Below are 144,179 nucleotides of genomic sequence, written 5' to 3'. Positions count from 1 at the left end.
CTTGACCGGAACTGGTGTCCAGTTTACTGCCCTTTCCCACCAGTCGTTGTCCAGGGTCCTAGTGCCCTATGTCCAGGTCACGACAGGCTATTTGTGCCATTAGGAATCAGTTAGCTATTCTCAAAACAGATAGATCATTTACAGTTCACAATTCCATAGTCATAAGAGCACTACACATTCTCTGTGATGACTGCTTTCATTCGTACAATACGGTCTAGGCTCGTAGTCTACAGTAAGGGGTTTATTTTGCAATGCAGCACAGCAGGCAGAAAATCCTGTAACGCATTGTGTGAGATAACGAGAGCAGGACAGCACCATATCTACGGAGATATGGCATTTTACGCCTCTCTCCCTAGTGCTAGTGCACAATCGGGCTGTAGAGTGCCGTGCACACACCTTAGAAACATAGTATATTCATAGTGTATTACACATATTAGACATAGTGTATTTGCACCATACTGTATTTACATCAAACACATAAAAGCAGATGGGAGGAATTCTTGAAATGTGTCTAAGCACTGGCAATCTCTCGGGTAGGATTCCAACCAACATTCTTTTGCTCACCATGATGCCTCAGTTAGGACCCGGCCATATGCAAACCAGTCTTGACCCTACTCCAATAGGAATAGTCCAGCCCAGTTCTGTCTGAACCAGAACAAAGGCAACCAAGACTGTTTTCACCCTGATTTGGGCTCATCAGTCGGGTGAAGCTTGGCTCCAGTGTCACAGTGCGCAAAGGACTCATGTCAGGCATGTCTTTGCCACACAAAAGGTGATGGGAGGAATGCATGCAATTTGTCTAACCCCTGGCAATCACTCAGGATAGCATTCCAACCCATTGTTTGTTCACTTTGCCACCTCAGTTTGACCCAGTCAAATGCAAACCAGCCTTGGCCCTGCCCCAATATGAAATGTCCAGACCAAACAACCAGGCCAGGTCCACCCTGAACCTCAACTTAAGCAGCCATTAGGATTTATCAGTTGGGCTAGCTTGGCTGTGAGCAAGGAATCCATGTCCCACCACTTTCGGGGGGGTAGTGTTTGATTTACTCAGACAGATTGCATGCTTTCTCTCACACAAATATTGAAGGAATTAATCATAATTCTACCTGCACCACTGTGATGGCTCCTCGGTGCCTCCCAGTGCACATCCTGCTGGCACTGATCACTAGAGATACCTGGTGGCCTAGCAAATGAGTAGTGAAACCAGATGGAAGCAAGAGAAATTTGATCTCTCTTCACTGGTTGGAGAATGAAAGGAAGTCAGAATGTTTGCTTGGGCCCCTAAAAGCCCTGGGCCCTGATACCACTGTACCTACTACACTGTTAATAGACTCATCCCGTTCATTCCCTTCTGCTCCCACCAGTGAATCTCATGGACTACACCCAAAATGTGCCTCCTTTCAGATGAGAAATGTTGGATATTGACCCTGTGGTCTCAGGCTGTCCTTTCGGTCCCCCAGATATTAACCCTAACAAGGGCCCCCTTTTAGCAAGCCAATACGCATGAATTGTGATGTACTTATGAAGTACAAGTAAAGCTTTTGCAAAATTAGTCACTGGATGCACGTGTTGGAACCTGTGCGATTTAGCAAATGAAGTGAAAGTAATTATTCTGTTTTACTGGGTGCCTGACAAGAGGAGCTTCTTGTCTGGCAAGCGGGGTGGGGCGGGCCTGCCCCCTATTATCTCCACCACTGACAGGAAGATGCGCCTCAGCTGGATTGAACTGACAAAATGGTGCAATTTGTCCCTCCTAGTCTCCAGGTCGGTAAGCATATAAATTCAGAAACAATAGCAGTAGTAGTGGATCCAAGTGGGAATATTACAGCACCTCATACAAATATTTAAGTTTACAAAGCTTTATTAAGTAAAAATATGCAATGTATAACATCATTACAGAAGTAAAGAATATTGAATGAAAATAGGGCATCTAACATATGAAAACAGTAGAGCTACAAACCCCAAAAGGGGAAAAAACTATACCAATAGAAAAAGCTTTCATGGGTATTTTATGGTGAAAAAGAAGGGAGAAGCATAAAACTATTCAGGGAACATGTCTGGAAAGGTAATCAGTTAAAGGTAACCATAATAAATCTCTTTTGAATAACAAGGGTACAGTTGTAGCATTAGCACGGTCAAGTCTGTGGTGGTGACATACCAAATTCCACCAAGTATTATACGCAATCTTTGAAGTATCTTTCCAATTGGTAGTAATTATCTAAAAGGAAATTGCTATAAAAAAAGGTCAATACATTTACGAACATTGCATTGAACATTCCATATAGGTGAGGACCCGCCCAAAAAAACATGTACGATGTCAAAGGGAACATCAGTAGATACAATAATATTAAGTGTGGACCAAATACGAGACCAAAGTGATTTGACCAGTGGGCAGTGAAAAAACATGTGAAGCAAATCACTATTGTCACATGGGCAAGACCAACACTTTTTTGAATCTATTAATTGAAATTTTTGTGTAAGTCAGAAGGTGTAAAAAGAGCGGATGTATGACATTACCACGCATGCTTTTACATCGCAAGTTTTACAACGCATGCTTTTACAACGCATAGTGTTGAGGGGAGCTGGATCGTGAATAGTTTAATTAACTATTCCAACTCCAGTCCCCGTGGATAGTAGGGAAGGTGTTGGATAGTAAATTAAATATATTTCCTATCCTAGAGCGCCCCCCAGTGCAATGCGTTGTAATGGTTTGCGTTGTAAAAGTTGCGATGTAAAGGCACTGCATGGTAAAAGTTGCGTTGTAAAGGATGTTTCCCAAAAAGAGCCTATTGTAAAAAAAATAGAAAGTCTGTGTGGTACTAGCCGAGCGAGAAACTGTGTGTATTTTAGACCAAATAGAGTCCCAAACTTGTAGTGAAAATTCTTGGGCTAAGTCTGCTTCCCATAGAAGCTTAAGTTTAGATTTAAGCCTCTCAATAGGGGAGTGTGATAATAGCTGAAGCTTTAAAGGGAATAGTAAAGTCTGGTGGAGAAATAAGGGGAGTGTTGGTATTAGAAGAGGAAATGTTCTGAAAAAGAAGAGAAGATAGGGTATGAGTAAGTGAGAGAAAATGAGCAGAATATGTGTTGGAAAGGTTACAGGAGTCGCGTAGATCCTGGAAAGATCTTAAGGAGTTATCTTTAAGCAAGTGATCATAAGTAATAATTCCCTTATCAATCCATTCTTTCCAGAAAAGCACTCTATTATTGATCTTGAGAAATTTATTGTGCCAAATCTGAGTCAGTGTATGAAGGGTAGAAGAAGAGAGGAAAGAGCGAAAAAGAGAAAGTGTTAATGCCTTACAATGCTTAAAAACAGGAGTAATGAATCTCTTTGGAGGTTGAGATAAGTGAGAAGCTGTAAGGAATGAGAAGGGAGCAAGTTGTGCAAGTCCTATAGAGCTCCAAGCTATTAAAGTAGAGGGAGAAGAATCAGTAAGAAAAGACCAGATCTGTTTAAGTGTGAAGGCTGAATGAAAACGAGAGATATTAGGAAAGTTAACTCCACCTAGGTTCTTGGGTTGCTGGAGGCGAGAAAGGGGAACCCTAGCCTTGCGATTATTCCACAAACATTTCGTTAAGATACGATTAATGGTTTATAAGAAATAGTGGGGAAGGGAGATAGGAAGCATGGAAAGATAAAAATTAATGATAGGGAGTAGCATCATTTTAATAGTTGCCAATCGACCCCACCATGAGAGAAAAAGGGGAGAACAACTATCAATAAGTGAAGAGATTTTTTTAAGCAAGTCCAAATGATTAAGTTTACTGGTTTGTCTGTGGTATTTGCATATAGTATACCTAAACATTTGACAAACCCGGAATTCCATTCAAAGCCAGAACTCTCAAACATAAGGGGAAGACAAAACTTATTAAGAGGAAGGACTTCAGATTTATCAATATTCAGTTTATAGCCGGATACCAAGGAATAATCATGGAGTAGGGAGAAAAATGCGGGTAAGGAGACAGTTGGGTTAGAAAAATAAAGTAAAATGTCATCCACATAAGCGGTGAATTTGATTTCAACATCCCTGTGTATGAATCCAGAATAGAAGGGAGAACTTTTTATTTTTTCCAAAAAAGGTTCTAAAGCAAGAATAAAGAGGAAAGGGGAAGAGGACATCCCTGCCCGGTTCCTCTATGAAGGGAAAAAGAATTTGATTGTGCACCATTGATCCAAATAGAAGTCTTAGGATTAGAGTATAACAATTGAATATACTTAATAATAGGGGGACTGAAACCATGCCATCTAAGCGCTCCAAACATAAAATCCCAGTTGACTCGATCAAAAGCTTTTTCAGCATCTAGTGTGATAGCTGCGATGGGGGAATCCATCTTTGCAGCAAGGTGTATAATATTAAGAAGGGTTTTTGAACTGTCAGTAATAGACCTACCTTTTACAAAACCAGATTGATATATGCTAACTAAATCAGGGATGACTTTATTATTACGAAGAGCTAACATTCGTGCGTATATTTTACAGTCTGTATTTATAAGAGAAATAGGCCTATAATTTTTGCAGAGGGAAGGATCTTTGTCCTTTTTAGGAAGCAGGCAAAGCCTGGCCTACGTAAAGGAACCTCTAGATTCACCTGTGGCGAGGAAGTGATTAATTAAAGTAAGTAGATGTGTTACTAAGACTGTTTTGAAATGAAGGAAAAAGCGCACAGTAAAACCATCCGGGCCAGGAGTTTTGTCTTTGGAAAGAAGAGAAATAGCAGCAATCATCTCTTTCTCCGAAATAGGAACATCAAGGGAGGAGAGATCTGCAAGTTTGTTAGGGGATTTAGGAATGGATTTAAAAAAGGAATCAATTTGCTCAGGGAAAGGGTTAAATTCAGGAGTGTAACGGGAAGAATAATATTGAACAAAACAGTCTGGAATTTTGGCATCCGAAGATTGAGACACTCCCTGAGAATCTTTAATGACTACAATTTTAGATTTTTGTTTTTTAATTTTAAGATAGATTGCAAGCGACTTGCCTGCTTTATTACGTCCACCATACATTTTGGCATTAAATTTAAGAAGTTGATTAGAGGCGGATTCCCAGGAGTGTTTATTTTATTGCATTTTCGCTTTGATGAGGGAAGATAACTTGCCGGGGGAGTTAGTAGTAAAATATAGGTGCTCATGGTCTGTAATTTGTTGGAGAATGTGAGAAGCATGTCTGAGGGCCTTTTTTTACGGGAAACAAAGTCAATAACACAGCCTTGAGCAGCGGCATTGAAGGCATCCCAAATAAAATGAAAATCTGAGACAGTGTGTAAATTGTTACAAAAAAATTCATCCATAAAAAGCGCAAAGTGATCGGTAAATTGGGGATCGAGAAGTAGAGAGTTATTGAAACGCCAACGACGAGAGGCAGAAATGGGTGTGGGGTAGTCCATATCTAAGTGATCTGAAATGACAATAGAAACTATTTCAGAGTTTGTTATAAATTGAAAGGCATGGTGTGAGAGAAAAATGTAATCAATACAAGAGTATGATGCATGCAGTGGAGGGAAAAAAGAAAATTCTAGGGAGTCGAGATGGAATATTCTCCATGAGTCTATGAGGCCCCTAGAGGAGATGGATTTGTGAAATGATGTTTCCATTTTATTGGGAACATACTGTACTTTTGACTTACGGTCTAGAAAGGGGTCCATAAGTTGGTTACAATCACCACCCACAATCAAGTTCTCATTTGCATGAGAAGAGAGAAGTAAACAAAAGTATTTCCAAAAGGTTAAATCAGCACCATAGGAGCCATAAACATTACAGAAGGAAAGATGAACATTATTAGCAATACTATCTAGAAACAACCATCTACCATTAGAGTTCATTGTGAACTTGAACAGACAACGATTTAAGAAATAAAATAACAACGCCATTTTTGTTGTTAATAGCAGGTGAGCAAAAGGCTTAACCTACCCATTGTTTACACAGTGAGGATATATCCTGTAAAGAAAGATATGTTTCCTGCAATAAAGCCACTTGACATTTCAAACGAGCCAAATGAGACAAAATAAGTTGCTTTTTAATAGGGTTTCGAACACCCTTAACATTCCATGAAATGATTCGAAGACCACTCATAATACGAAATGAAAGTGGAATAGGAAAGAAAGTGTAGAACAGATAAGAAAGAAAGAAAGAAAAGAAAAAGAGTTAGAGTAAGCGGTTAAAAAAAGAAAAATATACAGAATAGCAAAGGAATTGAAAAAAAAACGTCTGAGGCCACCACAAATGCATGACCCAAATTAGAACAGGAAAGCGATATAAGTTAATAATACAAAATACCAGGAAAAAAGAAGAGAATAAGAGAAGGTGAATAAACAAGCAGTTGACATGGAGAAAGAAGAAGAGGGAGGTAAAATTAGCATAGGAATGAGTTAAAATGAGGAAGTTGGAAGGAGAGAAAGGACTGCATATTAAAAGGAAAAGAGAGAAAGGAAGGAAGGGGAAGAAGAGGAGGGAAAGGAAGGAGAAGGGTAGGAACTCAGGAGCATAAACTCCCAAAAGAGTTAAGAGAGAGGAGATGACAAAAAGCCAAGGAACTTTAGTCATGATATTCAAAGAGAGGGGAACGAGTAATAAAGAAGATGGGGGGTCGGAAAGGAAAAACCAAGACAGCCACATCACTGGGAGGGGAACGAGGCAGAATCGACAATATAACTTCGGGTAGAAACAAATCTCGACGAAATAAAAGAAACAAGCATGACTGAAAAACAATATAAATATGAAAGACAATATAAAAGGGGAGCTTACCAGGATAAATGGGTGAACATCAACGGGGAGTAATAGGCAAGCAGAGATACGAAAAATACACACAGGAATCCAAAAACTACAATAAAGGATGGATCTGAAACAGACAAGAAAACAAGGAACGATGAGCCATGACACAAGGCAAATTCATTAACGAAAAGGGTAAAAACAGAGGGAAACCTAGAACACCATAAAGAAAAACTGTTAATGTTTGCTCAATTCCATCTGCTCTTCCTGATGTGTTTTAATTTAAAGAATCAGGGATGTATAAGACCATAGCGAGTATTCATTGACTTCAAAGCTGGCCGAAGATCTAAGAATTCTTTCCGTCAGTTTGTTTGGAGACATCTTGGCTGAAGAAAATCTTATGTCCTGACCAGAACATATGCTTGTGTTGTTTGGCTGCGTTCAGAATAGTCATTAAGTCAGAGTATAGCAAAAAATAGGCGATGATACCTCTAGGTTTGGTAGCTGAGGGTGCATTTTGAGGACCCAGTCTATGGGACCTCTGGATATTGAAGTCGACGGACTTTGGAAAACAGGCATCTCTGTAAGACCTGAGTTTTCAGGAAGAGAATCATGTCGGACCCCTCTGAGCCTTCGGGAATACCATAAATTCATAGGTTATTGCGGCGATTTCCATTTTCCAGATCTTCTGTGGATTTTTTCAGAAGGTTGACTTCCTCGGTAAGAGCATCAACTTTCGCAATAACATCTTGAGCGTCATTAACTTTTTGTTCAACATCAGATAATCTTACATCAAGGTCAGAACATTTATCCTTGATTCTTTGAAGAGTGGTGGTTGTATCTGAAATAAATGGACGGATAAGACGTAGTTCATCCATAATATCCTCTAATTTAATGGAAAGAGAAGATTTGGTTGTAGAAGAGGGATCTTTTTTCTGACGTTTACTAGTGTTAGGTGGAGAGTCCTTGCGACACCCAGATACAACTCCAGACGCGCCATGTGCCTTGTTTGATTGTGTAAGATAAATCATGAAGTAATAATGAGAGTCTTTCAGAACCAAGCGATAAAGTAAAACTTGGTAAAGAACAGCACAGGGGTGAGATAAGGTACTGAATAGACAATAGCTGGGAATGTCCGAGAAAGGTAAGTATAAAAGCAAGTATGGCTTAAATGCGCAAAAAAAACTACAATGAGAATGTCTCAAAGTGAGTTCGGATAATGGTCAAATAGAACTCAAAAAGCCGAGTAACAGTTGAACTTTTGTATGTAAAAATCATCGACTGCCATGGAAAAAGGCTTTACCAATGGTGTGAGATATAACTACAGTCGTGAGGAAAGGACAACCTATTGCAAATTGCGTGATGAAGAATAGGCTCCACAAACATAAAAGATCCTTCATACACCTTTCCAGAGACTAAACCACATTACACGACCTGCAAGTTGACAAAAATTGCTGAAGAGCCATCCATTAAATAAAAAATATGCCTTGTATAAGGAAGGAGCACATTTACAGCCTTAAAAAAGGAGAAGCGGTAAAAAAGAAACCTAACCACAGCATTCTGTGAGCAATGTGGGGAGCATGACTCAAAAAAAGCTCAGTTGGTGAGAAGTAATTTTCGCACCGTCACAAGCTGTAAAATGGCGGCCGCGATATTTAGTCAGAGAGAATGGCAAGCAAAACGGGTGAAAACGCACCTTTATTTTATGCGTTATGGTCAGGAAACATGCCAAAATGACCCAGGCAGTTTCAGACATCGTAGCGGCCAGCCGGAAGCAAAAACCGAGCCGATTAGCGGGTCCTTCAAGAAAGAGGATTCGCCGACTCTGCGGAGCCTCCTCAGGGCGCGGCCATCTTGCCGCTGCCGCCGATCTCCTCATACAAATATTTAAATAAGTCGGTTTGTCAGTGAGAACAACATGCAATGGGATTGTATATCTGAAGAGGTGCTTTCACAGTTCCGGCACCCTACTACCAGTGGTGGACCCTGTACATCAGAAAACTAATGTAAAACAAGTGAACATTTGATAGAACTGAAGCCTCAGCACCCTCATGGGTAGTTGTTGTCATCCTAACAGTAATGGATATTCATAGAAATGAACAGTGTTCAGTACAAATTAACAGTCCTGATTAAGGAATAACCAGGTACTTTCTCCACGGATGCCCAAAAATAAGATCTAATGAATTTTCACTGTTGGTTTATTCTGTGCAATAACATCTCCAGCAAGAGATCAGCCAGCACGTGTTTCGTCTTTTAAGACTTTTTCATGGCTTGAAATACAGATATACTACATTTATGTTGATGTTTGTATACAAATTATGACTGCAGTACAGGTAACTGGTATTGCATATATTGACATTCAACATAAACATTGAGTTTCTGCCCAAACGCATCTGCCAATTTGATGTAAAGAAACAGAATTACCTAGATGGCAGTGTAAATATTTAAAAAAATGGGAGAAATAGGGAACGAAAAAGAAAAAAGAAAAATACAAAATCTCTCATTAGCCGGAAGTTGGTTGAAGAGTTCTGTACATATGAGGTCAAGCCTTCACCAAAAATAGTGACAAAAAACTGCATGGAAATTACACCCAAATGTGATGAATGTAAAAGTGAAACCATATACCCACCAGTTCAGTATTCTTGATAGTCTTCTTGCGTTGTTTGATTAGCCATGAACGCCCATATGCATATACATTTGGTGAAATTTTACAATACTGCTTGCACCTTTTAAGAAGTTCTGCCTCAATGTTGTCCTTTGGGTTCAGTTTTTCTGCTTTTGAATGTAATTAGTGTTGTTTTGGGGCATATAAAATTGTGAGCATACATATGGTCCTTTCGCCCCAAGCTTTGTGTCCCTTTGCGGAATCATCCTCCTTTTCGCGGTTAGCGATGTTTCTGCCTTGAAACATGAGCCTGGCTCTTAGAGTGTCAGAGCCCCAGCTACCTACTCCAGCACCAGAACTAAAGCTTGAATTAATTTCCTCCAACTTCTGGGTATGCGACCCACACACTCTATTACTTCATGATGTCTTGTAATACCGTATTACACTGCTGCTCTTGTAAATGGGCCACTGGAAATTACAGATAATGCCCACCCGCCAAATTCACAAAGCTTTTTATCTTATCTTTGCTAGTAGAGATCTTGAAAACGTGCTTTTTGCACAGGATACTGATGGAGCAGGGGAGAGACAAGAATTTTGTGTACCCCTTGTAAAGTCAAACTCTCATAACCACAATAGTACTAACAGAAATGAAGCATGTAACTTAATCAACAAAATGCACGTAGACAGACACTACACTTGGGAAAACTAATTGCTGTCCTCCATAAATTAATTAACTAAAATGAATGTAAATGAGTCATATTAATATAGAGCTGTGATAATATATATAATCAGAAACTACGTGTGTATTTGTGCTCAAGTAGAAAAAGTCCTTTTGTGGTAAAATACCGCATGTACGTATGCTTTTGCTACGTAACAACTAACTGGAAAATTAGAATGGATTGAGGTAAACAGAAGGACTAAAATTCTAAATCTAATTTCTGTTGTGTTTATTTTCGTATTAGTTTCCAGAGAGGCCTGGATGGCTTGATTTGCGAAAAATGGCTGTTTGTTGAAACAATGGAAAATGCTCTGGAAAATATGGCCCGGACGCATGCGCCGTGCGTGTCTGATGTGAACTAATGGCCTGTGTTCGGAGTGAGAGATGTCAAGGTCAGCTTGGCCTAAGAGCATGAAGTGTACCAAAGTATGCCTGCGTCTAAAACCATGTGAAAGGAAATGCAGGAAATAAAGTGAATGTAAAAATGATACAAGGAAGGAACAAATGGGCACAAATTCTAGATGATGCCGTGAGAAAGCACTGGAGAGTGACATTGAGGATTTAAAACTGGTTTGAACGAAAAATACATGAGGTGACCATCACCACCCCTCTAATGGACCAATCAGAAATGACTGTGAACCCTAAAAGTTTCAATTTAAGTTAGATAGTTAGAGAAAAAGGGTATAAAAGAGCTTGCATGAAGGAGAGAAAAAAATTGGCTCCACAGATTTTATTTTGCACCACGACATGCTGTTGGATTGAACAATTTTATGGTGTTAGAGACCTTGAAATATTTTTGGACTTTAATTTTGATGGAGGAGAAAAGATGATCGATTGTAGAGATCTTGTGTCAGAAGGGAGGCAATGAGGAAAATAGAGAGTCAGACAGCTTTGGGAACCAGTCTAATGCGGCTCTGTCATTCGCCTATGACAGATTGGTAATATGATTTTTCCAATTTTATTTTCTTAACATACACTAAATAAATGCTTAGTTTGTGCTTGTCTAGAGAAAAATGCTATATTTTCTTTCCCTTATTGAAACTTAGATAAACTATAGAAAATATAAACTTGAGTCTGCTTTTTATTTTTATTTTATAAAAGTCATGACAAAATGTAATGCTATAGTTATGGGAATACTGTGCTTGAGCTGGTCTTAATCGCCATCAACTGACTTCTACCGGTTGGTCCATCGACCAAATAGCGGAGTATATTGGTGTATTGTTTTCCTCATAACGGGTTGGATGATAGTTTGAAATGTATATAATGTATAAAGTGTAAATTCAAGGTACCCCGCTAGCCAACAGCTCACCCTCTTTGTCACTGATTCAGGGGCGGTGTTGTGTGTGAATGTGTGACTCACGGTGCTATGGGCCCCATCGATGAGTAAATAATTAATTATTGCTCCTGAAGTAAGTGGGATAGGTTTGAGGGGGTGTTGGAAAGCTTAGGTGGATCAATACATATGAATTGTTGACTATAGATGTACTTTCCCACTTCTAATTCATGGGTGAAAATGCTAATTTAATCCTTGACGTATGGGTCTTACTGACAACATTATTACACAGCTCACAGTATTGGATCAATCACAAACAGTATTTTCACCTGATCCCTGTATTCCTGCAGCATTCAGAACAAGGCTGTCAATGTATTGCCTATGCTGCAGTGGGCGAAACTTCGAAATAATGTCACTGAATTGTGATGTACTATTAAAATGCAGCCATTAGAAAGGGCAGCTTTAGAACAAAGGATAAAAGAGCTATCAAAAAATACCCAGGAATGAGTCACAAGATTTAGAATGCATTTCTACCTTTCAAGCACTAGACTGTGACCTCATAGTACATCTGAACTACGTTCTATATATTTTTTTATACCCAGTTTCACAGTGGAGTTTTCTTTTCATGCACACCCAATGTTCTCTTCTTTTATACTGTTTTATGTCTCGCTGGACTGCACAGATGTCTGCATGGTCACTTATTTGCAAACCAGAAATGGACTTTTTGCTGCCCTCTTCTTGGTATTGTCTTATTTGCTTTAGTAAGCACACCCACATTTGAGTGTGTTTCCTGGTGCACTGCTTTGCAAAGAGCTCTATACATGGGCCCAACTATTTTTCCACACATAATGTGGTTTGCTTGTATCCAATAAAATAATGTGATTAAGTGATTTAGATGTAAAGCCAACATTTATTTCAGGATAATGTTACTTCATTTCATGTGGATCAGCAAATACATTATTGCAAGCCTCTATTCATTTTGGGAGTGCCTTTGGTAAGGGGAAACTGTAGGTAAGCCAAATGACCTTTGGAGGGTACGTCTTTGTCCTGGGGACAAAAGAAAGTAGGCTCAGTACTTCTTGGCTCACCTGAGCTCACAGACAGCAGGCATGACCCTGTTCTGCTATTCCAGAGGTCCAGAAAGGGTTCTGAAGAAGGGACCTGTGGGATGCCACATTTATGTCAAGCACTATCTAGTGGTTGGGGATGACAACTGGCCCGTCCCTAACCAATGGGCTAAAGGTTCCCTAGGGTAACTCTACCCACATTGGCAGCTGTTCGCACTTTCCCTACTGCAAACAATCCCACAGTGCCTCTCACTCCTAAAAACTAAGATGGGGGAAACTCTTCTCTATTTGTGCATATCTAGTGTGCCCACCTATGAGAGTGGCCAAGGTAATGGGCAGGGCCTTCCTCGTTGGTCACTTCAAACCAGTTCTGGGTTAGCACTCCCTAACTGGATATTTTTCCTGCCTGACTGGGAGAACAAACGCTGGGGACCTTTGCAGGCATAACCTAGCATTTGCTTGTGACAGGGAAGGCGGATTAGAAATAAATTAATCTCATGGGTACACTACACTGGACGTGCTGCCAGAGGAAGAGAAAACACTACCCCACACCATTACCTATCCTTATTTTCTCATTAGGGCTATGCCCTCACTGGTCCACAGCTAGAGAGCTAATTTAAATTAGCACCCGGGAGCTTCAGACATGAAAAAGGTAACTTTATCAAATGTACTTTTCCCTAATATATATTAACAATTTTGCTTCATCATTGAGTTCTATTTCCAATAAATAGTAAACATTGTGGTTTAATCATTTTTCTTGCTGGTCCCAATGCAGAGATAGTAGAACTAATATTGTGCCAGGCTTGTTGGGCACTAGTAAGGACATGTTAACTATAAATTTCTAAATGTGTTATTTTTAAATACCATGTGCCCTGCCTTGTGGGTTACAAGGTCTAAACAGGACTGATTCATTAATTTTTAGAACAAAGTTTTCACCTGTGAAAAAGGATTTATTTTGACAGGTCCAGCTGCAGGTTTAAACTACAGCTGCCAGGCTACAGTGGCTGTCCTGGTGTCATGTTTGCCTGGTCACACTACTGGATGGCACAGGAGTGCTGTGATCCAAAGGTGACATTTAACTTTATATGTCACAGGTGTAAGTTGGGCACCATAGACTATTGCCTTATAGGAAAGGTTAATATGCCAATTAGGAGTTAGCCAATATTTAGATGTTTCAGGGGTCAGAGCACATACACAGGTCCTTTTTAGAAGTGTCCCAGTACACACAGTCTAAAACCAACAGCACCATTCCACAAAAAGTGGGGGTGACCATGCAAAAAGAGGCCTTTTTCACACAATGTATAAATTGTATAGTGACCACTTTTATGTAAACTTTGCTTTAGACAATGCCATCCAGCCTTATGTTATCTCCAACTATTGCCAAACCCTTTTCTCTGTTATTATGTAGCTTCATTTTTGTTGACAGCTATTTGGAGGAAAAAATCAATTCTGTACAACTAAAAGTACAAGTAACAGGATTAATGACAAATATGAATTATTGTTTTTATTATGCTATATATTCTATCTTTTATCTGTATTTTATAATATGGTTTTATGTATTGCGATTTGATATTTAATATGTTTTGAATGTTATTGTCCGATTACTGTAGAATACTTTTTATGTCACTTGAAGTGGCGAAATAAAGTTATCATGACTGACAATATGTTGCAAGGACTATTTGTATTTTTCCATGAGAATGAAAGAACAATGTTTGGGACTGGGCAAGTGATATGTGGTATGAAGAAGTTGTATGGAGGATTGTAATTCTGCAGATGTCCTTCCAACACCTCACTGTGCGGTCTCCACAACAATAGAACTCTCCCTTTATGCTAAAACAATCTTTTATGTTTAGCTCTCTACTCCATTACTCACATTTCAGAAACAAGCATTCTGCAACATAGGAGCGCTAGGTGGCGCACAACCAAGATGGCCACGCACCAGTAAGGCTCCAGCCAGCCCGGGCGGGAATATATACTTCATCCGTATCCTGAACCAACTATAAAGCCTTGAACACATCCCAAAGTGAAGCGGAGTAAATGCTGAGCGCGGCTATATCCTTTCTTTGCGGCAGTCCACGTAGAGCCGGAGTGAACGACAGAGGGAAACTCAGGCGTGAGGAGGTAGCAACATGCTGGAACTACATGGCGGCAGAAAATGGCAGGAAAGGCCGGGGATGACTGGGCCCAAAGACGGAGGTGCTGCAGTGTGAAAACATCCTGGGCTGCAGCAAGCGCGACTACGGAATACTAGCGGACGCACCCTGAGGGGCTATGAAGGATCTGGGATGGACGTGCCAAGCCACTGACACTCGGAACGTGGCAGGTGAGGGAGACCTGGTCCTACCAGCTGGTAACGCTCAGCATACCAGACGTGGACCAGAGGAGGCCCGCTGCGGCAGGGAGTATATTAAACGGCGTGAGGGAAGGCACACTAGACCCCCGGCTTGAATTGTGGGGGAGAGAAAGTTACAATCCTAGCGCGCTGCTGCCACCGCATACCCTACTGCTGTGCTAATGACGACGGAGGCACGCAGCCATCTTAGCCTATAAGTTGAGCTGCAGGAGTGAGAGAGGCGAGGCCCCCCTGAACATCCCCTGATTTGCACATTGGGGCACAGTGGCGACAGGATATGCATACTGCCCATAGGCTGAACGAAAAAGGAAGGGCACCATTGGCAGCACAAGGACTTGGTGTGAGATGACAGGCTGGGTGGCCAATTTAGGAGCGTGAATGCAGGACACACGAAGCTAGGGAGAGCTCCGGGGACGCAGCCAGTCAGACCACGAGCCTCATGTGCATATTGGCACCTGGAAATTCACGAGTAGGGGTGCGCTTTGATGAGGAATCTGAAGAGCTAACACTGTAAACTTCAGTTGGATCCGGCTGACATTGGTGCCATCAGCATCACCGACCACAACTGGGCAACAAAGTTTAATTGATTGCCTGAGGCCACAGTGCGTGAAGGTGGAGTTCAAGATCCGCACACCTGCATAGTCCACACCGCGGGGGTCACCCATAAGGCATACGACCAACACATGAAAGACGCTGAAGAGACAGGCGAGGGGCAGTTACAAAGCACCTATTTGGAACTGTGGTAACTAGTTACTTGCCCCCAAGTCAATAACAGACAGGCACCATGGGCCACACGGATGCCAAGCAATCAAAGCTCTCATTTGACGCACAGAGACCACCTCATTCTAACTCGGCGGAGCAGACAGAGTCGGACACAGCAGACCACCAGGAGGAGGACTGGAAAGCTTCACTATTGGGCATGAAGCAAAGCCTATCATCCATAGATACAAAAATGGACACCATAAATGCCAGGATGGATTCAGTGGTACACAAACTGGAGCAACATGATCAGCGGATCAAAGAAGCGGAAACCAGGGTGTCAGAATTAGAAGATGGCGCTGTGGCAAATAGAGAGCATATACTCCAAATGGACAAACTGCTTAAACTAATAGCGGATAAGAACGAGGACTTGGAGACACGTTCTAGAAGAAATAACGTCCGAGTCCTTCGCCTTGCGGAATCCATCAACACGGGCCAGATGGAAGACTTTATGGAAAATTTAGTGATTGAGCTCTTTGGAAGAGAACCCTTCTCTGCCCATATGACAGTGGAATGGGCCCACAGGTCGCTAGCAGCGCGCCCACCACCAGGAGCACCACTGAGGCTGGTAATAGTACGCTTCCTGAACTGCCACAATAGAGATACAGTGCTAAGACTGGCCCGGGAGAAGAAACAAGTTTGCTATGAGAACCCTACACTGGCATTTTTTCCTGATTTTACACAGACCGTGCAGGAAGCTCGACGCAAATTGGCAGCAGTGAAGAAAAAACTCCAAACACAGGACATGCAGTATGCCATGATGTACCCTGCGAAGCTGAGGATCACCCATTTAGGGAAGCAACACTTTTTTCTACTCCCCAACAAGCAGAGGACTACCTCCGATGAGCTCGTCGAGCAGCATCCGCAGAGGAGGAAGCATGAAGACGTTCCAGATCCCTCTCTCCAAGGTCGAACTCAGAATGAGGCAGCAGGCCCCAGCTACCAGACAAATGACTGCTGTGATCATACTGCTACCTGTGAACTGCTCCGACGTATTAACCTTGATAATGATTGTGACATTGGTTCTGCCCGGACACTAACCTCCGTCCCGCAAAAGCCGCCTGCTTGATTTAGCGGTGAGGCTGGTGGGTGAAACAGGGGAGGAGAGTGGGCAAGGTTTTGGCCCCTAGTAACTTCCAGAAGAGGGCGAACCCCCATTTCTCTATCTTAATGAGGGGGGACTTACTAATTTTGAAGCTGTTGAGGGGGAGGGTACGCATGCCCGGCAAGTTGGGGAAGCCGGAGTGGGCAGGGGGGGGAGGATATTCATAAGGGAAAGTTGCTTATTTTGCAGTTGAGTGAGAATTATGGCAAATGTGTTCTAGACATAAACATGAACAGAGGAAATGGCAGATACTGCAGAGGACATGAGTAAGATTACAGTGTTATCCTGGAACATACATGGACTGAATAATCCACGGAATAAGAGGCAGGTACTGGATATTTAGACAGACATCATATTAAAGTACCATTACTACAGGAAACTCACCTAAATCCCAAAGTTACTCCCCAGTTTGCAGGGAAATGGGCATCTTGTCACTCCTTCGCATCGTACTCTGGGTACTCTAGAGGAGTGGCCGTCCTTATCAAACAGGGGGTGCAGTTTGTGATTGGAAGGTCAGACACTGATGCTGATGGGCGATATTGCTTGCTATGGGGGAGGTTGAACTCACAGGATGTTACCTTTGCCAATTATTATGGGCCTAACACTGATGAGCCGCACACCTTGCTTTTGCTGTGGAGCAAAATCCAAGCACTTGGCACAACATATGTCATTTGGGGGGGAGACTTTAACACGGTTGTGAACCAGCAGGTGGACTGATCCCGAGCCTCCCCTATGCATTATACTAATATGCAACAAGCACTACGGGACATAATAGAGTCTAACTATCTACTGGATACATGGAAGTATAAACAGCAGGAAGGGACACATCACTCTGCAGTACACTCCTCGTGGGCCAGGCTGGATTATCTGATAGTATCAGTGGGTATGGCAGACTGACTGGAGCACGTGACCCATCTGGCCCGCGCCTATTCTGATCATTCGCCAGTAGTGCCTACCCTGCAGGCTCTGGTTACCCAATCCCCATATATTAATTGGCGCCTTAACCCCTTACACCTTCAAGATTCAGTTTTTAGAGTGGAAATAGAACAGGAAACTCAGGACTTCTTTGCGCGCAATGTGAAATCAGTCGCGAGCTTAACAACAGTATGGGAGGCATTCAAAGTTACAGCGACAGGGTTGTGTATCTCTAAAGGGGTTGGCATTCTTAAGGTCCTCGGAAGGGAATTACATAAATTAGAGGGAGAAATAAAAGCTCTTGAGAGAAAACTCACAGCTGGAGATGAGGAGAGTGCCATGAGGGCTAAACTATGTGGCAAAATGACAGAATATGAGGAAACAGTGAATCATGAATGTAGATTCCGAGGGAAGGCCCATATGGCATGGGTGTATGGTGAGGGAGATCGCCCAGGGAGAACCTTCGCGAACGCAGTACGCGCCCCTAAATTCGCAAACTATATAGCAGAAATACAGGATACGCAAGGCACGATGCACAGGAACCTCCCAAAACAATTGGCTACATTCGTAGACTACTATACAAAGGTTTACACCTCTCAGAGGGGCTCCCCTTTGGATTTGGGGCAGTATTTTCAGGAGACAGCTTTGGCGTGGCTGGGGGACATGCAGCAAAAGTTCTTGAATCTTGGCCTGGAGGTGGACGAGATCAAGGAAGCAATAATGGGACAAGCACCGGGGTCTGACGGACTGCCGGTAGAGTTCTACAAGGCCTATGTGCATATACTTGCCCCTATTCTAGGGGAGGTCTTCTATGAGGCGTTGGAAGAGGGAAGGCTGCCGGACACCATGCGTGAGGCCCAGATAATCTCCTTGCTAAAACCTGGTAAACCTTTGATAAACTGCGACTCATACCGCCCCCTCTCACTGTTAAACTGCAACACTAAATTGTTAGCACTAGTACTGGCCACCCGGCTCAACCTTCTGATGGAACGACTGATGTTGTCAGACCAGGCAGGATTTGTCCCAAACCGGGCCACATCACCTAATCTCAGGACCCTACTGGCTGTAATGCAAGACATAGACCCTGTGTGAGTGGTGGTGACTGTCTTTTTAGACGCCACCAAGGCATTTGACTCTGTGGAGTGGGAACGTTGGGTTACATGGGAATGACACTCAATTTCCTCAACTGGGCACAACTGCTGTATAGCCAACCATGGGCCACGGTACTCTTGAATGGTGCCAAATCGGGCCCTTTTATTGTCTCCAGGGGCACCAGGCAAGGATGCACGCTATCCCCAATTTTATTTGCCTTAGCAATTGAGCCATTAGCAGCGAAACTACGGCAACACCACAAGGACAGTGCACTGATATACCCAGCTAGGCAAGGCACATATCCCAATATGCGGACGATATGACGTTCTACATTTTAAAAAAACAAGACAATCTCACCCGGTACTGTGCGAAATAACCAAATTTGGGGTCATCTCAGGAGTATACATAAATTGGGCTAAATCTGATATATTTCCACTGATAAATAAGACAACGCAGCATCAGCTAGACTACACCTTGGTATGGGAGATGGATGGTTTTAAATATTTGGGATACATATTACCAGGGACAAAGAAGTACTACTGCGTGCTAACTATGGAGCGGCCATTGACAAGATAACGGAAAATATAACCAAATGGATTAGAATTCCCCCCTCGATGGCGGGACAGATATTCCTCATCAAGATGCCAATACTGCCAACATTTCTATATCATTTCACTAATATACCTCATTCCCGGGAAAATTCTTCTTTAGCACACTCAACACGCAGCTCATATGACTTACATGGGGGGTAAACAAGCACGATTCAAATTAGACACATTGATGCTGCCATATCATCAGGGGGGGTATGATGTCTCCAATTTCGAACAATACTACTACTGCGCCATATACTGGTTGCACCCGCCTCCTTATATGGCACACTTGGCAGTGGAGGATGGGTATATGGCCCGACGCCTCCAGAGGGATATATATTCACGACGGTAAAAGAACGTGAGCGAGATCCATCCGCAGTGGACTGTGCTGCAACTGCATGGGGATGGATAGCACGCAGAATGAAGGTGTCACTGATGTATTCTCCTAGGGCGACGCTGGCATGCAATCCGTTGCTGCGCATTACATGCGAGGGCATATGCCAAAAATTGCTACACACACTACATTATAGCTCTTGGGGGGACCTGTACACTGAGGGGCAGTTCCGTACTAAGGGGCAATTTTTTGGAGAACACACAACCACTACCCTGGATCTATTCATGTACACCAGACTACGGCAAAGCATGAATACCATTACCGCAGCGCTCCCTTTAGAACAGGACATATGTATACCCCTACATACATTGCTACAAAAAGAGGCCCCCAGGCATGTCATATCCTTACTATATAAACAAGTGCGGGACACCCCCCTCACTCATCCTCAGCGGGCTAGAACAGAGTGGGATGAAGACCTGGAAGCCCCCCTAACAGACGAACAATGGAGAGCAAGCTGTATGCAGACAGAGGTGATCACGGGGAATAGCAGGCTACACCTGATACATTTAAAATCTTTACTTAGGCTGTACCACACCCCGGTTAAATTGCACAGATTTCTTTTTAGGGAAAATTACAGATGTGAATGGTGCAGGAGGGAAGGAGCAGACTTTATACACTTGGCATTGCAGTGCCCGAAGGTAGCGACCTACTGGGAGGAGGTGCTCGAGGGAATGTCCAATATGATAGAAGTACAGATACCAGTGTCCTCCCTGACAGCTTTACTGGGTTTGACACAAGATATTAAAACTGTCCACAAGAAGTTCCTGACACTGGGCATACTGCTGGCACAGCGCCAAGTGGCTTGCAGATGGGGAAGGGGACGGGCGCCTAAATTTAAGGACTGGGTGCGGGATCTCTCCATCCAGCAGGAACATCTACACAACTATGCTGATACCCTGCCCATGAAATCCCGGCCCAAAGATATATGGGGTCAACTCACAACCTACCTCCTGGCACAAGGAAGTACAGGAGGAGGGGGGGACAATAACTAGTGAGGGAGGAGACTGAAGACTGGATAAGGTAGGACATACCTGCACATACCACAGCATGAGGAGAGAAGGCCTATTGGGAATGTCTTCTGCATGAAAATAGACGAGGACGAATGTAAGGGCCGAACCCGGGAAATGCTAGACATGGATGAGAAATATTGCTGAAATGTACAATTTTAGTACCCTAGTATAACTAGCAATTGATGCCAGACTCAGATAAGTCATGCACTGCCGTGAAACGTAGAATGTGAGGGGAGGGGGGGGATTCAAGATAGCGGCCTATGAATGTAACAACCTTGCATTGGAGGTCATACTTTTACTGACACTGTCAGTATGAAGATTAAATAAAGGTTTTGAACCTTCCAAAAAAAAAGGATTCTGCAACATAAGTATGTTTTATAAAGTTTCATAAAGTATATGGATTCTAAAAATTAAAACTGCTTCAGCATTAGGTGAGTCTTTATGCACCCTAGCTGTCGACTAAAAGAATAAGGCAGCAAAAACTGAAACCATTGCTAGAATGTAATACTAATAGAGAATTATTTTTCAGTGGGACTGAAAATTAGGTAGTTGGGTTTGTAGAAGGATTTGGGGTATGCACATAATGTATACAAATCTTCAATATTCTGCTATATGCTTGCCAGAGCTCTCGCCACCATTGAAGAGTATTACCAAGCTTATTTGCTTATAAACAATTATATTTGTTATTATTAAGATTTTCCTAAGTGAAACACAAAGTGTACAATAATAAAACACATTTGTTTTCTCTTGTAGACTGTTCAAGAAAAGGAGTTCAAAATCAACAGGATTAGTATCCTATAGTGTTACACACATGTGCTACTGATACAAGAGAGACTGGGATAGCCACTAATGACTTGTGCTCCCGAATAGCACATTGAAGATCCATTGGTTTTGCCATTGTTTGTTTAAATCAAATCACTGAAATGGTTTGCGGTTTGTAAAACATGCGCTATTTCCTGATTGGTCCACATTTACTCTGCACAGCCAAAATAACTCAATGTTCAGGCCAAAGCAGAAGTAAGAAAGCATTAAACTATCTCTGCTCCCTTCAACGTTGATCAGCAGTTAGGGAATATATATCTGATAAACCTTTGTAAAATGCTTAAATAGAACTAGGAATGTGAGAAAACACCCCTATTGCATGCTCTCTCCCACGTTTGCTGAATATAATTGTTGGGTTTTAGACTATGCACACTGGGACACTGCTGTTCAGTGTTTAGTGTATGTGCTGTGACTTCTTAATACATAGAAAATAGTTAATACCTGATTGGCTAATTTAACTCTCCAAAAAGGCCCTAGTATATGAGTAGAAACTGCGCTCATGTAATGGAAACTTAAATGTCACATTTGGACTGCAGCACTTATTTTGTCATCCACTGGTGTGACAAGGAAAACTTAACTTTAGGCCTAACATTGTGGGCTGGCTGCTACAAGCTTAAACCTGCAGTGCAACCTTTTAACTCTTTTTGAAAGGTAAAAACCTCCCTTTTAAATCTTAGAAAGTCACCCCCTTGTAGGCCTTGTCACTCACACAAGGTAGGACTCATAGTATTTAAAAGTGGTAGGTTCAGAAAATAAATGTTAACATATCCCTACAGTGACAAATCCCTAAAAGCTTTTTTCGCTTTGGGTGGCCTGGCTGTCTTATGTGGAAAAATAGAGTATAGATTAAAATGCTCATCTGGAATCCCAGGATTGGGACCTGATGGAAAAATAATGAAACCACTATTGTGTTATTAAATATCCCATTCAATGTTGAAGTCGGAATTGTATTAAATATTAAGAAAAAGTAACTTTTTTGAAAGTTTCCCTTTAGCTGCCTGAGCTTTCAGAATGCAAATTAGCATTAATCTCTGCCAACTCTCAGCCTTGAATGAAGTATGAACAAGGTGTCAAATTCCTTCAATGCGTAAAAAAAAATATTGATCTGAATGTGCAGGAATGACTCCGCTAAGCTCTGCAGAATCTTCTAGATAGGGATTGTGGGCACCACAGTGTCAAATCCTACCTTACAGGTCTATTTGAGCCACATATAACACTTTATTGCATTTAAAAGGAAGACAATTGGATGCCATGATGTCAAGACAATTCTTGTATAAGTCTGGGTGATGGAGGACCTTTTTATATAGAGAGTCACGGCCAAAGCTTTTCGATTCCAGCACCAATTGTCACTACTCAGTAGGCCTATTAGGTTAGTTCCTTAACTCGGTGCAATAGGATTGGGATGTGACCCATAGACATCCCACTGTGGCGGTAAGAGAATACCCCCGTTTCTAAGCTCTAGACTGACCCAGCACCCAAGAAAAATATATTCTTAATAGTATGACAAATGTAGTGCACTTATATTAATTAATAAAAATAATTGTCGCAAACAAAATTGTGCTTCCCAAACAAAAATTATATTCAGCAGTCTTGATTGTAGTTGTGTCTAAATTCATTATTGAAATTCAGTTGATCTCCTTATTCTTAATTTTAAAAGCATCACACAATTGCTTTGTCGCCAACAGGTTTCATCCCTCTTGGGACTTCTTCAGGGCTTATAGTAGTCTTGTTTCTTTTTAGTTGTTGGTAAGTGTGGCTCAAAGCCAACCTTAGCAGCAACAACGATAAAGCAAAGTGTATTTATTTCAAACTAGTCACGAGATTCGATGGCCAATCTGTCTTCTTCTTTCATTATTATATGAGGCAGTAGATAAAACAATCCCCATTGTTCATGAGGATTCTTATGTTTAGGGTAGCTTTGTCCTGATTATTGGCATCACCTTAAAAGGGCCGGTGTTCAATACTAGCAATCTCTCTTCGCAGTGAATGGATTATGCCCTCTAATAGATTCAATCAGTTAAAGGCAGTGTTCAATTTTCTCTCTCCGGTAAATATAGCAATGTCGCTTCCTCTTGAGTAACACAATCCACACCGTCCTCATCGTTTCTCTGAGGTTTCTGAAAACCTTGTTTGCGACAATTGTTTTTATTAATTAATATAGGTGCACTACATTTGCCATACCATACTTCTGTGAATATATTTTTCTCGGGTGATAGAGGACCTTGCATTTGTGGAGAAGTGTGGCTCAATGGTTAGAGTGGCAGACCCTGATGCAGAGGTCTGGCCCGGGACCAGGGTTCAATTCCTGCCTTGGCGGGTCTTGGGCTCTATTTCCTCGGACCTGATCATTGTTGCCTCGGTGCCTATTCTAATCATGGGTCCCACTCTGCAACTCTGGGCAATAGCTTGCTTAATCTCCACAACGGCCCCAACAGCGCTGGGATGCCTGGCTTCACCTTGGGGGTGCCCAGGAGTGGATATTTCACAGGGAAAAGCCAGGAAGGGTTCGAAAGCGGTATGTTTTACAGCGCCAGGTCACCCCCGTTGGGGTATTAGTGCGTTTTACAAGTACAAATTACATTTACATTTGTCCAACCAGACTTGTGTCTCCTAGTTTGTTGTGGACATAGGCCTTTCTTCAAACTAGAGTTTAGTTTTAGATATGGTAAAGCACTAGTGATTTACATAGTTCTCTCCCCTACACACCCACAACTCTAATAACTCAGGTTTGGTGTGGCCGAAGATATTCACCACCTTGAAAATGCCCTGAGACATGAAATTCTGGAACTATTTGCAGTAAGGCCAACAGGAACTACTGAAAAGTGGGCAGGGTTACCCACAAAAACTTTCACCCCATTGGTTAGTTGAGTACTCAGGAATATTCTCCACCCAGTGGCTAGTTTCAGGCATGAATATGGCTCCCCAAGGCATCTCAGGAGTCTAGGAGAATAATTACTAAAGCTGTGGAAGATTAGACGAAGAACTGCACCTGTTGTTTGAGAGGAGAACTGAAGGGCTGGGACTGCTCCCACTTTCTCCCAGGACAAATAAATGGACTTTAAGGGTCGGTTGGCTGCTCTCCTGTGTGGATGCAGGGACACAACAAGCTGCAAGGAGGCGTTTTTCTAAAGTTCTAGCTGACCAGAAGCAATTGGACCTGGACTGGACTCTGCGGTTGGCCTGTGCCTGACAACCTGTGAGTCTGTATGGGCCTCTACCATGGTTCTGAAGGATTTTTTAAAAAACTTTTCCTCCAGACCAGTGGAACTTAGATGCTTTTTTTGACATTTTGACTTCAATACTTAGGGGAGAGCATCTGGCTTAAGAGCTAGGGAGGTCGACCTTGAAGCTAGGGATTCGGGTTCTAACCTCGGCAGGGACGCTCAACTTCCCGTGATTCTGGGCAAATCACTTAATCTCCCTGTGCCTAACAAAAATGAATGTGTCATTCTGCAACACAAATGGTGCTCATGTAAAGCACTCTAATACCTTCGGATCTAGTTAGCACTATATAAAACTCCCCCCAAAAATACTTTCACCAGAACCAAACCATTTAGCTCAATTGGAATCAGACTAAAATTGCACCTACCCTATCTATTGACAACCATTGGCACTTTACTTTTTCTTGGTACTTTTTTCACGTAAACCTTTACAAAATATTATCTCTGATTCCCAGTTTTGGATTTTTCTCATTTGGTGTCATTTTGCTTATTGCATTTTGAAGTTTGATTTTTACTGTGTTTTATATTTTTCAACTGTTTCAGTATTTCTGAATGCTTTCTATATTTTTTTGAAGCAAAGTCTGTCTGTTCTGTGCCAAAGCTACCAGGAGCTGAGCTCAAGTTTAAATTAATGAAACATTTGACCGAACCTAAGAAGATAATGACTTTATTGTTTGTGGTAGACTCTAATTCCCCCAACTAACAAACCACTTTCTCACAAGGAAGTAAACACTGGCAAAATGGATTACCTAAAATCACAGGGTTTATTTAGGTTGAACGCTAATATTCAAGGTTGAACAACAATGCTTATTATTTAATACACATCAAGGATGCGTCGTATGGAGCCAACTTTAGCATTCATGGACCCCCAATTGGTGTATCGCCTATATTCCCCAGGCTTGAGCAGGTACTGTTTGCCTCGATAGTTTGGCTGTTCATAGAAGATCCAGGAACCTTCTAAGATGTTGCAGGATTGAACCTCGTGGTATTGAAAGTGCTCATAGAGAGATGCACAGTCTTCAACCAGCTCAAGCATACCACCTTTGAAGTCCTCTTTTTCGTACACCCTTGCCGTGTGAGAACCCTGGTACTAAAAAAGAGGGAGAACAGAAAGAAAACAAACATCAGGGGTATTCAGCACCTTCAATCCTGCATTTAAACACATGTTTTTAAATGCATTCTTAGTTACAATGTCATCATGCTTGAGATCGGAATGGTTATAAATAAAAACTGTGCACACTGCAGAATCTAATTCTGATTTTTCCCTAATTCTGATTTTGAGGCCCTGGGTAATGCCATGTTGCAGAATTGCCACATCATTATGAGAAATCCTCTTTGGAACGGCTAATTATTACATATAGCAAATCTACCCTTTTCTGCAGCACCACCCCAGATTGTTTGTCTTTTTCTATACCCAATTTTCTGGTTTTAGGATTCTGAGCACTTTACCACTAATTAACAGAAGTAATGTGCCTATGCATTCCTTCTAAAACACATGCAGTACGTTGGACCTTCCTATTTGGGTGAATTAACTTCCCTGTAAGTCCATTGTGAATGGTATCTAAAGAGCACCTATGGCATGGAAATGTCATATATGGGATATAATATATATTCATACCACCCACATATGTGGCAAAACATATTTCTTCCACGAGCGACACTGTGCTGTGGCAGACTGCAGCTTAAGTGCACATGGCAGAGAAAACTGCTTTTGCCATGTAGATAAAGCCTACTTTTATATATTTATAAATCACAATTAAAATGCACACAGAGGATAGCAAGCTAATAAATACAAAGAAAAAGAGTTAGTATGCCCTCTCATAAAAATAAACAGCAATTGCTATTTCACTTTGTAGGCCAGGCTATACTTTTTCATAACAGTACTGGGTGGGATTAAGATCTTTATTTTCCACCTCTGCTTCGAAGAGAGCTAGAAAACCGTTTCAAAGTTATTTCCTGCATAGTTTTTAAAATCTGATTTAAGGTTGAAATCAGATTTTTGATAAATTGAGCACAAAAGTAACTTTGTAAAAATGCACTGTAGGCTGCCAGGCTTAATACCAGTTCAGCTACTCATCACACCTCATGAACTGGAAAACAAATCTTTGGTTGATTGGGAGAGTTAAAGACTCTGGCTCAGAGGTCAATAGTTTGCTTGTTTGTTTTTTATTGGAATACGTTTTAATTCCACAAGGGATACACGCATTTAGCCAAATAAAATCCCAATGTGAAAAACTACATACCATCATCAGAGAAGTAAAAAAAGCATGAAATAAAATACTATAACGGTCAATATAAAAATACAGGGTGCGTCTATTACACAACAAACAAAAAAGTTTTGATGAATAGCATGGGCCATGACCATCCATGATAAACCCAAACCAGCTAAGCACCCCCTCATTTTGTCTCAGATTCTCTTTAACCCCTTCCATGCGGCCGCGATTCCCCTGGTGTGCTGTAAACAGCACGAACAGGGGCGGGCCGTGACGAACCCCAGCCGTCATCAGCACACGAGCACCATAGTGCATGACGGCTGGGGTTCGTCATCAGCATGGAAGGGGTTAAGCTAGTCTTATGCTTATCATTGACTATTAGGGAAACTTTAAAAAATGCCGGTATTCTGAAATTCATGCCAGCAGAGCATATAATTTGGGGGATTCCTTGAGTAGACACTGTCGGTCCAGCACAAATCTTGCCAATCATATTGCAGAGAAATATATCCCTGCTAGATACAATGAAATTGCAGACGAATGTCCTAACACTATGGAAATAAGCGCCCCAGGAAGCACGACTCCCTTAAAAAGACCCTTGACTAATATGGACATAAATGTGGCCAGGTAGTACACCCGTCGGTCAGGTAGGGAGAGACCCCCACTCTTCCATGACAGTTAAGGCCCTGTATCTTGGACCTAGGTTTGCGATGGCAGGACATCTCGATCTTATGAAAAAGAATTTAGGGAGATATGGAGCCATACACTTGAAAAGATGGATATAGTGAGTTAAGGCTTGAGAAGCCATTGCCAGACCAGCGCTAATCTTGCCAAACATATTGCAAAGAAATGTATCTCCACTAGATGCAATGCAATTACAGAGAATGTCCTAATACTTGTAGCTTGGGATACCACACCACATTAGCCTGAAAAGTAGTGCGGTTAAGCTTCACCATAATTGAATCCTAATAATAATTTAACTCACAGGCAAGCGACAAAGAAATGTACAGCTTCCGCCAGCTCAACCCTACATCTGAAGCATTTTCCATCTTGTCTGACCTTCATAACATAGAGATGAAAGGCCATAAAATAAAGATCAATGATTAAGTTATAATTATGAGCTTTGACCCTCGAAACATTAAAAATACAATGCACCAGCACATTAGCTTGCCTAAAATCATCTGAGGCTATCCCCACCCCAAGGTGCTAGCTCCACTTCGCCTCAGCTAAAGAAATCATTTTGTTGGCAGGGCTTATATTTCCCTTGAGGGGACCTTTTATCTCGTAAGCCAGAAAACAGTTTGGAGCACAACAGATGTATTCTGAATTTACATTGCCTAAGATATGCCAAACCTGAAAATACTGAAGGAATCCAGCACGGGGAGGGAAAACTGTTGTTGCAGGATCTCATAAGAGAGGAAAGTGCCACACTCAAATAATTACCCTAATGTAGAGAGTTAGGAGCCTTTCCAGGATTCCAAAAAACTCTCACCTATCTGCAGAGGCAAATTAGGATTATAACCCAAATATGTATAATTGTTATACAAAGTAATAAACTGTACCATCTTTTTTAAATAAGACCTGATAGAAAGATACACCTACAGGGTCTTAAACGTAGTCCTTTCAAAGTAGACCGTATGAATGATACCAACATGAAGGAGCAATAAAGTCATCCCATGGTGAATACTCTGGAAATAAGCGCCCCAGGAACCATGACTCCCTACCAAGAACCCTGACTAATATGGACATAAATGTGGCTAGGTAGTACACCCGAAAGTCAGGTAGGGCGAGACCTCCACTCTCCCATGACAGTTATTGCAGTGTATCTCGGACCTAGGTTTGCCATAGCCCCAGATGAATTTCTGGCAGGATGCCTCGATCTTATGAAAAAGACTTTAGGGAGATAGGGAGCCATACACTTGAAAAGATAGTAATAGTGAGGTAAGGCTTGGGAAGCCAATGCCGGACCAGCACTAATCTTCCCAATCATAATGCGAAGAAATATATCCCCACTAGATACAATGAAATTGCAAAGGAATGTCCTAATACTAGTAGCTTGGTATACCAAACCACATTAGCCTGAAAAGTAGTGCGGTTAAGCTTCCCAATAATTGAATCCCAAAAGAATTTAACTCACTGGCAAGCAACAAAGATATGTAGAGCTTCTGCCAGCTCAGCCCTATATCTGAAGTATTTTGCATCTTGTCTGACCTTTATATCATAGAGATGAAAGGGTGTAAAATAAAGATCATTGATGAACTTAAAATGATGAGCTTTGACCCTCGAAACATTCAAAATGCAATGCACCAGCAAGTTAGTTTGCCTAAAATCAGCTGAGGCTAACCCCACCCGAGGTGCTAGCTCCACTCCCCCTCACCTCAGCTGAAGAAATCATTTTGTAGGCGATGCTTATATTTCCCTTGAGGGGACCTTTCATCCCGGAAGCCAGAAAACAGTTTGTAGCACAACAGATGTTTTCTGATTTTATATTGCCTAAAATATGGTAAACCTGAAAATACTAAAGAAATCCAGCACGGAGGAGGGAAAACTCTTGTTGCAGGATCTCATAAGAGAGGAAAGAACCACACTCAAATAATTACCCTAATGTAGGGAGTTAGGAGCCTTCCCAGGATTCCCAAAAACTCACATGTATCTGCAGAGGCAAATTAGGATTATAACCCAAATATGTATAATTGTTGTACAGAGTAATAAACTGTACCGTTTTTTTTAAAAAATAAGACCAGATAGAAGGATACACCCACAGGGTCTTAAACCTAGTCCTTTTAAAGTAGACTGTATCAATGATACAGACAATATGAGCAATGAAGTCACCCCATGGTAAAAACTCTGGAAATAAGCACCCCAGGAACAATGACTCCCTACCAAGAACTTTCACTAATATGGTCATAAATATGCCCAGGTAGTACACCCAAAGTTCAGGTAGGGAGAGGCCCCCACTCTCCAATGACAGTTAGAGCACTGTATCTTTGACCTAGGGTTGCGATAGAGCCAGGTGAATTTCTGGAACGATGTCTCGATCTTATGAAAAAGTCTTGAGGGAGATAGACAGCTATACATAAGATAGATATAGTGAGGTAAGGCAATCATTTTAATAATAAAACAAAAACAATATGAGGTGACGGACCTATTGGTTAGCACTTCACTATGTCCCTGCTGCCGTAAAAGGATGGTCGTGCACAATACACCAGCACCTGTCACCTTTTGGTGCCTCTAGTTACAGATTCCACAGCAAATTAAACAAAAGGAGGTGCACCGAACACAAACATGTAGTCCATTGTGATTTCTTTAATCTCTTCCTTTATTTCAAAATCTATAATAGTTCATAAAAACAGCCAACGTGTTTCGTTTCCCAAAACCAGAAGTTTTTTTAAACTTCATCAGTGCTTATGTGGAAAATTACAAGTTCGCAATAAGGTGATAAAGTATGGTATTTCTTGTGGTGGAGAGATGTTCCAAAAATTGTCAATAGTTGACACCTTTTATGCCATGGCATTCCTGAAAGAAGGCACGACCACTTATCACGGTGGCCAAATCTTACCATTTGGAGTATATATTCTCCACAAGGACTACTGCTTTCTAGGTCACCCGGGTATAAAAAGTGTCAGTTATTGACAATTTTTGGAGCATCTCTCCACCACAAGAAATACCATACTTTATCACCTTATTGCAAACTTGCAATTTTCCACATAAGCACTAATGAAGTTCCAAAAAGCTTCTGGTTTTGGGGTATGAAACGTGTTGGCTGGTTTTATGAACTGATATCGATTTTGAAATAAAGGAAGAGATTGAAGAAATCACAACGGACTACATGTGTTGTGTTCGGTGCACCTCCTTTTGTTTAATCAATCATTTTAAAAAGGTTACATCGCCCAAAAATCCACTGCAGTTAGCAAAGTTCTCTACTGTCCTTGAAAAAGGTTGACCATAATTGAACTCAATTAAATATGTCATTTTTAGCGATAATTGAACCCCAAGATATATTGCTGAGTGTACCCAATGCCTGTCTTATCCCAAGCCAGAGATATTGTTCACAACCTGAGTCTTATTGAAATTAAGTTTATATCCCGACACAGCGCTAAATTTATTTAAAATTGTGTCTATTTCCGTTAAAGAGATAGCCGGGGAAGAAGTCAAAATGTCCACATTGTCCACATAGGCTAAGACCTTAAGCCCCAACCAATGTTTTTGCAGCGGGTGAATCTCCTAAGCCACTCTCAAAGCCTAAATAATGCTTGATAGATAGTTCAAACAGCTGAGGCGACAAAGGACACCCTTGCAGAGTACCCCTGGTGATCATTATAGGGTCAGAAAGAGTAACTGAACAGAAGACTATGGCTCTCAGACCTTTATACAACTACTGAACCCAGCTGATGAACCAGGGACCAAAGCCAAAAGCACTCATAACTAGCCATAGGAATGCCCAGGAGACCCAGTCAAATGACTTTTCTGCATCAAGTATCATTCCGTAATGCCCCCTTTCGTCCAACTCACTTTCCAAGGAAGTAGTAGTTGTATTAACATGAGCGGTAGTGTCCATACCCGGTATACCCCCATGCTGGTTCTAATCAACCAGGCCCAAGATCACAGAAGATAATCTATTGACCAAGATCTGTAGATAGATTTTAGAATCAAGATTAATCAACAAAATCAGTTGATATGGCTCACATACCATGGGGTCTTTTCCTGTCTAAGGAAACATACAATGTTTGTCTCTGACCAAGATTCAGGCATCTGTCCAAGAGATTCAATAGAGTTAAAGAGATCACATCAAAGAGGTGCAAGGAAATGTAAAAAGGCTGCATAAAACTCAAGGGGAATTTGATCTGGACCGGACAAGCTCAGTCTGGTGAGTTGCCTGACTTCATTCTCAACTTCAAGCAGCACAATTGGATTCTCCAACCCAGACCGCTGTACCCCAATCAGCTCATGATGATGTTACATGCTGATAAACTGATAGATGGCATCCCCATCCTCCAGATACATCCACTGATAAAACCTACAGAGTTCTTCCTGAATAAGCACTGGTTTGTTCACCTGTTCTATCTTATCATTCGAATTTTCTGAATATTATTTGCTCTAGCTCTATCCTGAACAGGAAGGAGAGTATTCACCCCATCTGTTAATTGTTTTCGAAAGTAGTTCATTGTTTATCTTGAATCTTCTTGACTGACCTGTCCCAAAGTCTCTCCCTAAAGGGTGGCCTGAGCAGTTGTGAGTTGATCTAAGATTGATAAGAACATTTCCCTGCTCTGGTCAATTACACTCGGTGCCAAGTGATATTCCATACGACCAAGGGAAGACCGTATATGACCATCTGTCTTGCACTGTTCCTTTCTCAGAAACTATGAATATTTTATAGTAAACCCTCTGCAGCAAACTTGAAGAGTATTCCATACCATCAACGTAGAAGCAGAACCAACATTAAACTCCAGATACTCTCTTAGTTACTTATTTAGTAAAATGGATCTATTCATCATCAAATAAAATCCTCCTATCAAAAGTCCGGGTACTAGACCAGTATGTCTGAAATGATCATTCCACTGAAAGAAACAAAGATATAGAATTATGATCAGAGATCACTCTTGGATTTAACTGGATGTGAAGGAGGGGTAATAGAGAGTAACTGTCAAGGAGCATATCAATCTGCAAACATGAGTGTTAAGGGGCTGATCAGAAGGTAAACCCAGGCTAATTAGAAGGACAGCTCCACCAGACATCAATTAGTGCATAAGATGCCATTAATTGTCTCAAAGCATTCCTAAGATGTAGCTTGACCTTAGGAGCCATACCAATTTTCCACAACGCGAAGATTCAGAACCAGGATGAAGAAAAACATTAAAATCACCACAGAGTATCAATGGGTCAAGCCACTGATGCAGCTCCTCCAGCAGACCATTAAAAACCAAAGAGTCATCCTCATTAGGGCCATAAAGAATGCACAGAGTTAATTGAATGTTATCCTGGAAAATTGCCACGATAATCCATCGACCATTAGGATTCTAATCATGCCCCTCTAAAGCGTAGTTCTTGTCCTGAACCAGGAGACTTACTCTCCTCTGAGCAGAGGTGAAGAAGGTGGTAAAAAGCACTCAATAACCCAGGTCATCCAATAGCAAAGATGAGCCTCCTGTAGGCAAGCGATATGCGTGCCCAAATACAACACTTCCTCCTTAATTAATTTACGTTTTTGGGGCACTTTGATGCCATTTACATTCCATGAAAGAATGAATGTGCTGGTTATGACCATTAGTAGTGTTATCCATTGTCAGAGTCGCTCCTAGGCCAGAAGCACCCTATATTAAACCAAGGAGACAGCCCCCATCTCTGCAAATTACTGCTGTATGTGACCATACGACTACTATTATCTTCCAAATGTTCATGTTTTCCCCAAGCTCCTGCCAGCATCCACTCCTTATTCTAGTGCTAACATCTATACTGACATTGTGACCCAATCCCACACCCCCCTGAGAAACCCTCCCCAAACCCCACCCAGATACAACACTTCCTCCTTGATTAATTTACGTTTATGGGGCACTTTGATCCCATCTACATTCCATGAAAGAATATGAATGTGCCGGCCATGACCATTAATACTGTTACCCATTGTCAGCGTTGCTCCTAGGCCAGAAGCACCCTATATTGAACAAAGGAGACAGACCCCATCTCAGCAAATGACCTCTGTATGTGATTATAAGACTACTATTTTTTTCAAATGTTCATGTTTTCCCCAAGCTCCTGCCAGCACCCACTCCCTATTCTGGTGCTAACATCTATACCGACATTGTGACCCAAGTCCACACCCCCCTGAGAAACCCTTCACCCACCCCACCCTGGTCTCCTGCCCCAAACCAAAGCCCCATAAAAGGGCTATCCCCTCCCCCCATTAGAACACAGAAAAGATAGTGGATCTGCACTCTACTATGGAGAACAATCCCCCGCCCAGAGAGGGTCTTCAAGCAGTATATGGAACAGATAGAAGAGAAATGAAATAAAAGGAAAATAAACAGCCCTCAATTCCTGTAATCCCAAGACATGTGAAAAGAAAATATAGATGAAAAAAAGATCACTATAAATTAGGGTGATAGCTTATGAAGCCAGCTAGAAAAAAAGCATGAATCCAGTCAATAAGGACACTACAACTACGCATTTCTATACTGGCCTCCATTCCTGCAGACAATCTCTAACTTTTGAAGTGTCAAAGCAAAAATACATTTGGACCATATACCGAATCCTCAACGTGGCATGTTCCATTAATGAAACTGTAGCCCTAAGTTTTTGGAGAGCAGGTATATGTTCCTGCCACCACCTGACCACTGTCTCATGACAGAAATCCGAGCAAACAAAAAACTCATCTCTGCAGGTTTCGATTGGTGACCTAGGTCAGGCTGCCCTGAAGATTTCTTGCTGCAGCAGATAGTTACCAACATAAATCAAAATAGCCTGTGGATAGCGGGCCGGCAAGCGGCTGTCCATGTCCCAATCATTAAGTGTAGGAAAAGATTCCCTGAAGAGAATGTACAATGAACACTCAGGAATCATTCTCCTTCAGGAATTCCAAGGACCCTTAGATTATTCCTAGATGACCTATTTTTCAGGTCTCAACCCTAGATGAAACTGACAAAGTGAAATTTGTGCTGCCCAGAGTCCGATTTGACTTCCTCCACCACTTCCTGAAGAGCAGCTTGATTTGATTCAACTTTACCAAGACATGAATGGAGAATATCCATATTCTTTGAGAGTTTCCTTAGAACAACTTGTGTTTTATGGTGTGTGGTCTTTAGAGTGAGAGAGTCCTTGCAATCCTCTTCCATGGTCGATAAAGTGGGTGAACCAGGCTCATTGGTAACTGTAGTGGTTGCAATGGCAGGAGCTGCCACCCCTATGCCAGCAGCTAACATTGTTCGAGGAATGGCATGTGAAATTGAAGAGGCAACTAACTCCAGAGCCCACGGAAGAGGCATTTGTGGGGGTGAGCTCTGTACCGTCAGGGTCCCAGAGGAGTTAATCTTCAGACGCCAGTGCAGGGTCAATTATCCCCTGAGCAAAGGCTAATGTTACCAGTTCCTCAAAATGGGTGGTTGTGATGGAACCAGATCTACCCTTCAGGCCACTGATGTTCGCCTCTGAGCTGTCTGCTTTATCAATGACATACACCCAATTCTTGAGATTAGACATCGCAGTAGTGCCACTAGACTCATGCTCCTCTGATTCAGAGTTAGAAAGGCTTGCAGTATCTGATAATGAGAAAGCCCCAGAAGGTTCCTATGGAACAAAACCCTGAGACGGACGTTTTTGCTCAGCTATGACTTCATTAAGGTTGCCTGTTTGCCCAATATCCACTGGGGCCCTCTGATGAACAGGGAGGAGATTGACGATGAGCATTTGTCTCCTGGAGCCCATGATCATGCCCAAAAGAGATAATGGGGTATGTTGCCAGCCCTGCTGATGGCTCTACTACCCCAATCACAGGATTTCATGGCAAAGCCCCTAAATAAATTCTGTGGGGAGGATACCTGTTCCACCATCTACACAAGCGACTGCTGTCTGAAGAGAAGAGATAGAGTGATCCATAGTTCTCTCAGAGGATGTAGTAGTCATTAGATATTGGAAATATCACCTCTTCTGTAACATCTGGTATATCCTTTTTAGCCCCCAGAGTCTTATCCTCGGCAACCGCCTGGTCAAATGACAATGCCTCCCTGCTGCCTTAGCTGAACCTCCCAGATTCATTGTCATACTGGTGGAGGCCTTAGCAGGCTGAGGCCTCCTTCTCCCTGTCATCCATGGACTGGGAGGCAGCTAAAGAGATGCATGCAGCAGTGCCCCCCCAGCCATTGTCTTGGGAGGCATCCTGGAAAAACAAAGGCTGAAAGTTATTTGTCATGAAAATGACTACCTTCACCACCTTGCTTTAAAGGGACCCCGTCTTGTCCTTTAAGCAGTAGCTGCAGGATGCCTGGGTAGAGTTTGTGGAGTTCAGTGAGAAAAGAACTCAACCAAGCTGCACGGAGTTCAGCAAGCAGCAGAGTGCATTACCTTGTGCCGTTCACACTGATTTTTAGCGCCAGGTGTTTTTCCCACACTGTAAAATCAGCGTGAACAGCATCCTGCACGGTGCAAGAGGCCCTGCTTTTTTCTGCCACTCGAAGTTCTACACGAGAGACAGCTTCCTAAATGTGAAAGAAAGGTTTCTCAACACGACGGGTAGTGACCATCCACGACTGCCCGCTTTGAGAACTCTCACAGGGAAGCGGTCTAGCATTGGATTTTCATCAATCGCACTCACCAACTTACCATTGGCGAGCATGTATAATAATAACATGCACAACATTAGATTAGTTCAGGAGGCAGATGAGCTGCTCGACACCATCAGTAAGGAGGTCCCTTAGTCCCCTAGCGGTAGTCCTTCTTTTTTTCTTAGTGCAGTACAGTGTAGTTCAGTATGTGCAGTATGTGGCAAATACTTGTTTATATTGCACTAAAGCATTAAACTGCTGGGCCACATATTCTTAGATTCTGCATAAATTAACTGGGGAGTAGGAATTAAGCATGGGCGAATTTTGCGAATCTCGCGTTCGCGAATTTTGCGGATTTGCAAATTCGCAATCCGCAAAATCCGCGAATTCTCGCGAATTTGCGGATTTTTTTTTTTGTGTTCGCAAGTGTTTCTGCCAGTTCGCGAGGATTTGGTACTAGTTCGCAATTGCGAACTTACTTGTCGGCTCGCAACGGTCGCGACTATGTTGTTTCTACGTCTGGTTCATCATCACAGCCTCCCAGCACCCTCTGTTTCACCACTGGCACCCTCTCTTTGACCCATGCCACCCTCTGTTACATCAATGCCACCCTCTGGTTCATCATCACTGTAGAAGATGGGGGGGAAAAGCAAGCCCACCTGCCCTGCTTGAACTGACATGAATTAATTTGGGGTTAGTTTATTAACAACACCTGCCCTGCCCCAACTGACAATAATGAATTAGGGGCTAATTAATGTGTCACTGAAAGAATTTCAAGTTCCAGCCTGGCACCTGCTTGTCTGCTCCTTTAGCTGTAAATCAGGACCTTTGTGGCATACAGTTAAGGTCAGAGCAGGGTCACACAATAGTTGCAAGCAGGCAACCGACTTCTGGAGGGCCCCCTCAGGAAGCACTACAGAGAATCGTTACAAATCATGAGGTTGACCTTTTGCACCTGCTCATTGCTTTTGCTTTTGCTAAAATCGTTTTTCGGTTTTTTCGCGCTATTCGAGGGGCGCGGCGTCGTGCGAAACCGACCGCGGAAGCCGCCAATTCGTGCGAATGAGCATTTTATTTTTTTGCGGCTTGTTGTTTCGCGAGTTTTTTTGCAGTATTCGCGAGCCGCTTGCAGCGCAGCACGCGAATTTACCCCAAGGTCGAGTACGGGCGCGGCCATTTTGTTTGCGTGACGTATTTCCGTTTCCGCCCGCTATGTATAATCTCGCGCAGTAAGCGCATTGCGAGTAGAGGTTCGCACGAGATCGCGCGGGAAATCTAGAGGTTCGCACGAGATTGCGAGGAAAATCTCGCGCGAACTTACTTTCGCGCTCGTGAACGGGCGCCGGCCATCTTGTTTTTCATTCATTTCCTGTGTCTGGGCATGGTGTTTAATCCTCTTGGTATCTTTGCCATCCTTTGCTTGTTTTCAGTTTTTTTTTACGATTTTGCTTCTTATCTACCCCTCTCTTTTCCTAGCTGTATATTTTTGTCTTTTCTGCTATTTTTCTTTACTTTTAAACTACTTTTTTAAACTCTTTTCTTTTCTTCTTCCCTATCCTATTCTTTCTTAATTTTCTACTTCTTCCTACCTTACCTGCCCAGACCATGGTCAAGCCAGGCGCCGTGAAGCTGCCCAGGCACTTGAGGGCCGCAGCGGCGGCGGGGAGTAGTGCTGGACCCAGTGCCAGGACAGCATGCGGGAGATTGAGGGGGGAGCAGGTGACGCGATGGGAGATATTCAGCCCGGAGGAAGTGGGAGCGCTGGTCTACTTCGTCCAGCGCCGCCTGCCCAGGACCATCGCGGGAGGCGGCAGGATCGCGGCCGGCGGCTACAACATGCGGGAGCGCCGGAAGCGGTGGGAGAAGGTGTGCTGGGCCATATCCCACCTCTACGGGGTCCAGCGCACCTACAGCCAGGTCACCCATCGCTGGACGGACCTCCTGGACCGCGAGCGCGACCTGCTGGACCAGCTCGGCTTGGAGATCCCCGGGCTTGGTGAGTAGTAGTAGCCATTTAATCACTCACTACTATGATGTTTTCTCCTGCTCTGTGTTGTTGTATTGCAAATATTTGTTTTTTACATGGAGCAAGCCAATAATGCCGCTGATGACGATTACATTGTAGTTAAATTATATTTCAAAATCTTCTGTGCATTTCAGGTGCACTGCTCTCCTTCTCAGTGGCGTTGCTACTATGCTTATTTGTTTTCTATTTCGTGGTCTCATTGGCCTGAGTAACTATTATGTATGAGTGTACTTTACAGAACTGCGTAATGCTAGACACTAGGGGGCAGATTACATTTACAAGCCCCTTGCGCCACGTTTACGTTGCCTTGCGTGACGCAACAGCGGCGTAAACGTGCCGCATCCCTGCGAGTCATTTACAGCATGACGCATCTAGGGAGATGCGTCACGTTATAAAGCCATGGGCCTGCACCACAATGGGTGCGTTCCTAGTACGCAGGGTTGGCGGTCCGGCGGCTGTGCGCCTGGCAAAATTGCCTGCGTGAAATCTACAAGATTTAACGCAGGCACTTCTGCGATGCTGCTACGTCAATTCAATTCCTTATGTCTGCTCGAAGCAGGCGAAAGGACTGACACAGCATGTTAAGTATTGGGTGGCCCTGAGCATTACTGGAGTTGCATTGCGTTGGCGACGTGACTCCAGCGATGCGCCGCTCTTACGTGACGAGATGCGTCATGCAAGTGCCTACCCTTGCGCCAGGGCGTGCCGCATTGTAAATGAGGCGCATCTGCCGTGTCGCAAGGGTAGTTTTGTGTGACGCATTTGATCTGGCGCATCTCTGGAGATGCGCCAGAACGCGTAAGTAAGTATGCCCCTAAGGGGCAGAATTGCAATTACCGTCGCATCCCTGCAAAGTAGCAGGGATGCGCCATTAATTGTGCGGCCCGCTACCACCACCAAACATGGTGCGCCGTATTTGCAATGCGGCGCACCATGGGCCCAAAACGTCACCGAAGCTTTACTGCTGGAGTTGCGTCGCAACGATGGCGCAGCTCCAGCAATGCTCTGGGGTACCCTATCTCCCCAATGCTGGGTCAAGCAGTACGTCTGCTTCAAGCAGGTGCAGGGTTTGTGTGACGCATCATTGTCCTAAAGGTGACTGATTGAAATTTTGTAGATTTCCCTCAGCCACTTTTAGGATGTGTTCCAACGCAGGAATGCCCTCCCTTGCGCCGGAACGCCCCCTGATGGCGCAGGGCTTTATAACGGGATGCATCTCCCAAATGCGTCACGTTGTTATAATATTATACGCCGCACCATGGCGCCCTTTTTTGTTTAGCTGCTGCGTCACAAAAGTCATGCAAGAACGGCGCAAAAGAGCCGCAAGGGGCTTAAATCTGCCCCTTCCTTTGTACCCCTGACAATAAGAAAAATAGTGGCGGTGGATTGATAGTTTGACTATTTAAATGACTGGTAATGTAGCAGGCAACTGTTAGTGTTGTCACTGATCTGACTGAAATCACAATGGAGTTTGTCTGTCACTTTGCGTCTTGCCTGCGGACTGCTGCCTGCCAGTCCTAGGTGAACGTTTCAGTACTTTGTTTAGTGAGTTACGTGACTTTCGAAGTCGCAGGTCCGCAAATAAATGAAAACTAACCCTAATCAATATAATTTCGCGGAAATATTTTGTTATTGTTCTTTTGAAATGTTTGATTTGGTTGACATTGACAAGCAACAATCATCCATGTTTTCTGTTCTTTCTTTCATGTTGTACGTCAGCTCCCCCCAGGGGCGAGAGGAGGACACAGGAGCAGCAGGCGGCGGATGCTGTTCAACAGGGCCAGGATCGGGCAGGCGAGGGCTCCTCTGCTGGCCCCAGTAAGTTTTCATGTTAGACTAGTACCTATTTTTCCTAGCGTTCCTCATTTGACTTTTTTCAAAATTGTCTTTGATCTTCTTGTAGACTGTATCTAAATTCTTATCCTGCCTCTACTATGACTCCCTGTGGTATTACTAGATTATTCTTATTAGTCTGTCTGTGTAGCTAACTAAGATTGCACGGTTGGCGAAACTCCCATGATTCTAGTCAGCAATAGCTCTATCAACTTAGTGCAGTCCTCTGGGATTGTCCATAATGTCTTTTGAAGTGTTCTATCTGGACTCATGCTTGCAAAAATTGCAAAACCTTTCGCTCAGTCACTCTAGTCTGGACCAAAAAACACAGATTGTATTTAAGTTTAAAAGCTTTATTAAAAGTAAACACATTTATTAAAATGAAGTCATAATAAAACTAAACGTTTAACTGATAATGGAAAAGTGGTTAGTGCTGACGATTAATTGAAGACATTTCTTGTGGTCGAGCCGAGCTCTCACCTGGTTTCAACTTGATCTTGTTGTTAGAAGTCCATCTTCTGTCTGTGTGGAGAAAAATGGTGCGTGTTAAAAAAACAGCCTTCATCAGTTGTGCCAAAAAGTGCAGCAAGACAACCTTCCCTGGAAAAAGGGACATTTTTTTTAACTTTAAAGTAGACAGTCACAAATTACATTGTTTTCACATGTCTTCATTCCTACACCAAAGACTAGTGAGTGCTTTATTCTAACATTCTTAAATGTACTTTGTAGGTGGAACATCTGGTGGCGGGGCCAGTGTGGAGGTGGTGGTGCTCGACACGGAGGTGGAGGGCGATTCTTCAGGGGAGGAGGCGGCGGCTGTGAGAGTTGAGACGGTGGTGGTGGCGGCCAGAGGTAAGCTCTTATATATTCCTTACTTATTGAGATTGAAGACTAGCTGGGAAGGCAAGAATATGAGATGCATGGCTGGGTGAATGATGAAGCAATGATGGGTGGAAGGACAACAGCCTGGGTGGGTGACACAGAAACTGTATGTGTCCATATACCTGGATCATGCTACTATCTGACTCTTAGATCGCATATGTGTATCTAGAGCAGGGGTACTCATAGTACGGCCCGCGGGCCGGTGGTGGCCCGGCAAGCCTTCCTTGGCGGTGCGCAGACCTTGCAGACAATCACTGCTCCCCCGGCCCCCACAGAGCAGAGGCTTTTTTGTATTTCACCTGTTAGCGCCCCTGCATCTCCACTCTGACAATCACTGCTCCCCCGGCCCCCACAGAGCAGAGTGGAGATGCAAGGCCACAAAGAGGTGAAATAGAACAAAGCCTCTGCTCTGTGGGGCCGGGCAAGCAGTGATTGTCAGGGTGGAGAAGCAGGGGCGCTACAACAAACAAAGCCTCAATAATATGTTAATGGTCTTTTAAAGACCTGTTAAGTACTTTGGTGTTGTTGTCTGTGTGTGCGCGTTGAGGAAGCGGTCTCAACCCGGGCTGAAGGCTGACACAGATAGACACACACACAGTGAGATGACAGAGGTGGAGGGAGAGGGAGGGCAGGAGGGAGAGAGAGATGGAGAGGGAGGGCAGGAGGGAGTGCAGGAGGGAGAGAGATGTATGTAAATGCTGGGTCTGGTGGCTCAGTGGATGAGGGCATCTGCTGCAGGGACCTGTGTGCAACCTCATGGTCACAAGTTATCGTTTTGCTTTAGCCCCGCCCCCTCTGACTCCGCCCCCACCAGTGCGGCCCTCGGCCACAAACTACACTGTAAATTTAGCCCCTGAGAGAAAGTTTGTGAGTACCCATGATCTAGAGAGAGTAGACGGTCAGTGGATGAACTAAGTGTAACTTTGAAGAGCATGTAACACTGCACCCGCACGTCCGTTCCAGTGTAGGAAAGGCAAGGAAAAGAAGTTTTAATTTTGTCCAAATACTACCATCAATAGTAGCAGTAGTTTGTATTGCAAGCACAGCATAGATCCGGTTATTACGGTGGCCACTCCCTACCTCTCTTAATAAGTTTAGTAGTACTCAGTCATTCATGTGTGGATGTATCACTGGTCACTCAATAAAAAGCAAAGCACCTAAAGTCATCCCATATATAAGCAAAAACATCCCATGTGAAGTGATAGATAATCAGATTATTTATCTTCTTCAATTTTCCATTTCTAGTACTCATTTCCACTGTAGGGTGAAAGTTAAATTAATTAAGCAGTAGCCCTTGAGTTGTAACAGAGTATTCTCAGTGCCACCCGTAATAGAAAAGTAAGAGCTTCACCACCTGCATGTACTGGACGGGTACAGTAACGCAACGCAAGTCTAGGTCACTCCTCATGGCGTGCGTCTCTTTTTCTCGGGTGCAAGTTTACTGCGCTGGCATTATGCCGGCTTGCAGAAGATAACGTACCAATTTTCCTAAACAAGAGACAAGAAGAAGAATAAGACTGGTGTACTTTCATAGTCGACTCCAATGGAAGTCCATAGTGCTCGTAGAATTTGTTCCTTAAACTCCCACTAATGTTAGAGCAAGGATGAAGAAGTGTGAGGTTAGATAGATACTGGCCTCAATAGTTATGTAATGCGCTTGCAAGTTGCTAGTTGTAGTGCAACACAAATTTCTGCTGAATGATTGAGTTAATCTTAAAGAGCATTGGTTACAGACTATGTCTTTCTTTCTTCATATAGGTTCTCCTTCCAAACGAACAAGGAGGAAGGAGCTGGCTAGAGCGGCCCGGCAACGGAGGATCGATGCCACTGTGGCCGAATATCGGCGGCTGGTGGCCCTGGAGGACGAAGAAAGTGTGCAGTCGACCACAACAACTACGTCGTCTGCATCGGCCTCCGTTCCCCCACGGGCTGCCTGTGCCACCCAGCACAGTGGTCCACCCAGACTGAGCCGGGCTGCCAAAGCCAAACGCCACAGCCGAGTAGCAAGGACAACAGCTTCCTCTCACAGCCGTTGCACCTACAAGGCATTGAAGGCACGCCTGCGCCGCAGTACCCTGATGGTGTCCCGCCTCCAGCAGGAGCTCCACCACTTTTCAAAGGAGTTGGAGGGGCTCCGCGTAGAGCACGCCTTGCTCCGCCAGGAGCATGATGCCCTGGCCCAAAAAGTTGGCAGCATCCACCCATAGTGTCCCTTGCCCCTTTTTTAGAGACTTTTGGGGGGTGGGAATTGGGAGTTGGGTTTTTGGGGACTTTTGAAGGACAATCGTTGGGGTTAGGGAGGGTCTTGCAGGAGATTATTTTGTTAGGGATATAAATATACTTTTTCAAACTTTATCTGAGCATACCCGTTTCTTACTGCTTGCCTGGTGGGTGTGGGTTTAACAGTGACTTTGTTTTCCTGAAAGTTTAGTTCCATTTTCTTCCTTTAAGTGTAAATGCCCAAATGTTTTCAACACTAAGTGCCTCTCACAGACTAAGTGAAGTGAATCCAAGAGTCCTAGGACTTTAGTAGTACTACCTTCAGTCTCTCGTCTCTCCTACTAATACTCCATTATACCCCCAAACCACCAAACGCTTATCTTACCTGTAATTTGTGTTTGAAAGTAGGGCTAGACCCAGGGCTGGCTCCACGGGAAACAGCGAATAAGGTTGGCAATCTTGGTCGGATAAAATTTCCTCATAGCGGTGGTACTAGTGGTGTGACACAGTGGCAGTTGCATGCCTATGAAAAAAAAGAAAATGAAATCTGGTTTGTCCTCCTGAGCAATTCAACGGTACAACTGAGAATATAGCAGGTGACAGAAGTACAGTAGAACAGTGCCACATTGTAGCCTAACAAATGGGAAAGTATAACTACTAATTCGGTTGAAGTTCTTTCACATTAGCAATGGTTCTTTGTCAAGCAGAGTAAGAATATATCCTCGGATTTCTTCACCAGCCTGTTGCTATCACCTTATCCTCCCCAGCAAGTGTGTGGATTTATTGCTGGTATTTAGTCACACATCAATCAAAACCACGCAGCCCGGGGGAAGAGGGTTAGGGTTTGAAAAATGGATGGGTACGGGGGTTTTTGGGAAAGGTTTTGGGAGACAAGAAAAAATAGCACAGCATAGACAAACAATTGTGAACATAAACAAATTTTTGGGTACAAACCTATCCATCAATCTTTGAAAGTGCATGCACTACTGCATGCATGTCAGTGAAAAGTAAGTAGTACATTCGACAACTGTGGAAGAGAGAATGCGACAGTACAGGGCCTGTGTGGAATTATTGATAACGATATTCAACATAAGGTCTCTGTAGCCAGATACCCGAGAGCCTTGCTGGTCACTATAAATCCATTCACAACAACACTCAATGGGGTTGGTCTGGAAGGTATAGTAGATAGAAAAGGAGAAATTGCTTTTTTTCTAGGTGTCCCCTCACTCACCAGGGTTGCCCCTTGGTGACATGCTTCATCATTGGGGCCATCCCAGTCCTCTACGGCCTGGGGCGTGCTGCGACTTGCGAATTACGTAGGAGCACTTACAAATGACTATGTGTGGTGCAGATGTGATAGTGGAGTGGACTAAGTGATGTGTTAAGGGATCAATTTAGAAGCAGAGAGAGATCCAAGAAATGCAGTCACAGTCAGAGAAAAAGGCAAGGGATACTGTATCTATGTGGTTGTAGTGGTCCTGTTGGAAGTGGTAAGTAAGTTGCCTGCAGAAAAAAAATCCTCCTATTAGCGGCACTCCTCCATTGCAGCCGACGCTTCGTCCATCGATGTTGGTCACCAGAAGACACCCTGTAAAAAAAAGCACAGCATAGACAAACAATTGAACATAAACAATTCTTTGGGTACAAACCTATCCATCAATCTTTGAAAGTGCATGCACTACTGCATGCATGTCAGTGAAAAGTAAGTAGTACATTCGACAACTGTGGAAGAAAGAATGCGACAGTACAGGGCCTGTGTGGAATTATTGATAACGATATTCAACATAAGGTCTCTGTAGCCAGATACCCGAGAGCCTTGCTGGTCACTATAAATCCATTCACAACAACACTCAATGGGGTTGGTCTGGAAGGTATAGTAGATAGAAAAGGAGAAATTGCTTTTTTTCTAGGTGTCCCCTCACTCACCAGGGTTGCCCCTTGGTGACATGCTTCATCATTGGGGCCATCCCAGTCCTCTACGGCCTGGGGCGTGCTGCGACTTGCGAATTACGTAGGAGCACTTACAAATGACTATGTGTGGTGCAGATGTGATAGTGGAGTGGACTAAGTGATGTGTTAAGGGATCAATTTAGAAGCAGAGAGAGATCCAAGAAATGCAGTCACAGTCAGAGAAAAAGGCAAGGGATACTGTATCTATGTGGTTGTAGTGGTCCTGTTGGAAGTGGTAAGTAAGTTGCCTGCAGAAAAAAAATCCTCCTATTAGCGGCACTCCTCCATTGCAGCAGACGCTTCGTCCATCGATGTTGGTCACCAGAAGACACCATGTAAAAAAAAGCACAGCATAGACAAACAATTGAACATAAACAATTCTTTGGGTACAAACCTATCCATCAATCTTTGAAAGTGCATGCACTACTGCATGCATGTCAGTGAAAAGTAAGTAGTACATTCGACAACTGTGGAAGAAAGAATGCGACAGTACAGGGCCTGTGTGGAATTATTGATAACGATATTCAACATAAGGTCTCTGTAGCCAGATACCCGAGAGCCTTGCTGGTCACTATAAATCCATTCACAACAACACTCAATGGGGTTGGTCTGGAAGGTATAGTAGATAGAAAAGGAGAAATAGCTTTTTTTCTAGGTGTCCCCTCACTCACCAGGGTTGCCCCTTGGTGACATGCTTCATCATTGGGGCCATCCCAGTCCTCTACGGCCTGGGGCGTGCTGCGACTTGCGAATTACCTGTAATTTGTGTTTGAAAGTAGGGCTAGACCCAGGGCTGGCTCCACGGGAAACAGCGAATAAGGTTGGCAATCTTGGTCGGATAAAATTTCCTCATAGCGGTGGTACTAGTGGTGTGACACAGTGGCAGTTGCATGCCTATGAAAAAAAAAGAAAATGAAATCTGGTTTGTCCTCCTGAGCAATTCAACGGTACAACTGAGAATATAGCAGGTGACAGAAGTACAGTAGAACAGTGCCACATTGTAGCCTAACAAATGGGAAAGTATAACTACTAATTCGGTTGAAGTTCTTTCACATTAGCAATGGTTCTTTGTCAAGCAGAGTAAGAATATATCCTCGGATTTCTTCACCAGCCTGTTGCTATCACCTTATCCTCCCCAGCAAGTGTGTGGATTTATTGCTGTAATTTAGTCACACATCAATCAAAACCACACAGCCCGGGGGAAGAGGGTTAGGGTTTGAAAAATGGATGGGTACGGGGGTTTTTGGGAAAGGTTTTGGGAGACAAGAAAAAATAGCACAGCATAGACAAACAATTGTGAACATAAACAAATCTTTGGGTACAAACCTATCCATCAATCTTTGAAAGTGCATGCACTACTGCATGCATGTCAGTGAAAAGTAAGTAGTACATTCGACAACTGTGGAAGAAAGAATGCGACAGTACAGGGCCTGTGTGGAATTATTGATAACGATATTCAACATAAGGTCTCTGTAGCCAGATACCCGAGAGCCTTGCTGGTCACTATAAATCCATTCACAACAACACTCAATGGGGTTGGTCTGGAAGGTATAGTAGATAGAAAAGGAGAAATTGCTTTTTTTCTAGGTGTCCCCTCACTCACCAAGGTTGCCCCTTGGTGACATGCTTCATCATTGGGGCCATCCCAGTCCTCTACGGCCTGGGGCGTGCTGCGACTTGCGAATTACGTAGGAGCACTTACAAATGACTATGTGTGGTGCAGATGTGATAGTGGAGTGGACTAAGTGATGTGTTAAGGGATCAATTTAGAAGCAGAGAGAGATCCAAGAAATGCAGTCACAGTCAGAGAAAAAGGCAAGGGATACTGTATCTATGTGGTTGTAGTGGTCCTGTTGGAAGTGGTAAGTAAGTTGCCTGCAGAAAAAAAATCCTCTTATTAGCGGCACTCCTCCATTGCAGCCGACGCTTCGTCCATCGATGTTGGTCACCAGAAGACACCCTGTCCACTGCCTGCCTGATGCTGAATTGTGGCTCACTACTGTGAAGCCTGACTCCATCCTTTTTTCCCCATTGCAGAGACTGAAACCCGGCCTGTAATTATTCAACGAAAAACAGGAAGTGATATAATATTACAACACCACTGATAAATAAATATAAGGTATGTAGGCTGTGGAGTGCAAAAAGTCACAATTTGATTTTCCTAGTAGACAGTACAATATTTTTGAAAGTGCGTACTCTGTCTGAGTCACCTTTTGAAGGATAAATAAGTATGGGCAAATTAATGTAGCGGATCTTTCCCCTCAAGCTAGGTGTACTGTAAACTGTGTTTTAGAACAAAATTAGATCTTCCTAGCAGTGCTCCCACCCAGACCCTTACTAAAGCCAGTCGCAAAAATGTAGAAGACCCCCAATCAAATCTCAAAAAACGAGGCCTAGCAGAAAACTGGTGACAAAACTTACTTTGAAAGTAAAAGTAGGCCGAAGTACCCCCTTCCTAATTACCCCTTACCCACCGTGGATTGCATTCAAACCACTTGCAAGCAACCAAGCAAAATTAGCCATAGCCAGCATCGCTCCAAGACTCGAAATCCCCCCCACTCAAACACATGCAATAGAAATGCTGCTAACCCTAACGAACCCTAAGTTAAGAATAGTGGCAAAGGCTTTCTTTAACTATGCCAAATCCCCCCTTTCCCACCATGGATTTTCTTCAAATGACTTGCAACCAAAATTACACATTCTCACGAGTACTCTAAGACCCCAGAACTCAGTTGCAAAAATCTAGAACACCCCGAAACACATGCAATCCTGCTGCTAGGGCTAACCCTAACGAACCCTAAGTTACAAAAAGTGCCAAAAGGCTTTTCCGTGAGGATTTTGTCCCAACCACTTCTACCCGGTATTAGACCTTCCCAGGAATGCCCCAAGACCCGCCAACCCACCCGCCAAGAAGCATAACACCCCCAAACAGGCCAAAAGCAAAATCTCATACTTGCAATATTTCTCGGCCTTCGGTCCAAACGCGCTGCGTAGCTAGGCCATAAGTCGGGGTTGCCACGACGGATTTCCTGAAAAGCAAATGCAATCAAGATTAGAGTGTCCCAGCAGTGCTCCCAGACCACGAAACTCACCCACAAACAGACGGAACCCCCCCTCAGAGCACCTCAAAGGCAAGCAAGTCATCAAAAACACAAAAAAAATTCCGCCTGGGATTTGGTCCAAAACACTTTTATCCGGTATTAGAGCTTCCCAGCAATGGCCCCAGAGCCGTCAACCCAGGAGAAAACGAGTAGAAGACCCCCAAACAGCCAAAGAGCAAAAGTACAAAAATGGGGACTTAGTCAATTTTTCACAAATTTCCCAAATCACTCCGCGCGCGCTCTGCAGCTAGGCCCTAACTCCCCTCTGCCACCATGGATTTGCTTCAAACCTCTTGCAAAGTAAAGTATATATAGCCAGCAGTGCGCCCAGACCCCGAAACCCACCCACAAACACCAGGAAGCCCCCCAAACAGGCCCCCGAAAACGCTACATTGAGCAAAATGTCAGAAATAGCCAAAAAAAAATCGGCCTGGATTTTGTCCCAACCACTTTTACCCGGTATTAGACCTTCCCAGGAATGCCCCAAGACCCGCCAACCCACCCGCCAAGAAGCATAACACCCCCAAACAGGCCAAAAGCAAAATCTCATACTTGCAATATTTCTCGGCCTTCGGTCCAAACGCGCTGCGTAGCTAGGCCATAAGTCGGGGTTGCCACGACGGATTTCCTGAAAAGCAAATGCAATCAAGATTAGAGTGTCCCAGCAGTGCTCCCAGACCCCGAAACTCACCCACAAACACCAGGAAGCCCCCCAAACAGGCCCCCGAAAACGCTACATTGAGCAAAATGTCAGAAATAGCCAAAAAAAAATCGGCCTGGATTTTGTCCCAACCACTTCTACCTGATATTAGACCTTCCCAGGAATGCCCCAAGACCCGCCAACCCACCCGCCAAGAAGCATAACACCCCCAAACAGGCCAAAAGCAAAATCTCATACTTGCAATATTTCTCGGCCTTCGGTCCAAACGCGCTGCGTAGCTAGGCCATAAGTCGGGGTTGCCACAACGGATTTCCTGAAAAGCAAATGCAATCAAGATTAGAGTGTCCCAGCAATGCTCCCAGACCACGAAACTCACCCACAAACAGACGGAACCTTCCCTAAGAGCACCTAAAAGGCAAGCAAGTCATCAAAAACACAAAAGAATGTCTTCCTGGGATTTGGTCCAAACCACTTTTATCCGGTATTAGAGCTTCCCAACAATGGTCCCAGAGCCGTCAACTCACCTGCAAAGAGGTACAACAACACCCCCACAAGTGCTGAGTCTTTCTTCATTGGGCGTAAACCAGCCCTCTGGTTTGATGGAAATAGGAGTCTGGAGGAGGAGGATAGAGGAGCATGTTCTTCTGAACTTGTGAACCTGAGGAATGCAGACTGCGGCAACTTCAAATCAATTAGCAAACCAGTGAAGACAGTTCTGCTGATGGGCTTGATTTTGTGATTATCTGATTAAAGTTTGAAATATATTAACTGTGCACAACAAAGAAAGACAGACACACAGGAATAAAAGTGAATAGGGACGAAAAAGAAAGTTATTGATTCGTTGTCTCATTTTCAGGGCTCGGTATCACGGTCCAGGAATAAGAATAAGGCTTCGTCATCATACTCTGCGAATTCAGGCAGGGTGAGCTCAGTGTCACCTGACAGAGTAGAAATTCCCTCATCTATGTTGCTGGCCACCTCCTCTTCATCCGGCACGCTCTCTCGTACTCTGAAATCTGGTGGTATGAGGTGCTGATTCATCTTGATCATTGTTAACCTCTCCACATTTTTGGGCGAGAGGCGGCTCCGTTTGGGAATTACAATGCCACCAGCAGCACTGAAAACCCGTTCAGAAGACACGCTTGCGAGTGGGCAAGACAAGTAGTTTAAAGCCAGGTTGGTGAGCTGTGGCCACAATTCTTTTTTCCCATGCCAATACGCCAATGGGTCAGAATTAACATAGACCTCTGTTGAGTCATTCAGATAGTCCTTCACCATCGACTCAAGGTCCTCATCCAAGGTTCCTCCACTTTGCTTAGCTCTTGCTGTGCCTCTGACCTTTTGAGAACCAAACCCACGCAGAGCTAGCCAATCCTCTTCAGCCTCCAATGTTTCTGTTGTGTTTCGTGCAGATGATCCGGTTGCCGGTGTCTTCAACGGCTGAGAGGTCACTTGTGCCACAGCCACAGGTGCAGAAGTGGATTGTTTTGACTGGGGATGGCCTGCTGATGTACTGCCATTTCCTTCAATTTCCAGCCGTTCTCTTTCAAACCTCTTGGCTGACAAGGCTAGCCAACATTTGTACTTTGGAACATGTTCATCATCAAAAGGAAAGAATGCTTGGCCTGCCAGCGCCTTTTTGTAGCGTGGATCCAGAATAGTAGCACAAATGTAATGCTCTTCTGAGTGGATCTTTTTAAGACGTTCATCACCTTGTAGGAGCTCTAATAATTTCTCAGCCAGAAGCAAAGAGTCTTGGTTTTTGTCATCGTCTGCAAACACAGAACACACCTCCTTCAGTTGGTCCTCCAGCATGTACAACAATGGGATAGCTTTTCCCAAATTAGAGTCCTCCTTGCTGACTGCACGCGTGAAGAACTCAAAAGGACGAAGCATGCGTGTCAGGCTTTGAACTATGTTCCATTGCGCCGCACCCATCCTCAGCTCCTCTGTACCCTCTGTAAGGAAATATTGATCGAGTTCCGTATACTGCTCATACAGACGCTCAAGCATGTAGAAGGTTGAGTTCCAACGTGTTACCACCTCCTGGATGAGTGCTTTCACTGGCATTTGATGTTGATATAGCAGGCTCCTCAGCTGCTTCCGGGCCTTAAAAGAATGGCTGAAATGCTTGCACATTTTTCGGCAGGTGTCCAATACACTGTACGCTGCACTGCCTTTATTACCCAAGAATTTTTGGACAACCAGGTTTATACAGTGCGCCAAACACGGCACTCTGAAATAGTCACCCAGCCTCATGGCCTTAACTATATTGGCGCCATTGTCCGTGGAAACATAACCAACCTGGCGTTTTAGTGGGGACAGCCACTTAAGGACCTTTGTGTTAAAGACATCCAAAATGTTTTCTGCTGTGTGACGTTTCTCCAAACCAAACATGGCTAGTGTTGCATGTTTCCGAGCAGCTTTAAAAACAATGTCCGTGTCAACACCTGTGTTTAGCTTTGCTTTAGCCCCTGAAAAAGAGACCCAGTGTGCAGTGATGCACATGTAATCAGTGCCTGCGCCACTGGTCCACATGTCTGTTGTCAGATGTATAGTGTGAACAGCACTCTTCTGCAAAGCTGCCCCAATCACCTTCAGAACATCTTCATGTAGTGCTGGAACCGCAACTCGGGCAAAATAGAACCGGCTAGGAACCTTCCATTTAGGGCAGAGCGCTGCCACTAATTCTAGAAAACCAACCCCTTCTACAAAAGAAAAAGGGAGAAGGTCCAGAGCAAGCATTTTAGCCAGCTTAGTGTTATACAGACACGTCAGTGGGTGGTTGCGTTCATATTGCGCTTCTGTAAACAACATCTTTTTAATGTTGCCCTGGACCAAGGATTTACGGGATGATGATGATATCTTCGACCCAGTTACGCTCGCTGATGAACTTTTCCGCATTGATGTCTCACTCTCTCCCACACTCTTAGTGTGCCTCACATGGGGTGTGCTGCTGACAGGGGTACTGGTTGTAAGTGAAGTGTTTGAATCGTCTTCTTCCTCCTCGTCATCATCAGATGAAAAATCAACGTTTTCATTACGTGCAATTCTGGCTTGCTTAGACGCCTCTAGGTGCGGAAACCATTGGACAGCGTGCGCTCTCTCAAGATGACCTCTCTGGCCTCCGGTACCATAGTTAGAACCAAGCTTACCACGACCAACTCGAACCTTACAAATGCTACAAATGGCTACGTTTTCCATTTTTGGGCAAACACTAAAGAAGTCCCAAACTGGAGACTTGAAATGTCTTTGGGGGCCGGAGGAGGCGGCGATACTGGTGGTGGGGGTCCTGCTGCTAATGCCAGATGAAGTGGAGGATGTGGATTGCCGAACTTCAGTACGTTTTGCACTTTCACCACCACGAATTGAGGTCGAGGACGAGGTGGGTACCTTCTTGCGAGGAAGAAATATGGAAGCGGTAGGTTTTGGTGTACTACTTAACTCCAAATCTAATGATTCCATTTCCATTGTCTCCTCGCCGACATCATCATCACGCTCAGCAGCTTCTCGGGATAGGGTCAAAATGTCTCTTTGCTGCATGCCCGGTGGGGCTGCAGTGACCTTTGTGATGACTGGCTCGTCGTCATCGTGAGAGGCTTCATCACCAGCAGTATCTGTCACTTCTTGTTGAGCCTCATCACACTCCATAGGTATGAGTTTTTCGACGACCTTCCTTTTACGCTTAGGTACCTGTGTCAGATCATGGTGTGCCTCACTGTCAGACCGCAGTTGTGGTTCCCAAGACAGATCACTTGCATCAGAACGAGGTGGGCTTGAAGAAGATGTAGACACCCCCCTTGATCTTTTCCCTGCTAGGGATGTCGAAGACAATGAATGATCATCAGGAGGAGTGGCTTCCAATGATACCTCGGCTTCATTGTCGATTTCCTGATGTGCCCCTACTTCGGGAGGAACAACTATTGTGGGCACTTGTGAACCTCCATGCACCTTTGCTTGCGCATCTCCTTTTGCTGCCTCTCCTTCCACATGTACTTGGGCGTGTACTTGCACATGGTGTTGTTGTTGAGGCTGTGGTTGTTCAACACTTGTCAGATGAGTTACAACAACCTGTGTTGATTCAGGGACATTGCTGCTACTTTCTTGCGATGAGCCAACATCACTGGTCGATGGTGATTGGAGAAGTACACTGACTGCCTCTGAAGCACTCAAGGGCTTTGACTTAAGTTGGCGTGGTGGTGGAGGCACTGAACCCAATGGAGCAGGGGTGCTGCTCCCAGCTTGGTCCCCAGCAGATCCTGCTGCTGCAGGCGTACTTTTTTTTTTTCTCCCAAAAAACGTGGCGGGTGGCACACCAGCCTCCTTGGTAACTTGCTTCTTCTGCTCCTTACTAGCAACTTTCTTGCTGGAGGAGCTACGGAGACCTTTTTTTGGGGCCATCTTCTTCAGAGCAGGTCAGACAGCAGGCCGCAGTTGCACGAATTGTAGAGTTGTCTGAGGCCAGACGTGACGTCACGTGACGTTATGCTGCACACACACACCGCTGCAGGACTTCTTCCTGGCACTGGTGGTTCTCTTGAGTCTTGTGCACCTAAAAACAATGGAAGACAGAGGAACATCAGTTCAGTTATACAGCACAAAAAAATCGAAAAACACTGCAAAATCAGCACAATCCCAATCCATCCATGCCCTCCATAATGTTTAAATTCAAGACAACCCACAGAAAGACTAGGCCCATGCAAGACTCACTACCCCTGGGCATAAATAAAGGTTGAAAAGTAGGCAAAATGGTTGCAGGCCTAACCAAAAAGCCTGCATTCAAAATGGCCACTTGCCTGCCAGCACATGGCCAGTGCCTGTAGCTGCACTCAAAATGGCCACCAGCCACATGGCCTGTCCCTCCCCATGAACACCCCCAAAAATCGAAAAACACTGCAAAATCAGCACAATCCCATTCCATCCATGCCCTCCATGATGTTTAAGTTCAAGACAGCCCACAGAAAGACTAGGCCCATGCTAGACTCAAATACCCCTGGTGAAAAGGCCACAAGTACAGGCCCAAAAAACGAAAATCACTGAAAAATCAGCACAATCCCATTCCATCCATGGCCTCCATGATGTTTAAATTCAAGACAACCCACAGAAAGACTAGGCCCATGCAAGACTCACTACCCATGGGCATAAATAAAGGTTGAAAAGTAGGCAAAATGGTTGCAGGCCTAACAACAAAGCCTGCATTCAAAATGGCCACTTGCCTGCCAGCACATGGACAGTGCCTGTAGCTGCACTCAAAATGGCCACCAGCCACATGGCCTGTCCCTCCCCATGAACACCCCCAAAAATCGAAAAACACTGCAAAATCAGCACAATCCCATTCCATCCATGCCCTCCATGATGTTTAAGTTCAAGACAGCCCACAGAAAGACTAGGCCCATGCTAGACTCAAATACCCCTGGTGAAAAGGCCACAAGTACAGGCCCAAAAAACGAAAATCACTGAAAAATCAGCACAATCCCATTCCATCCATGGCCTCCATGATGTTTAAATTCAAGACAACCCACAGAAAGACTAGGCCCATGCAAGACTCACTACCCCTGGGCATAAATAAAGGTTGAAAAGTAGGCAAAATGGTTGCAGGCCTAACAACAAAGCCTGCATTCAAAATGGCCACTTGCCTGCCAGCACATGGCCAGTGCCTGTAGCTGCACTCAAAATGGCCACCAGCCACATGGCCTGTCCCTCCCCATGAACACCCCCCAAAATCGAAAAACACTGCAAAATCAGCACAATCCCATTCCATCCATGCCCTCCATGATGTTTAAGTTCAAGACAGCCCACAGAAAGACTAGGCCCATGCTAGACTCAAATACCCCTGGTGAAAAGGCCACAAGTACAGGCCCAAAAAACGAAAATCACTGAAAAATCAGCACAATCCCATTCCATCCATGGCCTCCATGATGTTTAAATTCAAGACAACCCACAGAAAGACTAGGCCCATGCAAGACTCACTACCCCTGGGCATAAATAAAGGTTGAAAAGTAGGCAAAATGGTTGCAGGCCTAACAACAAAGCCTGCATTCAAAATGGCCACTTGCCTGCCAGCACATGGCCAGTGCCTGTAGCTGCACTCAAAATGGCCACCAGCCACATGGCCTGTCCCTCCCCATGAACACCCCCAAAAATCGAAAAACACTGCAAAATCAGCACAATCCCATTCCATCCATGGCCTCCATGATGTTTAAGTTCAAGACAGCCCACAGAAAGACTAGGCCCATGCTAGACTCAAATACCCCTGGTGAAAAGGCCACAAGTACAGGCCCAAAAAACGAAAATCACTGAAAAATCAGCACAATCCCATTCCATCCATGGCCTCCATGATATTTAAATTCAAGACAACCCACAGAAAGACTAGGCCCATGCAAGACTCACTACCCCTGGGCATAAATAAAGGTTGAAAAGTAGGCAAAATGGTTGCAGGCCTAACAACAAAGCCTGCATTCAAAATGGCCACTTGCCTGCCAGCACATGGCCAGTGCCTGTAGCTGCACTCAAAATGGCCACCAGCCACATGGCCTGTCCCTCCCCATGAACACCCCCAAAAATCGAAAAACACTGCAAAATCAGCACAATCCCATTCCATCTATGCCCTCCATGATGTTTAAGTTCAAGACAGCCCACAGAAAGACTAGGCCCATGCTAGACTCAAATACCCCTGGTGAAAAGGCCACAAGTACAGGCCCAAAAAACGAAAATCACTGAAAAATCAGCACAATCCCATTCCATCCATGGCCTCCATGATGTTTAAATTCAAGACAACCTACAGAAAGACTAGGCCCATGCTAGACTCAAATACCCCTGGTGAAAAGGCCACAAGTACAGCCCCAAAAAACGAAAATGACTGAAAAATCAGCACAATCCCAATCCATCCATGCCCTCCATGATGTTTAAATTCAAGACAACCTACAGAAAGACTAGGCCCATGCTAGACTCAAATACCCCTGGTGAAAAGGCCACAAGTACAGCCCCAAAAAACGAAAATCACTGAAAAATCAGCACAATCCCAATCCATCCATGGCCTCCATGATGTTTAAGTTCAAGACAACCCACAGAAAGACTCAGTCCACCCACCACTGAGTACCCCTGGGCAAAAGGCCCCAAAACAGCCCAAAAATCGAAAATTCCTAAATTTTAGTTGTAGCAACTGTAATGCCCCAAACAAACTTACTTGTAAAATTTCTAATCCAACAGTGATCCAAAGAAAGTCAAAAAGGCCTCAAATCCAAATATCCAGCAGCATCCACAAAAAGTAATCCTTCCAGCTCCAGATCCAAATGAAAAGTGACCAGGAGATGGACAAAGCACTGGGAGGAGCCTGCTGAACAGGAACAGGAAGTTGAAGACTGTGGGGTACTTCCTTCCTCCCACCCCCCTCCCCCCCTCCCCAAAATGGACTCCTCGCTAAAAAAGTGCAGGCAAATGTCAACCTAAGGAGTTATTCAGATAAAAATCATCATTTCTAGAAGGTTTATGCTGCTTGCTGGTGGATTTCTTGTGCAGAATTGCAAATTTTATATTTTCGCTCGCCGCATCTCAAATCTCGCAATTGCGAAGTACCGCGAGACGTGATCTCGCCGTACTCGCGTTGACAAACTCTCGCTGGCAATCCGCGATGACGTTGCGCGCTCGCCAATTCCCGCGGGATCACACAGCAAGATCCAAAATGGCGCAGCACTCGCAAACTATCGAGAAAAACAACCCAGCAAACGATGATAAACGCCGCGCGCCGCAAAAATTGTATCACCAACGCCGCGCGCCGCAAAAAAAATCCGCTGCGTGCGAATTTGCGGATTTTGCGGGAAATTCGCAAATCTCGCGGATTGCGAATTTCCCAAAAATCCGCAAAATCCGTGAGCGAAACGGATTTTCCGCCCATGCTTAGTAGGAATGAAGAATTGCAGTGGGAATACAGGAATGCAGGAGGACCCTTAGGTTGTGCAGTGTACATAACTATTGTCTTTTATAGCACTTATTTAGTTTTTCTCTTCTGGCATGGGCTGAATCTTTGTCAGGTTTAATTTTTTCTTTATTACTCCGACACAAATGGGATAGGATGTGTAGTTCTGGGATGCAACACCTGGAAAACATCGGTCCAGATATTTGGGGGAAGGGTTCTCCAAGGGGGATGAGAGGGATGGGTGGGGGACAGGGGAGTACAGGGTAATACAAAATAAAAAAAACGAATTAGCCTCAGATTTGTTAGATTTAGTCTGGATAGCTCCAGCTGGAATGCAAGGAGATAGATGCCGCTACTGCCTTGGTTCAGTGCAGGCCAGAAGTCTTAGATAGAAAATACCATGAAAATACTCCAGATACTGTCCTGGAATGTTAATGGGTTGCACGTGAGGTCAAAAAGAGCCCGAATTCTGCAGTACTTGAGAGATTCCCCGGCGCAGGTCATTGCCATCCAGGAGACTCATCTTCTCAAGACAGAGGCGAAAGAAATGGGTGGATTCTTTTATCTGCACTAACCAGACAGCCAATATTAGAGGCATGCTGATTCTCTTCAAAAAGCAAGCCAACATACAGAACACCCAGGTGACAGGTGAATGATACTGATGATTACTTTAATGGGCTTATTTCTCAATTTAGTCGGGTATTATTGCCCAAACCAGGATGACCCTTCTTTTCTTGAATCAATCTTTTCACACCTTATTGATTTTCCAGAGCCAGTGATTTGGCCAGGAGACTATAATATCGTTCTTAACTCTAAACTCAATAAATCCCCAAACAGTAGTGCGGCAGTCCCCTCAAGATCCAGGGCGTAGCTCCAGACTATGATGTCCCAAATGGGCCTTTGTGATAAAGGGAGAGAAAGGTCAGGTCAGCAATTGGGCGTATGTTATAGAAATTTTAAGTATAGACATAAGTCAAGAATAGACTGTATCTTGCTTAGCCATAGCCTCAGGGGTAGGGTTAAAGATATAATATATTTGCAATCCCATTTGTGGGATCATTGAGGCATTTTATTAGACCTCGACTGGGCACAGCCCCAGCAGACCAAAGCATGGTGCTTTGATCGAACATTACTCCTTGAAGAGGAAGAGACGGCCTTTCTCTCTAGAGAGATGGATCGATTCTTGGGGACCAATTTAGGCACAGCAGACATCACCATTGTCTGGGACAACCTCAAAGCTTTTTTGAGGGGTATCACCACCAACAGATCAAGTCATAGGAGCAAAAAGTATAGGGAAGAGACTGTAGCCTTGGAGGCAGAAATGAGGGTAGTGGAGGTGGAGGCAAAACTGAATAGTCAGGCTGGTCTGGGTATGGATAAACAAACAAAAATTAAAGGAACAGCTGGAGGGCATTCTCCAAACGAGGCTCATGTATAGATGGGAGGCAAGCAAGATTGCCCATTTCGAGTATGGGGAAGGGGCAGGAAAGTTACTTGCTTGGAAAATTAAAGCAGACCAGCTTCGAAACCATATAAATGAAATCACAGTGGGAAATGGTGCTGTCTCCTTATCCTCCTACAAAGGTATCTGTGAGGCCTTTTTCAAATATTTCCAAGACATGTATAAAGAGATCTGTGTAGAAGATAGGCCTAAAGTAAAGGAATCGTCGGATAGGACCACACTAACATCTAGTAGTCCTAAACAACAGCAAGACTTAAAGCAAACCATCACACAAGAGAAAGTGAAAAAGGCTATCGCGGTCTGTAAAAACGGTAAAGCTGCCGGCCTTGACAGGCTACCGGCTGAATTACATAGATCCTTGGGGGAGGTTATAGTTCCGGTATTAACCCAACTATTTAATAGGATACAACTGGAGGGAATAAGCCTACCTGGAATTTGGAATAATGCCACAGTAGTCATGATTTTGAAACCCTGGCTGTGGGTTATATCGTCCCATATCGCTTTTGAACGTTGACTATAAAATATTTGCTTCCATTTTAGCAGCCAGGCTGGGGCTGGTGGCAAATGACATCCTCCACTCGGATAAAAAAGTGTTTGTGAAAGGAAGACAACTAGCAGATCCCACATATGCTCTGGTCGGTGCAATAGATATTGCTTCCGCCTATTCACTCCCTCTTGCAGACTTAACTCTGGACGTCACCAAGGCTTTCGACAGGGTGAATTGGGTTTACCTGTCAGAAGTCATGGAAAGATTCAACTTGGGTGATAAGTTTCATCGTATCATCCAGCTGCTATATCAAGCACCGTCGGCCAGGTTATTGGTTAACGGAAACCTGACCAAAGCACTTGGGATAACCAGGGGCACTCGACAGGGCTGTCCTCTCTCCTCTCTACTTTTTGATATTATTTGGAGCCTTTTGCTCAAAGGCTCATAGAAGATCCTTGCATCGTGTCTTTTAGACATGGGGAATCGGAGAGGAGGGTGGCCCTGTATGCGGATGATATCCTGATACTTTCGGCAGATCTGGATACAATCTTTCCGGCAGTCATCAAATTGGCAGAGGAATTGGGGCAGGTCTCGGTCTACGAGGTGAATGCCGGGAAGACCGAGATTATGACCTGGAATATTATGGGAACTCAACACCAGGTCAGTCCCAGCATGCGATACTTGGGGGTAAGAAATGTCCATGATATAGCCAAAATTGCAGAAACCAACTTAGTGTGAGTCTTGATGGAATGCCAAAAACAGTTGAAGTCATGGGCCCACCTCCCTTTAACCATCTTGGGGAGGGTGAATCTGGTTAAAATGGCGATATTACCCAAGATCACCTTTCTCTTTAGCACAATCCCCCTACATTTTGACAAACTTACCATTGATAAATTCCGCAGGAAATAAATTCCTTTATTTGGGTATACAGAACTACCAGAATAGGTTGGAAAAAACTAAGGCGTAGGAGAGAGAAAGGAGGTCTTGCGCTACCTTACCTATAGTATTATGCCTGGGCGTTTCAACTCTCACATTTCCGGATGCTATTAAAAATGCCTGTTAGCACTGGGGGAGGAGGTATGTTTCTGGCCATGCTAAGAGGGGCTGGTTTACCGGAAGAGGGCTTTATGGGGATCAAAACTTCTTTAAGAAAGTCAAACTCAAGGTCCTCCAGGCATTCACCAGAATATGGGCAAGACTGAAATGTTTGGTGGGCCTTAACTATTTCTCAAATTTAGTGCCACTTTGGGATGCACTGGGCTCGCCAGAATGCCTCCAGGACAGATTGGCTGTACCACTCAAAGAAGCAGGAATAAAAGTATGGGGAGATGTTGTTAGTGAGGAAACACTTATCTCATGGGAAGAACTAAGAGAGAGAGTGGGCGTGGGTCTTTCAAAATTTAAGTACATCCAGTTGCCGAGTTGGATACAATCCCAGCTACGACAGAAAAAACCCAGAGGTGAGGGCAATAGTCTGGAGCAACAGTTAGTCGCAAGGCCAGCAGGTAAGAAAGAAGTTTTCCACTGGTACTGGGCTATAAATGAGGCTGTGTATGGTGAATTAAAACTTGCAAATGAAATAAGGAGCGAAGATATTCCAATTGCACAGTGTGAACTTTTGTGGAAGAATTCTTTTAAAAATGGTTGACATCACTATATGAGGCATCCAAAATGGACATGTCCAGAGTTTGCAGTGGGAAAAAGATCGCATATTGGGACCTGCTGCTTCAATGGAAGTAAGCCAAAAATGAAAGTGCGCTAGCCATCTATGTTCCCCTGCTTTATTTATACTATTATAAAGGGCTGGTTCTATGATTATCCCTCCTGGTTACTCCTTGGACGATGTTGGGCTTCCCCGTGCCATCGAAGGTGTCCATCAGGTTCTTGCGGACCTAGCTGGAGTGAAACCTCACCCCTTCTGAAGGGGAAGTAACATTTAGGTCTGACAACGTCCCTTTACTGGCGGAAGGCACCGAGAGATTCCATCACAAAGCCTATGTCTCCTCAGATCATTGAGTAAAGGTACGGACAAATGGTGTATTCAATGTGGTTGGAGGCGAAAGAGGACAAAAAAAAGAGAAAGAAGTGCTGTAAAAGGATGTGGGGGATTATGAGAAGATTAATTATGATTGGGCAGTTGAATTCATAAAATCACTGAGTAGTGCACAGGTTAAATCAGGCACCACCACCTCCTCAGAACATTCCTGGGTGGTGATCCCAAGTAATCCGTCAAGCTGACGGCATTCTGCCTGCCCTATTTAGATGTTGCAGCTGCCACAGTGGTCTTCTCTGCTGGCTAACAGTACTCCATCACCATCATGCTGGCGAGTTTCTGCAGAGCAGATTTAGATGTTCCAGTTGTGCTGGCAGTGTCCTGGCAGCAGAGCCCTGATGAATTGAGGCCATGGTGGTGTTGACACTGCACATATGTTTTACATATAGCATTGCACACCAACAACATACACACACTATTAAATGTACACCTACACCCACCACAAAAGCCTACCTCAGATCCTGGCGACAATGGGGTGGCTAAGAGTCTTGGTCAAGTAGCAGTAGCATGGATTGGACCTGGATAGTGGTGTTCAAGATGGAATAGTTGGTGGGACGATGAAAAAAGATGGGTTTTCTCCACTTTTTCTTCCATTCTGCCAACCCGTGGCTAAGAGGATTCCCTGACACAGTTGCCTCGATGGAAAGACACATCATAATCTGCACGGAGGGAATCTTGGTTGGATTCCCTCCCACAGCAGCTTCTGCCCCTGATGCCATCAATGCGGGAGAAGGATTCTGGCGGAGGCGGAAGTACTGCAGCAGTCTTCCCTCCACTGACCGGCTAACAACGAAAGGGAGCGAGTGGACCGCCAAGGTGGTAGGCCAGAAGACTGCTAAAAAAGCAACGGTGGGACCACTCTCACCAAGATCTAAATCAGGCCTTATGTCTGAAGGTAGAACCATTGACCGGGACGACCCACTTGGAAAAACCAACCAGGTGGTAGGTTTGAAATTGTGCCTAGGTCTCAGTTCAAAACTAACGGGTGTTTTCCCATAGTGCTTGATGTTTTCTATGTGTTTTTTTCCTAAAAAAATGTTTACAAAAATCATATCTATAATTCCTCTTCACCTATTTTGATGATCTGGGTAAATTGTTGTTCATTACATTTCCCTCTACTTTTCTAAATTGGTTTGGAAATTTTATTGCGTTGTACTCTTTACTTTTAAATTGATGGTACTGCTTGAATTTAGCATGCACTTCTGCTTTCATAACTACCAAAAATTCTCTTAGAACTGTGTTTTAATCCAACCAGCGTACGTTTATTGAGTTGGTAAGAGTACCCCCGTCCGAAGTTATAAACTCTATTTGCGGCATTACAGAAAACAGTGTTTCCCCACTGATTTCTTCATTATTTCCTAGTTAACGCTCTGTTTTCAAATTATGTATTCCCTCAGGTACTACTTGACAATAGGTCCTTTACTGCACATCTCAAAATTTCCATTTCAACCATAACAAGAGTTACAAGCCAAATTGGGAACTCCATGTTAATCAGCTTGAGGGCCTTCATTTTCTCTTCAAATAATTTGATGTGGGGGGGCTGTAGGTGGCGCAAGAGCAGAATGGCCACAATGGTGGAGTGAGGCTCCTGCAGTCCTGCCGCCATAATACAATCAGAAATCCTACCCAGATGGTCTCAATCACTAAATAACTCACATAAGTCTGGTGCACAGGGCACGCTCCTAACTGCTGCTGCAGCGCTGCCGTGAACCCCCGCTGCTGGAGACCTGAATGCCTGGAGCTGCTGCTGGCCAGAAATCACCACGCAAGCACTTTGGCGCCCACGTGGCATCTGGGCCTCCCATCAGCATCAGCTCATTTCTCAGACACAATAGACGACTGCGTTGAGATTGCAAGCAGCCTACCCCCAGAACTTACCGCTGTACTGAACCCCGAATTAGCCTGCAATGAAGGACGCTCCACAGGACCAAACGTCCTGCCGTTACCATCAGCCTTGCTGCCTTGCTTGCCAGCAGCGTGCGTCCGATATCCGCCAGGTCGAAACCACAGCAGCGCTGAGAGAATACTGGCGTCTTGGTGGCCGTGACCCTGGCATTGCTGCGAGTTACCAACACTTGGCCCCGTACTCAGCAGCGATCTCTCAGCTGAGTGACGAAACCCACATAGACAAAAACAGTGTACTACCGACCACCGTGGCAGGTGCGCTAGGTGGATCGCTAGCTGCCCAGCTGAAGGTTGATCAACCTAATCACACATGAAGCGCACATATCAGGGCAGGCAGAGCAAGAGCTTAAGGACATTCAACAGAGCACAGCGGGAACGGCATCTGCACCCTACCACTCCGAGTTCCCTTGCACCGCCGGGGCGCCTGCACAGGGAAGTGCCCTATTTCACGTAGTCTGGCCAAGGACCCATTGCTGCCTCCTCTACTGCTCCCTGTGGAGAGGTCTGGTTGGTGGCGGAGACACAGACCACATACCATCCCCCTCCATTGTGCTGTTGACAGCATTGACCATCCTCCTCTTGCTGCCACACATAATGAAAGAAGACACCAGGCACTAAACATGCTTTGCCTGATAAAGCCCCCACAGCTGCGACACACCCAGTATGGGGAAGGCGGATCTAAAGCAGCCCAGGCAGGTGTTTGGGGCCAGGAATAGTAACTGCACGCAGCAGGATGATCCTGACGCGGCCAGCGATGCCCCTACACCGCGGTCATCTCCTGCACAGGACGATGACATTAAAACCATACTACTGGAAGTGCGCCAAAGCCTCACATCTATAGCCGAGAAAATGGATGCAATGAATAACCAAATGGACGCTGCCGTGCATAAACTAGAGGACCATGAAGAACGCATCAAAGAAGCAGAGAGGCGCATCTCTGACACTGAAGACACCACGACCCAGCTCCAGGCAAATGTAGCGCACATGGAGAAACTGCTGAAGGTCATCGTAGCGCAAAATGAAGATTTAGAAGCACGTAGTAGAAGGAATAATATTCGGGTCCTTGGTATTCCCGAGAGCGCCAACACTGGGAAGATGGAATAATTTATAGAAAGGCTCCTGCTCAACAAAATCGCTGCTGAATCTTTCTCATCCCAGTTCTTTGTTGAAAGGGCGCACAGGTCACTTGGACCCCGACCTCTCCCAGGAAGCACGCCTCACCCTATCATCGGCCGGCTACTGAATTACCAGGACTGGGACACTGCTCTCACAGCAGCTAAAGAAAAGCGCCAAGTGACCTTCAAAGGTACTCACTTCACTATATACCCTGACTTCACAGCAACCTTGCAAGAAGAACGACGCAAGTTCATGCCCGTCAAAAAGAAGTAGCGAGGGGCCCAATTCAACTACGCACTCCTATACCCGGCACACCTGTGAGTCACCCACCAAGGCAAACAGCCGTTCTTTACTAAGCCGCACCAAGTGAAAGACTCTTTAAAACAACTCAAGCGTCACAACAACCCCTCTACCACACCGTCTTCATCACCCAGATCAGGATGCCCGGCCACGGAGTAGCAGACACTGGGGGTAAGGTGGGGCTGTCTACCCCTGAAATGCCGAAGACACCGCAATGACGCAGCAACATCAGACTTTGGGAATGCACATTCTTAAGACACGGCCGCCTGACAGCGAGCATCAGATCATTGACACTGTTAGTCGCCTGACAGCGAACATCAGATAAGTGTCAATGTGGTGACCATGGGACACCGAGTTCCCGGGCATCCTTGTCTTCTTGGAGCAAGACCATTCATCGTTCAGTCTCTCAGAGGGCAAGGAGTACACATGCATGATGCTAGGAGTTCCCCCTCAAGGGTGCTCCCCCGTTGTTCTGAGCTGCGGCTCCAAGCGCAGCTTTTTCTTGAAGTTACAGGGACTTAGGGAGAGGTGGGGTAAATCTTTATGGTATGTTTGGGATGATTCAGTGGGAGGGTGAGGGTACAGGGCTGTTTTTCGAAAGTAGACATAGTGCACACGCCACATGTGATGAAAAACTGTATTGTCGCTTTTTCAATCTTCCTCATGGGCACAAAGTAGCTACCACATCGCTCATCATAACTCACCGCAGCAACATCCCAGAATGTGCAGATCCTCACTAGGAATGTACGGGGTTGGGAGATCCGAGGAAGCGCAGTCAGGTACTGGCATACCTAGATAGGCATCAGGCCCATATAGCAATGCTCCTGGAGACCCATATCAATCCCAGTCACAATAACACCTTTGCAAGCATATGTACAGAGCACAGATTATTCTCTTTGTACTCCTTGTATTCCAGAGGGACGGCCATACTTATAAAAAAAAAATCCCCTTCGCTTTGCCTGGTTCGGCACTAGACCAGCACGGATGATACTGTCTAGCATGGGGCAGGCTGGGCATGGACTCTGTCAACTTAGCATGCTGCTATGGCCCCAATGCAGATTCCATTAATTCTTTAACATGCTTTGGGGTAAGATCATAGAGACAGGATCCACCCACCTGATATGTGGAGGAGATTTTAGCATTGCTCTTAATCCTGCCGTAGACAGATCTATCCCTTCCCCACACCATTACAATTGATCACAGAAAGCGATACGCGGCATAACAGCGAGTAATGGTTTGCTAGACACCTGGCGCCACTTTAATCCGCCTGCTACTGAGGGCATACATTACACGACTACGTTTGCATCCTGGGCATGCCCAGACTACCTCCTACTTACACTAGGTTTAGGCCCCTTGATCACTAATGTTACACATTTAGCGAGAACATATTCTGACCATGCTCCCGTACAACTAGCTTTTACACCCCATGATATGACGCCCCACAAAAAACCTGGTGGCTCCAGTCTTTAGTGCTGCAGGATGCTGTGTTCCAAAATAAATTAGGGCAGGAAAACCAAGAGTTTTTACAGAAAAATAAAGGCTCCGTAGACAGTGTTGAGATGGTATGGGAGGCCTTCAAGATCACAATTAGGGGTTTTGTGTTAATGTCTTCCCATAACTCTGTATTAGTGAGTTTCTCTACATAGAACGTATTACCTTTAGTAATCTAGAATGCATGAAGGCTCTGCCTTGGTTACCTATGACAGTTGCTGCTGGCTGCCATGTGGCTAGGACATTGTTATACTCTCTACTTAAAATAAAGAAGATCTGTTCAGCTGTCATACTGTTTCATTGTGCTTCTTCACACTGGCGACAAGGGTGGGATGATCAGCTTCATTCAAAAAAACCATCATCTCTGACAAACAACAAGAACTCTGAGCAACAAGACCCTCGCGACAGTAAGATCTTCACTTTCACTCAACTAAGGAGCTGCTTAACCTGCCCTTCCTCCACAACGTCCTAACACAACTGTGTTGAAATATAAAGGTACTATGTAAGTTTCTATTATATTTCAAAAGACGCCACTTCGCTAACTTCAAGAACTCTTGCTAACTTTAAGAGACTTTTCCCCTCTTTCTTAAGTTGACTCCATTGCGCTCCACTCACTCGCGCTACAGCTTCCTTAATTTTAATAATTTGTCTGTGCCTTTATAAAGTATTACATCTGAGGAACAAGGAAAAGCATTCGCACAAGCGTTTCTGTGCATTATTTAAACTTATGCTCGAGCCATACCTGCTTGCGCCGAACACCACAGAATCTTTCCTTTGTTCTATTCATCACCACTATACGTCACTACTCTCCTCAGCGCTCCCAGCAATATGTTACTGTTATAGCTGGCACCATTGGAGTGGGTCTCCCTTCTATTTTTATTGTTGCCTCATATATTTTTGCTGGTGTTAGATGCTTTTCAGTGCCACAGTGCAAGTGCTACCTATTGTAAATTGATGTACTAATCAGTGGTTCCATGTTTGGCTATTTGGTCTACTGGACAGACCCAAGTCTAGTGTGCCAAGGCGTGTAATCTAAATGCTGCTGGCGGGCCTGCAGCAATAATTGTGCCACCCACAGAAGCAGCCTTGTAAAATGTGACTAAGGTCTGCCATTGCAGAGCCTGCGTGCAGTCTGGTAATGTCATGCTGACTGGGCAAGTGCACCCACTTGCCAGTCCCTAAACCTTCCCTTTTCTTCATATGAGTAACCCCTATGGTAGTCCCAAGGGCAGGGTGCATTGTAAGTATAAGGTAGGACAAGCCCTGATGTGTGTGGCATGTCCTAATAGTGAATTACAGCCATTTTCGTTTTTCACTATTGCAAGCCTACCTGTTCTCCATAGGTCACAATCGGCTGTTAGAATTGTTACATTTTATAATCCTAACAGGCTCCGAGAACATGGTAGAAATTTGAGTTTAGTAGGCCGGAGCTCAGAATAATAAAATACTTAATACCTAATAAAATAGTAAAGTTTATTTTAATATTCTGTGTTTGCAAATACCACTTTTAGAAAGTAGGTATTTGCTTGTCTAACCATTCAAACTGCCTCTGCTAGGTTGTGTATTCCTTTGTCTGGTTTTGTGAGTGACAGGGCTGGGGGATTCCAAGAGACAGGCTGAGTCACCCAGTGGTGAATAGAGAGATCTGCATCTAGATGGGAGGGAGGAGTACACCTGAACTCTGAATAGGGCTGTGCCTGCCTTCCACAATGTTGGCTCCACCCCCTAGGGAGCGGCTGATGTCTCTGCCCTGCACACTGAAAGAAGAGAAGGAGTCCTGTCAACAAAGTGCTCAAGGACTGTACTTGCCTTCCACAATGCTGGCTCCACCTCCTGTGAGGAGTCTGATGTTTCTGCCCTGCACTGTAAAAGGAAAGGAGAAGTCTGGTAACAAAGTGTTCAGGAACTGGTTTGGACTAAGCACAGGCCCCTCTCTCCTCAGAGAACAAAGGATTTTGGGGTATAAATATTGGGGCCCTGATCCCATGAAATTAGATCACTTTTGGACTACAAGAAGAAACCTTTACTGAGGAGAGGAACCTGAAGAAACTGAGGAGAGACTATTCCCAAGCAGACGTGCTGCTTGGGGTATTGGCCTGCAGTGGTTGCCTTACTGCCAAACGAAAGAGAAAGGAACTTTGTGTACTTTGCTTTCAACTTTTGAAGGATCTCCAAGGGCTTGGAAAAGAGCTTTCCTCCTGCTGAAGTCTCGGGGACTCTTATAAAAGAGAGAGGGACCCCAGAACCAAAGGGATAGGGTACCACACCTGACTTTCATCAAAAAAGATTTTCGTCAAAAAAGATTCCAAAGGGAAGTCTCAGGGACAACCGACTTCAACCCCCAGCTCCCAAGAATTCTTTGGAAGTGCATGCTGCTGTTTTGGGCCTTTTGAGGGACTGCGTGTTGCAAACGCGTCTCAACAAGAAGAAGCGTGTTGCCGTCCCTGTGCCTGCCGTTGCCTCTTCGAAGAATGGTGTCACCGCTGAAACTGTTGCACTGCACCGCATCGTAGAGAAGTGTGATGCAACGAAGAGGAAGCATGTTGCCGTCGCTGCTGCTGCAGTCGCAACTCCGAAGAGGGAGGATGTCACCGCTGGAGCTGTTGCACTGCACCCCATCTGGAGAAAAATCTCGTAATGAGGTCGGAGCATGTCGCCGTCGCTGTGCCTGCCGTCGCAACTCCGAAGGAGGGTGTCGCAGCTAGAACTGTCGCATTGCACCGCATCAACCAAGATCACCCCGCATCCCTGAGAAGCACGCTGCCGTCGGAGCTGCTGCCGTCGCATCTTGAATGTTGCCGCTGTAGTTGTTGCATCATGCGGAAGCTTCACGCATCGTGGGAGAAGAGCGTCGCCGCTGGAGCTGCTGCCGTCGCATCTTGGATGTCGCCGCTGTAGTCCACGCATCGAACCAAGAGCTTCTTGCATCCCCGAGAAGCATGCCGCCTCTGGAAGATCTTCACGTCTTTATTTCTTTGTATCTGAACTTTGCTGCATTTCCCATCGCTGCGACATTGCTTGTCGTGGAAGCGCAACGCAACCTCAGGTACATTGACGCAGAGTGTCGCATCTAAGAACTGAAGTGAACTAAGTTTAAATCTACCATCTTAAAATAATCATAGTGTGTATTTCTGTCGTTTATGGTCTTGTGGTAATTCTATATAAAGTCTACCTATTTTTTATATAAAACCTGTGTGGTGTCCATTTGTAGTGTTGTCACTGGGTTACTGTATGTGGTCACAACTGCTTAACTTACAATGCCTCTGAAGTAAAGCCTTGACTGCTCTCACCACGCTACCTAGAGGGTGAGCAGGGGATTTTTTAGGGGTGTAATCCCCCTTGTCCTGACTAGAGGAGATGGTCCCTGCTTGTTACAAGTACCTACCTGTGCCAACCAGAGACCCCCAAATCTAACAGTTACCAAGCAACAAAGTTGTTTATGCCTGACGTCTCTCCGCATTAACGTTTCGCTTGCCTGATGTTTCCTCGCTCTCCAACGCTACGCTTTCAAGAGCCCTTTCTGTTGCTACGCCTCAATGACATTGCACTGACGCGCACAGCTATCTCTACACTTCATCAATGTACTCAGCGATTTTATATGCAGCTTCTTTCATATTGTTGATAACTTGCTGATGCGCACAGCTAATTCTACATTGCGCTGACGCGCACAGCAATTACAAAGCATTTCACGGAGCTTCTTCTGTTTTGGTGTTCTTGTTTTAATTGTTACAGCTAATCCGTAGCAACAACAAATCCACACTGACACACACAGCATTGCTGCTTTTCAAACAACTGCCTCACGCTGACACACACAGCTCTACCAATTGCATCTTGTGTGTCAACAGCAGGGTCGGATTGGGATCACAATTCGGCCCGGGCACTGACGAAAAAAGTGGCCCACATTCAAGATGCGTGGCCCATATTTAAGGGGCGTGGCCCACATTCAAGGGGCGTGCCCTTTCATGAAACACCATTTGCACAGACAAGGAATGAAAGTGGGAGGATACTGTTCTTGCACACAACACAGGGCCAAGGTGACAATGGCATACATGCTGAGCAACTAAAAAAATAGCAAGGCCCCTTTTTGTCACAAAATTATTCCAGCCCTCCAGCACAGTAGCACCTGAAAAGCAGCAAAGCCCCCTGCTATTACTAACCTACTCAGCCCTCCCACAACCTTTAGCTCAGGAGCACATGAACAGAGGTAAGGCCCCTGCAATTAGTAAATTAATCAACCCTCCAGGCCTTGGGAAAATGTCCTGGCAGGGGAGCACAAAACACAGCTTTCTGGGTCATCCAAGGTAGCCAGGTAGCCAGGGGGGAGGCTGAGGTGAAGCTGGTGCATGGGAAGTGCCTTCCCAGTGTGTTCTGGCAGTTTGAGTATTTACCATTTACTGTAGTATTCACTTTTCTCTTGTAACACACTGTTTGCTACCTCTCACTTTTGTTTGCTTTAGATACTTGCACAAGTGCCACCATTGATTACGTAACGTTTGTTCTTGTGCTGGAGTGTCTGCCATTAATTGCAGTATTATACCTCTACTTGTATTTTGTACGCTTTTGTAACCTGCACACATATCTCTTTTTCCACCTGTAATGTATCATTTGCTCCTCTTGTATTTTGGTTGCTCACTATTGTCACTTTTGATTCATGTAACTTAACGTTTGCTTTTGTAATTTGTCCACTTATAATTTTCTCCTCATGTATTATTGCTGTTCCTAGTGTGAAGCGCTCTGACACCTTCGGGTAAAGTCCGCGCTATATAAAATCGCATAAATAAATAAATAAAACATAAAAATTCCAAACATCACCTGGCCCCCACAGCAAGACCCATTCTTCCTCGCCCACTATGCCCTGAATGTGAAGGGCTGTGGGCGAGGTGTTAAGACTAACACCGTTTCTGGGCTGCATGGGCGCCAGGGGGCCGAGGTGCAAATGGCTCAAAGCCTGAGAAACACCTGGCACCCAGGGAGGCCGATTATTGCAAACAATCACCCCTCCCCAGCCCAGCCTCGGCTTGATTGCTTGGCAGGGTAGGGGTGAAGGAGAGCCCACAGCTGACAATCGCTGTCCGGCCGCACAGCGAGGCTGCTTTCATTTACTCAGTCTCTGTCTCCGTGCACTCTGTGGGCCGGTTTTTTTTCTCCCCTTTCCTAGTCCACTCTCTGTGGACTGGGACAGGGGAGAAAAAAAACGGCCCACAGAGGGCACTGAGGCACCGGCCCTTCGGCCCATTCCCGAATGCCCGCCTTGCCAATCCGCCCCTGGTCAACAGTGGTTTTACGCTTATACACAGAGCATATTTTTTTTAATGGAATATTTAGAATACTTTCTCACTATGCTGGAAATAATCTAATCAACTAGCAACAACTACAAGCTTCACGCTCATACACACAGCTATATTTGTGCAATTTGTGTGTCAATGGTTGTACGCTGATACACTCAGCATTTATTTCATCTCAAGGAACATTTACTACCTTCTCACTGTGATGGAAGATGGCATTCTATTATGCACACTCAAGATCTAATTACATCGAACTTGGATTAATATAGGACATATACATGTTGAACATTTACTGACTTGGATAATTATTCTTAGATTTGATTTTCTCCATAAATTACTTTTTACTTATTTTCAAATTGATACATAATGCAAAATGTTATTCCGCCTCTGTTTTTCCTATCTAACCCTGTGGATCCAAATATACGTTGGTCATAATGGAAAAAGGTTTTCTTAAACTATGCCAGGGTTTGTGGAGTATCTTTGAGTGCCGAAAGAAAATCAGCATTGCTTTTACACTGTTTAGTTTTGGAGGGACAAGAGGTGTTTGAACACCTTCCGAACCTAACTGATGAAGAGTCAGAAAACCTTAATGAATTTGAAATCTGTCTTTAAAAACTTGACAAACATTATCTCCCTAAAGTTAGTACCATTCTTGAACGATATCATTTTGGTAAGAGAGTACAAAAATCTGAAGAGTTTGTCGAAGCATACATTACCGCTCTGCGCAAATTAGATGCCACGTGCTAATTTGATAATTCCATTGACCAAATTATGCTAGGTTGCTCTGTTGACATAATTAAAGATGAACTTTGGCAGAAGATGATCAAAAACTTGATGAGGTTGCTGCAATTGCAAAAAGAATTGAACACTCTCTTGTTTGCATTGAAGTAATCAAACAAAAAGAATATGATGCGTTAAATGAAAAGTCCACAGTGTTACAAAAAAACCTCAAAGCCCATTTGGAAACAACGTGAGACTACTCACTCTACACACTCTTCCAACTCTCAATTCAAAGCTAACACAAAAATAAAATGCTAACGTACCGTTGTGATATCTTAGATCATCTTGCCAATGACAAATCTTGTCCTGCCCTCACATCCAAGTGTAATAACTATGGAAAAGTGGGTCATTTTACCAAAGCCTGTAGAGCTAAAAAAGAACAAGGAGGGTCAAGAAGTTTTGATAGAGAGTGGGAGTGACCCTGACTCTGATGACAATGAACTACACTGTGGGGAGGTCGTTATACCAATGAATAACAACAAGTGTAAAGGTCCCATTGACATGGTCTTAGTAAATTATTGCAACATTAAGAAGCTATTAGACTTTATTTAAATCTATGTGAGAAAGTCACTATTTACAAGCCAGATATCAAACCCTTAGCCTATGGAGACCAACCTATAAGACGGTTTGGCTACTTCATGGGCAACATTTAATACAAAGGCCGGTTGGAAGATATATATTTCTTGTGGTGTGACAGCATAATCAGCTGGTTTTCACCCTGCTGATATAGGTATATCTCTAGTACCTGGTGGTGATCTGTGCATTGTACTCAGAGACATCTCTCCACAATCTGCTTCTCTAAAAACCTGTTCCAAAACGAGAGTTATGCAAATGTAAGTGAATTGAACATTAGTGTTCCTTTAGCTATGTAAGAGTCTATGCCTAATGAACTTGAGAAATTAAAGAAAGAAGGCATTATTGTTGAAACAGGGGCCAGCGAATGGTTGGCTCTGGTGGTTTTGGCACGTAAGGCCCTACGTGAGGTTCTCTTGTGTGTGGACCTTCGTGCTCTCAACCGTGCTGTGGTCACTGATAAGTACCCCCTCCCAAACAAAACTGAAATGTTAGCCCAACTGAGAGATGCACACATTTTCTCCACTTTAAATCTCCGTGCAGGTCAAAATTGATGAGAAATCCATGGACCTGACAGCCTTTATAACCACTTTTGGAACCTTCAAGTTCACACGTCTTCCCTTTGGGTTGATCTCTGCAGCGTCCGTTTTTCAGAGAGTCATGGAAGATGTGCTGAGTGAGGGAGGGAGTCAAGATATACCAGGACGATGTTTTAATCCATGGCTCATCTCAAAGTGAACACGATGCAAGAATGAGATGTGTGCTTGAATGTTTAAGTGCAAGTTTAATCTTTCAGAAATCGATTACTTAGGTCACTGTTTGATGCAAGAATGAGATGTGTGCTTGAACGTTGAAGTGCAAGTTTAATCTTTCAGAAATCGATTACTTAGGTCACTGTTTGACCAATGAGGGAGTTAGGCCCAGAGAGCGTCTTCCCGTCCTCCAGTCCAGGGATGAACTAGTAACCTTCCTGGGTATGGCAGAGTACTACAACAAATTTGTTCTGAGGTTTGCCTGTCGTAAATCTGAGCTTAGGTCTCTCTTAAAGAAAGGTGTGAAATTCTCCTAGTCTTCTCAGTGTCAGTTGGAGTTTGAAGGAGTCAAGAAAGCTCTTTGTTCTGCTCCCTCTCTACAGAGCTTTGACACATCTTCTAGTTCTATTCTTGTCACTGATGCCAGTTCACGAGGTTTAGGTGCTGTTCTTAAACAGATTAGGGATGAAAGGGAAGAAACAATACTGTTTCTTTCAAGAGCTCTTGTTGATCCTGAACTTCAATATTCAGTAATCGAAAAAGAGTCATTGTGCATTTTCTGGGCAATAAAGAAGCTCAAGAAATTTCTCTGGGGTACATCTTTTGTTGTTCATTCAGATCACAAGCCCCTAAAGGATCTATTCTGTAAAAAGTCATTGGATGCTGTCTCCTCTCGGATATGCAAGTGGGTTAAAGCACTTCAGGACTATGACTTTGTTGTAAAATACATTCCCGGTGTTGATAATAAAGTTGCAGACTGTCTTTCTCGCCTGGTTTTAAAGCAAAATATTGCGATCTCTCTCGACCCTGAAGATACCTGGGAAATTTATGTTTTTAAAGTATGTGAGGTGGTTGAAGGAGTTGTTTCCGGGTCAGTATGGAGAGACTCTTTGAAAAATGACCAAGATTTAATCACTGTATGTTGATTTGTCTCAGGTGGGTGGACCGGTATCTGATGTTTGACTGAAGGTGTTAGAAAGTTTTGGAATGTAAGAAATTAACTTTCATTGAATGATGACTTACTTTGGAGAGGAATGCGTCTTGGTCCTCTGACAAAAAATAGTCATCTGGGACATCAAGGCATCTCCAAAACCAAGGAGAGGGTTTGTCTTCATTTCTGGTGGTCTGGAATTGATAAGCAGGTTGAACGCATTGTGAGAGACCGCATCGAGTGTAATGCCTGTGATAAAATTTGTAAAACCAGAGTCCAACCAATGATTATACGAGAAGCTCTTAAACGTAGTTGGCAACATGTGACCTTTGATCTCTTGGGTCCTGTCACCTCCAAGACGGGTCAAGCTTATGTTCTTGTGTTCGTTGACATGTAATCTTGATGGCCGGAGATCAAAGTCACTCAGAGTATAGAAACTAAAGATGTCATAAAGTTTTTAGAGAACATTTTTGTAGGGAGGGTCTTCCTGAATCTCTCCTAACAGATAATGGTGTACAGCTGGTATCAGGAGAAATGGAAGAGTTCTTGGTCAAGAAAGGAATTGTACACAAATGTTGTTCTGTGTATCATCCAGAAAGTAATGTAATGGTAGAGAGATTCAACCGTGTTCTAAGAGAAACAATTCAATTGGCCAAAGAACAAAACCGTGACTGGAAAACTGCTATTGCTGAACGTGTTAGGTTATACCGTTTAACTCCACATTCTATCACTGAGAAAGTCCCATTTGAGTTGTTCAGGGGTCGTGCTCCTAAAACCTATTTGTTTTAAACCTGGAGAAGAGGGAAAGGTACTGATAATGACAGTAGTGAGGACCCTGAATGGCGTGCCCGTCAAGACCTAAAGTCTGCTAGGAGAAAAGTCCACTTTGATAACAGACATGCAGTTCCTCACACCTTAGTTAGTGTGGGCGGCCGTTAAGGTACATATTCCTCAGAAGTGTGGTAGCACAAAATGTTCGTCTCCTCGCACTGCAACCAAATTGTTTCTTAATGCTGTTCGACTAGATGATGGCCGTATTTGGAATTTAAATAGAATTTCTCCTGTACATTCTTGTGTTGCTTTTGACAAAAATAAAAAACATTTTCTTCTAAGGAAGTTCCTCATCTGCGTAGGAGTACTCACTCCTGCAAAAGTCTGCATAAACTTCTCAGCTATGTTTTGAAGTGATTGTATCTTTATTAGTCTTTATGTTATTTAATGTATTGGGGGAAGGTGTGTGGTAACGTCTTCCTATTACTCTGTGTCAGTGAGTTTCTCTACATAGAACTTATTACCTTTAGTAATCTAGAATGCATGAAGGCTTTGCCTTGGTTGCCTAGGATTGGGAGTCAGTTATTGCTGGCTGCCCTGTGGCTAGGACGTTGTTATACTCTGTACTTAAAATAAAGAAGATCTGTTCATCTGCCATACTGCTTCATCGTGCTTCTTCACAGATTCCTGCATTTCTAAGAGCTCGGGCGTCCTGCGAGGTTAACAGGGTACACTAAAATAATTGAATGAATGAATGAATGAATGAATGGTGATTTGTAATGCGCAAGAACTTAGCCCCAAGGGGCATCAAGGCGCAGATAACAGACAAGAAAACAGAAAGCAGAAAAAGAATAAGGTCAGATTAATAGGCATTGGAGAAGAGCCATGTCTTTAAGAGTTTACGAAAGACCGGCAAAGAGGATTGATCAGACAGTTCAGGCGGAAGCGAGTTCCAAAGTCTGGGAGCTAAGAGGGAGAAGGCTCTTCCTCCCCATCTTGCCCTGTTAAATCTAGGGACAGTAAGCAGGTTTCTGGAGGAGGAGCGAAGGGATCTGCTGGGGATGTAGGGGCTAACTAAAGATTTGATCCTTTCCAGACCTGATCCAAATATCGCCATATGGGCCATGCATAGAAGTTTAAAAGAAATCCTGGCTTGGATAGGTAGCCAGTGGAGATCTTTTCTGGCCCTAGTGACAGATGAGCGCCTAGGCAGGTTGAGAACCAGCCTAGCAGCGGCATTCTGGGCAACTTGAAGACGTTGAATTGATTTTTTATTAAGGCCCCCATAAAGAGCACTATAATAGTCAAGTTTGGAAGATATCAAGGCTACCGTTGACTGTTTACGTGCCTCCAAGGACAGGTAAGGGGCGATCTCTTTTTAGAGTCCGAATGATGGTACAGCATGTGGCCACTGTTTTGTTGACCAGTAGGTCAAATGAAAGGGCCAGATCCATTAATACGCCCAGGTTCCTGGCCGATTGTGCCGGCTGGGGGCAATCCCTAAGGGAGTCAGGCCACCAATCTTTGTTCCACAGCTCATGACTCCCTCCAAAGACCAAGACTTCGGTCTTCTCTCCGTTCAATTTGAGATGGTTACGTATCATCCATATTGCTACTGCTTCCATACATGCTCTAAATCTGGGGGCGGAGTCTTGTATAAACTGGGAGGTGGAGACGATGATCTGGGTATCGTCCGCATAAGAAAGTACTTGCTATCCAAAAGATCTTACAATTTTCGCAAGGGGGGCCACATATATATTGAACAATACAGGGCTCAAAGATGAGCCCTGTGGGACCCCGCATTGTACCGCCTGGGAGGGAGACAAGAAATTGCCCAGTTTTACTCTTTGTTGTCTCTGATGCAGGAAGGAGGAAAGGAGATTCAGAGCACTGCCATCGACACCTATCTCCCTGAATCTGTTGACCAGGATTGAGGGGGAAACCGAGATCAAGCAACTTGAGACACGACTTGCTGCAGGCATTGATAGACATGCCCAACGTGAACTCTGAGATATGCTAACTGAGAATACCACCACTGCTGAGCAGAAAACAAAATTCAGGGGTAAACACCGGGTGGCCAGAAGGTATGGAGAAGCGGAACACCCTGGGAAAGCACTGGCCGAAACCATACAAAAACCCCTCTTTTCCAATCACGTTCTAGAAATTACAGGGCCTGGAGACTCTACTTATAGGGATACCCCATACACACTCTGCACCTTCTCAATGCACTATTTCTCCCTGTACACATCACAGAGACATGATAATCTTGATCTTGACAACTATCAAGAGGACGTAGCATTGGGGTGGCTGGGTGACAGTAAAGAGTACTTCCTCAGTGCCCCCTTTGAGTTGGACGAGATACAGGGAGCCATAATGCACACTAAATCAGGTAAAGCCCCTGGCCTGAACTGGCTCCCCATAGAATTCTACAAAACATGCATAGATTACTTAGCTCCTATCCTTTAAGAAGTATATGAGGACGCTCTGGACAATTGCATACTTCCCCCGTCCATGAGGGAGGCCCTCATCACATCCCTACTTAAACCTGGGAAATCTGCTCTTCATTGTGACTCTTACAGGCCACTTTACTGTTGTGAGGGAGTTTATAACTCCGAGATCTAACCTTTCTCAAACCGCTCCCTCGGAGTCTTGGGCCTGTGACCTTGCAAAGTTCTTTACAGACAAGATCAAACTGATCCAGGACTCCTTCCCTGGGAGGTCAGTTGAAGTTCAGCCCAGCAGTGGGGTTGGGTTAGTTCCATCACCCACCCCGGATTCGGCCCTGCTTGTCTTTCCGCCTATCTCTCCTGCCACATCTTTGGCATTTTTGGCAAATCTGAAATCAGGGTCGCCGTTAGACCCTTGCCCGGCCAAATTTTTGGCGAGGATGGCGGAGGTGGTAAACCCAATGGTCAATTCACTTTTGTACCGCTCTCGGAGTGAGGGGATGGTCCCGCAGGCCTGGAAGCGGGCAATGGTGATCCCCCTCCTCGAAAAGCCGGGCTTAGACCCCGAGATGTTGGCCAATTACAGGCCTATTTCGCTCTTTCCAGCGTTGGCAAAAATTACGGAAAAGCACGTACATGGCGTGCTATCTGTCTTTCTGGAGACTAACAATCTGCTGCACCCCTCGCAATCTGGCTTTCGGCCTAATTTGAGCACTGAGACAGCGCTTTTAGAAGTGTCTGAGGCCATCAAGGAGGTTCTGTACTCTGGAGGTAAAGCCATGCTTGTCATGCTTGACCTGTCGGCGGCTTTTGACACCGTCCCCCATGAGGGGCTCCTCGCCAGACTCTATAACATCGGTCTGAGGGGGACGGTGTTCAGCTGGTTTACATCTTTCCTAGCTGGCCGTCGACAAACGGTCTGGGTCCCTCCTAGCTCCGCTGAGATGCCGCCACTGGGAGTCGGAGTTCCGCAGGATTCTGTGTTGAGCCCGACTCTTTTTAACATCTTTATGACCCCTTTGGCGACACTGGCGGAGTCTTTTGGGGCCCAGATCGTGTCCTACACCGATGACACCCAGCTTCTCTTCACATGCAGAAAAGGTGAGGACTTTGATGGAGAGAGCATCCGGGATTGTCTCGGGGCGGTCTTTAACTGGTTTCAGCAGAACAGCCTCAAATGTAACTCTGACAAGTCGGAGGTGTTGTTCTTTGGCTGTACATCAGACCCTGATTGGCAGGCATGGTGGCCGAATGATATTTTTCCCCCAGCTCAAGCATCCCAGGTGGCAAAAAACCTGGGAGTTAAGATTGACAACAGTCTGGCGATGAGATCCCAGATTCTCGGCCTCTTGGGCACATGTTTTGGCATTCTGAGGATGCTGCGGAAGTTTCTCCCTCTGCTCACTGAAGAGCACAGGAAGATCACGGTGCAAGCTCTGATTGGCTCCAGATTGGATTATGCCAATGTTCTTTATTTGGGTCTCCCAGATTATCTTGTGCAGCGACTTCAGCTTGTGCAGAATTCTGCGGCACTCGCCATTTTTGGCCTCCGCAGGCGAGCCAGAGTGTCCGGCCTTTTACAGTCACTCCATTGGCTGCCTATCCGGCAGCGGATAGTTTTCAAGGCGCTGACTCTGGCCCATAAAGCGCTCTTCGGATTGGGAGCAAAATATCTCCAACGCAGGCTTGCTTTCTATCATCCTAGCAGAGCTCTGAGTTCTGATTCCCTGTCTCTGGCGGTGGTCGCTCGAGTTAGGAAGGCCCGTATTGGAGGGCGCTCCTTCAGTGTGAGGGCGCCCCAGCTTTGGAACACTCTGCCACTGGCCCTACACAGGACCTCTAATCTGCTGTCTTTTAGGAAAGGCTTAAAAACTTGGCTTTTTACCCTTTAGTTATGTTATTTTGCTCTTCTGAATGTTTTCATCTGTTATGTTTTTCTTCTTATGAGCTGCCAAAATAAAGCGCCGGGACACTCCGTTGGAGTAGCCGTGCGCTATAGAAATAAAATATAACATAACATAACACTTTCTCTCATTACCTGTGACACTAAAATCCTGGCCAAAGTTATAGCCAATAGACTGAACTTACTTATGGACAAGTTGGCTCCCCCTGACCAAGCAGGCTTCATCCCCGGTAGAGCGACCACACATAATCTTCACATGTTATTTTCGATCCTCCATAATGTCGATCCTGACTTGCCGCTTGCTGCGGTATTCTTAGACGTCACTAAGGCATTCGATTCTGTTGAATGGGACTACTTAATTGGAATCCTGCAGAGAATAGGATTTCCTCTAATGTTCCTATTCTGGATCAGGTCACTCTACCGACTTCCTGTGGCCAAAGTCCTAATAAATGGACATCTATCGTCAGCCTTTCCTATTACCAGGGGCACTCGACAGGGATACCCACTTTCCCTTCTGCTCTTCGTCCTAGCGGTAGAACTATTGGCAGCAAAATTAACCTCTTCGCCGCTAATGACAAGGGTAACTCGTCATGGACTTTCCATTGATTTCAATGGAAAATCAATGAAAAGAAAAATATTGCCTTAGCAGCCAAGTGGTTAAGACAACACCATCAAGACAAAGCATTATGCTGCAATTTGCATCAAATATTACTATCTCTTTATGCAGACAACATCACTCTATATGTTTGCGACCCACAGACCAACATTAACCCACTTCTACGAGAACTCATAGTTTTCGTGAAGTTATTAGGGATTCATATAAACTGGGGAAAGTCACAAATATTCCCTCTCACCTCCGTAGTTGTGCCATTCCCCCTCGACTTCCCACTTGAGTGGTGCCACTCAGACATGCGCTACCTAGGGATCCACATCACTACAGACAGGGAGAAGCTCATGCGCCTCAACTATCGTAGAGCCCTATATCGCATCACAGACAATGTCACTCGTTGGACTTCCCTACCCCTCTCTCTGGCTGGCCGCGCTTCCCTGATCAAGATGGTGGTTCTCCCACAATTGCTATATCTATTTCTCAATATCCCTTATAATCCTGGCTGACATTTTTTTAAGGCCTTACGAACAGAAATGTTCAGGCTTGTTTGGGGGGGCGAACAGCCACGATTACAATGGAGCACACTCACCAGGCACTACTCACTGGGAGGCTTTGATATCCCAAACTTTGATCTTTATTACATATGTGCCCGAGCGCACTACACCTATTATTGGTTCCACCCTCCCCACTATATGCCCAGGTTGCGGCACCACATTGGCTGGCTGACCCTGTACCCCCTGTACACCTAGAGGGCAAACTATGTGACACTCCATCACCAAGAGACAAGACACCTACCACAGTCACCTGCACGGTCAATGCCTGGCATTACATTTTAAGTATATCGCAATGCTCTACGCTCTACTCCCCACAACTCCACTGACATGTCATCCCTGCAAGCAGCTCCTACCGGAAAAGGGATTCCACAAACTTCCAGAACGGCCAAACATCACAAGGTGACCTTTATCAAAATGGGCAGTTTCGGACACTAAACCACATATTTCAGGAGACCCAGCCATCTCCTCTTGACGTATTCCTCCATGTACGATTACAGCAGGGCCTCCGCTTCATCACTCCGGAGTTTCCTTGTGAAACCCTACTGTGGGCCCTCTGCAGCTGGTACGGCATGCGCTCTCCCCAGGACATATGGTCTCCACACTTTACCATACCGTACATACGACACAAGAGACACCACCATGCCCCTCCCGAGCACACTGGGACTCAGAGTTGGACTACGAGTTCACAGACACACAATGGACGTATTGTGTTTGCAAACGGAGCAAATGTCAGTGAGCAACAAATTACGCATCACACACTTCAAATTTCTGCCCCGCTTGTACTACACCCCAGTCAAAATGTACAAATACAAGCTGATGGACACTGACAGTTGCACACAATACAACGCTCGAAGGCTGATTTTCTTCACTTAGCCTGGGAATGCCCCCTAGTGTGTGCATACTGGGAACAACTGTTCAATGCCCTTGACCAGATGATGATGCTGTCACTAGAGTGTACTCCCCTGGTTACCTTGCTTGGTTACACAAAACTTATTGCTAAACCGTATCGCAGTTACCTCTCCATTGCCTTCCTAATGGCCAAGTGCTGCATTGCTTGTTGGTGGGGCAGAGGGCGAGCACCAAAATTCAAAGATTGGCTCACTGATTTAGTATATTGTCAGGAGCAACTAACCAATTATGCAGAATTACTCCCCAGGGCCTCACATCCTCTGCATGCAGCTGAGGCCGAGCCATCAATATAGATACTGTAGTGGCATAGCTCCCTAGCAACCCCAGCGATGCACACATCTCACACCTTCAATCAATCAATCAATCAATCAAGAATTTGTAGAGCGCACTACTTACCCATGAGGGTCTCAAGGCACTGGGGAAAAAAGGAGGGCACTACTGGTCGAACAGCCAGGTCTTGAGTAGCCTCCTGAAGTTCAACAGGTCTTGGGTCTGTCATAGGCTCAGTGGGAGGGCGCTCCAGGTCTTGGCAGCGAGATGTGAGAGGATCTGTGTTGTTCTTCGGATGCGAGATGAGAGGGACGGTGGCGAGGGGTGGTGGCGAGGGTGAGGTCCGTGGAATGGAGCTGGACAAGAGTCATCTGTTGAGGTAGGCTGGGCCGGTCTTGTGGAGTGCCTTGTGTGCGTGGATGAGGAGCTGGAATGAAATCCTCTTGTTGATGGGGAGCCAGTGCAGATTTCTCAGGTGGGGGGTGATGTGGTTGTGGTGCGGTACGTCGAGGATCAGGCGTGCAGAGGCGTTTGATGAGCTTGGCTGGGGCTCCCGCATAAAGGACGTTTCCATAGTCGAAAACTACTGACGAGGGCCTGGGTGACTGTTCTTCTTGTATCTGTCGGGATCCACCTGTAGATCTTGGGGAGCATGCAGAGGGTATAGAAGCAGGAGAAGGAGACTGCGTTGACGTGCTTGGTCATGGAGAGTGTTGAGTCGAGTATGACTACCAGGTTGCGTGCGTGGTTGGTGGGTGTCGGGGCTACTCCCAGTGCCGTAGGCCACCAGGAGTCGTCCCAGGCTGAAGGGTTGGAGCCGAGGATGAGGACCTCCGTCATGTACGTGTTCAGCTTCAGTCGGCTGATCTTCATCCAGTTAGCAACGGCCTTCATTCCATCGTGGAGGTTGGATTTGGCGGTGAGGGGGTCCTTAGTAAGGGAGAGGATCAGTTGAGTGTCGTCAGCATAGGAAATTATGTTGAGGTTGGGCTGTCGGGTGTCTTGTGCGAGCGGGGCCATGTAGATGTTGAACAGTGTCGGGTGGAGGGATGATCCCTGGGATATGCCGCAGATATTCTTGGAGGCTTCGGATCGGGATTTGGGGAGGTGGACGCTCTGGGTTCTGCCCGAGAGGAAGGAGGTGGTTCATTTCAGGGGCCTTGTCTCGGATCCCTGCATTGTGGAGACGTGTACGTAGTACGGCAGACGGTGTTGAAGGCAGCAGAGAGGTCCAAGAGGATGAGGGCCACGGTCTTACCGTTGTCCAGCAGGGTCCTGGTGTCGTCTGTGGCGGCAATGAGGGAAGTCTCGGTGCTGTGGTTGCTGCGGAACCATGACTGTGATGGGTCCAGGATGCTGTTTTCTTCAAAGTATCGGGTTAGCTGTCTGTTGACGATCTTCTCGATGACCTTGGCTGGGAACGGAAGCAGGGAGAAGGGCCAGAAGTTTTTGAGGTCTCTCAGGTCTGCCTTGGGTTTTTTGAGTAGGGCGTTGATCTCGGCGTGTTTCCAGTTCTCTGGGAAGGTCACAGTCTCGAAGGAGAGATTGATGACGTTGCGCAGGTTGGGTGCGATGGAGCTGCTGGCTTTGTTGAAGATGTGGTGCAGCAGTGGGTCTGACGGGAAGCCGGAGTGGATTTTGCTCATGGTCTTGATGGTGTCATCTATGTTCACGTTGGCCCAGGCTGGCAGGGGGTCGTGGTCAATGGTGTGCGGGGTGTCTGGAGTGTCGATGTCTGTTGCAGTGGAGGAAGGTGGCGAGGGAGTCGCACAGGGCTTGCGATGGCGAGATGTCATTGGTGTTGGAGCTGGGATAGGAGAGTTCCTTTACGATGTTGAAGAGCTTCTTGCTGTTGTGTGCGTTGTTGTCGAGACGGTCTTTGAAGGAGGTCCTCTTGGCAGACCTGATGAGGTGATGGTGTTTGCGGATAGCGTCTTTGTGGGCTGCGAGGCTGTCCGGTGTCTTTTCATTGTGCCGTTTCTTCTCTAGTTCCCGGCAGGTTTGCATGGAGGCTAGGAGTTCTGGGGTGAACCAGCTAGCTCTCTTGCTGGTGTCTCTGTGGGTGGGTTTCTTCAGCAGGGCGAGGGTGTTGGCGCAGTCATTAATCCAGCATCTGAGGTTGCAGGCGTCGATGTTGGAGGTGTCGGTGGGTGGGCAGAGAGCAAGGTTTGCGTGTAGTTGGTCTTCCGTGATTTTGCTCCAGCAGCGGCAGGGGATCTGTTAGGTGCAGTGGTGTGTAGTGGGTTTCTGGAAGGTGAAGTGGATGCAGCGGTGGTCGGTCCAGAAGAGTTCGGTGGTGTGGCTGGCGGAATGGGTAGGCGTCGTGACGAGCTGCCTCAGCCCGAGGTTGGTGAGGTTGTCGATCAGGGTGGTGGAGTTTCTGTTGTTGTTGTTCTCAAGGTGAAAGTTCAGGTCTCCGAGGAGGATGTAGTCAGTGGAGGTCAGAGCGTGCATGCTGATGAAGTCAGCAATGGAGTCGCTGAATTGGGGTCGGGGTCCGGGGAGTCTGAAGATGAGGGCACCTCTGAGGGTGGTGTTGGGGTCTGTGTGGATCTGGAAGTGCGTGTGTTTGGCTGTGATAAGAGTGTTGGCAGTGTTGGTTGAGACCCTGACGCTGTTCTTGTGGATGATGGCGATTCCTCCTCCTACTCCGTTGGTGTGGTCTCTGCGGGTGATCTTGTAGCCGTCTGGGATGGCTATGGCGATGTCGGGTGCGGAGGAGTCGTTCCTCCAGGTCTCTGTCAGGAAGGCGACGTCCGGGAATGATGTGTCAAGCAGGTCCCAGAACTCAACGGCGTGCTTGCGTACGGAGCGGGTGTTCAGTAGGATGTATCGGAGGTGATTGAGGGTTTTTTTTGCGGGTGGTTCGGAGGCTCTGAGGCTTGTGTAGCTGCAGTTCCGGCAAATGAACGGACCATGTGTGCATTTCGGTGCGGCCCTGATGCAGGTGTGGGTCCATCCGGGGTTGAGGGCATGCAGTGTGCTGGCATCGTAGCGGCAGCGGTCGTCGTGGTGGGCACGGGGACAAGGGGTTCTAGTGCTGGGCACGGTCCAGGCATGGACGGCACAGACGGACTTGCCTTCGGCACGCCAGCGGCGCGGACGCACAGCAGCAGCCATATATGGGTAGGTGGTAGGGAGGAGCAGCTGGGAGGTGATAGGCGCGGGGCAGCAAATGAGAAGTCAGGGGGGTGGGTCCGCGGGGGCGCAGCGGCAGGACAGAAGCAAGGGTACAGAATCCCGGGGGCAACGGAGGGGACAGAAGTAGACAAAGGCACATAATCACGGGGGCTGCGAAGAGGACAGAAGGAGAAAAAGGTACAGAACCACGGGGGCATCGAAGGGGCAGGAGGAGAAAAAGGCACAGAGTCACGGGGGCAGTGAAGGGGACAGAAGGAGAAAAAGGCACAGAATCACGGGGCAGCGAAGGGGAAAAAAGGAGAAAAAAGGCACAGAATCACAGGGGCAGCGAAGGGGACAGAAGGAGAAAAAAGGCACAGAATCACAGGGGCAGCCTGACGCCTCATCCTCATCCCCTGTCATGTTCTAGCATTGGAACTACGGGCTCAGCATTATCACCATACTGTTGCTGCCCAAAAATTAAACGTGGCTAGCACTTATGACAAATGTGCGGATGTAGAGGATGTCCAGGCTACCTGGCATTGTAAAAGATGGTGTGAAGTACTGCAGCACTGGGTAGAATATCACATTTGCATCATGGAATTAGACAATTATTTCCTATGCCATGAGATACACCTGTTAAGAAAGCAATGTATCTGTATTTTTGTTAATCACATGTATGCCTAAACGTATTAGGTATTGTGACTGTATTATCTCATTGTGACAAAAACTAATAAACACAGTTTAGAAAAATATAATATTAATTTGATGTGTAGAAACTGCATTAAATAGGGTTAAGGAGGGCAAACACGAAACAGCATGTGTGAGATGTCACCAATGTCTGTTTGATTGTTTTTTTGGACTTCAATCTGTGGGTCTGTATTCCTAAATATCTTCTGTAAGGAAATGTCTCTTTTTGCATTATCACTGCCAACTTGTGGATTGATGCTGCTGGTTTTTCTACTTTGTTGCACTGGGGCCCTACTAGCCAGACACCAGTGCATGTGCTTTGAGCTATAAAACGTGTGCAATTGTCAAATCCAAGAAAGACATCTTATAATCACCTGTAGTCCCCTAGTATATGGTACCCTATGTACCCAGAGCTTGTAAATTAAATGCCACTAGTAGACTGCAGCACTTACTGTGCCACCACTGACGTGCCCAGGTAAAACATTAATCTAGGCCTGCCACAGCAGTGCAACTGGGTAATTTTGAAACAGCCATTTCCACCTGTAGGAATCATTCATTTAGCAGGCCTGAAATGTTAGTAAGTTGTTCCAGCAGTAAGGCAGGGTGCATAGTATTTAAAAGTAGGACATATGTATTCAATGTTTTCAAATGTCCTACAGTGAAAAAGGCCCCAAGCCCGTTTTCACTGTATTAGGACCGGCTGTGCCATACAAATCACTGGTTTACTTTATTGTCTTTAATAAAGCTAACTTCAGATTGGCACTAGCCAGAAACATATTTCAAACACTCATTTTTTTATAATTAAACAAATTCAAATTAATGTTAAAAATTTAATTTTGTATAGCTTTTTCATAAATAGTGATTTTAGAAAGTCACTGTTTCCCTGCCTCAAGCCTCTGGTCGCTTTTGCAGAGATAATCCCCAACTGTCACCTGGTAGCTTGCTGGCCCCCTGCAAGAGATGTGAATTGCTCCCAGTAAAGGGAACAAAAGAGCCTTGGGCTGTAGGAAATGTGACCGTCTTCTGACAGGATGGGCTCTGAATTGTGCCCACCAACCGCTTGTTTGATCCAACCTGCACCCGCACCTGCCAACAACCTGTTAACAATGACTGTTCTCCAGAAAATCATCTAAGTCAGAAGGTAATCTACCACCGGGATATTCCTGGTTCCTGTATCTGTCTGCCAGTAGCTTGTGGCTGGCCTTAACTTTTGACTTGGACCTGTTCTAGCACAACCAGATAACTTTGAGAGGAGCTTTATGATTTTAGGCACTATTTTTACGTAAAGATTCTAAAAATCATTTCTCAGGTTCTCTATATCCACATTTTGTTGTTTTGGTGTCTATTTGTTAATTAAAGGTAACTCTATTTGTATATATTCGAATAGGATCTTTATTGTGTTGTGTTTTCTAATTTTATACTTTCTTGGTGCTGATAATTGCCTAATGTATTTCCCCTGAGTTAAGCCTGTCTGCTCTTTGCTACAGCTACTAAGAGTTGAGCTTAGGTATAAATTAATGAGACCTAACTGGACCTGGTATGAAATTGTGACATTATTACTTGTTGAATCTCAAATCCCATCCAAACAGTAATAAACATTCTCACACCTTTCTAATAAAATGCAATCAGCTATTTGATATTACTAATCACACTAAACTAGACAATAGTTTCCAGTAACAATATGTGCAAAGGTTTTCTTGTGTGCTCTATTCTATAAAATGGCCCCATAGCTTAGAGGCACTACCGTACTTTCTGCTAACATAAAGGAAAAATGGACTTTTCAGACGTCAGTATAAACGTTAAATAATTTTGTTAACCGTAGTAGAGAGGTTCTTCTAAAGAACAACATTCTAAACAAGAAAGTGTGTCCACATTTACGACCTCTAATGAAGCGGGTAATCACAAAAGGTTAGCTTTAGCTCTTCTGCGTATGCATTGAGGGGCTAGTGGAGAAATGTATCCACTAAGAAAATGAAATGAGATTATCCTGATAGCAGTCTTTCCATATCACACACAGACTTAATTGAACTCTGGTGGAGAATTAAAGCCAGCGTTAAATATCTGAGCACCAGTACAATGTGTGCTCTTCATCATATCTAAGTAGAAAAGCATATAGCTACTATTGATACATTATAACCTTTATATGTTTGCATTTGATTATTAGGAGACCTCAAGGTAGAAAATGTTGCAAACAAATGTACACTACAGACTAGATCCTTCTACACCCCTGTGAAAATAGTCCTAATGTAGACTCTGTGATCTCCGGCATCGGATCCATCTCCAAAACTACCCCTCAGATATCTTTTAGGGTCAATCGTGGAATAATTCCATCCCTGAGATGCTAAGTTGGCAAAAAGAGACTTTAAATGTATTTAATAAAACATTATCATTCCCTTTTTTCTACCTCCTTCCTAACACTCACACCACGTGTATATTAGGAATAGAACTGATTCCAATTGCTCTGAAAGAACTTACTGGTGAGATTAAGCGACATGATCTGATGGAGTCATTCAAACCCAACAATTGCTGGAAGTCAGGGTATTTCCACCTTCTCAAGAAGTACTGGAGTCCAGAGTAGTTTTGGCGTTCATAGATCATCCAGGTGCCATTTTCAACTTGGATGGAGTTGCATCGGCTGAAGTATGGGTGGAGATCGGAAGCATCTGTGATGCACTCATAGGAGCGACCTTGGAAGTTCTTGTCCTCATAGAAGATTATCTGTAAAGTAAAAAATATTGTCAGATATATAGTGAGTTCAATAATTTCTGATGATCTTGGTTGGGCAGATAAAACTTTTATGCGCTAAGCATTCTAATTTTGAAAAGCAAACGTTGTTTTGCACCACAAGTGCCACATCATTACTAGCACATAGATGTATTAAAAAAAGTGGTCATGTAAAGCTTTCCTCTTAAACAGGGAACAATTATTAGCAGCACAACAACTATAAAATGTTAGCAGTACGATTCAAAAGGAATGTTTTAAAAGACATCTAGGGCCAGATATAGGTAAGTATATTTTACCGACTCATAAATACCAAATTTTACCGATTCGGTATTTATGAATCGGTAAAATTGTCTAGTGAAGTATAATATGGTATTGTGGAATCTGGCATAGTTTTGAAAACTATGCATTTTATGTGTGCTGTAAAAAGATTTGACATATTGGGGACCTTTATAAAATGTTTTCTGCAAGATGGTTCTCCCATGCCAGAAGCATACTCTTACTTTCTGAGGGTCATTCCACTCACAGTGCATTATATATGTGGTGTAGTTGTTACTAGCCCTGAACCAAAGGGACTTTAAAAGTGAGGTTGGTGTTTATAGTGATATCCTGAGCAATCATAATCACTCAAGCAGCCACCTGATACTATTAGACCATAAGGGAAATAAGGAATTGTATGAAGTATATTTGAGGCAGTGAAGCCACTACTTTTCCAGTTGGAGGCTACAGATACTAAGAACTCGAGCAGTAAACCACAGGGGCATATGGCCATATCACAAAAGATCCTTTGGAAGTCTGCAAAGAGAACCTATGAAAGAGCAGAAAGAATCGTGTCTGTGAAGAAACATGCCCAGCCAGATAACTGGGTGGATAGAGAGAATCCCATGGCCAGACACCTTTCAGGGAGACATCCTGAGATTAGAGATGACAAGGTTCTTCTGTCTTACCACACGGTGTTGAAATTAGAGTATGATCAGTCTTCCAAAACCCTTAGGTAAGCAGTCCAGATCAGCAATATTAGTGAGCTTGCAGTTGTCAAGGTGGGGGAGGTAAGAAGAAATGTAGCGACCTGTTTCTAGTCTTATTTATGGATTTCAAGTCTTGCACTTAAGCAACCCCCATTGATTGGAATAACTAGACCTTTGCTGTCACAATCATCAATAGGGTTTCTTTGACACAATGTCTTATCTATAAATGTTAGTTATTTGCATGGGAATACCCATGCACCGTATAAACAAAGGGATTCTATCAAAAGTGAAAAAGTGATAATTTTTATGTTTTATTTTATGAGGTGGTACTAGGCTCTCTCTTAGGTTTAGAAAGATGAGAGCACAATGTGCTTGATAAAATACCCCTCACACACTAAAAAGTCCTTTAGTGTCATGCTTCATCATAGGGGTCTTCCCGTCCCTATAACGGGACGGGGCGTGCTACGACCAAACGAACTACGCGGGAGCACTTAAGTTGTGACAGTGGCTATGTGTGGGTGTAGGGGTGTCAGTGAAAGTGTAGGGACCTAACAAGTGAGTGTGAAAAAATTACAAAAGGTTAAAAATTCCCTAGCTTAGTAGAAAAAATTATTTATTCACTTCTCTTGCTGGGAACATTAGGAAGGGGAGTGTGAGGTAGAGCAATAGCTTGCTACCTAGTCGACATGTTTCGTAAGCAGTCCCCTACTGCTTACTCATCAGGACCGTATAGTGATCCCTACTACTAATAACTCAGTTCTACAGAAGTATGCCTACTGTCCTACACACAATACAGCAAAAATAAGCTGACTGTTTGGGCTTCAGGGCATGAGCTGGCCCAGGTGAAGCAAGGTAATTTCAATAAGTACCAAAAATATTGACCTATTGCGGTCTCTGTAAAAGAAAGGGAGAAAAAGAGAGGGAAACCAACATAAATGCGTGGTAAACACATCAATCTGACTGGTGACACAAAATATTCAAGTGGTCGTATAGCACAATTGAAGAAAGCGCCTTGTTCATCAAAGGCGGTTATTTTGCCAGTATGCAATAGAATGGGCAAAAACAGTGCACCTCTCGTAACTGGCTAACTATCGCCAGATGTGTATTGTAGAACCCTCATTATAATGGGGTCCACTCATGTCTCATCATACATACAAACAATCGCGATGTGTATGATGAGCCTTTGATGAACAAGGCGCTTTCTTCGATTGTGCTATACGACCACTTGAATATTTTGTGTCACCAGTCAGATTGATGTGTTTACCACGCATTTATATTGGTTTCCCTCTCTTTTTCTCCCTTTCTTTTACAGAGACCGCAATAGGTCAATATTTTTGGTACTTATTGAAATTACCTTGCTTCACCTGGGCCAGCTCATGCCCTGAAGCCCAAACAGTCAGCTTATTTTTGCTGTATTGTTTGTAGGACAGTGGGCATACTTCTGTAGAACTGAGTTATTAGTAGTAGGGATCACTATACGGTCCTGATGAGTAAGCAGTAGGGGACTGCTTACGAAACATGTCGACTAGGTAGCAAGCTATTGCTCTACCTCACAATCCCCTTCTTAATGTTCCCAGCTAGAGAAAGGAATAAATAATTTTTTCTACTAAGCCAGGGAATTTTTTACCTTTTGTAATTTTTTCACACTCACTTGTTAGGTCCCTACACTTTCACTGGCACCCCTACACCCACACATAGCCACTGTCAAAACTTAAGTGCTCCCGCATAGTTTGTTTGGTCGTAGCACGCCCCGTCCCGTTATAGGGACGGGAAGACCCCTATGATGAAGCATGACACTAAAGGACTTTTTAGTGTGTGAGGGGTATTTTATCAAGCACATTGTGCTCTCATCTTTCTAAACCTAAGAGAGAGCCTAGCACCACCTCATAAAATAAAACATAAAAATTATCACTTTTTCACTTTTGATAGAATCCCTTTGTTTATACAGTTCTGCTAGGATGGTGATTCTATCAGTACCTCTACGCTTCCTTTTTTGTTTTGGAATACCCATGCACCGCCAATGGTACAATCCTTTGATGCAAAGCAATGCAAAGCTACTTTCCAGTGCAAATAAAGTTTTGCTCTGGAAAGCAAATCCCCCCTCCCAAAAAAAACACTTTATAAACTATTGTGATGCAAACCTGGTGCTTAATGTTAGTAAACCTACCCACTTACATACAACCCAGATCTTAGTGGTAATTAATTGGCATGTCCACCACTAGTTTCAAAGCAGGATTTCCATTATTCCGCCAATTGTAAAGTGCCACCTATTTATGATCTTAGTGTCACAATCCTGCCTTGTATTGCCTGACAAGCACTTGTGCAAAAACCCATAAACAAAAACAATGTTATAGCTAGATCTTTCTTACACACTAAAATACATGAGACTATACTACTCAATGTAAAAAGCTTTAATTGACAATTTGTGTTCTTGCAGCTCCAGTAAATGAGCACACAGGGTGAGCAGTCAGTGGAACTAGGGATATTGTCCTCAAATCTCTCTATCCAGAGCACTGGCTCATTTCTAATGTCGAGATCCCTAAATGTTCTATGAGAGTGTAAGTCATGACTCCTGTGTTTCTTTTAGATCCGTCTCCATGGTAAAATAAAGTTCCATATCAGACTATGCATCAAAGCATTTTCCAAAGCTGTGTTAAAAATGTATTCACTTCTATAAATTTCAACTGCATCTGGAGGGACAGTAGATTGCAGGGTGCAGAATCTGTATTCTATTAATAAAATGTCACTGCAGTGGAAGAATCTAAATACTGAGTGTGTTTGAACAAAGGAAATTGGTGAGGAGAAAAGTGAAGTCATTGGTTGTTAGACAGAGTATCGGAAACAGAAATACAGTAGGAAAAAATATTGTTTTTAACAACCCAAGTAGGGTAGATCCTGCATTATCAGGTAGATCCAGTACTTCCAGGTATATTACAAAAATAGTAGTTAGGGTGGTTAGTAGTGTGGTTCATTGACCACATCACTACCCTAGGTGAAGAAAGATGACATTTAGATTTTAGGTCCTGACCCATCGCCCATAGATTAAGGAGTAGGCGAGAAACATGTTGACCTCCCACTCAAAAGAGCGCCCCAACTGAGACATAAATCCCAGCCTTTCGCCTTTTGTTTTGGTTTTACTCAGGGTAGGAGACCCACTTATTAAAAATGTTAATTTCGGTATTCCCAATCCTGTTTTAATTCACTTATTAAACATATTTTTCGACATCTTCACTCACATACGCCCCTCACCCCCACGGCACCAAATGGCTATTGGAAAAAAGATCTCCAACAAAGGGCCCCTTATTGGGTGCCCGTCAGGTACTGCAGCGCGACCCAACGAGGAGCAGCCCAATGATGAAGCATGACACCCATCTGGGTGTGTGAGGGCCCTGTTTTCCAATAATATGGATTTCCACCTCTGAACTATTCACAGTTGAGCACTTCTAGATCCCTTCAACTAAGTCAGTTTTTATCATTAGGAACAGCATATTACTTGTTTTTGAACAGAAAAAATATTGTGTCACTAATATCAAGGACAAAAATACAGTGAAGGTAAGTTTCTATAGGTAACCAAAGTTTTACTATATATAACTCCACGTATATATACCTTGATGGGTATGCAACGTTTACAACGCGCGCGTTACCACGACGTACCATTAACACGCGGTTGTAACAACGAAAGTTGTTACAACGAATTGCGCTGGGGGCGCTCGAGGATAGTAAATCATTTAATTTACTATCCCAACACCTTCCCTACTATCCACGGGGACTGGTGTTGGAATAGTAAATTAAATGTTTTAAATTTGCGCCCCCCCATCGCAAGTCGTTGTAACGACTTGCGTAGTTACAACCGCATTGTAATGGTACGTCGTTGTAACGAGAGCGTGGTAACGTCATATATCCACCTTGATGATATATATATCGACATGGTATGTGGTGTTTAGAATAGTAAATCTATACTTACCTATCTGCACTTACCTTCTCAATATTTTGGTCATTGATATTTTTGACTCAGTATGCTATCCACACAATTTTTTTGTTTGCAATATTCTCTCAGTCATCAACAAAATAACTATGTATTTCTTGAGTATTGTTTCCAAAAATATAGTCCCATTGTAGTTAATATTAAAAATCTGCACCAAATGGAACCATATTCTTAAAAACAATATTTTTAACTTTATATTTACGTCATAATATATTTTTCTCACATATATTCTGAAGTAGATGCTTAAATTATATCGAACTCAAGTAAAAAGGCCTACTGCTCAATCAATCAATCAATCAAGGAACTTGTAAAGCGCACTACTTACCCGTGAGGGTCTCAAGGCGCTAAAGGGGGAGGGGTGCAGGTACTGCTCGAAGAGTCAGGTCTGGAGGAGTCTTCTGAAGGTGAGCAGGTCCTGGGTCTGCCGTAGGTGGGTAGACATGGTGTTCCAGGTCTTGGCGGCGAGGTAGGAGAAGGATCTGCCGCCGGTGGTCTTTCGTTGGATGCGGGGGACAGCAGCGAGGGCGAGGCTTGCGGAGCAGAGCTGGCGGGTGGGGGTGTAGAAGCTTAGTCTGTAGTTCAGGTAGGCTGGTCCAGCGTTGTTTAGCGCTTTTTGTGCCTGGGTGAGGAGCTTGAAGGTGATCACCGAATTTTCTTATTTGAAGAATAGAATTAAACATTCTAAGGGAAATCACTAGGGGCCTCATTTATGAAGGCCTTGCGCTGCCGGTGCGTCCCTTTTAACATGGGAAAAAGTGACGCACCGGTGGCTCAAGGCCTTCATAAATAAGGCCCTAGGGATCCAGATAAAGGCGCACTTCCAGTCTTGAATTAAATAACATTGCACAAAATTATTTTGAATTGACCCAAGTAAGAAACTGCATCTCATGTACAATAGTTGTAAAAACATATTTTCCATCAAAAAATAGAACTAGTTGTGGGATGTAGCTAACACTTTTTGCCCTGGAAAGTGACCCTGAATAGGGGAAAGCATTATCAGACAGAAGAACGTCAGCTGATATGAACACTTCCTGCGGGTATCTCAGGCGGACCTCCCATGCCCTCGAGCCAAGTATTCTAACCGTGATGTTTGAGTCACTTTTCTTCAAACGAAGAAGTATTGATAACCGGGACTAAGTGACTAAATTTCAGCTTTGTGTGCGTTTAATCAAAGGTGTCGTGCCCTCGGGAAATCAGACACGTTGTCGTCATTTGCCCCAATTAATTCCTACCACAAACTTCCTCAATGTGCGATTAATACCTAACCTGATGTCAACGGACAGAGCATCTTCCACAACAAGTTCAGAATTTGATAACTACGTGCAAGACGATACAAACGCAGCATGCACTAGGGGGCAGTTCTCGTTATGCAGGCGTGAACTTATTTTGAATTAAGATCTGTTGAACTAGACTCCCGTATTAAACTTACCTTCCCCATGTCTGAATCGCTGAATACCAATACTTAACTCTGCCAAAGTGCGTTCCAGACTTAAATATGCCACCCAGGCTGCATCTGGATAATTTAAACAAAAGAGGTCTTTTCTTTCTGTGTTCGCCGCCTCTCATCAGTTTCCAACTCTATTGTGGCTGCAGATAGTTAATCTGCGCAGCGCACTCTGGCTGGCAATTTTATTGCTGGTCTGAATAAAAACCCTGAATGTGCCAGCCTGCCATTTCTGATCAGACATAGAAAATGCGAGTTGCTTGACTGTCATGAGCCTGTCCTGGCACAAACCGTACTAGATTTTTATAGAGTGTAGGTTTTTCTCGTTTTTTTAAACCAGTCTTTTTAGTTACTTTAGTATAAAAATGCATATTGCTGTGACTAGAAGGTAATATAATGATATATTTAGCTATATTTTTTACCTAAATAATTGTTGTTAATGGGGAGCTATGGTTCTTTGTTCTGATGAGAAGATAATGTCCCGAAAAAAATACTTTGGATTTACAACTCAAAACGTCTATTGAACGAGTATCATGGTTAAGATCTGAAACCCAAAAGACTGAAATTTGTAAGCTGTGGTATGCTGCAACCTTAATATGCTGCAGGCACTGCTGATGACCAGGCACATATCCCAAAAGACATAGACAATGACATCATCAATGATGATGTTGATGCTGTTTTATCGTACAATCTAAGATAACGTGCCTACAGACGGTGGTAACCTCAGGTTGAACGAAGCAATGTGCCACTACAGGTAGCAGATTAGCAGAAAATAAATCCTCATGTTCATTTAAGTAAGTCTTAAAAGCATTAAACAATTTGAAGCCTCTTTAAGTTCAAAACTATGAGGTTTACAAAAGAGAGTGCAATACAGGAGGCACAATCAGTAGTCAGAATACATAGCACATCAGTATTAGGTACACTTACTTTTCCAAACGGAGGATTTCTACCATTGTTGATGAGGCTCTGTGGTGCACCAGCGCATTATTCCAGCAGCGCTCGAGTTCACCAACCCACCTCTCGCCGCACTTCGCGGGTGCCGCTTCGTTGGTGGACATTGGAGGCAGCAGCACCTTGAAGGAGCACTTGAGGACACAGGCGGCAAGGCGGTAAGGGGCGCGAGGAACCAGCGGGGCTGCGAGCGTGCGGGGACTTCATTTCCCAGAAGTCCCTGCAAGACCGACGGTTAGCTTCCGGTCCGCTCTCCCTGCTGGCCCGCCCCCCGCCCATCAAAGGATCATAAAAGCGTTCCTCCCCCTCTATCTTGTGGGACACTTACTTTTCCAAACGGAGGATTTCTACCATTGTTGACGAGGCTCTGTGGTGCACCAGCGCATTATTCCAGCAGCGCTCGAGTTCACCAACCCACCTCTCGCCGCACCCGCTTCGCGGGTGCCGCTTCGTTGGTGGACATTGGAGGCAGCAGCACCTTGAAGGAGCACTTGAGGACACAGGCGGCAAGGCGGTAAGGGGCGCGAGGAACCAGCGGGGCTGCGAGCGTGCGGGGACTTCATTTCCCAGAAGTCCCTGCAAGACCGACGGTTAGCTTCCGGTCCGCTCTCCCTGCTGGCCCGCCCCCCGCCCTTTCTCGCCCCCTACATTACAACATCCTACTCCCGCAGCGCGGGACACAGCCAGGGCGAAGACCGGGCAAAGAGCGGGCCGTTTGAGGCCGTTCGAGAACGGTAGAGTCCGGTCCGGCCCACCCCTCTAACAACTATATCCCGGTCATCTCAATACAGGTATTTATCAATTTTATGATCTCCTTCACAATCGGACACGCAATCTAGTATCCTTTCAAGGTGAATACTCATTGTAAAATGAACACGAGATCCACCAAGCAGAAAAAATCAAAAAAGAATGGATTAGGAGAACAATTATTAGGTCCAATGGATGACTTTTTGGCTAAAGCAAACACTTTTATTGATCAGAGTATTAGTTTAATTGAGGGTAGAGTCTCTACCGAACTGGCAATTGCACGCCGATCCTCAATGGGATTACTTGCAACAGCAAAAACTCCTGAAGTACAGCCAGCCCCAACACAAACGGCGGTGACTACAACCAGACTTAGTCTGCCTAATAATGTCGACCTTTCAGCATCCCAATTGTCCGTAACTTTCTCAGAAACGATCTCGAAAAAACACCTGATATTTTTCCTGACCCTACACCTGAAGTAACTAGGCAAATGAGAGGTAGGCGGGAGGGAGCCATAAAGAAACGGAATGCAAAGAATAAATCAGATCACACCGCAAATCCCATAGTATCCAATCAGCCAATATTGGTTACCGACACAAATCCTTCACTTATACCTAATCATTCAGTACCTCCAACAAATAACGTGGTAACAATTCACCATGTACCACGCGACCTCCAAGAATCTTTAATTCCAGACCCGCCAAGTCCACAACATACAGGAAGACAAAGGGAATCAGCAAGACTAATTAAAGAGATAGCATCCCTCTTAAATTCTTATATACGTCCATTAGAATCCAGACTCAGCAACATAGAGAGCCAGTTAACAAAAATCAATGGCTCTCTTAAATCTATATCCTCAAAACCCCATATCAAACCTTCTTCAAATCCAGTAGCCACTATCCCAGTTCCCAAGAAACCCGCAATTTTACCTCCCCCACAGTCCAAAAAACAAACCACAATAACCCTCCCAACAAACTCCATCATTGCACAAAAGCCAACTCCCACCCCCCCGGTCGTTCCCTCACAAGTCAGCTCCCAATCAATACCAACAGCAAATATTCCAACCACAAAAACACCCGTTCCCAAAACTCCTCTTATAAACACAAAACCATCACAAACAAAAGGTGCCCCGAGAGGGACAACTGAACACATACCTACCCTAAATTTACCACCTGAGGCCACTCCATTCGTGGTAGTTATGACGGGGGTCCCCGAACTTACAGGAGAGGGGACAGAACCCAACTGGTCATTAAAGAATAAAGTCCAGTATTGGTTGAATACAAACCGCCCCGTCCCGCCACCTTGGAAAACCAAAATAGCATCAGTTTCCCGGACCCCGTGGGTAGGCTACAAGAAAAAAACGATCCGGGGAGACTGCATAGTTATCACATTTGAGGACCCCAGTATAGCTGAGTATATTTGTTCCTGGGAACATAACAATTCCTCCGGGGGGATTGTAACAAGACCCTTGTCTTATTTTTACCCAAAAAGGTACAACAATAACAATCACCCACGTAACACCGATAACATCTGGAGGAAACCAATCCCGCAGCCATGGGAGTTAGATATTGTCGGCCCAAATCCATCAATGCGATTTACTGATCCTACTAACTCCTGGTGCCCACCCAACCTGAATTATCAGCAGAGAGTAGTCCCATGGCAGATGGTGGGCCCACAAAGTAGACTTAGAAACTGGGAACAGTGGGAAAGACCATCCCACCAACCACTCGGCCCTAACTATGGAGATCTCAGTAATGGGCAACACTGGCTAGGCTTCCCGACCACAAACCGGTTTAGCGGCCTGGAAATGGTTGATTGACCAATAACTAAATCCCCGGAGCCCTCATTAACAAAATTGGCACCATCTTCCATTACTCCATTGTCTACTCCACCTATATCATATATGAACAATGACGTACAAGAATATGATTCCACCCAGCTTTCTGTGATGTTTTGGAATGTGGCCGGTCTCCGAAATAAGATTGAGGATGGTTCGGCAGCCGCATTCTTGAAGGATTATCAAATCATCTGCCTACAAGAAACCTGGGCAACGATACCGCTTCATCTTGTGGGGTACAGAACATTCATATCTCCTGCCCTTCCCAGTACTTCAGGCAGACCCAAAGGGGGTTTAGCAATTTACATGGCTAACACAATTGCTGACATAAAGACCATTAAGGTAGACCTCCTTTCGAACTTTCAGATCCTCACATTTACTGTAGGAAAAAAACTTTGTATTTCAATAATAAATACATACAATAATCTGGTCCCTGACAATTTTGTGAGTGTTCTATCTCTAATTCAAGACAAAATAACTGAACACTCTCACTTCAAACAGAAAACGGATAATGCCCACGTAATCTGGGGTGGTGATTTTAATCTGCATCCTTGCCCCAACATCGATACCTGTGGACTGGTGGACGAGTTCGATAACCCTTTAATTCACTTTATCCATACAGGAGTGGGGCCTGTTATGAATAAAATACTTTCTGATCTGGATTTGCAAATTATGAATCCCATTCATCAGACAACCAATAAATTAGAACCTACGTACAGAGGAAGAGGCCATGAGACCACAGTGGACTATGTAATAGTTACAGAAGGCCTGAAAGCTCAAATTAGAACAATTAAAATCCTGGAAAACCATCTCAGTGACCACTCCGCACTAAGTTTAAGTCTTCAAATACACCAACCGAAATCCTTGATGGCAAACATAGCCAACGCCTTAACACAGAACAGGCTCGAACTGGGCAAAAGCAATGGATTCACAATTAAATGGGAAAAAGTAGATCCCAATATTCTTACAAAGAGGCTAGTTACTTCTGCATATAAAAACATCTTGACATGTCTCGATCCTGAAACGGAGCCGAACCAAATCCTGGAAAATTTTATTGTCATAATAGAACAGGTCAAAAACCTGTTAACCAGAACTGCCAATCTAAATAAGAAAAACATCTCAGGTTGGTTTAATCGAGACTGTACGAAAGCACAGACTAACTTGAGGAAAGCTCTTGGAGAACCAAACAGAGACAAAACAAAGATCCAAGATCTTCGAAGAGAATACAATATTGCCAGAAAAACGAGGAAAAAAGAATTAAAAGCATCCTTGTGGAAGGCCTTGCACGAGAGCGCACTCTCGAGGGACAGCCAGGCTTTCTGGAAAATAGTCAAATCTCCTTCGTTAACTGACTCCAGTGGCCCAAAAATAGATGTGGCTATTGACGAGGCCACATGGGTGAACCATTTTTCGAAAATCTTCCAACTGACACCCAATAGCGAATCGTTTCAGTCTATTAACAGACCAGTCACCTTCCCTATTACCTTGGAAGTTGACCTACAAGACTTTGAAACGGCGCTATCCTTAAGTAGGCCCGGAAAAGCCCCTGGCCCTGATGGGGTCCCTGTTGATCTCTTCAAATTTCTCCCTGACCTCTGGGCTCCAATAATCACGAGAGTTTGTACTGCAACTATGGAACACGGGTTGTTGGATTCATGGTCATCATCTATAATGGTCCCAATATTCAAGAAGGGGGATCGACAAGATGTCAAGTGCTACCGCCCAATCTCGCTTCTTGACTCCTTGGGCAAAGTGGTTGGCAGAGTCCTTCTGGGCAAACTACAACAGTGGGTAGCGGACAAAAACATTCTTTCTGATCTACAGTTCGGCTTCAGGGAGGGCTTTGGAACTGTTGAGCAAGCATTAAATCTTAGCCTACTGACATCCAAATATACCCACGCCAAAACAGGTACTATTTTTATGACATATGTGGATTTGTCATCCGCTTTTGACTGTGTCTCACATGCCAAGCTCTGGTCGCTGCTGAGCGAAATGGGGGTAGATCCTCCTCTTTTGGACTTCCTAAGGGAGCTCTACAGCGAAGCCACGGCGAGAGTGAGGTACGGGACAAAAGGAGAACTAACAGCACCATTTAGGGTAGAGCGGGGAGTGAGGCAAGGTTGCGTCCTGGCCCCCTTTCTCTTCTCACTCTACACCAACGGCCTCGAAGAGTTCATGTTGAGAGGGGGGAGAGACCTCCCAAAAGTAAAAGATCGTCTGATCCCGGCACTACTCTATGCGGACGACGCTGTTATTTTAGCCCGAACTCCGAACGAACTGCAGAAATCATTAACTAAATATGCAGATTTTATGGCTGCCTTGGATCTGCATATAAATGTTAAAAAAACTTTTGTTATGGTGGTCGGTGGAACAAGAAAACCTACAAAGTCCATCTTTCTGAAAGACCAAAAAATTGAAAGAACCTCGCAATACCCCTACCTAGGCATCATGATAGATGATGCTCTAAATTGGAAAGCGGCGGTAGAGGCCAGGAGACATCTTTTTAAACGAGCGATTATGGCCCTAATGAAATTCTCTAACAAACTTGGAAAAAGATCTCCAGTGGAACTGCTACAGATTTATGCTGCGAAATGCCAATCTATAGCATTATATGGCGCAGGGATCTGGGGGCATACAACTACTGGCTCTATCCAAGAAGAGGAAAATATCTTCATGAGATTCCTTCTATCAACTCCACGAGGCATCTCTAGCTATGCCTCACATATAAATTGGGAATCTCATATATTGTAGATCTCATTAAAATCCAACCTCTTATGCTTTGGAGGAGAGTCTGGCTATCTGAAGAAAACAGCCTGACAAAAAGCATCCTACGGGATATCATGGAGCTGGACTATGCCAAAAAAATACCCTGGCTCTCCTATATTAGACATTTCTTTTGCGATCTGGGACTACAGCAATATTACTACAATCCAGAGCAACTAAGGGAAATGCCGAAAAAAGAACTAAAGCAGATAGCATTGAGCCACTTGGACTCCCTGAGACTATCTTCGCTGGTCACAAAAAAATCTGTTATGCATGCAATCATCACACAGCAGTCTCCGAAAATTCAGCCATATCTCACCCTAGAGATCACCACGTATGAAAAGATGCTCCTAACGAGGTTCAGACTGAACCTATTTTTCAGACTGGTGACATTCCCGGAAAAAAATAACTGGAGTACCCAGATGGCCTTGTGCCCTTGTGACCATCACTCTCAACAGTCCACCATCCATACAATACTTTTTTGCAAGTTCTATCACACTTTTCGAAAGATATGGATTATCCCTGTACTAACAAAATGGGGCCATAGACAATGTCGCCCAGCTATGTTGGCACTCCAATGCCTGGACTCAGAATATACTGTGTACCATGTACTAAACTTTCTAAAGTGTATTATGAGACACAGAAACAATTTGTAAATGCAAAGTACTATCCTTCAGTTTCTTTAGAATGTTTGGCAAATCTGACTTTTAACTATATGTACTCAATTTTAACTGTTTTCACTGAATATTTTGTATAACTATGTCATCTTTTATGGTTTTTCAATTGCTAAAAAACCGAATAAAGATTATTATTATTATTATTAGGTATTCACATAAGGCTCAGTTAAATGCAGAAAAAAGAATGACAAGACGTCAAGTCTCAGAGTAAAATATGTCTAAATCCAAATCAAGAGACAGACTGACGTACATACGCTTTCTAAGTTGGAGCAAAGCAGACTCCTGGCTCATCCCCATAAATAGTTTGTAGTATAGAACGTATGCAGTGAAAATGGCAGTGCAGGCATAAGCTGATTATATATCATTTCATAAATTGGCAAATCAAAATACAACAGGGCATATTATCAAGGACTGGAGAAACCTATTGCCAACGCCAATTATCAGCAGTTTTGTTATCACCGCCTAACGCTGAAAACTATTGCCATGTTAGCGGCGTATTAACAAGCCGTCGCAACATGGCGATAGTAACAGGGAACGGCGGTGAAAAATCCAGCTAACATCAGCGCGATGGCGATAGGAAATCTAGCGTTAGCAGGCGATACCTAGCGATCGGCCCATTAGCGACAGAAAAGTCCTTTCTTCCCTCCCGGCGATAAGTCCTTGATAAGATGCCCCACTGTCTTGTGTTGAAATTGCCTTGATTTTCGGAATGGTGCGTGCGGATTTGTAATAACTATTTTGTAAGTTAGTAATGACTTACTAGCCATTTGGAGCTCCCATTTCCTGAATGTTGGTTAACTACCAAAAGCTACATGGAGCAATGATCCGATGACACCATAAACAATTTGCACAGAAAACAAGTTTAAGCCCTTGTCTGAGAGATTGGCTCCCTTGTGTTGCCGCTGCTGAATATACCCTTCACTGACCAGTACTGTTCGAGAAAAGAGTCTGACAGAAGCATCAGTGAAAAGCTAAACTTCAAAGCTAGGAGCCCAGTGAAATTGCCAGAGTGTGCCCCAGTGGTGTCAAGCTAGCACCCAGCCACATAAAGAAATCCTCCGAAATTCCAGGGTAGGGTTGAAGATGAGAATGGCCACTGTAATAGCCAGATCAAGTTAGATGAGCTCTCAGAGCTGGGTAACAACCACTGATTTAAAAGTAGGTATAATTTCGCTTTCCTAAACACTGTCCTGATGGAATCACGAGGCCCTAACACTTTCTCAGCAAAAAGATGAAAAACACCTGCCCGTGTCCAGATCTCTGCTCCGAAAGGTCAAAATGCCTGTGAGACGTTGATATCAGTCTGGACACAGATAAATGCCAGGACCTGCAGCAAGGCAGGAGATGCCAATGGGACTACAGAACACACTGCTGTGTATTTCCTCACACGGACCACCTCAAGGGTATGCATGTGCTATAGCATATGTTTTCACTAGGCTGGAGCCCTAAGAGATGGCAACTGTATAGGTGCGTGGACAAAAGGCTAACACCTGATTCCATGCTATTCCAGAAAGAGGGAGCAATCTTCCTTCCTCTTTGACCAGTTCCAACAATGGAGACAATGAATACTGAAGATGCATCCTTGTGGAGGCAATCATTTACTGAGCTGCTCCGGTGTAAGAGAAGTGATGGATCATTTACAACATGGTCTTCTCTTTCTAATAAACACAACATACAGGCTGGTCTAGCCTAGAGTATGCATGCCAGAGCAGGCACAAGGGCCAAATGAAAAAGTGGCCCTCGTTATACAGATGTTGCTTAGCGGAGACATAAACATCACTATTCCCACTCCAGTAAGTGCAACCCTAAACTAACCTTTACACCTCAATCCCAACCATGAACCCAGGAATTCCTTTTTGAGGCCCCAATACACACCCAAAACTCAAAATGGACCCAAATGCACACCCCAATTTTCATATTTTACCCAAAATCACACCCCAATGTTCTTATTTTACCAGAAAGCACACCCCTATTTTTATATTTGACACCAAATCACACCCCAATTTTCAGATCCGACATCCAAAACCCATACCCACACGAAAAAACTTAAACTTACCCCATTACTGACCTCACAATGCGTTGTACTCAAATGCGATGTAAAGGCACCTACCTGCATTGTTGGAGTTGCGTAGCTAATGATGTACTACCTGCGTTGTAATGGACATCCGCCATGCCAAAGGCAACCCATAGGCTAGCCTGTTTGCATTCGTCTACCCCTAGACCACGCTCAGCACCAAGGAGCCTTCCTCTTGGACACTCCACTGCTACAACTCCAGCACCCTCCTCGCCATCATCCCTGGATGCCACCTCGCCTGCCAGGACCAACCTCTGCTCCAGATTGGACATTGCCATTGCCATCACTGACAGATGAAGTACCACCCTCAAGGAGCACCCCGACCGTCAAGGAAGAGACATTGCCATCAACTACCAGAGCACACTCCGACTGACCACGCACTCCAATGACCCACGGGTGACCATGGACCACCTCAACTCCAAGATCCGGACTAAGCCTAAGCACATCCACTGCAGCACCCTCATGTGCAGGCCCCCCAGACCTTGACCCCGCATTCTCAAATACCATTGTTCACCTCATTGCACTCCTGGGCCTCCCGTCCACCGACAACATCCTACTAGTTGATCTCAAGTTTCACCTGGACAACCCCAGTGACCAGGACATCACCGCCTTCTGGGGAAGGTCCCCAACATCAGACAAAAGCAGTAACCCACCTCAACAATCCACATAGCAGGACACACGGTCGAGCACGTCACCTCCACCAGAGGGAGCTTCAACTTCAGCCACAACACCAGACTCTCCTGGACCGACAATCATTGGATACATCACGTCTTCATCATGCCCACCAGATGCCACCGCCAGCAACGCAAACCCTCGCAGATGGATCAAGACCACCATAGGACATCTCGTCAACTCTCTCTGCACCAACACTTCGCCACTGCTACCAACTGAAGTCACCACTGCACGCACCCGCCACCAATGGATCTCCAAAAGTGCAGACATTCGGGCACCTCTAATGAACGGCACTGCGTCAGTACCTTCCGCCTGCTTGATGGCAGGCGTGAGGGTGACGCAGTGCCACAGGGATGGCCTGGCCCCATGCATTGATGGAGTTGAGTCATGGTTGTGGTTGTGACACAACTGCAGCAATGCGTGACTTTTGTGCAGACAGATATGTCAGGATTCCTGACGTATCTGTCATTATTTGCGCATGGAGTGCTGTCCAGTGAATACAGCGCATCCATGCTGTCGCAAGTGGGACATAGTGACAAGTGTTGCAACGCTGTCTTGTCACAGCGCAGCAACACCCAGGAATGCGCTCTATCTTGTTGATGGTGCGCGTTCCTGCACTGTAGTTTTGTCGCACAGCAGCATTGCAACATTGCTTGTAGCGCTGTCCAGCACCAAAACCTGCTGAGATGTGGCCCCAAGTGTTATCCCCATTTTTAAGACCAGCTATTTTCTGGTTTAAAGTAACTGGCTATAAGTGCAGTTAGAGTCATTTTTTTTGTCTTTAGAAGTTGAAGGTTCTCCTTGTTAATATGGAGTAGGGGTGTTTGTGGGCGTTTTTGCACGGGAACTCGTCTCCTGCATATTATTATCGCTAACAGGAGTGGCGATCTATGCAGAGGACGTTTTTGCCTAAAAGCTATTAGAGACAGCTTGCTAATATAGAGATAAGATCATCACTGCATTACCTGGCAGAAAAGTGCTGCTAACGCGCTGATAACTGCTTGATAATATGCCCCAGCATGTAATACAGCATCATCTAGCACTGTCCCAAGACAATCCCTAAATGAAAATTAGAACAACCACCTTTGACCTAATGCCATCGGATGTGTCAGTACACATCTAGTTACAATCAAAACAATGACAGTATATTTTATAAATAGGCATACAGAAATGGAGGGAGGAAAATTCTGGAAAGTACTAAAAGGTTTACTCTGGAGTTCGAGAAACCACATCTACACAGCATTATAATAACGCACATTATTCTACCTGTGATGAGAGGAGAAATGAGAGAGCACATTGTGGCTACAACAGAAATCAAAATGGAGTTAGGGCCTAGTTTGGGTCTAGCTGCCAGGCACAGGAAAATATAGTTTTACAAAGTGCAGTATTTTTGTTTTAGAGCAAAAATTGCACATAGATTTATAATAATCCACATTTTGCTTGATGATAGGAGAAATGAAAGCACAACCTATAGCTGTAACAGAAATCAAAATAGAGTCGGGACCTACTTTGGGCCTAATTTCCAGGCACTGGAAAATACAGTTTTACAAAATGCAGTATTTTCGTTTTCGTGCAGAAATTGTTCATTAAAATAGGCACACAATTCTCACAATTCTAATAAATCAAAATCATGTTTATTAATGATATAATACATTACATTATCATTGACATTAACAATAACTTTAACAAAGGCCCTAAATGCCCCTGTACTCAGAAGTGCATTGTCATTAGCTGTACATAGCAAGTTACGGGTACATGGGCAGATTATCGGAAGGAAGCAGTGGTCAAACTCAATTCAGCAATATCCTATGGGCTCTGGGTGCAGATCCTTTCTGTGAGAAAGGGTATTATTTGTTGTAGGGGATGTAGCTCCTCACCAAGTAATAATGCCACAGTTACATATCAGGTTCAGCTAGGTCAAAATATTTTTAAAAGGCCCTCAACTCAAGCTTGGCAGCTGGAGTACATAGCAGACAGGCTTAACTTGGGAGAAATCTTTAAAGCATTTATAAGTACCACAATGGCTACAAATTAGAAAACACACCACAAACAAACCCACTCCATTTTATAAAAAATAGAGTAAATTTTAATGAGCACGTAGACACAATAAAGGACAAACATTTGATATAGGGAAATGGAAATATGATTTTTTTAGAGCTTTAGATGTTCTTAGCACCAAAAAGCACAAAGCTCCAACTGTGGATATTTGGTAGCTCTTGTCGGGGTCAATGTCAAAAGTTAAGGCTGACAGTGATGGAGCGCAGGTCGGATACAGAGACCAGGTTTGTCCCAGGGGAAAGTTTACATTCTGACTTAGTTACTCTTTTGGAAAAAGTCCCCCTTGATGGGGTAGTTGCTGGATTGGGGACGCCAGCTGGATCTGAAGAAGGACTCATCGGCGGAGGCCGGCTGAAGTGCAGGACCTCGGTGGGAGTCATAGCTCTCACAGGAAGTTTGAGGCTCTTGATGTCACAGGCAGCAAAACTCTGAGCGGGTGACATCTGAAGTCAGGCCCCAGGAAGGCATTTTTGTTATCAGGTTGCTACTCTCTGTTGGTATCAGTGAAGTCCTGCACGTTCAGATTTAGAAACTTTTCGAGGAACCAGGACCCTTTCAGTGGGGCAAACCTGCAAGCTGAATTCAACCAACAGTTTGACATCAGCGGCTATGGCTCAGCACTGGTCCTGTAGTAGCCTCTGGTTCTTTTGCAAAAAGTTGGGAAATAATGTCCAGTCTTGCTGTTTTTAATGGTAAAAGAGTACACTCTAAAACTAGTCCTAACCCCCCCAAATGGCCATGGTCCATTTGGGGGGGTTAGGACTCAGTCTTCTAGAAGCCATCAGCAGGGTACAGAGCAAATCCAATTGGAACTAGTCTGCTGTGCTCAGTAGAGGATTGGTCTTCTTGCAGCTTTTGTGTTCCTGGAGATGAGCAGGAGGCTAGCCAGCCAGCCCTCGGACTCCACTCTTCTATCCTAGGTACAAGTTGTGAGCAGTTGGTGTTTCTCTCCAAAGGTTTAACAGCAGACACAGTCCTTCTGTCTTCCACAGGTCCAGAAGTGCTCTGAAGAATGCACCCATGAGTGCCACTTTTATGCAGGGCACTAGATTGTGGGTGGTAGAAATTCCCTGTCCAATGTGGAAAAAGTTCCCAAGAGCAACCCTACCCACCTTGGTATATTTACCAGGTCTGGGTGGAATTCGCAGAGTTTTGCTCCGTGGAATTCCGCTGAGTTCCAAACAAACGAAGCGAACGAGTAGTAGAATGGTTGTCCACCCATTTGCACTGCTTTTTCAGTAGAGAAAAGAGGTATCCCTTTGGGAGTACACTTTTATAGGACTCATAAATTCCCTTACTTCCCACTCATCAGCAATATTGAGGTTTGAGATTGGCCTAAAATTGTTTAGGTCCTCGGGGTCTAAGCCTGGTTTTTTAGTAGTGGAGATACTTGGCCTAGTTTTAGGCAGTCTGGCATGATCCCTGTGTTTAACGAGCTGTTTATTGTCATAGACAAGAGGGGTGAAATTACGTGACTGAGGTATTTTGCCATGGACACGGGAGGGGGTCCGCGAAATGGGAGTAGGGTTTTGCGTTCACAATTAGTTTTGAGATATCCATTTCTGAGAGTGGCTTGAATGCTTTTCAGCAATTTGGGGTAGATGCAAATCCTGGGGTTTGGTTGCCCTCCTTTGTCTCCGGGAGGAGGATTCAGGCGTTTGTGTGTAGATATCAAGGGAGGACTCGATCAACGTTATTTTCTCATCAGAGAATTTGGCGAATTTATTGCAGCGTTCTTTCGAGCCCTGAGGGGTTTCGAAGTCTGTTTTTTTATGATGTAGAAAAGGTTTTTAGACAATTTATTGCATTGTCAATGGTGCTGTGGTAAAAGGCTGCTTTTTCTTTGATGATGTGCTTTTTGTATGTTCTGTAAACACAACAGGTGATGGACCGAATGTGGATCAATGTCACACACTCACCCCAGTCCAAAGATCTGGGCCCAAATCCATCGTTTTTTTGCACTCCACACCACCCTGGGTTAGACAATGGCGATATGCAAATCAGCTCTGACCCTGTGCCCCATGGGAACAGTCCAGTCTGAACTACAAAAGCCATGTCCTTCCCAGAACGGAATCAAGCATCCAAGGACCGGACCGGTTTCGATGTAACACCTCTCATCAGCCCGGCTAGCTTGACTCCAGTGGTGTGGAGTGCCTGGGACCCACGTCTGGGCATCCCCAGCGCACTTAGGGCGGAATATGCAAACACAACAGGTGATGGACCGAATGTGGATCAATGTCACACACTCACCCCAGTCCAAAGATCTGGGCCCAAATCCATTGTTTTTTTGCACTCCACACCACCCTGGGTTAGACAATGGCGATATGCAAATCAGCTCTGACCCTGTGCCCCATGGGAACAGTCTAGTCCGAACTACAAAAGCCATGTCCTTCCCAGAACGGAATCAAGCATCCGAGGACCGGACCGGTTTCGAGGTAACACCTCTCATCAGCCCGGCTAGCTTGACTCCAGCGGTGTGGAGTGCCTGGGACCCACGTCTGGGCATCCCCAGCGCACTTAGGGCGGAATATGCAAACACAACAGGTGATGAACCGAATGTGGATCAATGTCACACACTCACCCCAGTCCAAAGATCTGGGCCCAAATCCATCGTTTTTTTGCACTCCACACCACCCTGGGTTAGACAATGGCGATATGCAAATCAGCTCTGACCCTGTGCCCCATGGGAACAGTCCAGTCCGAACTACAAAAGCCATGTCCTTCCCAGACGGAATCAAGCATCCGAGGACCGGACCGGTTTCGAGGTAACACCTCTCATCAGCCCGGCTAGCTTGACTCCAGTGGTGTGGAGTGCGTGGGACCCACGTCTGGGCATCGCCAGCGCACTTAGGGCGGAATATGCAAACACAACAGGTGATGGACCGAATGTGGATCAATGTCACACACTCACCCCAGTCCAAAGATCTGGGCCCAAATCCATCGTTTTTTTGCACTCCACGCCACCCTGGGTTAGACAATGGCGATATGCAAATCAGCTCTGACCCTGTGCCCCATGGGAACAGTCCAGTACGAACTACAAAAGCCATGTCCTTCCCAGAACGGAATCAAGCATCCGAGGACCGGACCGGTTTCGAGGTAACACCTCTCATCAGCCCGGCTAGCTTGACTCCAGTGGTGTGGAGTGCCTGGGACCCACGTCTGGGCATCCCCAGCGCACTTAGGGCGGAATATGCAAACACAACAGGTGATGGACCGAATGTGAATCAATGTCACACACTCACCCCAGTCCAAAGATCTGGGCCCAAATCCATCGTTTTTTTGCACTCCACACCACCCTGGGTTAGACAATGGCGATATGCAAATCAGCTCTGACCCTGTGCCCCATGGGAACAGTCCAGTCCGAACTACAAAAGCCGCGTCCTTCCCAGAACGGAATCAAGCATCCGAGGACCGGACCGGTTTCGAGGTAACACCTCTCATCAGCCCGGCTAGCTTGACTCCAGTGGTGTGGAGTGCGTGGGACCCACGTCTGGGCATCGCCAGCGCACTTAGGGCGGAATATGCAAACACAACAGGTGATGGACCGAATGTGGATCAATGTCACACACTCACCCCAGTCCAAAGATCTGGGCCCAAATCCATCGTTTTTTTGCACTCCACGCCACCCTGGGTTAGACAATGGCGATATGCAAATCAGCTCTGACCCTGTGCCCCATGGGAACAGTCCAGTACGAACTACAAAAGCCATGTCCTTCCCAGAACGGAATCAAGCATCCGAGGACCGGACCGGTTTCGAGGTAACACCTCTCATCATCCCGGCTAGCTTGACTCCAGTGGTGTGGAGTGCCTGGGACCCACGTCTGGGCATCCCCAGCGCACTTAGGGCGGAATATGCAAACACAACAGGTGATGGACCGAATGTGAATCAATGTCACACACTCACCCCAGTCCAAAGATCTGGGCCCAAATCCATCGTTTTTTTGCACTCCACACCACCCTGGGTTAGACAATGGCGATATGCAAATCAGCTCTGACCCTGTGCCCCATGGGAACAGTCCAGTCCGAACTACAAAAGCCGCGTCCTTCCCAGAACGGAATCAAGCATCCGAGGACCGGACCGGTTTCGAGGTAACACCTCTCATCAGCCCGGCTAGCTTGACTCCAGTGGTGTGGAGTGCCTGGGACCCACGTCTGGGCATCCCCAGCGCACTTAGGGCGGAATATGCAAACACAACAGGTGATGGACCGAATGTGGATCAATGTCACACACTCACCCCAGTCCAAAGATCTGGGCCCAAATCCATCGTTTTTTTGCACTCCACACCACCCTGGGTTAGACAATGGCGATATGCAAATCAGCTCTGACCCTGTGCCCCATGGGAACAGTCCAGTCCGAACTACAAAAGCCATGTCCTTCCCAGAACGAATCAAGCATCCGAGGACCGGACCGGTTTCGAGGTAACACCTCTCATCAGCCCGGCTAGCTTGACTCCAGTGGTGTGGAGTGCCTGGGACCCACGTCTGGGCATCCCCAGCGCGTACTTAGGGCGGAATATGCAAACACAACAGGTGATGGACTGAATGTGGATCAATGTCACACACTCACCCCAGTCCAAAGATCTGGGCCCAAATCCATCGTTTTTTTGCACTCCACACCACCCTGGGTTAGACAATGGCGATATGCAAATCAGCTCTGACCCTGTGCCCCATGGGAACAGTCCAGTCCGAACTACAAAAGCCATGTCCTTCCCAGAACGGAATCAAGCATCCGAGGACCGGACCGGTTTCGAGGTAACACCTCTCATCAGCCCGGCTAGCTTGACTCCAGTGGTGTGGAGTGCCTGGGACCCACGTCTGGGCATCCCCAGCGCACTTAGGGCGGAATATGCAAACACAACAGGTGATGGACCGAATGTGGATCAATGTCACACACTCACCCCAGTCCAAAGATCTGGGCCCAAATCCATCGTTTTTTTGCACTCCACACCACCCTGGGTTAGACAATGGCAATATGCAAATCAGCTCTGACCCTGTGCCCCATGGGAACAGTCCAGTCCGAACTACAAAAGCCATGTCCTTCCCAGAACGGAATCAAGCATCCGAGGACCGGACCGGTTTCGAGGTAACACCTCTCATCAGCCCGGCTAGCTTGACTCCAGTGGTGTGGAGTGCCTGGGACCCACGTCTGGGCATCCCCAGCGCACTCAGGGCGGAATATGCAAACACAACAGGTGATGGACCGAATGTGGATCAATGTCACACACTCACCCCAGTCCAAAGATCTGGGCCCAAATCCATCGTTTTTTTGCACTCCACACCACCCTGGGTTAGACAATGGTGATATGCAAATCAGCTCTGACTCTGTGCCCCATGGGAACAGTCCAGTCCGAACTACAAAAGCCATGTCCTTCCGAGAACGGAATCAAGCATCCGAGGACCGGACCGGTTTCGAGGTAACACCTCTCATCAGCCCGGCTAGCTTGACTCCAGTGGTGTGGAGTGTCTGGGACCCACGTCTGGGCATCCCCAGCGCACTTAGGGCGGAATATGCAAACACAACAGGTGATGGACCGAATGTGGATCAATGTCACACACTCACCCCAGTCCAAAGATCTGGGCCCAAATCCATCGTTTTTTTGCACTCCACACCACCCCGGTTAGACAATGGCGATATGCAAATCAGCTTTGACCCTGTGCCCCATGGGAACAGTCCAGTCCGAACTACAAAAGCCATGTCCTTCCCAGAACGGAATCAAGCATCCGAGGACCGGACCGGTTTCGAGGTAACACCTCTCATCAGCCCGGCTAGCTTGACTCCAGTGGTGTGGAGTGCCTGGGACCCACGTCTGGGCATCCCCAGCGCACTTAGGGCGGAATATGCAAACACAACAGGTGATGGACCGAATGTGGATCAATGTCACACACTCACCCCAGTCCAAAGATCTGGGCCCAAATCCATCGTTTTATTGCACTCCACACCACCCTGGGTTAGACAATGGCGATATGCAAATCAGCTCTGACCCTGTGCCCCATGGAAACAGTCCAGTCCGAACTACAAAAGCCATGTCCTTCCCAGAACGGAATCAAGCATCCGAGGACCGGACCGGTTTCGAGGTAACACCTCTCATCAGCCCGGCTAGCTTGACTCCAGTGGTGTGGAGTGCCTGGGACCCACGTCTGGGCATCCCCAGCGCACTTAGGGCGGAATATGCAAACACAACAGGTGATGGACCAAATGTTCTGTGTCCTGCTCTGAATCAGTGGAGGTGAGTTGAGGAAGGTTTGACTCACCAGAGTCTTTCTGCAACTCTGAGCTGTCCTCTTTCTTTCCCGCAAATTTGGATTTCGGCCGTCGGCGAGTTGAGAGACGCGGCGTCCTACGGGGGCCATTCTAGAAAGATTGGTGCATATTGAAGTGTCACATATCACAACGTATTTCCAATGGAATGCCGGCACCTTGAAGACAATGAACCTATAAAAGAAACACTGTGCTGACTGTTGGTGTACTGTATTACTTCTATACAACGTCTTCCTTTCGAAGGACTGGATACCTCTATTTAAAAGCCTAATCTTTGTTTATAAAGTACAGAAAACACTGTTACACCGGTGAGCCTAAGTATTTGCCCTGAGGAAGCCCAACACGGGCGAAACGCAATGGCTGTCTGTCTAATCATCTTGTATCAAGAATACTTTAAAGGATGTATTAAAAGTGATTTTTCATATCACTGAAGGACATTCATTTGTTTCAGAGTTTTGAAGAACTGTGCAAATACTCTTATTGTTGCCTCTCTATGTCTTTGTTGTTTGTTTAAATGCTTATGGTCCTTTGGCAGTGGACCAGAGAGGTGGGCAGCATTTGAAAAATAACCTACTGTGACTTTGGTTTACAGTGCGGTTGTGCAACTAGTATTTCCTTACTGACATTTTGCTGTTTTTCTGTCTTTCTGAGTTGAGATCCTTGGTGAACCAGGATCCTGAAGGGGTGTCTCTAGCTTTTTTTCGTTTCAGAGGGGCTACTTGGTCTAGGATGGCTGTCATCGTAGAGTGAAAGTGGGTTGTGAGTTTGGTCGTTGTGTGGTTGCCTGACTTAAGTGGAAGGCCAGAGATCATTTTATTTTCCAGCTCTATTAGGGGAGCTAGGCTTAGGTTTCTGGACCACTGAAGGGTTTTCCTAGTATGGATGCGGTATGATTCTTTAAGGTGTAGGAGGAATAGGATGATGCAGTGGTCGGACAAATCAACTGGGAAGTTGTTGTTGATGGTTATCGTCTTCTATTGGGCTATGATTGCGTCAAGGGTTGAGCCTCTGTTGTGGGGTTGTTCTTTACAGTGTTGGTAGAGGTTGTGCTTGAGTAGGAGTTCTTTTAAGGATTAGATTTATGTGTTAAAATCATCGTTGCAGTGGAGGTTGAAATTGCCCAGGATTATGTTGTTGGCGTCTGAGCATGAGCAGTGAGTTACCAGGTCTGGTAGGTGTTCGAGGAAGGGGTGGGTGTTTCCTGGGGGGTAGTAGAGAAGGTGGCAGTTTGTTGACTTATTATTTTTCAGCCGTATAGAGATGTTGAAATATTCAAAGGTGCTGTAAGTGGGGGGGACAGATTCCACCATCATGATGGTATTCTTGTGGATAATGGCTAAGCCCGCACCTATGTGGTTGGTTCTGTCTTTTTTGATGATTGAGAATCCGGGAGGAACTAGTAAATCGAGGATCAGGTAGGATGATTAATTAAGCCAAATCTCTGTGATGAATGCCATGTCAAGGTCATAGTTAAGGATTTTTTCCACCAGTTCTGTGGCATGCTTGGAGGCAGATCTACAGTTTATAAGTAGACAGTTGGTAGAGAGGAGGGTGCTCTGCGGATATCCGAGAGGTGTGCTGGCGGTCTGGCTGTTAACCTGGGTGGAACAGGATGTCTCACGATACCAGTGATCACCTGGATTTTGAAGGTGGGTTCTCTTTTTCTGGTTGGTGTCAAATTGTATGTTTTGGCCAGCTCTCTCGCTTCGATGTGTGACATATTAGGCATTGTTCAAATCGGTCTGTAGGCGCGTTTTTTTGGAGGAGTGGTTGGCTAGCGTTTAGGCTGAGTTACTGGGGGTTGGAGTGGAGGTCTGGTGTTGTCCGGGGGTAGAGGTGTGAGCATTGGGCATGGTCAGGGATGGTTTTGAGGGTCATAAGGATTTTATTAATACCTATTCACCATCCACCACAATAAACAAGAATTGCCCTTAACAATTGCATCCTGCATTTTGATCCAATTTTGCTCATAAAATGCCTTCTTTTCCTGGGCGTTTTTCTTTTTCTAAGCGGTATGTCCTTTTAAGGGACTTTCAATACTGCTTGGACCGTCCATCATATCTTATGGAAAACAGACACTTTGGCTTTTTTTATACCTCGTGTAGCGAGCGATATTCTTCATCAAACCACCCTGTTTGCCATTTCTCTAAAGGTCTCTTCACCAGTGTATGAAGATATGGGGTTTTTGGATTAGCTAATTCCTGATTCTGCTGGCTCACAGTTTGCTTACAAACTCTGATGAAGGGTATGCATCTATGAAAGTGAACAAATCTCAGGAGCGAGGAGGTGTCTTTTAATAGACAGATTGCTCTGATGTGAGTAAAACATGTTTTTTACTTGTGTCTATAAACTGCATGCATATACGTATTTAATGTATTCCAAATATACATTAGCTTGGATATAATTTTAATTTATTGTTTATCTCTAGGGGTTTTAAACAACACTAAGTAAGGGGCATTAAGAGTTATTGAATGACTGCTCTTGCCCTTATAAAACTCATTCTGCACTATATAACAAAAGCTTAGATTGAGATGGTATGAATCGTGAGTAAAGGTTTTTTCTATTTCTGGGCTGTCACTGGTTCACTCATTAGAAACCTACAATAACCATGTTTACACGGCTTGGGGAAGCAAATAAGAATTATTGAGACTACCAGATGTATCATCTAGAAATCTGTACATAGATGAATAGGAGGAATAAAGCCATAGTGTGGGTTAAAATTCTAGAAGCATTTTCTGAAAGTGTCTTTAAAAAAATAGCTTTTACCACAATTTGAAGTCTGCTAAAACACAAGACCATGGATGCAGCTGTCTCATGTCCATGGGTAGACACATATGCTTATCCCAGATCAAGAACTCTTTATTTCAGTAAAATACCATAAAGAAACAAAGATTCAGAAATGAACTACGCACATATCGATAAGGGGACAAGACAATACATGTGGTAAGACTTGAAAATACAGTTAAAAATGACAATCCATAAAAGTTAATTTTTTTATTTTTTATTAATCATTTTCAACAAGAAAAAACAAACACTACAGAAAAAAGACAGTACATGGCATACATATCAATAGTTATACATTGCATCCAGTGGGGCCAAGTCAGGGCTACATAGACAATCATATAAAAGGTATTTCATTCGAAAAATAAAATAAACTCACAAAGGTATGGGGGTACAGTGCAATACAGGCCTATAGTAAACATAGTCATCACATCGTCAGAAGCAATAGGAGGTTAAATAGTGGGCACAGATAATAAGTAGGTGGTAAGGGGTGCCCAAATGTCCTGTGGTCTCGAAGATGCGGGTAGCTCTTCAGCATAACAGACCAGCTGGTCCCGCCACTAGGTTAGATCTTGCAACCATAGTTTAGTTGTAGGGGTAAGACAGCTCTCCCAACACATAGACACCCTTCGCTTGGCTATCAACAATGCAATGGCAACAAACCTTCTGCAGGAGGCCTTGACACAGGAAATAAGACCGTGGAGACATATTTGAGGGGTACAATCCAGAGGAAGATCAACCATCAGACTAATAATCTTTATGACAGATTCCCAGTACGAAAATACCTTGGCACAAACCCATGCTAGGTGATAAAAATCAGCATCAGGGGCCCCACAGCGTCTGCAAGCAGCTGAATCTCGCAAACCATACTTGTGCAATTGGACAGGTTATAGTATAACTGATGTACATATTTAAAATGCACCATGTGCAAGTTTCCATTAGCTGTCAAGTGCCCTATCAAGCGGCAACAGTCCGCCCATTCATCCTCAGTTATGGCGCTCGGTAATACTACATTCCATTAAGTCAAAGCTGCTACAGCAGAGGCAGCCACCTCCCTTTGCGACACCCAATAGAGTCTAGTTACCAGCTTCACCCTAGAGGGAACAGTGTATCAAAGTTGCAGTGCTTCTAATGTAGGCGGCTCAGCTGGAAAATGTGGATACAGCGCACCCAAGGCCGACCTCAATCTGGTGTAAACAAACAGGTGCATTGAGGTGATAGGGCCTCCAGGAACCAGGGATGCCGAAGAGATAAATTGCCCCTCAGGATACACATCCCCCATATTCACTATATTCATATCTTTGAGTGTCCGCAGGGCACCCACCTCAGTAGTGACCGCGAGACCCGTGTGATGAAGAAGAGGCATTCTAGGGGCATAAAGTGGCAATTTCGGTGCCCGCCTGCCTAATTCATGCCATGCTTTAACCGTGGTTTGAACAGTATAAAATCCCCTTTCTCGAACACTGTATGTGTGTTAACAAGCATGGCCTTAAGGGGTATGGGGTGCACTGCGCCAGCCTCAACCGCCACATGAGGAATGTAAGCAGGGTCATGCTGCCAATAATGCGCAAAATGGGCTTGCGCACACAGATAATACAAGTGGAAGTCAGGAGCTGTGAAACCACCCTGCTCATAAGGGAGCGTAAGCATTTCCCACTTAAGGTGAGGCTTTTTACCCCCCACGCCAGAGTAATTAAAAGGGAGCAAAGGGAGTTAAAAAAAGTGACATGTCAAATGTACCGGAATATTTAAAAATAGATCCAGAAAGCGAGGGAGTATTACCCTTTTCATTAACGCTATACGGTCGGCAAAGGAGAGGGGCAGTTTAATCCAGCGGGTGACCTGTTCCTCAAAACGCGTAATGGCTGTTCCATAGTTAGCTCTGACTACTACCTGAGGGTCGCGATGCAGCCATATGCCCAAATATTTTACGGTATCAGTACACCAAACCAAGGGAAAATCTAGGTCAATGGGAGAGTTGCAATCCGTAAGAGGCAATATTATGGATTTGGACCAATTTATTCCTAGCCCAGACAACCATTCAAACCGAACATATTCTCGGAGGAGGGAAGCAAGATGAAGGGCAGGCTCACACACATACAGCACCATGTCATCAGCGTAAATGGAGTCAGGCAAAGGGCGTTGGAAGAACCGCAAGGCCGCCTGGGAGTAACGCTATCGCAAGATACAAGCCAAAGGCTCGAGAATAAGCATAAATAATAAGGGGGGAGCAGGCAGCCCTGTCGCATACCACGATGAATATGGAACAAGTGAGATAAGGCACCATTAACCCTCACTCGCGCTGTAGGGGAGTTATAGAGCAGTTTGATCCAATTGATAAAGGAGAAAGGCACACCCATACAATGTAAAATGGCGAGCATGTAGGACCAGGAGATCGAATCAAACGCCTAGGCGGCGTCTAGGACTACCGCCATCGCCGGCAACGTGGGCTCCAGGACGCGCATAACCGCGAAAAGCATCCTTAAATTATGGGAGGTGTAGCGTGTCAGCACAAAACCAGACTGATCCGGCAAAACTATAACCGGAAGAAGCATCTGCAATCTAGTAGCCAAAACCTTAGCCAAGATTTTAACATCTGTATTGATTAAGGATAATGGCCGGTAGGACTCACACCCGTCCAATGGTTTGCCAGGCTTGAGAAGCATGACCACCAACGCTTCACGTAGCGTTGGAGGTAGGCATTGAGACTCATAAGCCTCCTCAAAGACCTGATGTAAACAGGGGGCAAGAATTTTGATATACGTTTTATAAAATTCTGCCGGTAACCCGTCAGAGCCAGCCGATTTACCATTGGGGAGGGATTTAATAGCATCTTGAATTTCACCTAGGGTGATGGGATGCATTAAAAATCCTGTTGCCCCCGAGAAAGCCACACTAGTGCTGTATCATCCAAGTATTTTAGCAATTCAGATTCATCAGCAGCCCGGCGATAAGCATACATGTCTTCATAGTAATTAGCGAACGCTCGTAAAATATTAGAGGTGTCATAATGAGTGACTTCATCAACTGTGATCGAGCTAACAGTGTAATATCCCCCCCTAGGTTCCATGATACGAGCAGCTAGTGCCCTTCCAGGTCTGCCACCCTCCCGATAGTACCGGGCCCTACCCCTCCGGGACATATGACGTACCTCTTTGTCAGCGAGTCCATTATATTCCGCCACTTTTTCTTTAATAAGTGCAAGCACAGCTGGGTCTGGGTAGTCCTCGTACTGCTGCTCCAACCCCCCTAGGTCACGCTCCAACGCAGACATGGTACCTCTGAGCGACCGAAGAACCCCCGCTTGGAGACCAATACATAACCATGAATAGTCACCTTGAAGGCCTCCCATAGTGTCCCCACAGTGTCAACCGAGCCAGTATAATGTGTGAAATAGTCAGCAATGGCCTCCAGAACACCCTCACAAAACACCAGGTCCAACAAGGAGGAGGGCTGGAGCATCCACTGGAAAGGGGTGGTGGGGTATAGTCCGGCAGTGCCATGCAAAAATGCATGGGGGAGTGATCCGAAAGGGTTCTGGGCAGGTGCTTGATCCGCACTGTCCAATCATGTGCATCATGAGTCATCAACCAGAAATCTATGTGGGACCAGGCATGCCGGGCATGCCGTGCATAGGAGTGGCAGGTAGCTTCTTTTTTACTTGGATGGCGCAGCCGCCAGGCATCAACAAGCTCTAATGTCAACATACCATCCTGCAGTGCAATGGCTGCCCTCTTGGGAGGTAAGTCCGTCATAGACACTCTGTCCAAATGAGGATCCAACGCCACGTTAAAATCACCCCCACAAATAAGAGTGGAAGGGGGCAGCTTATAAAGTTTCCCCCACAGAGTGTCGTAAAAGACGGGGTCATCGATGTTACGACCATACACATTAATTAGCACCATAGACCTCCCATACAGCGTTCCCTGGACTATTATATATCTCCCACCATCATCCTCTTCTACGGAGGGCGGCATAAAGGGGGTACCCTTTTTAATCAGGATCATCACCCCGCGTGTAAGAAGAATATGATGCAGCTAGTTTCACCACAGCCCATCTAGTAGCTATTGTAGTCACAGCCTGTTTAGTAAGATGTGTCTCCTGTAGGAAAGCAATTTGAATATGGTGTTGATCTAGATAGGAAAGCACCTGGCGCACTTTCCTCGGATTGTTGAGCCCTCTTACATTCCAGCTAAGCCAGGATAACATCTTGTTCTCGGGATCAGTCATGTCCCATCCATGAAATACACATATCTACCATAGTGTCTAGAACAGGGGTCTCCAACCTTTTGTGTAGTGAGAGCTACTTCTGACCAGTGAACATATTCGTGAGCTACCGAACCCGAATCAACTTGTGCATTTTTCCGCGAGACCCCCCACGCCTCGTTTCATTGCCTTTAAGCCTAATTTCATCAGAGCCCATACTGTGGTTTGAACAAAATACCCAAGACAGGCCTAGAACACCAAAAGGATTTGTGACGCTTCAAGTCATTCCAATTAATAGGTCCAAAATTACGGTCCAAAATTAAGACCTTCCAGTAATAGTGGTCATTGAAATAATCATTGTAATGCGGCTCAATTAACAAACATACATGGAAAGCGATCTTAACTTCAATGTGGAACTGATTCGTTTTTATGCTGTAAATAATCATTTGGAAACGTGCTCAAGATTCTTCTCTCCAGCTAAGTTTTATTGTGTTTGTAATACAGGCCTGCAGTACACATTGCATTGTTCTTGTTCAAATACTAAAAAAGCTTTGCAGGAGGCTGAAGATTCTTCTCTGCAGCGACTTTAATCTTGGTTTTAATAATTAAACAGATTTGTTTTTTCCCCCAGGAAGTGCGACTGAACAAGTATTGATTACGACTACATACAAATAATTTCAGTGAGAGACTTGACACTGCATGGTGTCCAGTAATGCCTTGTAATCTGGGGTGTAGCTTGAGAGGGCAACTCTTATGGAGTCATTTAAATGTTCATCAGTCAGACGTGTGCGAAACTTAGATTTTAGGAAGTTCATATCGGAAAATGCAGATTCACAAAGATAGGTAGAGCCAAACAGGGAAAAAAGTTTCAATGCAGCTGTGTGGATGTTCTTAAACTTTTCTGCATCCCCAAGACTCCAGAAATTAATGTCAGATTGCCTTGATTTCAATTCAATGTCATTTTGAAGTGAGACCATCTCCATTTCCATGGTGTCAGAGTCAAGGTTCAGAAGAACACTAATTTTCTCTGAAATGTCACTAAGATCCACTTCCATGAAGGGGTTTGAAGTGAACATCACACAGGGCTCCAGTTGCTCAAAATCACTAAACCGGTCACTGAACTCTTGATTAAGCCTCACGAGGAGGTTACTGTATTTTTGTATGTCAAGGATCCCAGCCTCAATGTTGTTTTCTGACAGGATTTGGAGCACAGAGGGAAAGTGCTGAAACTTTCTTTTCTGTACATGCTGTATGAAAAGATTAAGTTTTGTTTTGAATGTTTTCACAGAACTAATCATGTTGGCTATTGTCTTGTTTTTGCCTTGCAACTCGTAGTTCAATAAATTTAATTTCTCTGTGACATCTGTCAAAAAAGCTAAATCGAGCAACCATTCAGTGTTTGACAGCTGTGTGGTATCTTCATTTCTAGACTCCATGAAAGCTTTGACTTCTGGCAATAGGGAAAGGAATCTTCGCAGTATTTTTCCTCTGCTAAGCCATCGGATCTGAGTGTGCAGTAAAAGGTCACCATACTCAGCTGAAAGTTCTTCAAGGAACAATTTGAAGGTTCGGTGCTGCTTGGCCTTTGCACGAATTGAATTAATAATTTTAACAACAGGAGTCATCACATGATCAAACCCCATTACCTTTGCACATATTGCCTGTTGATGTATAATGCAATGGTAGTTTAATAACGGAGGGAAATCTGGATCTGCTTTACAATTGGCAATGAAGCCAGAATGACGCCCTATCATTGCGGGCGCACCATCAGTTGTTATCGCCACTAACTTTTTCAATGGTACATTTTGTTTCGCAAAATAATTTTTCACCTCATTGTGGATGTCAGATCCTCTGGTTGTGGTTTTCAGAGGCAACAGAGTTAAAAATTCTTCTTCATACGTGAAATCTTCAAAAACCATTCTAACAAAGATAGCCAACTGTGCAATATCGCTTGCATCAACAGATTCATCACATTGCAGAGAAAAATATTCTGTCTTTAAATCCCGCTCCAACTGCTCTGTCATGTTGCCCGATAATGCAGATACCCTTCGTACCATAGTGTTTGCCCCCAACTGCACATCTGAAATGCCAGACATAACTTCAGGGCTAAATTTAAAGTCTTTGAATAAGGAGTGGGCCATTAGAAGCATTGCTTCCTTCATAATTGCTCCATCTGAAAATGTTGCTTTGTGCTTGATCAAGTGATGAGTAACTACGAAGGATGCTTCAGTTGCTGCAGTGGCTTTCTTCGTTGGCTTTGTGAAAAAAGATTGCTGTGTCTGCAATGCAGATTTCAGTTCATTTACTTTTTGTGACCTCAGGCTGCTTCCCTTAGGGAACTTCCTCTCAAAATGCATGTGCTTTGTTGTAAAATGCCTCTCAACATTGCCCTTTTTCCCCACTGCAACTTTTGCTCCACAGATTAAACACACACAGTTGTCTTTGATTTGTGTAAATAAAAATTCGTTCTCCCACTCTTGATGGAAGTTGTAAGTCTTCGGCCTTTTGGAGGGACCTGGCTCTTCACCCATCATTGGTTGTTGATGCTGTAGCAAGAGTAAAAATGTTGATGAAGTCCACATTCAATCCACAAAAGGCAAGAATACCACATGGACAGTTTTAATAATGCTGTAATCAGGGGCGGCTGGTGACATTTGAAAGTGATGAGGCGTAAGTGATCGTGGTATTGCACTGAGGCGAGTGAGCGACCCCTAACAACCAACAAGGAGTTGGGGGGGGGAGAAAATTTTGAAAAAAAGAGTTTCAAGCAAATTTGAGGAAGCAGGAAGATTGATAAAGCACTTGCGAAAGTGTTATGACAGGATCTGTAACAACATCTTTATATCCATCAACTTCACCCCAACACAAGTACAAACACACACTCAAACACTATCAAGTACACACATAAAGCAAGATTCAGGAACATTTGTTTAGGCTTAAAGACCTGTACTCAAAAAAGTACACAGAGGCTTCTGCAGCTGCAAGCAGACGTTGAAATACTCGATTTGCTCACATAATGACAAACACAAAACCCGAAGCCAGACATACTGCGCCCGGTGCCACCTCACAAGCACCCCCCTGGTCACACCTTCCCCTTTCTGGGAGCTTCCATGAGACTCACTGGGCTGGATGAGGAAATACTGAGTGCTTGTCCCAGCAAGTCGGGTGTCTACTTGTGTTAAAAAATGACCACCTTCCTTTCTCTGCATCCCACTAATTTCTGTGTTTCAGTGTCTTTGTGTCTCACACCCTTCACCATCTCCGCCACCCTCTCTCATCTCCATCCCTGTCACACCCTCTCATTGCCACTCGTTCCCCTCCCCTCTGTCGCTTTCTCCTCTGTGAACTTCTCTCTCATCTCCATCCCTGTCACTCTCCTCTCATTGTGACTCTTTGCACTCCCCTTTGCTCCCGCCCTTTCCATTTCTTACTTCTTCCCACTCTCCCTTTCCCTCTCTCTCTCTCTCCTCTTACCCCATTTCCCCACTTTGCATATAACATCTCACTCCCTATTATGTTTCCATTTTGTTTCTTCATCTACTTTTCTCAGTCGCCAACTTTTTCACTGACATTTTTTCTTCTGTGCCTCTGCTGCCCTATTCCTTTCCTACATCTCCTTGCTTTTCATCTCTCAGCCCACTTCTTTTTAGCTCGTCCTTATCCCAGCTGCATCTCGGTCAACCCTGATTAGTCAAAGTACACCTTTATCAAATCTTCGCTTTATAGCCCGCAGGACAGCTCATGCTGGGACTCCCAAGCCCACATTTCTGGCCATCCAATAATGGATTGCCTGCCCCAGGTGCGGTGTCTGCTGTAGTGAAAGTAATTCATTTGGTTGATAGCTTGCGTGTGTAAGTAACATACCTACATGCACATGCTACTTTGAACACGGCAAACATACAACTAACCACAAACTACCCAATGCTCAGAAGCTTTACCAAGGTTATACCACTCACTATTTCGATATAAACTGTGCAATCGAGTGCATGCATTACAAAGGAGAACTTTATGGCACCAACTTGCAAAGTACTTAATAAATGCGCAGTACAATAAAGTAACAATACGCCTCGCAAACAAAAATACATTTCACTCAAGCCTTCCTCATTAGGGGTACGTAATATGAAAAACATGCAAATGAAGCCCAATTAATGATACAAAAACACACTAGTTTACTTTACAGACGGCTCTGTGTACAAAGCGACTATAAGGCGAGGGAACAGCAGCCCGGGAAGGGAAGAGGAGCGGAGGCAAGGAGGAGGCCAAAACAGCAGCCTGGGCTGGGGCAGAGTGAGGGGGCATGGGCTACTGGGAAGAGAGGGAGCGGGGCATGGCAGGAGAGCAGCCGGAGCAGGGGTCAGCGGGAGGAATGTTAAGGCTTTAAAGGTGTTTAAAAGCATGTATAACAAGGCTGATTATTTATAACCACGGCACCCTGCTCCAGCCCCATAGAGATCACTTCCCATTTCAATCACAAATACTGCTCTCTGGGGTGGGGTGGGTATTGATTACATTGGTGAAGGAGACTTAGCTCTTTCCTCTTCGCTCACCTGTAACCTAGGAGAGCAGCCCGGGAGGGGGTCAGTGGGAGGGGGTCTGGCTGCTGGGAAGAGAGGGAGCGAGGCAGGAGAGCAGCCCGAGCGGGGGTCAGCGGGAGGGGGTCTGGCGAGGCAGGAGAGCAGCCCGTGCGGGGGTCAGCAGGAGGGGGTCTGGCTGCTGGGAAGAGAGTGCACATTAAGCATGACTTTTTATGCCCTCGGTAGGAGTTGCGGTATTTCACCTGAAGCTATACATCGGGCTTAAATACCACATCCCACAATTAGAAGTCTCACGTGTCCCAAAACGAATTTGCACACTTTGGTCTCAATAACAATGGGCCCTAAATAACCAGGCCTGTCTGTACTTTTGCAGGGGGTGTAAGAAGCATCCCAGCCGGGTCCCCAATTATCAACAGCAGGAGTCTTTAAAATGGGAGCAGCCCGAGCGGGGGTCAGGGGGAGGGGGTCTGGTGAGGCAGGAGAGCAGCCCGAGCGGGGGTCAGAGGGAGGGGGTCTGGCTGCTGGGAAGAGAGTGCACATTAAGCATGACACAATTACAAGTAGTCTCACTTGTCCCAACATGAATTTGCACACTTTGGTCTCAATAACAATGGGCCCTAAATAACCAGGCCTGTCTGTACTTCTGCAGGGGGTGTAAGAAGCATCCCAGCCGGGTCCCCAATTATCTACAGCAGGAGTCTTTAAAATGGGAGCAGCCCGAGCGGGGGTCAGGGGAGGGGGTCTGGCAAGGCAGGAGAGCAGCCCGAGCGGGGGTCAGCGGGAGGGGGTATGGCTGCTGGGAAGAGAGTGCACATTAAGCATGACACAATTACAAGTCTCACTTGTCCCAAAACGAATTTGCACACTTTGGTCTCAATAACAATGGGCCCTAAATTAGCAGGCCTGTCTGTACTCCTGCAGGGGGTGTAAGAAGCATCCCAGCCGGGTCCCCAATTATCCCTACAGCAGGAGTCTTTAAAATGGGAGCAGCCCGAGCAGGGGTCAGGGGAGGGGGTCTGGCGAGGCAGGAGAGCAGCCCGAGCGGGGGTCAGCGGGAGGGGGTCTGGCGAGGCAGGAGACCTGAGCGGGGGTCAGGGGGAGGGAGTCTGGCGAGGCAGGAGAGCAGCTCAAGCGGGGGTCAGGGGAAGGGGGTCTGGCGAGGCAGGAGAGCAGCCCGAGCGGGTGTCATGGGGAGGGGGTCCGGCGAGGCAGGAGACCTGAGCGGGGGTCAGAGGGAGGGAGTCTGGCGAGGCAGGAGAGCAGCCCGAGCGGGGGTCAGTGGGAGGGTGTCTGGCGAGGCAGGAGAGCAGCCCGAGCGGGGGTCAGCGGGAGGGGGTCTGGCTGCTGGGAAGAGAGGGAGCGAGGCAGGAGAGCAGCCGGAGCGTGTTCAGCGGGCGGGGGTCAGAGGGGCACCAGATGTGAGGGGGGGGGGAAAGAGGCATGAAAAGAACGAGCTTACCTGCAGCAGTGGCGGCTTCTGGCGGTGGAAGTCACTCTACAGCTCCGCGCTGGCACCCGTCGCACAGTGGCAGAGAGTGCGATGCCAGCGCGCGTTTTCAATAGGCGATGACGTCAGACTCTCACGAGAGGAGTCTGCAGCTCCCGGAGAGGAGCGTCATCGGAGGAGCGTCATCGGGTCATCCTCTTCGCCCGGCCCGCCTCATCCACAGATCTCCTCCAATCAGAGCAAGGGCCAGGCGAGCTACTCCCGGGGTCTCCGCGAGCTACCGGTAGCTCGCGATCGACCGGTTGGAGACCCCGGGTCTAGAAAGTGTTCCCAAAATTGCCACACCATAACCTCCACATATTGCCCATGTACAATCCACAACATATTGATCCCCAACAACCCATTCCACCGACTCCAGCAGTATAAGCCTGCCGTGATAATCCCATGAGAAACATAGACAAAAGAACCCCAAAACATGTTGCATAGTCAATAATGCCTTCAAGGAGGATCTCCAATCTAAAAACAATGCAACAAAGACACAGAAATGTGCCAGAACAGAAAAGACAACCTGTGGGGATTTCCCATGTAGAGAAACGCTAGTGGCCACTGGCACCCTGCAATAAACAGGGTGGGCCAAGACTTGAAATGCTAGGATAATCAAAATATAACTCTTGAGCAACATTGTGGCTCCGTAGATTAGAACAAGCACGAAGGCCCCCCAACCACCAACATAGTCCCGTCAATCAGTACATTTCATTCTGCAAATGTAATGCTCACAAGGAAAACATGGTGTTCAAAAGAGGACATAGCAATGTATGCATAAATTGCACAGTAGAACAGTGAAGGAGTCCCAATCCAATATGTAGGGACAGCTGACATCAGAAACAGCAGTGGCAAAATGAAAACAATAAACAATACAAAAGGGTACCAAGCTCGTCATACCAGCCATCTGAGTCAGAGTCTCCCACTTTGTCACGTCTCTGCAAGCGTCATTCCAGCTGCCGAGTGTATTACAGGGCCTCCTTGGGAGTCGAAAATATGCGCGCTTTCCCATCGTGCTGAATAAGCAGGCGGGCAGGGTAAAGCAGTGCATATTGGATATGAAGCGAATGCAGTTCAAAATGATAGGATAATCAAAACATATCTCTTGAGCAACAATGTGGCCCCGTATAGTACAACAAGCAAGAAGGACCACCAGCCACCAACAAAGGCCCGCCAGACAGTACATTTCACTCTGAAAATGCAATGCTCAAAAGGAAAAAATGGTATTCAGAATAAGACACAGTAATACATACGTAAGTTGTACAGTAGAACACTGAAGGAGTCCCAAGCTAATATGTAGAGACAGCTTATGTCCAGAACAGCTGTGGCAAAAAAAAAAACAACTACAAAAGAGTACCAAGCTCTTCATATCAGCCATCAGAGTCAGAGACGCCCACTTTTTCACGTCTCAGCGAGCGCCGGTCCAGCTGCCGAGTATATTGCAGGGCCTCCTTGGGAGTAGAAAATATGCGTGCTTCCCCTTCGTGCTGAATACGCAGGCGGGCAGGGTAAAGCATTGCATATTGGATATGAAGCGATTGCAGTTTTTTCTTCACAGCGTGAAATTCCCTGCGCCCCTGCTGCACCGCTACTGTAAAGTCGGGAAAGAGCTCCACCTTCATTCCCTGATAGTTGAGACTGCCCATCTCCCTTGCTAGCCGTAGCGCAGTGTACCAATCATGATAATTCAGCAGTCGAGCTATAATAGGACGGGCTGGTTTGCCCGGGACGGAGCGGGCAGCCAAGGAGTGGTGAGCTCGCTCAACAATGAGGACTTTCGAAAAATGCTCCGCCCCAAATAGAGAGGTGAGAAGCATTTCAACGTACAGCTCCATGGGCCCGGTGTTGGTCGTCTCCGAAATGCCCGTAATACGAAGGTTATTCCTCCGAGACCGGGCCTCGAGATCCTCATTCTTAGCTCTAATAACCCCTAAAAGCTTCTCCATACCCGCACACGAAGAGCAGACTGCCTCGACCCGATCCTCAGCAGTGGAGATGCGTTGTTCAGCTTCAGCCAGCTGTGCGCCAAGTTTATCTAGTTTAGAAGCCATCGTGTCCATGCGCAGATTCAGGTTGTCGATTTTCAAATCAATAGTGTGGAGGCTCTGCTGCAATGACATCATCAAGCGCTCCAGGTTAGCACCTGAGCCCTGTTCAAGATCAGGTTCGGTGTCTGAGGCATTGGGAGTCTGAGACTTAGGGTTTTTCTTAGCCTCAATATTAAGTTTGCCTTGTTGTTTGTCATTGCGCCCCATGACCAAACCAGAGTCCAATCCAGCCTAACCAGAAGAGACAAGTGCCGCCAGACAGTAATTGCAGGGATATAACCAACGTTCTCAATTGCCCAGAGCAGATGTGTCCAACCAGGTATTAGCAGCACCAATTCCAGGAAACACAAGGAACAGGGCCCCGCACACCCCTGCCAGAGACCTACAGATAGGGTCCTTAAGTAGGACAGCCCTCTGTCAGCAGCTCACCAGCACAGGGACAATAAAGGCAGCAGGAGGGAGCATCTAGTATAAGCAGTATAATGTGAAGCCCATAATGCGCATTGCAATACAGTGTGCAGGGAGAAACTGAAGGCGAGTAAAACAAAGGGTAGTGGAGGGCCTCAGGGGAAATTGTTTTTATAGACCTACTGGTGCTTTGTCCCCCAACTAGACAATAAAACACACGAGAAGTACCAGAAGTCTGAATTCGTAGGTATACTCAAATGGAACCTATAAAGTGTCCCCTTTGGAAAACAAAACCTAGAGGTTAATGTACAAGAAGAACATTACAAAAGTGTTAATGTAGAGATAAACAGGAGAACAAGATACATAGTAACAGACTAGAAAATATACCCATCAGCCCACTCAATAGTGGAACTTCGTCATCTGGGTTGTGTGATAGTGGTATCCAGTATGCCTTTCCTCAGGTCAGACCCGGGGCTAGCAAATCTTGGACCACATGGTTGACCCTCAACCATAGAAGATGACCGAGTACAGGCTGTAGGGGTAAAGTTGCAGTGCTCAAAATTTGTGAGAAAGGAAAAAAGAGGAAAAGAATTGTAATCCAAGTGTACTAAAAATACCAATCTTGATGTCATAAGACAAACTTTATTTGGGTCTGTCCATCAAGATGGTATGGTTAAAAGCAGAGTGATAATAGCATGCAAGGAATTGCTATTCACCATGAGTGTAAACTGGTCAACATGTTTCAGCCTTTATAGGCTTTCGTCAGGACCTATGATGCACTACTGCAACACTTACTTCACGTGCTGTGAAAGAAAATCTACAGAACAAATCCAATATCTCAATGGGAAAATTGGTGTATCTTCTCCTGTATAAACAATAAAAAACGATGAGGAAACAAAAACAACAACAACAGTCAAAGTTAAGGTATCCTTCAAGATTATCATGTGTGTTCATGAAATGTTAGTTCACTTGATATTCAATTTACCCAAATTGTAGGGAGGAAACTCCTCACCTCACCTGGCAACCGCTCAGGGTAAAGGAGGCCACGCACTAAAAAACAGAGCATTGGTTTTGAAACATCTTGATGTATGGACATAATTGTCCAGAAATTATTTCAACAGTGATACAAAAAAGGCAGGGAAAGGAGGTCACGGGCAAAATGACATTGTTGCCATGGTGGTAAAATCAACTCATCTCAAAGTAATAGGCAGCTTGCTAACATAGAAGCCGCCGACTAAAACTGACTGAGCAGTAATGTATTTACCCTATGGGAGAAATGCTTATTTTATAGTCAGATTTTCCCATCAAAAACTGGAGAGGTTATCTGTTTTAGCAATAAAAAAATTTAGCAATAAAAATCTTTTTACATTTAGCAATCCTCTCTCTCAAGGAGTCATTCAGCAGATTATCTACGCATAGCCTAGCACCTAAAGCGCTCTTACCTCTCCGTCGTTGCCTCGGTCCTTGAACTGAGCCGAGGGGGAGGTAGAGGCGTTGTGCGCGGTGCAGAGAATTTATGCGGCTTCTGCGGACCTGAGAGAGAGACGTCTGTAGTGATTTTCTGATTGGCTCAGTGATCGGAGGTCGTTAACCAATCTTAACATGTATCTCCACTGCAGACGGGGCAAGATGCCTGCTCTGCAAATGTCAGGTCATCTGATTGGTTTCCTTGCAGGAAGTAAACAACTGAAAAATCAACAGCGTTTAAGAGCCCGAGAACGCTCGGACACAATATGTTCGAATAGAGATCTCGTGATTTAAATGATGTGTAACCCATATCGAATTACATCGGAAAAAGGCACCCACAAACTGCGTATCACTTGTGGTGGAACGGCATTTATTCTCAGGACGGGCTGGCGGACCGCTGTGGGAAGCCCGCGTGTCCGACTGAAAGAATTTCATTGGATGTATGGACCCGAAACGGAAAGAAACCAGCAGTTTAGAAAGAAACTAAATGCGTGCAAAGTTAGAACGCAATGAATGGCGTGTATTTTTATCCAGGGGGATTTTGCCCGACAAAGAATTGGACACAACATAGTTGGAATAAACAAGTGAAACCTTCATGTGCCATTCTAGAAGTCAATGATTAATGTGTGTTTGCCGACCGGTTTCCAAAGCATGTACCTTATGTCTCAATGGCTTGTACGCTAAGTCACGTTCAAACAGCCAGGCGGTATATAAGCATATGTTTATCAACACGGGATATATCCGTTTGAACATGATAAATGAATAATAGCAACGAAAACAGATTTCACATGGCCCGCTCTCAGAGACTGAGTTTCATTATTATTTGCAATCTCTGTTAGTATCTCAAGAATGCCTAATACGTTTTTGTTTAGTATTTATATAAGCAATTGAGCAAATAGTTTTTAGTTGTTTTCTTGAACATGTGCGCTGTTGTGTTGAAGCCCTTATTGGTATGTTAATAGAAGGGCCTCAGCAAAGAGGCTAGGCGCCCTCACTAATAGAAAAATGCGTTCTACTGCTTATAGGTGTTACCTCGAAACCGGTCCGGTCCTCGGATGCTTGTTTCCGTTCTGGGAAGGACATGGCTTTTGTAGTTCGGACTGGACTGTTCCCATGGGGCACAGGGTCAGAGCTGATTTGCATATCGCCATTGTCTAACCCAGGGTGGTGTGGAGTGCAAAAAAACGATGGATTTGGGCCCAGATCTTTGGACTGGGGTGAGTGTGTGACATTGATCTACATTCGGTCCATCACCTGTTGTGTTTGCATATTCCGCCCTAAGTGCGCTGGGGATGCCCAGACGTGGGTCCCAGGCACTCCACACCACTGGAGTCAAGCTAGCCGGGCTGATGAGAGGTGTTTTCCTCGAAACCGGTCCGGTCCTCGGATGCTTGATTCCGTTCTGGGAAGGACATGGATTTTGTAGTTCGGACTGGACTGTTCCCATGGGGCACAGGGTCAGAGCTGATTTGCATATCGCCATTGTCTAACCGGGGTGGTGTGGAGTGCAAAAAACCGATGGATTTGGGCCCAGACCTTTGGACTGGGGTGAGTGTGTGACATTGATCCACATTCGGTCCATCACCTGTTGTGTTTGCATATTCCGCCCTAAGTGCGCTGGGGATGCCCAGACGTGGGTCCCAGACACTCCACACCACTGGAGTCAAGCTAGCCGGGCTGATGAGAGGTGTTACCTCGAAACCGGTCCGGTCCTCGGATGCTTGATTCCGTTCTGGGAAGGACATGGCTTTTGTAGTTCGGACTGGACTGTTCCCATGGGGCACAGGGTCAGAGCTGATTTGCATATCGCCATCGTCTAACCCAGGGTGGTGTGGAGTGCAAAAAAACGATGGATTTGGGCCCAGATCTTTGGACTGGGGTGAGTGTGTGACATTGATCCACATTCGGTCCATCACCTGTTGTGTTTGCATATTCCGCCCTAAGTGCAATGGGGATGCCCAGACGTGGGTCCCAGGCACTCCACACCACTGGAGTCAAGCTAGCCGGGCTGATGAGAGGTGTTACCTCGAAACCGGTCCGGTCCTCGGATGCTTGATTCCGTTCTGGGAAGGACATGGCTTTTGTAGTTCGGACTGGACTGTTCCCATGGGGCACAGGGTCAGAGCTGATTTGCATATCGCCATTGTCTAACCCAGGGTGGTGTGGAGTGCAAAAAAACGATGGATTTGGGCCCAGATCTTTGGACTGGGGTGAGTGTGTGACATTGATCCACATTCGGTCCATCACCTGTTGTGTTTGCATATTCCGCCCTAAGTGCGCTGGGGATGCCCAGACGTGGGTTCCAGGCACTCCACACCACTGGAGTCAAGCTAGCCGGGCTGATGAGAGGTGTTACCTCGAAACCGGTCCGGTCCTCGGATGCTTGATTCCGTTCTGGGAAGGGCATGGCTTTTGTAGTTCGGACTGGACTGTTCCCATGGGGCACAGGGTCAGATCTGATTTGCATATCGCCATTGTCTAACCCAGGGTGGTGTGGAGTGCAAAAAAACGATGGATTTGGGCCCAGATCTTTGGACTGAGGTGAGTGTGTGACATTGATCCACATTCGGTCCATCACCTGTTGTGTTTGCTACTGCTTATAGATGGAAGGTCTCCTCATGTAAAAATACATATGGTTGATAGCAAACATCTTCTCATGAAGATATGAGAATAAATGTGAGAAGGTGAGTGTCGCAACCTCTAGTGGAGGTAATATTGAGGGGCTGTCGTATGTTATCCTGGTCTCATACTGAGATACAAGATGAAAGACCAGTTTATAACTGCATCCACTGGATGTCATCATTGAGTCCTTCCGTATCGCTTCTCACTTTGAACACCCATCTTTGTTCTTTTCTTAGTAGGAACTGAGAGATGTCTGTAATGTGTTCGGGTATATATGGTTGTTCCAGTACTAACCATTCTAAATCTTCTGCCTGGTGTTTCTCAGCAAGAAAATGGGAAGTGAGACGGGTAGCTTGCTGGCTGCGCCTAATTGTACTCTTTTGTTCTTGTATGCGCAATTTGATTTTTCTTGTTGTCATCCCTATGTATCTCAAACCACATGGGCAGATGATCAAATACACGACTTTTTCACTGTTACAGTTCGTGTGGCGTTTAAGCAACCATGGTCGAGTGGTGCCTATGTCGACTGATAGGGTCTTTTTCGTTTGCGGGCACACCGAACAATTACCGCATGGATGGTGTCCTTGTACTGTAGGGAGATTCCACAAGGTGGATGTGGGGTCTTCCAAACTTTGTCGGGGTCTGGTCTGGACCAATTCGTCCCTCAGGTTAGTACCTCTCTTAAATGAAAACAATGGCAGAGGAATGTTCTCGCCAGAGCTATTCAAAATCTTCCACTTCTGTCTAATGATATTCTGAAGTCTGGAAGAGGATGTGTTGAAGGTTGTAACACAGACCAATTTGTTAAGAGGTGGTTTCTCCACTGGAGGTTCCAAAAGTGACTCGCGATGATTGTTTGAGGCACGTTTCAAAGATTTGCTGACTAGACGGCCGGGATACTGGCGCATCTTCAGTTTGGTAAATAGGTCTTTTGCCTTTGAATGGAAATCTGTAATATCTGAGCAATTCCTCCTCACCCTTAGGAACTGTCCAAAAGGGAGGTTTTCTCGCAAGGAGCGAGGATGGTAGCTATCAAATCTCAGCAGAGAATTGGGCGCCATCGGTTTCCGGTATAAAGAGCTGGCTAGATGCCCATCTTGTGTGAAGACCAATAGGTCCAAGAATGGAAGTCTGGTTTTACTGTGCTCTAAGGTGAACCTTAGGTAAGGATTTTGGCTATTCAACCAGTTCTGAAAGGACTTTAGAGATTGTTCGTCTCCCCGCCATACCACCAAAATATCATCAATATACCTCTTCCACATCATCAATTGATGATGATGTGGATTGATGATATTGAGGACATGTTGAGTTTCAAACTGGTGGACATAGAGATTTGCCAAGCTTGGCGCGAATTTACTGCCCATTGAGGTCCCAGACGTCTGAAGATACAGGGCATCCTCAGAGGCAAAGAAGTTTTCTGTCATTGCAATTCTTGCGAGGTCCATTATAAAATGGACAGGTGTCATACTTTCAAGGGAAGAATTTTCTAGGAGTTCTTGTATTGTTTGCAGAGTCTCTCTTTGAGGTATGCAGGTGTACAATTATTCTACATCAAAGCTTGCCAGTATGTCAGAATCTGTATCAAACTGCACCTCAGGCAAAAGACGTAGGACATCTTTAGTGTCCTGAAGGTAAGATGGCATTTTTCTGACAAGAGGATTTAGAAAAACATCAACAAATGATGATAGGGGTTCTAAAAGAGACCCTATACCCGAGATAATAGGCCGTCTGGTGGGTTTGTGAATCTTGGGTAATGTATAGAAGTAAGGGGTGGTTGGAAATCTTGCAACTAAGAATACGGCTTCTTGTGGCGTGATCCATCCTTCCGTACTTGCTTCTTCAACTAGATGTTTGATCTCATTTGTGAGTCTAGCAGTAGGATTTTCATTCAAGGGAGTGTAGAACTGAGTATGCCCTAGTTGTCTCAGGCATTCTGTGCGACAGGCTGTGGTGTCTTGGATGACTATGGCCCCACCCTTGTCCGCTGGTTTTATAACGATGTTAGAGTCTCTGGACAGGGTATCAAGTGCAGTCCTTTCCTTTCTTGAGAGATTTTGGTAATCGCCATGTTTAGAAAAATCAAAGGATTTAAGCTCGTGTAACACTGCAGCTTCAAACGCACCTACTTTTGATGGTACTTGTTGGAGCAGGGGCATGAAAGTGGATTTAACCCTCAGTCCCGTATTTGTATCCACAGTCGTTCTCTCTTGCTCCTTGTCTTTGGAAAAGTAGTGTAACCTTACTGTCCTAAAAAAACGTTCAATCTCTCCTCGTACTTGAAACGGTTCTCCACTGTTGGTGGGAACAAAACCCAATCCTTTATTCAATACTGCCTGTTCAATAGGGGCTAGAACTCGAGTGCTGAGATTGACCACAAGGTCATCGTCGGAGTCCGGTGCAGTGTCTATTGACCTCGTTTGTTGGGGGTCACTGGGAGGTCTTGGTTGTCTGCCCATTGTACCTGACCTTGACCTTGGCCTCTCCGTCTTCCTCGGTTCCCTCCCCGGCCCTGTCCTAAAAAAGCCTGATTGTAAGGATATTGAGGCTGCATTGGATAGTTGGACATTGGCATAGGAAATTGAGGGTACCCCCAGGGGGCCAGTGGCCACCATGGTCCCGGTTGGTACATATTGCCACGTCCGTTATATCTACGATTGGGTCGATTGTTGCGACCTTTACCTCTCCACTGGCTTGTGCCCTCATTATCAGAGTCAGAAGATTCTGGATCTGAAGATGTAGCGTAAGAAGAGCCATGTGTGTACTTCTGTTTGTTGAGGTCAGTGGGGGTGTAGTTATCGCTTGTGTAAGGGTACACTTTTTCATGTGAGAACTTGGCCAAATCTTTTTTAAATTTTTCTATTTTGGCAAAGAAGATAGGGTCTTTGTACTCTTTATTAGCCTTGTTCGAATCTTCATGCTGTTTTTCAAATTTCTTGGTTGTCAAAGTTGTCTTAATTTGCCCTTCTAGGACTTGTATTTCAATTAGAATAGCATCCGCAATTCTTTTCGTGGTCGTGATAATAAGAATCAGCCAGTCCCTGGTGCAGCGCCAGGCTATTAAGGACCAGTCTTTTATGAAGGTTTTGTCCGTTAGAAAAAGTCTGGGCGCATTGGTGACTATAAGGCCAGTGGGTGCACATTTCCCATGTAAATATTCGGCCATTATTTGACCGTGTATTGTGGTTCGAGAATGGCTCTTTTTCAGATTCAATACTGTGTCCCAGTCCCCTACTGTAGTTGGAGTCGTGGTGGAAATTTGATCTAAAATGCTGGGATTATCAGTTAAGATGGTTGATAGAGTGTCGTCATCAAAACCCAGACCGCCGAAGTCTGCCATTGTATCACTGTGAAAACAAGAAGAATAGATGAATGCACCGTTCAGGATGTGCACTGATTATTGACAATAGGGCCCGCAGACTTAGCTGCACAAACAGACAAGTAAAACAAAGGGTAGTGGAGGGCCTCACGGGAAATTGTTTTTATAGACCTACTGGTGCTTTGTCCCCCAACTAGACAATAAAACACACGAGAAGTACCAGAAGTCTGAATTCGTAGGTATACTCAAATGGAACCTATAAAGTGTCCCCTTTGGAAAACAAAACCTAGAGGTTAATGTACAAGAAGAACATTACAAAAGTGTTAATGTAGAGATAAACAGGAGAACAAGATACATAGTAACAGACTAGAAAATATACCCATCAGCCCACTCAATAGTGGAACTTCGTCATCTGGGTTGTGTGATAGTGGTATCCAGTATGCCTTTCCTCGGGTCAGACCCGGGGCTAGCAAATCTTGGACCACATGGTTGACCCTCAACCATAGAAGATGACCGAGTACAGGCTGTAGGGGTAAAGTTGCAGTGCTCAAAATTCGTGAGAAAGGAAAAAAGAGGTAAAGAATTGTAATCCAAGTGTACTAAAAATACCTATCTTGATGTCATAAGAAAAACTTTATTTGGGTCTGTCCATCAGGATGGTATGGTTAAAAGCAGAGTGATAATAGCATGCAAGGAATTGCTATTCACCATGAGTGTAAACTGGTCAACATGTTTCAGCCTTTATAGGCTTTCGTCAGGACCTATGATGCACTACTGCAACACTTACTTCACGTGCTGTGAAAGAAAATCTACAGAACAAATCCAATATCTCAATGGGAAAATTGGTGTATCTTCTCCTGTATAAACAATAAAAAACGATGAGGAAACAAAAACAACAACAACAGTCAAAGTTAAGGTATCCTTCAAGATTATCATGTGTGTTCATGAAATGTTAGTTCACATGATATTCAACTCACCCAAATTGTAGGGAGGAAACTCCTCACCTCACCTGGCAACCGCTCAGGGTAAAGGAGGCCACGCACTAAAAAACAGAGCATTGGTTTTGAATCATCTTGATGTATGGACATAATTGTCCAGAAATTATTTCAACAGTGATACAAAAAAGGCAGGGAAAGGAGGTCACGGGCAAAATGACATTGTTGCCATGGTGGTAAAATCAACTCATCTCAAAGTAATAGGCAGCTTGCTAACATAGAAGCCGCCGACTAAAACTGACTGAGCAGTAATGTATTTACCCTATGGGAGAAATGCTTATTTTATAGTCAGATTTTCTCATCAAAAACTGGAGAGGTTGTCTGTTTTAGCAATAAAAATTTTTAGCAATAAAAATCTTTTTACATTTAGCAATCCTCTCTCTCAAGGAGTCATACAGCAGATTATCTACGCATAGCCTAGCACCTAAAGCGCTCTTACCTCTCCGTCGTTGCCTCGGTCCTTGAACTGAGCCGAGGGGGAGGTAGAGGCGTTGTGCGCGGTGCAGAGAATTTATGCCGCTTCTGCGGACCTGAGAGAGAGACGTCTGTAGTGATTTTCTGATTGGCTCAGTGATCGGAGGTCGTTAACCAATCTTAACATGTATCTCCACTGCAGACGGGGCAAGATGCCTGCTCTGCAAATGTCAGGTCATCTGATTGGTTTCCTTGCAGGAAGTAAACAACTGAAAAATCAACAGCGTTTAAGAGCCCGAGAACGCTCGGACACAATATGTTCGAATAGAGATCTCGTGATTTAAATGATGTGTAACCCATATCGAATTACATCGGAAAAAGGCACCCACAAACTGCGGATCACTTGTGGTGGAACGGCATTTATTCTCAGGACGGGCTGGCGGACCGCTGTGGGAAGCCCGCGTGTCCGACTGAAAGAATTCCATTGGATGTATGGACCGGAAACGGAAAGAAACCAGCAGTTTAGAAAGAAACTAAATGCGTGCAAAGTTAGAACGCAATGAATGGCGTGTATTTTTATCCAGGGGGATTTTGCCCGACAAAGAATTGGACACAACATAGTTGGAATAAACAAGTGGAACCTTCATGTGCCATTCTAGAAGTCAATGATTAATGTGTGTCTGCCGACCGGTTTCCAAAGCATGTACCTTATGTCTCAATGGCTTGTACGCTAAGTCACGTTCAAACAACCAGGCAGTATATAAGCATATGTTTATCAACACGGGATACATCCGTTTGAACATGATAAATGAATAATAGCAACAAAAACAGCTTTCACATGGCCAGCTCTCAGAGACTGAGTTTCATTAATATTTGCAATCTCTGTTAGTATCTCAAGAATGCCTAATACGGTTTTGTTTAGTATTTATATAAGCAATTGAGCAAATAGTTTTTAGTTGTTTTCTTGAACATGTGCGCTGTTGTGTTGAAGCCCTTATTGGTTTGTTAATAGAAGGGCCTCAGCAAAGAGGCTAGGCGCCCTCACTAATAGAAAAATGTGTTCTACTGCTTATAGATGGAATGTCTCCTCATGTAAAAATACATATGGTTGATAGCAAACATCTTCTCATGAAGCTATGAGAATAAATGTGAGAAGGTGAGTGTCGCAACCTCTAGTGGAGGTAATATTGAGGGGCTGTCGTATGTTATCCTGGTCTCGTACTGAGATACAAAATGAAAGACCAGTTTATAACTGCATCCACGGGATGTCATCATTGAGTCCTTCCGTATCGCTTCTCAGTTTGAACACCCATCTTTGTTCTTTTCTTAGTAGGAACTGAGAGATGTCTGTAATATGTTCGGGTATATATGGTTGTTCCAGTACTAACCATTCTAAATCTTCTGCCTGGTGTTTCTCAGCAAGAAAATGGGAAGTGAGACGGGTAGCTTGCTGGCTGCGCCTAATTGTACTCTTTTGTTCTTGTATGCGCAATTTGATTTTTCTTGTTGTCATCCCTATGTATCTCAAACCACATGGGCAGATGATCAAATACACGACTTTTTCACTGTTACAGTTCGTGTGGCGTTTAAGCAACCATGGTCGAGTGGTGCCTATGTCGACTGATAGGGTCTTTTTCGTTTGCGGGCACACCGAACAATTACCGCATGGATGGTGTCCTTGTACTGTAGGGAGATTCCACAAGGTGGATGTGGGGTCTTCCAAACTTTGTCGGGGTCTGGTCTGGACCAATTCGTCCCTCAGGTTAGTACCTCTCTTAAATGAAAACAATGGCAGAGGAATGTTCTCGCCAGAGCTATTCAAAATCTTCCACTTCTGTCTAATGATATTCTGAAGTCTGGAAGAGGATGTGTTGAAGGTTGTAACACAGACCAATTTGTTAAGAGGTGGTTTCTCCACTGGAGGTTCCAAAAGTGACTCGCGATGATTGTTTGAGGCACGTTTCAAAGATTTGCTGACTAGACGGCCGGGATACTGGCGCATCTTCAGTTTGGTAAATAGGTCTTTTGCCTTTGAATGGAAATATGTAATATCTGAGCAATTCCTCCTCACCCTTAGGAACTGTCCAAAAGGGAGGTTTTCTCGCAAGGAGCGAGGATGGTAGCTATCAAATCTCAGCAGAGAATTGGGCGCCATCGGTTTCCGGTATAAAGAGCTGGCTAGATGCCCATCTTGTGTGAAGACCAATAGGTCCAAGAATGGAAGTCTGGTTTTACTGTGCTCTAAGGTGAACCTTAGGTAAGGATTTTGGCTATTCAACCAGTTCTGAAAGGACTTTAGAGATTGTTCGTCTCCCCGCCATACCACCAAAATATCATCAATATACCTCTTCCACATCATCAATTGATGATGATGTGGATTGATGATATTGAGGACATGTTGAGTTTCAAACTGGTGGACATAGAGATTTGCCAAGCTTGGCGCGAATTTACTGCCCATTGAGGTCCCAGACGTCTGAAGATACAGGGCATCCTCAGAGGCAAAGAAGTTTTCTGTCATTGCAATTCTTGCGAGGTCCATTATAAAATGGACAGGTGTTATACTTTCAAGGGAAGAATTTTCTAGGAGTTCTTGTATTGTTTGCAGAGTCTCTCTTTGAGGTATGCAGGTGTACAATTATTCTACATCAAAGCTTGCCAGTATGTCAGAATCTGTATCAAACTGCACCTCAGGCAAAAGACGTAGGACATCTTTAGTGTCCTGAAGGTAAGATGGCATTTTTCTGACAAGAGGATTTAGAAAAACATCAACAAATGATGATAGGGGTTCTAAAAGAGACCCTATACCCGAGATAATAGGCCGTCTGGTGGGTTTGTGAATCTTGGGTAATGTATAGAAGTAAGGGGTGGTTGGAAATCTTGCAACTAAGAATACGGCTTCTTGTGGCGTGATCCATCCTTCCGTACTTGCTTCTTCAACTAGATGTTTGATCTCATTTGTGAGTCTAGCAGTAGGATTTTCATTCAAGGGAGTGTAGAACTGAGTATGCCCTAGTTGTCTCAGGCATTCTGTGCGACAGGCTGTGGTGTCTTGGATGACTATGGCCCCACCCTTGTCCGCTGGTTTTATAACGATGTTAGAGTCTCTGGACAGGGTATCAAGTGCAGTCCTTTCCTTTCTTGAGAGATTTTGGTAATCGCCATGTTTAGAAAAATCAAAGGATTTAAGCTCGTGTAACACTGCAGCTTCAAACGCACCTACTTTTGATGGTACTTGTTGGAGCAGGGGCATGAAAGTGGATTTAACCCTCAGTCCCGTATTTGTATCCACAGTCGTTCTCTCTTGCTCCTTGTCTTTGGAAAAGTAGTGTAACCTTACTGTCCTAAAAAAACGTTCAATCTCTCCTCGTACTTGAAACGGTTCTCCACTGTTGGTGGGAACAAAACCCAATCCTTTATTCAATACTGCCTGTTCAATAGGGGCTAGAACTCGAGTGCTGAGATTGACCACAAGGTCATCGTCGGAGTCCGGTGCAGTGTCTATTGACCTCGTTTGTTGGGGGTCACTGGGAGGTCTTGGTTGTCTGCCCATTGTACCTGACCTTGACCTTGGCCTCTCCGTCTTCCTCGGTTCCCTCCCCGGCCCTGTCCTAAAAAAGCCTGATTGTAAGGATATTGAGGCTGCATTGGATAGTTGGACATTGGCATAGGAAATTGAGGGTACCCCCAGGGGGCCAGTGGCCACCATGGTCCCGGTTGGTACATATTGCCACGTCCGTTATATCTACGATTGGGTCGATTGTTGCGACCTTTACCTCTCCACTGGCTTGTGCCCTCATTATCAGAGTCAGAAGATTCTGGATCTGAAGATGTAGCGTAAGAAGAGCCATGTGTGTACTTCTGTTTGTTGAGGTCAGTGGGGGTGTAGTTATCGCTTGTGTAAGGGTACACTTTTTCATGTGAGAACTTGGCCAAATCTTTTTTAAATTTTTCTATTTTGGCAAAGAAGATAGGGTCTTTGTACTCTTTATTAGCCTTGTTCGAATCTTCATGCTGTTTTTCAAATTTCTTGGTTGTCAAAGTTGTCTTAATTTGCCCTTCTAGGACTTGTATTTCAATTAGAATAGCATCCGCAATTCTTTTCGTGGTCGTGATAATAAGAATCAGCCAGTCCCTGGTGCAGCGCCAGGCTATTAAGGACCAGTCTTTTATGAAGGTTTTGTCCGTTAGAAAAAGTCTGGGCGCATTGGTGACTATAAGGCCAGTGGGTGCACATTTCCCATGTAAATATTCGGCCATTATTTGACCGTGTATTGTGGTTCGAGAATGGCTCTTTTTCAGATTCAATACTGTGTCCCAGTCCCCTACTGTAGTTGGAGTCGTGGTGGAAATTTGATCTAAAATGCTGGGATTATCAGTTAAGATGGTTGATAGAGTGTCGTCATCAAAACCCAGACCGCCGAAGTCTGCCATTGTATCACTGTGAAAACAAGAAGAATAGATGAATGCACCGTTCAGGATGTGCACTGATTATTGACAATAGGGCCCGCAGACTTAGCTGCACAAACAGACAAGTAAAACAAAGGGTAGTGGAGGGCCTCACGGGAAATTGTTTTTATAGACCTACTGGTGCTTTGTCCCCCAACTAGACAATAAAACACACGAGAAGTACCAGAAGTCTGAATTCGTAGGTATACTCAAATGGAACCTATAAAGTGTCCCCTTTGGAAAACAAAACCTAGAGGTTAATGTACAAGAAGAACATTACAAAAGTGTTAATGTAGAGATAAACAGGAGAACAAGATACATAGTAACAGACTAGAAAATATACCCATCAGCCCACTCAATAGTGGAACTTCGTCATCTGGGTTGTGTGATAGTGGTATCCAGTATGCCTTTCCTCGGGTCAGACCCGGGGCTAGCAAATCTTGGACCACATGGTTGACCCTCAACCATAGAAGATGACCGAGTACAGGCTGTAGGGGTAAAGTTGCAGTGCTCAAAATTCGTGAGAAAGGAAAAAAGAGGTAAAGAATTGTAATCCAAGTGTACTAAAAATACCTATCTTGATGTCATAAGAAAAACTTTATTTGGGTCTGTCCATCAGGATGGTATGGTTAAAAACAGAGTGATAATAGCATGCAAGGAATTGCTATTCACCATGAGTGTAAACTGGTCAACATGTTTCAGCCTTTATAGGCTTTCGTCAGGACCTATGATGCACTACTGCAACACTTACTTCACGTGCTGTGAAAGAAAATCTACAGAACAAATCCAATATCTCAATGGGAAAATTGGTGTATCTTCTCCTGTATAAACAATAAAAAACGATGAGGAAACAAAAACAACAACAACAGTCAAAGTTAAGGTATCCTTCAAGATTATCATGTGTGTTCATGAAATGTTAGTTCACATGATATTCAACTCACCCAAATTGTAGGGAGGAAACTCCTCACCTCACCTGGCAACCGCTCAGGGTAAAGGAGGCCACGCACTAAAAAACAGAGCATTGGTTTTGAATCATCTTGATGTATGGACATAATTGTCCAGAAATTATTTCAACAGTGATACAAAAAAGGCAGGGAAAGGAGGTCACGGGCAAAATGACATTGTTGCCATGGTGGTAAAATCAACTCATCTCAAAGTAATAGGCAGCTTGCTAACATAGAAGCCGCCGACTAAAACTGACTGAGCAGTAATGTATTTACCCTATGGGAGAAATGCTTATTTTATAGTCAGATTTTCTCATCAAAAACTGGAGAGGTTGTCTGTTTTAGCAATAAAAATTTTTAGCAATAAAAATCTTTTTACATTTAGCAATCCTCTCTCTCAAGGAGTCATACAGCAGATTATCTACGCATAGCCTAGCACCTAAAGCGCTCTTACCTCTCCGTCGTTGCCTCGGTCCTTGAACTGAGCCGAGGGGGAGGTAGAGGCGTTGTGCGCGGTGCAGAGAATTTATGCCGCTTCTGCGGACCTGAGAGAGAGACGTCTGTAGTGATTTTCTGATTGGCTCAGTGATCGGAGGTCGTTAACCAATCTTAACATGTATCTCCACTGCAGACGGGGCAAGATGCCTGCTCTGCAAATGTCAGGTCATCTGATTGGTTTCCTTGCAGGAAGTAAACAACTGAAAAATCAACAGCGTTTAAGAGCCCGAGAACGCTCGGACACAATATGTTCGAATAGAGATCTCGTGATTTAAATGATGTGTAACCCATATCGAATTACATCGGAAAAAGGCACCCACAAACTGCGGATCACTTGTGGTGGAACGGCATTTATTCTCAGGACGGGCTGGCGGACCGCTGTGGGAAGCCCGCGTGTCCGACTGAAAGAATTCCATTGGATGTATGGACCGGAAACGGAAAGAAACCAGCAGTTTAGAAAGAAACTAAATGCGTGCAAAGTTAGAACGCAATGAATGGCGTGTATTTTTATCCAGGGGGATTTTGCCCGACAAAGAATTGGACACAACATAGTTGGAATAAACAAGTGGAACCTTCATGTGCCATTCTAGAAGTCAATGATTAATGTGTGTTTGCCGACCGGTTTCCAAAGCATGTACCTTATGTCTCAATGGCTTGTACGCTAAGTCACGTTCAAACAACCAGGCAGTATATAAGCATATGTTTATCAACACGGGATACATCCGTTTGAACATGATAAATGAATAATAGCAACAAAAACAGCTTTCACATGGCCAGCTCTCAGAGACTGAGTTTCATTAATATTTGCAATCTCTGTTAGTATCTCAAGAATGCCTAATACGGTTTTGTTTAGTATTTATATAAGCAATTGAGCAAATAGTTTTTAGTTGTTTTCTTGAACATGTGCGCTGTTGTGTTGAAGCCCTTATTGGTTTGTTAATAGAAGGGCCTCAGCAAAGAGGCTAGGCGCCCTCACTAATAGAAAAATGTGTTCTACTGCTTATAGATGGAATGTCTCCTCATGTAAAAATACATATGGTTGATAGCAAACATCTTCTCATGAAGCTATGAGAATAAATGTGAGAAGGTGAGTGTCGCAACCTCTAGTGGAGGTAATATTGAGGGGCTGTCGTATGTTATCCTGGTCTCGTACTGAGATACAAAATGAAAGACCAGTTTATAACTGCATCCACGGGATGTCATCATTGAGTCCTTCCGTATCGCTTCTCAGTTTGAACACCCATCTTTGTTCTTTTCTTAGTAGGAACTGAGAGATGTCTGTAATATGTTCGGGTATATATGGTTGTTCCAGTACTAACCATTCTAAATCTTCTGCCTGGTGTTTCTCAGCAAGAAAATGGGAAGTGAGACGGGTAGCTTGCTTGCTGCGCCTAATTGTACTCTTGTGTTCTTGTATGCGCAATTTGATTTTTCTTGTTGTCATCCCTATGTATCTCAAACCACACGGGCAGATGATCAAATACATGACTTTTTCACTGTTACAGTTCGTGTGGCGTTTAAGCAACCATGGTCGAGTGGTGACTATGTCGATTGATAGGGTCTTTTTCGTTTGCGGGCACACCGAACAATTACCGCATGGATGGTGTCCTTGTACTGGAGGGAGATTCCACAAGGTGGATGTGGGGGTCATCCAAACTTTGTCGGGGTCTGGTGTGGACCAATTCGTCCCTCAGGTTAGTACCTCTCTTAAATGAAAACAATGGCAGAGGAATGTTCTCGCCAGAGCTATTCAAAATC

At 44.9% G+C, this 144,179-nt stretch overlaps 2 protein-coding genes across 2 annotated transcripts; both read right to left on the bottom strand.

Moving 5' to 3' along the window:
• Positions 1–25,390: 25,390 nt before the first annotated feature.
• On the bottom strand, positions 25,391–118,307 carry LOC147730523 (gamma-crystallin D-like). Its single transcript, XM_086954080.1, has 3 exons — positions 118,185–118,307; positions 87,575–87,817; positions 25,391–25,725 (listed from the first exon to the last, which is right to left on the bottom strand). The coding sequence occupies exons 1-3, from the start codon at positions 118,305–118,307 to the stop codon at positions 25,450–25,452; spliced, it is 642 nt and encodes a 213-aa protein (XP_086810206.1). The 3' UTR covers positions 25,391–25,449.
• Positions 118,308–119,916: 1,609 nt separating this feature from the next.
• Positions 119,917–121,770, bottom strand: LOC147730522 (general transcription factor II-I repeat domain-containing protein 2-like). The gene is made up of 2 exons (XM_086954079.1): positions 120,561–121,770; positions 119,917–120,431 (listed from the first exon to the last, which is right to left on the bottom strand). Exons 1-2 carry the CDS (start codon positions 121,768–121,770, stop codon positions 119,917–119,919), a joined length of 1,725 nt encoding a protein of 574 aa, XP_086810205.1.
• Positions 121,771–144,179: the final 22,409 nt, after the last annotated feature.

Source organism: Lissotriton vulgaris, chromosome 2_1, assembly GCF_964263255.1.
Source record: "Lissotriton vulgaris chromosome 2_1, aLisVul1.2, whole genome shotgun sequence".
NCBI lineage: Eukaryota > Metazoa > Chordata > Amphibia > Caudata > Salamandridae > Lissotriton > Lissotriton vulgaris.
The sequence above is the reverse complement of the archived record's forward strand: the minus strand, read 5'-3'. Positions and strand labels throughout refer to the sequence as shown.

What these genes read in the sequence shown, in the direction of transcription:
- LOC147730522 (XM_086954079.1), bottom strand. Translation starts at nt 121,770, where the DNA reads ATGGGTGAAGAGCCAGGTCCCTCCAAAAGGCCGAAGACTTACAACTTC. An exon ending in ATTGAACTACGAGTTGCAAG is followed by an intron (nt 120,432 to 120,560) that starts GCAAAAACAAGA and finishes AAATCCTGTCAG; the next exon opens with AAAACAACATTGAGGCTGGG.
- LOC147730523 (XM_086954080.1), bottom strand. Translation starts at nt 118,307, where the DNA reads ATGTCTGCGTTGGAGCGTGACCTAGGGGGGTTGGAGCAGCAGTACGAG. An exon ending in ATGGACTCGCTGACAAAGAG is followed by an intron (nt 87,818 to 118,184) that starts GTACGTCATATG and finishes TTTACTTTACAG; the next exon opens with ATAATCTTCTATGAGGACAA. An exon ending in CATGTCGCTTAATCTCACCA is followed by an intron (nt 25,726 to 87,574) that starts GTAAGTTCTTTC and finishes CCTCTTTTTTAG; the next exon opens with TACCAGGGTTCTCACACGGC.